The sequence below is a fragment of the Microtus oregoni genome, unplaced genomic scaffold (assembly GCF_018167655.1).
Source record: "Microtus oregoni isolate MIOR12 unplaced genomic scaffold, Mior012 000115F_ref0000277, whole genome shotgun sequence".
NCBI classification, from domain to species: domain Eukaryota; kingdom Metazoa; phylum Chordata; class Mammalia; order Rodentia; family Cricetidae; genus Microtus; species Microtus oregoni.
In genome coordinates this window covers 2,116,554-2,259,385 of record NW_024544744.1, presented here as the reverse complement: position 1 = coordinate 2,259,385, position 142,832 = coordinate 2,116,554, and the positions used below count along the sequence as shown (strand labels likewise).

General features: G+C 43.1%; 3 protein-coding genes and 17 non-coding genes across 21 annotated transcripts; 7 read left to right on the top strand and 13 right to left on the bottom strand.

The window, feature by feature from the left end:
* Positions 1-4,205: 4,205 nt before the first annotated feature.
* Positions 4,206-4,278, top strand: Trnam-cau. The gene has a single exon. It is a non-coding gene; the product is annotated as a tRNA-Met (tRNA).
* Positions 4,279-8,475: 4,197 nt separating this feature from the next.
* Positions 8,476-8,549, bottom strand: Trnat-cgu. The gene has a single exon. It is a non-coding gene; the product is annotated as a tRNA-Thr (tRNA).
* A 3,220-nt stretch (positions 8,550-11,769) lies between these two features.
* Positions 11,770-21,391, bottom strand: Gpx6 (glutathione peroxidase 6). The gene is made up of 5 exons (XM_041645719.1): positions 21,299-21,391; positions 19,806-19,959; positions 14,943-15,060; positions 14,400-14,499; positions 11,770-12,698 (listed from the first exon to the last, which is right to left on the bottom strand). The coding sequence occupies exons 1-5, from the start codon at positions 21,383-21,385 to the stop codon at positions 12,492-12,494; spliced, it is 666 nt and encodes a 221-aa protein (XP_041501653.1). The 5' UTR covers positions 21,386-21,391; the 3' UTR covers positions 11,770-12,491.
* Positions 21,392-39,360: 17,969 nt separating this feature from the next.
* On the top strand, positions 39,361-46,841 carry Gpx5 (glutathione peroxidase 5). Of its 2 annotated transcripts, XM_041645721.1 has the most exons (5): positions 39,361-39,447; positions 42,369-42,522; positions 44,460-44,577; positions 45,426-45,525; positions 46,635-46,841. In XM_041645721.1, exons 1-5 carry the CDS (start codon positions 39,361-39,363, stop codon positions 46,839-46,841), a joined length of 666 nt encoding a protein of 221 aa, XP_041501655.1. The 2 variants fall into 2 exon arrangements, with proteins under 2 accessions (XP_041501655.1, XP_041501656.1); XM_041645722.1 differs by lacking the exons at positions 44,460-44,577; positions 46,635-46,841 and having other exon boundaries at positions 45,426-45,487.
* Positions 46,842-52,152: 5,311 nt separating this feature from the next.
* Positions 52,153-52,225, bottom strand: Trnar-ucg. The gene has a single exon. It is a non-coding gene; the product is annotated as a tRNA-Arg (tRNA).
* Positions 52,226-55,214: 2,989 nt separating this feature from the next.
* Trnat-ugu lies at positions 55,215-55,288 on the bottom strand. Its single transcript has one exon. It is a non-coding gene; the product is annotated as a tRNA-Thr (tRNA).
* Positions 55,289-66,753: 11,465 nt separating this feature from the next.
* Positions 66,754-66,825, top strand: Trnaq-uug. The gene has a single exon. It is a non-coding gene; the product is annotated as a tRNA-Gln (tRNA).
* A 9,648-nt stretch (positions 66,826-76,473) lies between these two features.
* Positions 76,474-76,545, top strand: Trnaq-uug. Its single transcript has one exon. It is a non-coding gene; the product is annotated as a tRNA-Gln (tRNA).
* Positions 76,546-79,511: 2,966 nt separating this feature from the next.
* On the top strand, positions 79,512-79,583 carry Trnaq-uug. The gene has a single exon. It is a non-coding gene; the product is annotated as a tRNA-Gln (tRNA).
* Positions 79,584-88,358: 8,775 nt separating this feature from the next.
* Trnat-cgu lies at positions 88,359-88,432 on the bottom strand. The gene has a single exon. It is a non-coding gene; the product is annotated as a tRNA-Thr (tRNA).
* A 3,416-nt stretch (positions 88,433-91,848) lies between these two features.
* On the bottom strand, positions 91,849-91,920 carry Trnaa-agc. Its single transcript has one exon. It is a non-coding gene; the product is annotated as a tRNA-Ala (tRNA).
* Positions 91,921-95,801: 3,881 nt separating this feature from the next.
* On the bottom strand, positions 95,802-95,873 carry Trnaa-cgc. Its single transcript has one exon. It is a non-coding gene; the product is annotated as a tRNA-Ala (tRNA).
* Positions 95,874-101,034: 5,161 nt separating this feature from the next.
* Trnat-agu lies at positions 101,035-101,108 on the top strand. Its single transcript has one exon. It is a non-coding gene; the product is annotated as a tRNA-Thr (tRNA).
* Positions 101,109-107,093: 5,985 nt separating this feature from the next.
* Trnaa-agc lies at positions 107,094-107,165 on the bottom strand. Its single transcript has one exon. It is a non-coding gene; the product is annotated as a tRNA-Ala (tRNA).
* A 1,378-nt stretch (positions 107,166-108,543) lies between these two features.
* On the bottom strand, positions 108,544-109,698 carry LOC121443960 (acylpyruvase FAHD1, mitochondrial). The gene has a single exon (XM_041645718.1). It carries the CDS (start codon positions 109,684-109,686, stop codon positions 109,021-109,023), a length of 666 nt encoding a protein of 221 aa, XP_041501652.1. The 5' UTR covers positions 109,687-109,698; the 3' UTR covers positions 108,544-109,020.
* A 545-nt stretch (positions 109,699-110,243) lies between these two features.
* Positions 110,244-110,315, bottom strand: Trnaa-ugc. The gene has a single exon. It is a non-coding gene; the product is annotated as a tRNA-Ala (tRNA).
* Positions 110,316-120,010: 9,695 nt separating this feature from the next.
* Trnaa-agc lies at positions 120,011-120,082 on the bottom strand. The gene has a single exon. It is a non-coding gene; the product is annotated as a tRNA-Ala (tRNA).
* An 8,344-nt stretch (positions 120,083-128,426) lies between these two features.
* Positions 128,427-128,498, bottom strand: Trnaa-agc. The gene has a single exon. It is a non-coding gene; the product is annotated as a tRNA-Ala (tRNA).
* A 9,933-nt stretch (positions 128,499-138,431) lies between these two features.
* On the top strand, positions 138,432-138,504 carry Trnar-ccg. Its single transcript has one exon. It is a non-coding gene; the product is annotated as a tRNA-Arg (tRNA).
* A 2,952-nt stretch (positions 138,505-141,456) lies between these two features.
* Positions 141,457-141,561, bottom strand: Trnal-caa. The gene is made up of 2 exons: positions 141,524-141,561; positions 141,457-141,502 (listed from the first exon to the last, which is right to left on the bottom strand). It is a non-coding gene; the product is annotated as a tRNA-Leu (tRNA).
* Between the last annotated feature and the right edge of the window lie 1,271 nt (positions 141,562-142,832).

The window sequence follows — 142,832 nt, the reverse complement described above, 5'->3', positions numbered from 1 at the left end:
TTCTCTTTTTAAGAAGAAATAACAAAACTATTTTAGGACGCTTAAGGCAGAAAAGGCCAAGGTTTGAGACTAATCTAAATTACTACATTTTGTTTTACTTTATGGCTGTCAACCTTATTCTTGACTCTAAAGAAATAGAAGACAGATACCATGAGAGGGTCATGGGTCTCCAAAAGAGGTAGTCTTGGATTTGAAACTGACCTTGGCCACTTACTCTGTTGCCATGAATATCACTAAACCTATGTCTTCATCCACAAAATACTGATTGTAATACTTATTTATAGAATTATTGGATTAATTAAAAGAGATTATATATGAAAACGTTTTTGGATAGAATGAATTCCAGTAAATAACTCCTCTTGTCTATGTGATGGTAGGAGAGATACAGCTTCTCAGTCAGCACACGGTGATGTTGGTGCTGTTGGTGCATCTCCTGAGTCAGCACACGGTGATGTTGGTGCTGTTGGTGCATCTCCTGAGTCAGCACACGGTGATGTTGGTGCTGTTGGTGCATCTCCTGAGTCAGCACACGGTGATGCTGGTGCTGTTGGTGCATCTCCTGAGTCAGCACATGGTGCTACTACAGATCATCTCCCCCTTCACGATTGTAACCCAGTGTTTTGTAAAGTCACTTGTTTCAACAGCACTTGAAGTGCTTACTAAAATACACCAGTTCTAGGCCACTGACCAAATAACATTAAAATTATGAGACTGTGTCCCAAAGCAACTGTATTTTAAGTAGTTCCCTAGGCGATTCAAGTGTGTGTTTAGAAGGAAAGTCACTACATTAGAGACTCAGACTGCTTCTTCAATTGCAGAGCTAAAATTCATTTTCCAGTGAGGTTAATTTATTTATTCCCTTGAGGACTAAAAGTCTTCTCTGTAGACAAAAGACATATAAACAGATATAAATGACTGTCGCTAAAATTTAGTAATACCTGGAAAATTATGTGCAAAACAGTAATACAATGCTGGGTTATCGAGTAGCAATAACAAACTATATCAGAATTCAGAAAAGACTTTAAACACTGGGGACATTCATTTTTCCCAGACCTCAAAAAAGAAAAGACAAGGCTGGTGCATCATGGGTGCATCTGAGTAAATGCAATGCCATAATTTTGTGAGAAAATCTCCCCCATATGTGTGTGTGTATACACATATATGTGTGTATACATTTTGTCTGTTGAGGAATGTGGTGGAGCATTCTTTAAGCCCAGTTCTCCAGAGACAGAGGCAGGTAGATCTTTGAGTTAAAAGCAAGCTTGGTTTATACCAGGCCTGACAGGGATACATAGTAAGACACTGTCTCAAAAGAAGATGAGGAGAGGAATCTGCTTGCATGTACTCCTATCCACTCAAAAAACACATAAGCAAAGTGAAAAAAATCAAAAGATAAACTATAGGAAAACTATTCTAAATTGTGCTTTAAAGAATTGAGTTTCATTAACGTTTAAGGAATCTCAGCAGGAAAAATCCTGCTTCAGATAAAAACTATGCAAATAACATGGGCACCAAGTTCGTGGAAAAAGGACAGAAATCCTTAAGAACCAAGGATCAGCATCACCCTTCACAGGGAGGGTCACCTGTAGATCCACGCTGAAACAGAAAATTGTAGCTATAGCTTGGCAAACAGAGAACATTAGTCCTCTGAGGGCTTCTATAATAAATTACTACAAATGAAGTATTCCCTTTAAAAGTTATTTTTGACACTTTTATTTATGCACATGCCCTTGCGTGGATTGACATGTTTCATATGCATACAGTGTTCTTAGCTCCCTGATGTGGGTCCTGCAGACCAAAGGGAAACTTTGTTTTTTCCTTTTTGGACAGGCTATCACTCTGTGACATGGAATTCACTCTTTAGCCTAGGTTGGTTTTAAACTTCTGCTGATCCTCCTACCTCAGTGCTGGTGTGACATGCTTGCCTTCAAGAAATTTATTATCTGTTTTGAGGGCCAGGTATGAAAAACAAAAATCCATGTTTTGACCAAGCTCTATGGAGCAGGGCTGAGCTCCCTCCATGTGCACCAGAAATTCTGTCCTTGATCATTTAGGTCCCTAACAGTACCCTCATGGCAACAGCAGCATCAGCACCCTGGTGGCAACAACATTATCAGCATCCTAATGGCAACAGCAGCATCAACACCCTAATGGCAACAGCAGCATCAACACCCTAGTGGCAATAGAAACATCAATCCCCTCATAGCAACAACACCATCAGTACCCTCATGGCAACAGCAGCATCACTCTCTTTGCCTCTGTAGCACTTTGCCTTCTCTTCCGTTTCTGAATAATCTCTAGTGCCTGTTGTATGAGGATGCTTGTGATGGCCTTTAAGTCCATGTACACAAATCAGGATACTTCCTTCTGCAAAGACTCTTTTCTTCCCCCTTTTCTTCTATGTAAGGTAATATGCATAGGGAGAGAGAGAGAGAGAGAGAGAGAGAGAGAGAGAGAGAGGAAGAAGAAGGAGGAGGAGGAAAAAGAAGAAAAAGAAGAAGAAGGAGGAGGAGGAGGAGGAAGCATATTACTTCACACCTGGCTTTTAGTAAAAATTGAATTGACAGTTGCCATCACTACAACATATTTAGCCATTGTACTTTTAGCAAGTTCTCTAATATTACATATTAATTGTATGTGGATTGCTGTGTGACACTATTGCTGGAGAGGCATGATCTAATGTCTTCTCACCTGATAGGGAACTGATGCAAAAGTAAGGATACCACTGAAGTCCAACTTGGTGAACCACTGGGTTTTATTGAGTTTCTTTAGGAATATAGGTCAGGTGTTACTTCCAGGGCTACACCACCAAAATCCCATCTAGCATGGGTGACATCCCAGGGAAGCTGGAAACTGGTAGCTTACTGTACAACTTACACGGAACGCGACAGGTGAGAGACTGCCGCAGGCAACTCAGGTAGACCGAGCCACCCCAGGCTTCTTGGCTGATCTCTACTTTTTCCAGAAGTCTCAGCTGATCTAAGACTCCTCTTGTCAACGCTGCTTCTCTAAGAATCTCTCAACGATATTTATAGCTTGGATATGGATGTTCCAACCACCAATGGGATCTACAAACAGGCCCCCCTTCTTCTTCCACACCTTGTTGAAGCCTAATCGAAGGTGTCCTCAATGGAAGCCGATTGCTATGTCTTCCTCAGAAAACAGGGGATCCATTCTCCAAATCTTTCGCTCCAGCCGGGGTTGGTGGTGGCCTTTGCCAAAGGCAGAGACAAAACCTGAATCAACAGCCGGATCTTTGGTGGAGTGTGCTGAGCTCCTGCAAGTGGCCGGACGAGTATGCGCCCCTAAGTGCTGCGTGCGTGTCTGTGCCCCTCTTACCTACACACATTGGAAACAGGTTAAGCTCCCTAGCGCTTTCCTCACAAGTGAAATGGAGACGATAAACACATGCTTAAACTCTTGGTTACAACTTTATTTCTTAAATCCCAGATCTCAGGAGGCTGAGGACGGAAGTATTTGGGGTACATACTGATTTCCAGTATAGATTGAGCTACAGAATGAAGCTGTCTCCAAACAGAACTCCCAAACGCCAGAGAAAAGATTAAATTTCTAGAAAATATAATATATATATATATTTCAAAATTATTTAAAAGCAACAAAGTTCAGTGTCCTTGTTTGCGTCACTGATCAGTATTCCCCGACAACTTATTTGTGACGAATGTTCAGTGTGGTTCTGTGAGGTATTACGCCATTCTGCATACAGTCGCGCTTTTAAGTAATTTAGCACGCACAAAAAACCACGCGAATTACTTTCCCTTCCGGCCCTCCCCTCCGGCCGTGTCTTTCCAACTCCCAGCTATCCCATCTCATCTTTATTACTCTAATTTGGAGCCTAGACAGGTAGGGGGCACTCAAATGACACGGCTAAGGAAACATGAATTGTAACTTTCTTGGTTGCGGCTCCTGCAGCTTCTGCGCTCCGCTGTCATCTAAAAAGTTCACGCTCAAGAACCGCTGTTGACGCACAGAAGCAAACAAGACCTCAGGATTTAAATTGAGTTTACGGTTTTGATGGGCTGCATCGCGCCTGTCAGTGGTTTCGTGCAGCTCGGGTCGTTGGGGTGGACAAGGAACAATTTCTTTGACTTCTGTTGGAAAAGAAAAAAAAAAAATCTGACTTCGGAAAGTGTAGAAGTGTGAAAAAATTGGAATCAATACTTTTGGGCAAGACGAGGGCACTCAGTGCCTTCTTAGCGCAGTAGGCAGCGCGTCAGTCTCATAATCTGAAGGTCCTGAGTTCGAGCCTCAGAGAGGGCAAATACTTTTGTTGATTAAGAAGCCTAGCGTCAGATAAAGTCTCCCGATCCTGTGGAGTTTTACTATATGAAATCTAGATTCGGTCAACTGATACACCGTAAACGTGATGAGGCTATAGTCCTTCGAGATTTTTTTCTTTTTATTTTAGTACCTCTTGTTTACAAGATGGTTTTTAATATGCCTGCCACAGTTACGTAATTAAAATAAATGTGTGCCTAACATCATAAATCTCAGTTACCTCCTGACGCTCTAGAAAACTGAAGCAAATGTAGAGGCTTCAAATAGTTCAGATATGCTCTCTTGTTCCGGTGAAGTTAGCGCCTCTGTCCCCGGTAAGTCTCAGGCTCTGGGGACTTGGGGTCCGGTCCATGGTCCGCTGACCCGGATATGCAAATGCAGATGTCAACCACAAGGTGGCGGAGTTTGAAAAAAAATGAACCACAGACCCCTTTGCTGGGTGCCTCTCTGCATCTTGACAGTCTCTCGCCAGAGAATTAACAAATCGGGAATTCCGATAAACTTCTTTCAATCGCGGTTTGAGTTGCTTGGAGCTGTGTTTAAAATTTAAGAGCTTTAAGTGTAAAACCCATCAAAGCGGGTGTGGCGCTGCACACCTGGAATCCCTGTAATTCAGGAGGCTGAGGAAGGATTGGCAAAAGTTACAGGCTGAGACCTTGTCTCAAAAACCAGCCTGGTAGACGGAGCTATCTGCTAAACATTTCTGTTTGTTTCAATGCCACAATTTCAGGCCAAGATCTACTCTAGGACATCAAAGTGGCTCTGCGTCATGACATAGCTTTAGCAAGTCCGAAGAAACGTCTCCTTTACCCTGGGAAGGTCTTTTCGCCTAGGGGTCCTAGGATTGAGTGTGTCTGGTGTCTAATGAATTTTTGCCCCAATATGACAGGGTTGGGCTAATGGTGTAGCTCAGTTGTAGACTACTTGCCTAAGCATGTGGACTTTGGGTTTCTGTCCAGCAGTGTAAGGGGGACAAGTGCACAGAGGAGATCTGTGAGCGACCAAACTACGCCTACATGCAGCCCCAGCAGACACAGCTCTGCCTCTAGATGGGGACCAAGCACTGACTGGTCCTGTCCCAGTCGATATGCATGATCTGCTCTCTTGGCAAAGTGTTCAAGCCCTCCCATAGGTGCTTAAAAACGGACCTCAGCCTGGAGCACCTTGCCTGTACAGCCTGTTCTTTACCCACCGTCATCCTGCCTCTGCTTCCTAAGTGCTGGGATGACATTTATGCACCACCATGCTTGGCTCCTGTGCCAGCATGAGTATGTGAGGGTTGTTTGTTGTTTTTCCTGCTCCGGTGCTTGGCCAACCCTGCTGCTCTTATCAGTCCTTAGCTGGAAAGCAACTAGGACCCTTGCCTGCTGCGTAAGAGGGACGTACACACTGCAGCTGCAGGTTTTAACAGCATGACGAGATCTTGGCAATAGTGGTCCTCTCATTTAAGTTTTCTTTAATTTTTTTCAGTTAATTTTTTGGTTTTGGGAGGATTTGGGGGTTTTTTGGTTTTGCTTTTGTGTGTGTGTGTGTTTGTCTAGTTTAGGGGGTTTTGTTTTTACTGTATTTTGGGAGCAGTGAGACCCCAGATCCTGAATTTCTTGTAAACAACTTGTTTCCTCCTGATCTGAGTGCCTACAGCTGCTCTGAGCACGAGACCTACAGGAGTTCCTGATGGCAGGAGAGTGGTTCCTGGTGGGTTTGGCTGGGGCATGGCTATCTCCATATAATCTGCCCCTGAACACAATAAAGGGGGCATTCTTGGGGAATTCAAGGACGACCCGTGTCGCTGTCTCTCTGTCTGTGTGTGTCTGTGTATTCTCAACCTCCAGTCCCTTGCCCGAAGCTCGCTAACTGGGTTCTAGCGCACAGAGAGCAGACACGGGGGCGCGGTGCGCAGCAATTGGAGGTCTCCACCGAGATATCGGCAACTGTGTATGTCCTATAAATATACTTTCACTTATCAGTAAGTATTTTCTAGGTTTGTAATATTAAAAATGGAATCTTCTTTAAAATTTAGATTTTAGGGAGCTGGAGAAATGGCTTAGTAATTAAGAGTGTCTATTGCTGCAGAGGATCCCAGCTCATTACCCAGAACCACATCATACTTGCCTATAGCTTCACCTCCAGAGGATCCCAGGTTCTCTTCTGGCCTGAGCAGGTGTTCACATATGCACGCACATACACATAGATAAATAGCAAAATAAATGATTTTTTTAAATCCAATTTTTCTTTGCTTTGAATGCTGAACTTAGCATCCTGCTCAGTAATGATGTATTGTTGCCATTTCCTATACCATCTGGATTGATTTTCTAACAATTTGAAGAACATTTTCTTTTTATGGAGAACACTGACTTGAAATGTGTCATAAATGTTTGCTTGGTCTGTTAATGCTGGCCTTCTAAAGCTGGCTCAGATATTTGTGCTAGGTGAAAAAGTACACACTTGGGAGGTGAAGACACAGGATCAGGGTTCAAGGCCAACCTGGGCTGCATGAGACCCTATTCCAAAACAAAAAAGAATAAAACAAAACAGCAAAAGTTAGTTACTTCTACAGTGAGTTTATTTCCAAATAAAGTCACATTAATAACAGTAGACATAGGGGATTAAAGACTCGACACATCTTTTGGGAAAGCGAAACACACTCATCAAAGCATGCTTAGAATGTTTATTCATACATTTAAAATAAGAAGGGATCCAACATTTGTCACAAACTATTTTAAAGATGGAAACAATGACCTCACCACATACTAAACTTAACTGACCCCTTGTGTATGGGTCAGATAGCCATTTCGGATATTCCATGGGGATTTATCCAGCAATGCCAGTCAACTCTCCTTGATGAACTTGGCACTGCTGCCCATAGAGCTGACAGAATTTGCCACAGGTGCCTCAACCACCTGGTGCAGCAGCTGACGGTTGAATATGGAGACTGGGACCTACATCAAATCTTTACAAAATGGACAGAGATGAGATCCAGGCACAGTTAAAGGTAATTTTCTGATTATTTTATGTTGCTACTTCTGGTACTTAGAGAGTGATATACTGGTTATATTATGACAATGTTCGTTGAGTAAAAAAAAAAAACATAAATAAAGACAGGGCCAGCGAGGTGGCTCAAGGGCTACGGGCACCAGGCACCGTGCCTGATAACATAACTAGTTAGTTCTGTGTCCCTAGAACTAGCAAGCTAAGGAGAAAATAGCTCCCACAAGTGTCCTCTGACCTCCATATGCACGTACGCATGCACACACAAATAAAAAAATACATAAAGAAATTTAAGAGCGTTTGCCAGTGACTTTATTTTACAGGATACTGTAAGTGCCTGCCCCACATTCTTTCCCCAGTTCACCCCACCCTAGACTTTCTCAGAAGCTGACACACTGACTTACTATAGATTCATCTTTGTGTACCGGTCACTCCTACAACAGCGTGTAAGATTCCCCAGAGGTTTGAGTTAGCTTTGCTCACAGCTGTATCTCCTCCCTTTGCCACATCAAAACAAACAGTTCATGTTTGTTGAGTTAGTGGCCGAGACTATGGGGGATGAGGAGGCACCGACCTCTTACAGTTTTGGCACAATTCTTTGGCACAATTTTCGATCTGCTCCTTCCTTACTCTGGCTATCTTTGCTCTAGGCTTACTTGGGTCTAGTAAGTTTTAACCAGTATATCATCGGGAATGCTTTCTGGTTATTTCCTTCAGAGGCTTAATTTAGGTGTTCTTCCTTTTATCCTCTTCAAAATGCCCACGACAGGGCTGGCCATGTAACTAGGTGGTCGGGTGCCTGCCCAGCATGTGGAAAGCCTTGGGCGTCCTTTCCTACAACATAAAAGGGGAGAGGGTGGATGGAGGGCCCGGCCTCTTCCTACAAACATTCTAGCTTTTTTTTTTTTATATTGGCTCACTGAACTGGAAATGTTTAGGTTCTGGATCGTGTGTATCTATGCATCTAATTGTGGTTGCGCATAAATATCTTACTATGGCTTAATGTTAATTTATGAAAAGTAACCAAGGTCCTGTGCATGCATTATTCTTTTACCATGTTTTGAATTTGAATTATGTCACTAAAAATTGTCTTATTTTCAAAAGTATGAGGACCATGACAGTTACAATCTTGTAAATAAAGTAGCTTTTTAACAATTGCGTCTTATTTTGTAGGAAGGATGCAAAAATGCAAGGCCCCACTGGGAGTCGAACCCAGGATCTCCTGTTTACGAGACAGGCGCTTTAACCAACTAAGCCATGGAGCCACATGGCAGCAGGTATGAAAGACGAGTGAATCTATCCTGTTTTATTTCTGCTTGATGAGGAAAAAATAGCTTCCGCTATCTGGTGATGTCCGTTTTCGTCATAGAAGAAACAGCTGTGAAAAGATGCTGCATTTTCTATAGTCAAGCTGAAAACATCAAACACGAAAACTCCAGGTGTCCGATATTTTCCTCTCATCACAAAGATAGTTATTTCGCAAGAAAAGAAATCCGGCTGTGTAGTGACAACGGCCATCTACGATAAAGTCGATAAATGTGTAGGCGCGGCGCTTGTGTCTTTGGCCTCTCCAAAGAGCTGTAAAAAGCAAATCATATGCAGCGTTCTCGCTTGCCAGATTTGCTGGCGACTGGGTATAAAGGCGATCTTTAGCTACAGTTATCTGCAGGTTTACACCCTCTTCGAACTTCGTAAGATCCATTTCAGGGACCTGGAGCGAGGGGTTGGGGAGGCTGGAGCCTGCGCTTTGGATACTGCGCGCCAGAAACCGCTTGGTTTCCTGGGAGTGGAGGTGGAGGGTTGTGGTCAAACTGGGAAGTTGGCCGGTGCTGGGACTGTTGGGGGCGGGGAGGGGGGAAGTTGGGGTAGAAGAGGGACCTTAGGAACTAACCTGCCAGGCCACAGGGATGGGGCAGGCAGGACCCTTCTTCTCAGGGCTGGGGAGGACTCCAAGAGTCCCATAAAATGCAAACGAGTTTCCGAAGAATCGAAGTGTGGGAATTAAGTGCAACCCAAAAACGCCTTTGGCAAAGGCTTTCACCCTAAGGACTTTATAATATCAAGTAGAACACGATTCCCAGTACGTACAGTTGAAAGGCACGGGGTGGTAGCTGCTTTCATTAAAAACAACAAATTCTGTGGCGGTGTACACCTGCAATGCCAACACTTGGAAGTCTGAGGCAGGAGAATTGCCTTGAGCCAGAGGCCAACCTGGTTTACATAGCAAGCCTCAGCTTTAAAAATAAACAACCTCCAAACTCAACTCTCTGCCACAGACCGCAAAGTGCAGCAGGGAAATTTGGCATGTCCTGGGACTGAAGGGACAGGTATGGGCTCAGGACCCCCAAGACCAAGTCCTCAACACAAAGGAGATTTATTTGCCTCACAGAGACAAAGGTCCCGGAATAAGAAAGATAGGAGACAGAGGACGAGGCAGAAGGAGGGAAAAGGAATATTGGAGGTGGGGTGAGGCAAAGAACTGCCTCTGGGTAGAAAGGACACAGACTAGGAGGTTTATAAAGAACAGGTAAATGGAGGTTTATAAAGATAAAAGGAGAAACCCCATGTTAGGATAACGTGTTTACTTCTGATTCACCATCTTAATTAGGGTAACCAAAAGGGAGTGTTTGATTATTGGACTTCAATAATTTGATTGCTGGACCTTGGTAGTCTGCCTCTGGAGGTGGAAGTGGCCAAATAAGAGAATAGACCTCGGTGGCTAGCTTTCAGATAATAATCTGATAGTTTTAGCAGGGCAGAGGGAATGGCCAGCCAGAGCTATGGTTGCCATGCTCAACCTGGCTAGAGACCCTCCTGAGACCAAGTGAGGTCATTGTCCCAGAACCTGGTTCTCTGAGTGAGGACCCTCGTGAAAGATTTTGTGCTGCTGACCATCCATTAGGTTGTGAGCAATCACAACTTACGATTACACGATAGATTGTGGGAAAGTTTGGCTTAAGAAAATTGGTCCAGCAAAAATACTTAATTGTGGTGATAAGTAAAAGAGTTATATAGATATTCTGAGCACTGCCACACATCAGAGCGCCTCGGACACGCCAGTTTGCCCCTTTCTAGGTAATATGCATAGTTTTCCTCCAGAACTAAGATCCATCATAGAAATTGGCTGAGGAGTGAAATGGGATTTTTTTTTCCTTTTGTTCCTTTTATAAAGACTTTTACAGTATTACTATGGTCATTATCATTTGGTCCCATATCATAAACCAACTCTCACATCTTATACAGCAGGGACATTTCTGTTTCTGCTTCCCCGGCTTTGGCTGCCTTATGATTTGGACGTGAAATGCCCAGCGCAGACTCACGGCTTTCAACGCTTGCTCCTCAGCTGATGGTGGCTTTGGGGTAGGTTGTGGTCCTTTAGGACGTAAGTGACTGCAGGGCAGGTTGTATGGGGCATTCAGAGATTCTCAGGCACAGAGCACATGGGCAAGTTTCCAGTTGCTAGGAGATTTTCAGGGCACCTCCAAGTCCTAAAAGTCAAGCGTCCCAAATTCCTAGACCCAGATGCTGTTGTAACGTCAGCTGGTTAGCTGCTGTAAAAACCAAGAGGCTTGCCCAGCCATGGCTCAAAAGCTGGAACACTAGCTCTGAGATCCCAATACCTAAGGCTTGGGAGCTGCAGAACCGGCTGGTACAATCATCACCAGCTCCTGATAAGGGCAGATGATTACAATTAGTGGCAAGCAAGTCACAGAGTAATAAGCCCCCACCCTACACGCTGGGAGCAGTAAGTCTCTGCACTGTGGAACCCATCTCCATAAGCCTGTAGTCTTCCAGGCTTGTAGCTATAACAAGCCCTGGAGCCAGACACTAGACCATAATCCCTGTAACACTCAAGGGCCAGAACTACAGACACCAGAAAAGCTACTTTTCCTGCTTCAGGTTTCCATCTGAATAAAACAGAGTACATTAGTCAGCTGACCACTAACGGTGGGGCTTTCTGTAGGGCTTTTGCACCTCGATAAAGATCAGATTTTGTTGCTTTTTGACATTTTGTTCTGTTTATGTTCTTTCAGATTTTAACGGTAAGTATGAATCAATTTTATAAACAGAGAGAGGAGGGAGGGGAGGAGGGAGAGAGAAAGAGATTCTTTCAGAAACAAAAAGTCCTCTTTTGTCGAGGCTTGGAGAGCTGGGCTGAATGACCAGAACAGGAGGCACAGAGAGGTCTGGCTCCAAAAAGCCTATGAGCTGGGTGTGACTGCAGTACCTGTGTTCCTAGATATTTGAAAGGCTGAGACAGGAGGATTGGAAACTCAAGGCGAGCCTGGGCTACATACATAGGTCTGTGCTTTAGGTCTGAGCAACAATGTGTCTACAGCACCACCTGATGCTTTTAGTAGTACCAAGGAAGATTCTAGAACACTTCTGAGAATACCAGAATGTTAAAGATGTAAGTGGCAAGGTCAAGAAAGCACATAATAGGGACTGAGAAACATCACTCGGAGTCCACTGCTGCGGGGTCTTTGATTATTTATTGATTATTATCTTGAGACAGCAGTCACAGGAACAAATTTAAAGACGTGAAGAGTCAGGGCAAGAGCAAAGTACATCATTTGGTGTGAAAAACATCCATGGCCAGGAACCGGGACCGGAATGCACTAACAGGAAGGCACCCAGGAAGGTTCTGGTCGGGTATCATCCAGAGGGACCCTGGGGCCTACTGGGATGGAGATGACCCTTCCTTCATGCCAGGTGAGGTTTCTGCTCTCAGCCTTCAGAATCCCCTAAGAAAACTACGAGATCACCACCAAGGGGACTAGACAGAAGAAGAGCTTGACAAAACATCCCCAGCTTGGGAGGAGAGGAGGCTGGGAAGGGAGCCCAGAGGGTCTGGCTACCCATTTCCACTTCCTTTAACTCACCGGGACAGCGCGTTATAGATTAGGATCATTGCGGAGTTACTTTTTTAGGTGTATAGGATTGTCTGGATCATCAACTCTAAAATATGACTTCCTTTTGGAATAGATTAGGAAAACTTGATATAGCAGAGCCTGATATCTCGGTAAATAGATTTTCTTTTCCTTAATTTTCAATGCATGTGCATGCCTACCAGAACTACACTTCTGTATACAGTCATACAGAGCTGTCCACACAAGCATTAGTAGGGACCTAGGCAGTGTTGCAGGCTTTGGTCATACGGAGGCTGGTGAAGGAGTGAAACAAAGGCGTTATGTGGAAGGCATATCCTAGTGGGTCTGGGTTTGGTTTAGGTACTCCATGATGTCGGATTGGACAGCGCTGACAGGGGTATGGTGGAACCAGCGCATGACAGGCACTCCATCGGACCCCACCAGGAACTTCTCGAAGTTCCAGCGGATGTCATGGACCTTCATGGGATTCCAGAAGAGATATTCTGTAGAGCCCAAAAGTTCAGAGGTGGGAGGACAGGAGTTCTAGAGCAGAGATATGAAAGATGGAAAGATGAAAAGATGATCTCGTTTCTGCTTCTGTGTTGTCCAGCCTCCTCTCGGCTGCTGTAAACCTTACTGTTTTAAGCTCCACATGTTTCCAGCCCCTCCCAGCACACCAAGGCCACTCTAGCCAGCGTGGAGAGTGTGGCAGTCAGCAAAAAGCACCTCACGTTCCTGCCTCTCCTCTAGTCGCATGAATTCTAGTCATGAGTAAAATAATATCTTCAGCTGTGCATGGAGGTGCATACCTTTAATCCCAGCACACGGGAGGCAGAGGCAGGTGGACCTCTGAGTACGAGGCCAGCCTGCTCTACAGAGTGAGTTCCAGGACAGCCAGGGCTACACAGAGAAAGCCTGTCAAAAACAAAAAATCTGTTTCTTTCAGCAATTCATGATTCCTATGGTTTCAGCTCCCATAGGTGATAATGAGTTGGCTTTAGAGCAGGAGCTCCCAGACTTTGGGACTTCATAAGCCAGAAAAACTCAATAGCTGTTTTGACAATGAGGAAATTAAAAATCTGCTGTAACTATAAATTGAAATCTTAAGATATTTTATGTATTTCCTTTCCTTTTCTTTTCTTTTCTTTAGATTTATCTTAGTTTTAAATTGTATGTATATATGTGTGTATCTCAAGTGGGTACGTACACCTGTGAGTACAAGGCCTGCAAGATTTAGAACAGGGTGTTGGATCCTTGGCTGAACAAGTGCTTGTAAGCTGCATAGACGTGGTTCTGGGAGCTGATGAGGAAGACCAGTGCATGTCCTCAGCTGCTGAGCCGTCCCTCCAGCTCCATGCTATTTACTTCTTGTTTTTAATTAGTTTCACTCAATGTAACCCAAGTTGGTCTGAGCCTCAGTGTGTAACCCAAGTTGACTATGAGCTCAGTTTCCCAAGCGCTGGGATTTCAAGTATGAGTCTCTCCATCCGATAGGACTTTTAATTATTAATCAGCTGTGTATGAATAATATCACTGTTTCTCTTAAAAGAGGGCCTTGTTATGTAGTTGACTTACCTGGACTATGGACTAAGTTACCCTGAATTCACAGCCATCCCCCTGCCTCTGCATCTTGAGTACTGGCATTATAGGCATGAGCCACCATGTTTTGTCATGGTCATCTTCTGTTATGTGGTATAACTTAACCATAACTTATTATTGGAATTAATAATTGTCTTTTCTATTTAATAAACAGATCTGTTGTTTCAGCTTGCTGTGGATGAGTGAACATATCCATAGGCAAAGCTTTGTCTGCAGACCACCCTCTGGGGACAAGCGACTAAATGATCCTTGTTGGGAAGGTTCTTCTTTCCTGCTGTTCTGCAGTTATAATACTCTGTGATTCTTCTCCCTTGGCACTCTCTTTTACCCATGTCTATGTCATCTCCTGACTTAATAATAGTTCCTTCAGATAAGAGACTAATCTACTAATAACGGTTAACATGTATCTCACAGTTTCTTGAACAAAGTAGGGATTTGATTAATGATTATAGAATAAACAGATCATTAGTGTTCGGCAGGGGAGATTAATATACATCAGAGCTACCATGGATATTTCCTCTGCTTGAAGCCAAGGCCTCATGTCTGTGAATGGACTCCTTAAGGAGTCCCATCCATTGTAGATACCAGCCCCATTGCTTCCAGAGAATCCTAGCTGATTGATCCAGGCCATGTTTGCTTACTTACCTTTAGGAAAGAAAAAATCTTTTGTTCGTTTTCTCCATTCACATCCCCCTTTTCAAAGAGCTGGAAATTGGGGACATAGCCACCACCTGGACGCACATATCTGCAGTGAAATAAGGAATTAAATCAAGGAAGGTTAGGACTGGTCACCAATTGTCCTCACAAAGGGATGGAAAGGACTGTAGAAAGAGAGAGGAGGAAGAGGGGTCTCTGGGATCAGGACTCCAAATGGAACTTCATAGAATCAGAGAATTCCAAGAGGAAGGGCATACTTTGCCCCCAGATTTCCTGGCCCATCTCCATTTCCGATGTGTCCTTCTTTCCCCTGAATGTCTCTTCCTTAGATCTTCCCTATTCTCACCCTCAAAGAAGCCAAGTGTGGAGAGAGTACGTGGGCATTTCCTGAGGGCTACATGGAATTCTGGGCATTATGATGCCATTCTTCAACCCATTGTTCCATCCCCTACCTAGTTAGAAGATTCTGGAACGGGAAGGTGTCTAGGCAGATGAGAAAAGCGCATCCCCAGGGCCCTACATAGTACTCACTTGAGTCCAAGGAGGATCTCTGAGTTTTTCCCAGGTTCTTGTTTTCCAAACTGGTTGCAAGGAAAGCCCAAAACGATGACATTGAAGCTCTCCAGCTCCTCCTGCAGTTTGTTTAGTTCTGTAAACAGAGGGTGAGCGGCATGGGCAAACTCCCCGAACATGACCCAAGGGACCACAAGGTTCACCCTCTTGTCACGTGAACACACTGGAGACTGTGAAAAGCTACAGACATTGAATAATAGGCAGGGTAAACAGCTATAACTCAGGTCTCTGGGAGCTTTCTCAATGGCTGCTGATCTTCAGGCACAGGGTTCCCTAAGACTCATTGCTCTTCATCATGCATACAGAAAGTTTATTTAAAGCAAATAGACATGAACTGATTAGACTTACGAGAAAACCTGCTTGATTCTGAAAGGAGGCTAGACTCAGAGTGCATTGTCTTCGTTAGCAGGGTGGATAGGTTGACCAGATGTTTTATGAGGGAAAGGCAAACAAAACAGGAACTCTCCTGTCCTCCCACCGTGTCTCGTGATGACAACCTCTGACACTACAGTCACTCTCCCAGAAGCACTCTTGGCTGTTACATGTTAGAAGTAACAGAAGAATCAGAAAACCAGAGTCTGGCTGCAGTGCTCACCTATAATCTCAGCACTAGGGAGATAGAAGCAGGGGGATGGCCATAAGTCATAGGTCAGTCTGATCCATATGGTGAGTTCCAGGCCAACCAAGTCTACATAGTTAGATACTGCCTTAAAAAAGAGAGAGAAAAATCCAAACCTGGCTACATAGTATTCTCTACCCTGACCTCAATACCAATTAACTAACACCATTTTCTCCTCCGCAGGCTCCAGGCCACAGTGTGAACTGTTCTTCATACACCAAGAGTCTCTTACATGTCTGCTCAGACTTGTGCCCCTGCTCTGTCTTCAGTCCTTTGCAGTTTGGAGTTACTCCTCAGAACCAGCCACTAAGCTCATCTAGGCTCAGCACTGCTTGCTGGCGTCTCCCCTGAGAACCTCTGCCTGGAGAAGAGTGTCTTCGAGTTTTAATATGTTTCTTGTATATTTTATGTGAGATATCTATTTAATAAATGTAATATACAATTTATTTTGAGACAAAATTTCAAATTTAGTTTGAGACAGCTTCCAGATCACTCTGGAGCCAAGGATGACCTTGAACTTCTGACCCTTCCCTTTCCCAGTGCTGGGATTAGCAACCTGCTGATGGAGGAGGGTCATCTGTCTATGTGTTACTCTCATTGGTTAATAAAGAAACGATCTTGGCCTTTGATAGGACAGAAAATTAGATAGGCAGAGTAGACAGAACAGAATGCTGGGAAGAAGGGAAGTGAGACACATGCTATAGCTCTCCTCTCCAAGATGGATGCAGGTTAAGCTCCTTCCCCATAAGCCACCATCTCGTGGTGCTACACAGATTATTAGAAATGGGTTAAAGCAAAATGTGAGAATAAGCCAGTAAGAGGCTAGAGCTAATGGGCCAAGCAGTGTTTAAAGGAATACAGTTTCCGTGTAATTATTTTGGGTAAAGCTAGCCGGTGGCCGGGAGCTGGATGGCGGGACACAGCCCCACCGCTCCTTCTACAAGGATCAGAAGTTCAAGACCAACCTTGTCTACTAGAGACCTTGTCTCAGACAAACAGAAAAGTGAGGAAATAGCAGCTACTGATAAGGAATAACATCCAAGGTATTTCATTATGCAAAAGAGCAAGGTGAAAAATAATTTGTGTATCTGTATTCTTATCTTGTTCACACACACACACACACACACACACACACACACACACGAGAGAGACTGATTTCAGGAAATATATACTATAAACTATGACAAGTCACTTATAGGCACCATGCCTATTAAACCCTTTTGTATCTTCTGAATGCTGTGAAGTATTATATACTCGACATATGTATCAAAATTAAATATAAAAAAATTCCCTCAGACCTACCCGAATGCTAGTCAAGTACTCTACCATTCTCTTACTCCTAGAATTAAATTATAACAACTTCCCAAATACCATATTTTCAACTTTTTGAAGGAAAGAAAATCCACATTTGTTAACTGATACTAAACTGATTCAGGCTTTTAAATTTAGATTCTTGTGGTTTCTAAACATTTAATGCATAGCGTTCCCCGTTTTCCTTAAAGTGGATTCCACATAAGAAGATAGGAATATAGTGGTTAAGAGCACTGACTGCTCTTCCAGAGGACTCGGGTTAGGTTCTCAGTACTTACACTGCATCTCACAACTATCTGTATCTCCAGTTCCAGAGAATTCCATGCCTCTTCTGATCTCTGTGGGCACTGCATGCATAGGTTCACATAGTATAGTTCACAAACACATAGATACATACATACATGCATACAGATGGACAAAACAGCCATATACATAAATTAAATTTAAAAACAAAAGACAAGAACAAAACCCTGTAATTTCACCACTAAACTGAAACAAGTCTTTAGCTTCTCTGGAAATCTGAGTCAGTTGTTTGGCTGTGATTTGTATCATGTGGTATTTTATTCTTTTTTTTTTTTTTTAATTTCCTTGAGACAGAGCTTCGTGTAGCCTGGCTGGCCTCAAATAGAATATGGAACCAACAGTGACCTTGAATTCCTGATTCTCCCTCCTCCACCTCCCAGGCTATACTATTAACGTCTGTCTGAGGAAGTGGCATTGCCACACAATCATGGCTAAGTCAAGCACCTTTCTCTGAATAACCTCAAAATACCAAAATCTGATGATACATGTCCTAGAGGAGACATTGCAATATGCACCAATTTAAGTTGTATTTAGGAGGCAGAAAATTCTGGAATCTGTAATTATTTTAGTTGCATTAAAACAAATTGATAGAGTGCATCAGCATTATTCACAAGTATAATCCAAGCATTTGGGGGCAGAGAAAGAAGAATCATGAATCTGAAAAAGTGAGATCCTATCTCGAAAATTACTTTTGAATAGCACCTGATATTTTTGAATAGTCAAGTAGGTAGCAATGTCAATATATGGAATTTGTGAAAACTTATTCCTGTATTATTTTGGCCCATTTATCTGTAGCATATGATTCAATAAACCTTTCAAATTTGTCGCGAATATTCTTATAATAATAATGTTCTTAGCATGTCAAAAAGTATATCTAACGCTTGTACAATTCATGTAGAAATTTATATGACCTTGCCTGTTTTTTGTTTGTTTTTTTTGTCTGAGACAGGGTTTTTCAATGTAGCTTTGGATTCTGTCCTGGAACTCACTCTGTAGACCAGGCTGGCCTCAAACTCACAGAGATTTGCCTCCCTCTGCCTCTCAAGTGCTGGGATTAAAGGCCCACACTACCGCCTCCCGGCATGACTTTATCTGGATTAACAAAAATATATAATTCTTCTATGATGGACACAGTAGGGAGATGGAGCATTCTCCCACTTGTATCACTTGCTTCAAGCAGCCTTCATGCCAGTTACAGCAGCTTGGATAAAAAACTCCTTCTGTCATTTCGGGGTGCCTCTGGAAAATAAAAGACCAGTCTTATTTCCTGGTGATAGCGGTGGTAGTGGTGGTGGTGGTGATGTGTGTGTGGGGGGAAGGGGGTAAGAGAGAGAGAGAAAGAGAGAGAGAGAGAGAACCAGGGTAGATGTTTGGTGTTTTCCTCCATTGATCTCCTGTTTCCCCACTTTATGATCTATGACATACACTGTATTTTTTGAGATCATCTCTCTCTGAGAAGAGGTCGCTTATCTAGACTGGCTGGCCAGTCAGCATGAGAAATCCGCCTGCCTCCTCTCGTCTCCCAGTTCTAGACTTACAAGCTTGTGCCTCTACCACGTTTGGATTCTTGTAGGTTCTAGGGAACTGAATACAGGTCTTCGTGCATGTTCAGCAGGCACTTTATGCACTGAAATGTCACCCTAGCTTCATGATATTTGTTTTTATTTTGATACAGGGTCTTAAGAAGTAACTCAATTGCTGAGAATGACTTTGAACTCCAGATCCTCCTGCCTCTTGCTCACAAGTGTTAAAATGTCAGGTTCGTCCCACTATGCAATGTGATGCTGAGGACCAATCCTAGGACTTCGTGTATGCTAGATAAGCATGTTGCCTGCTGAGCCACACCTCTAGCACATAACCTGTATTCTGACTCCCCATTTTACTCCATTGAATGCAAAGCAGTCTCCTTTATTCTAGGTTCTGGCCTGGGAACACCAGGGAGGATTTGGTGTTCTCTCAATCAACTCTTAAGAACATCAACATCACCATATGCAAACATAATCAGCCATGACCAATCAAGAATGCTCCCCAATCATGTCTAAACACACACACACACACAGTCTAAAGCACAAAATGACCACTTGCCACCCTGCCAATATAAATGATCACAACCGCTTTACCAGCTACAGTCTCAGCCTGTCTGTTTCTCTCACCATATAGATCTGATTTCTTAAGATAACCAATCACATGATCGCCCCTTCTTCATTTCCTGCCAGCCTCTAATCCACAGCAAAGGTCCGGTTCCTTGAATCTTTCCCCACACTACCTGACACCAGCTCAGACGGCCTGAATGTTTTCTATCCCTTTCTGAGAAGCCTCCATGTTTCCCTTTGGCAGATGGACAACAACTCTGGCTTGTTCAAGCACAGATGCGTTCTTAGTGGTCGTCCAGCATATCCTGGGGAAAACCTTAGTGCTTAGTGGAGATAATTCTGCCATGGAAAGCAGCAGAATGGCAAGATTTAAGGGAATACAGTCAGTGTGCTCATTCATTCCTCGATCCCAGCAGCACAGGGAAACCGTCTCCAGTCACGATATGGTGATGTGACAAGCTGGTTCTGAGAGAGAATTGCAATTTGAGTTCTTACCAGGGTAAGTGGCTGTCAGGCCGCAGAAGGACGCCACGTTGACAAAGAGGACATGCTTCCCTGCATACTGCTGGAACCGAACATACTCCCCGCCATCCAGGGTCTTGGCTCCGTACTCATAGATGGTGCCATTTACCCCCTTGTTGCAGTCCACCTGCAATAGAACACACGCAACTGTGGCGGTATGGCCTAGTAAGCGATAATCCTCCCCACTTGCCAGCATTTTCCAAACACTTGAAGATTTTTTTTTTCACCCTGTAACTTAAAATTGTAAGAACTGAAGAATTTCTGTTTGAGGAACTCCACACCCAAGCAGGCCTTGGTGGTGGGCACAGACCTGGGTGCCCCTAGAGGGTGCCCTCTCCAGTGGGCCATGACCTCACTTGATAGTAGGGTAACCTGGGACTTTACAGCTGCCAATCAGAAGTTTACATGCCTCCTTACCCTCCACATCCCCAATAACAGAGGTCAAAGCTCAAAGGTCAGAGTTAAGGACTTATCATAAGCCTCGTGAGAGCATTTTAGAAATGTCTGGGCTCCCAAGAAGATACTGGATCAAAAGCTCTAGCCCTGGGACCCAGTCAACAGTGGATTCTCCGTTAGCTAAGGTCTGGGAATTACCGTGCTCTATGATGAGATTGTTCCTCGCCTTTTACAGAAGGGAGTGGGAGCGGACAAAAGATATATAAGTAGCTGAAAGCCATAAGTGAGGTTGAGGTTTTCAACGAGTTTCTCTGATGTTAAAGTTAAGACATATTAGTTTCTTAAGTCATCCCCAACTAGCCCTATTCTGTCTCCTAAGATGCATGCATGAACTTTTTTTTTTTTAAAAAAAACAAGGATGGACAGTGACTCTCCATGTGGATACTTTTGGATGCTAGTCCCTCTTTCTGGCTCCTTGTGAGGACTTTTGGCTACAGCCCCACAGTGTGATCCATTCCCTGGAGCAGAACCAAGATCTGAGAAGTCCTTACACTGAGCTGAGCTCTCTGTTCGCCTCCCCCCATCAGTCACTGAAGAAAAGTCCCCTTTCCCTAACCACAAAGCCCAGTCCAGGTCTGCCTCCCCCCTCCCACCCCCCACGCTCTCTCTCGGTTTGGTCCAGTTGGTTTGAGAACAATCAGTCTCCCTCCCAACTCACTTGCTACTTAACCACTCATTTCCCAGAACCCAAGGAGCTGCTCCAAAGTGCAGATCAGCATGGGATAGAGCAGATTCTGATTGTCAAGCAGCCATCAAGGGGGAGTGGCACAGGGAGCTGGGGAAGGGGGTAGCTCAAAGATCCACAAAGTGCAGAGAAGCGGAGAAGATATGCAAGGAAAACGCAATAAAGCACAGCGAACAGAGGCAGGCAAGGTGCTGTGGCAGAAGTCTGCAGAGAAAGGCTGTCAGGCAGCTCTCTCCCTTCAAGAGCAGGATCCTGAATCTCTTGGTAGCTGCATTAGATGTTGGAATCTGTTTAGATCCCGGGCCGGGTGAGGGGAGCTGCTTACCTTTGCTCTTTGAGGACCCAGAGACTCCTGAGCCAAGGCAGCTAGAAACAGTGTGAAAAGACAGGAGACCCAGTACTGCTGGGCCATGGCTGTTCAAGGAACACTGGGTGAGTCTTGAACCTCAGGAACTGCGATCCCTTTTGAGTGTCCCCAGCAGGCACCAGTCTGGAGATGCACAGCCAATCACAGAGCTCCTTTCACTCTCCTCCTCCTCCCCTCTCTCTCTCTCTTCACCTCACCCTCGCTCTTCTGAGAGAGGAGCCACGTGAATAGGCACTGTTCTGGCAGGTGAAGGTGAAATGAAGGTGGACACCTTTCTGTCTGGAACCTGAGAGGCTGTACCTCCCCTCTCCAAGTGGTTGGGGTAACTCGTGCCAATGAACCACAACCTCCTTTCCCACAACATGTTCACAGGTTTGCATGCAAACTAAAGTTAGAAAAGCCTTGACTCAGATTGTCAATGCGGCGCAGCCTGGAGACACAGGCACTTGCAGCCTGAGGAGTTCTCTTCCCCCATAGGGACCCCTGCTCCTGCTCAGGTAAAGCCAGATCCTTAACTATGCCTTTGAAAAGAACTCAGGACCAGAGAGAACAAAGCAGTCAGTATATCAGGTATTTAGACAAAGAGGCATGAAGGGAAGGGCAGAGCACAGACCCAAAACATAGCTGTACGTTCGTTCTGCTGTGGTTTTCTAAGCTGATCCGCAAATCCTGTAATTTACTGCAAGATTAAGTGAAGCTCAGAATTTAAGTAATGTTTAAAAGTAAAAAATGCACGCACTGGTTTAGTTTGTAAAGACTTAAATTTTAATTTAGTATTTTGTGTATGGTGTGTGAGCGTGCATGAGGAGGTCACAGAACAGCCGTGTGTGGCCAGTTGTCTTCTATCTTACATGGGTGTCAGAAACTAAACATAAATCATGTTTGTGAAGCTGACACCTTTATAACTGGAGTTACCTCGTGTCAGTGGCCATGAGAAACAGGTGGCAACCAGTGTTCAGATGTCAGCCCACCCGAGGTATGGTTAATCTGCTGGGGGATTAATCCTGTCCAAAGTCGGCAGGGGCATTGACTCTGAAAGCTGTTGCTCACTTTTGCTGAAGCAGCTTGGTGTCTCCCCAAAATCTGCATTGTAGTGTGTAATCTCATGTGATGTTTATATGTAATCTCATGATTGCATCTTAATTTTATGGGCATGTATATCTGTGGGTGGTCAGGCTTAGCTATATAGTTTTTATATATAGAATATATGCTGGGACTTGCTTCATAATTGGACCTATTTGGCCCACGAGGACTGGAGATATTTAAAAGCCTGCCTTATTATTTTGCTTATTGGATGACTTTGCCCAGCCCTTAAAACATCCAGCGAGAGAATTTCGTCACATAGCCAGAGACCTTGGTTCCCACATATCTCCATTCTGTTCCCTGAGCTACATTAGAGCCACCTCCCTGCAACTATCTTCCAATTGACAGGACATGCAGTCATGAAAGGAGTCTTTTATATAGATCACATTTGGGACCTTCAAAGATAAAGGGAGATCCTGGCTCAGAGAATTGCCTTTGTTTTGTGTGTATATACAAACTGGAAAATATACAGAACAGGAGAAGAATTGCAAAAGAAGAATAAAGAACATGATTGTAACAGTATGTGTGAGTGCTCATTCGATTACTTCTTGGGCTAGAACCTTCCTAAGTCCATTGTTATGCTGAGGCCACCCACCTGAACCTTGACAGGGAGTTCATAGAGCTGGACTCTGCTGGCCGCTGATAATCTTGCCATCCCTAGTTTGTTCATTTTTGCTGTTCTTTGGTTTTTGGTTTGTTTTTTTAAGACAGATTTTCTCTGTGTAGTCTAGAAAGGGTTTCTCTCTGTTAGCCCTGGTTGTTCTGGAACTAACTTTGTAGTTCAGGCTGGCCTAAACTCACAGAGATCCTTCTGCCTCTACTCCCAAGTGCTGGGATTAAAGGCATGCACCACTGTTTTGTTTTGTTTCTTAAAGGCGAGGTTTTGTGTATCCCAGGCTGGCCTCTAATTGATTTGCAGCAGATGATGACCTTGAGCATCTGACTTTCCTGACTTCACCTCGGAGTTGATATAGATGCTTGCCATTAAATCCAGGACTTCCTTCATACTAAGCAAGTGTCTACAAGCTGGGCTATTATACATTCCCAGTCCTATTGTCAGGGTTACTTCTCATGTAACCAAAGCAACTTGGAGAGGAAAGGATTTATTTGGCTTACTCTTCCAGGTCACAATCCATTATCAAAGTCAGAATAGGAACTCAAAGAGGGTAGAAACCTGGAGACAGGAGGTGATACAGAGGCCATGGAGGAGTGCTGCTTACTGGCTTGCTCCTCATGGCTTGCTCAATCTGTTTTCTAGTAGAACCCGGGACCACCAGCCCAGGGATGGCACCACCTACAATGGGCTGGGCCCTCCCCCATCAATCACTAATTAAGAAAATGCACTACTGGCTTGCCGACAGCCTAATCTACGCAGGCAATTCGCAATTGTTCTCTCTGATGACTCTAGCTGGGTCAAGTTGACATAAAACTAACCAATACAACTAGTCAGCCTTCCTTCATTCCCTCCCTCCCTCCCTTCCTCCCTCTCCCTTCCTCCCTCACTCCTCCTTCCTTCCTTCCTTCCTTCCTTCCTTCATCTTGTGTGTATGAGTGTTTTGTCTGAATGTATGTAAGTGTGCTACATGCATGCCTAGTGCCTACAGAAGGCAGAAGAGTTCATTTAGATCCCCCTTCGACCGGGGTTACTGCCATATGGGTGCTAGGAATAAAACCTATAGAAGAGCAGTCAGTGCTTTTAACTGATGAGCTATCTTTCCAGCCCCGTATTTTTCTTTTCTTTTCTTTTTTTTTTTTTTTTTTTTTTGGTTTTTTGAGACAGGGTTTCTCTGTAGCTTTGGTGCCTGTCCCGGAACTAGCTCTTGTAGACCAGGCTGGCCTCGAACTCCCAGAGATCCGCCTGCCTCTGCCTCCCAAGTGCTGGGATTAAAGGCCTGCGCCACCACCGCCCGGCTAGTATTTTTCTTAAGGAATCCCATCCAGGCTATTGGTGCTAAGCAATTTGGCTTTGCCCCTCACTCTGGCCCCCAGGGAAGACTTCCTTAACAGAGGTGAAACAAAACAAGGGGCACACATTCCTAGTGGCAAGCTTTCAAAGAGAAAGCTTTAGGCCACGAGTCAGGAAGGACCTGGCCTTCTGTTTCCTCCTCTGTAGATACTTGTAATAATCTCTGCCCTGCCTGTTCTAAAATGTGTTATTGCGAAGGTTTGGAAGCAGTCAAAATGTTGCTCCAAAATCTTTGAAGTGGTTGAGAATTGTGTCTCCCCTCTGCCTCCTCTCACATCCATTCCCATCGACCTGGTTTTCACTTCCGGCTTAGGCTCACGAGGAAGCCTTCCTCTCCAGGTCTTAGCTTTCTGTCGTCCAGCTCCGCCACCCGCCCCGCCCCGCCCCTTCCAAGATCAAACAAAGGGCCTTCTATGCCTTTGAGAAATGCGATCTGGATGGAGTCCAATTCCTGACAACCCTTAGAAGGCACCCTTTTTGTTATCTGGAAATCTCTGCATTCCTCTTCAGTCCAGGATTTGACTGGACATCCGATGCAGCCACGCCACACTCAGGGCCCTGAGGCAGTTGTGCAGAAGGCGCCCTTCATCTCCAAGATCTTCAGCCTTCTCCCATTCTCCCATTCTCAGTTTTAAGAATAGCTGAACCTTACAGTGAGTGTGTTTTCCCACTTTACAAACGCAAGCATGATCTTATAAAAGGTCACTTGACTTAATATTTCTGATTGCTTTGTTCATCAGACACACTAACTACACATATTAGGAACATGAAAAATGACATTTAGTTATCTATCTGTTTGTTCGTATGTTTCAGGATCCTACACCATTACCTTGGACAGACGGCAACCTACTCTGTAGCTCAGGCTGAGTCCCAAAACTCATGACAAATCTCTGCTTCAGTATCCCAAGTGCTGGAGTTATAGGCTTGAGCCACCCTGGCTTTCCAGTGATGCGTTTGTTGTTGTTTCCTTTTATTTACATTTTTGTGCACATTTTGCCTTGTACTACCTAATGCTTGAAAGAAACTCTGACTCAGGCTGGCTTTCATGATGCCCACTGGCCCTAACTTAAGGTCCTCCCTCAGCTCCGTCGTTATTAGCAGAAACCCTACCTTCATCTGCTTCAGGAAATAGTTCTGGCAGTTGGTGGCACAAGAGGGAGACTGTGTAAAGATGAACAGGTGCTTTCCTGGGTGCTGCTCATGTCCATTGTTCTCAGCACAGTGGACCTCGGAGGTCCCACCATGTCCCCAGATAACCACAGCATCTGAAACACTGTGACTGCCCTGGATGGAGATGCTCTAAACATGTAACCAATGGACACCAAAGGGCTGAAATCTCCCCAGAGTCCTATGCTAGATATCAGGAAAGGTTGAAACCCAGCTATCAACCAGAGGAAGAACTTCACTCCCATGTAGACATTTCACACAGGGCTGACAGTTTGCTTGTCAGACCAGAGTTGAAACAATGTTGGGTCAATGTTGGGGGCGACCACATATTAATCAGGACTTAGATAAGAACAGCCTTTGCCCTCTATGTAAACCTAAACCCTAGTTCAGTATCCCAGAGATGGTCCTGAAGGTCATTAGACCTCTTTGCTTGTCCTTCTTCCCAAGAGGCCACAATGAATGAATTCTTCCTTCTCTTGCTTTTCACTACTGTTTCTTTAATTGGCCTTTTGGGAAGTGCTGACTATTGAGACTGCCAGGCCCAGGTTTTGAGCATGATAACTCCAATAACAATGTCCACAGTGCTCACAAGAGTTACTGTCTCATTTGGTCATCACAAGAGTTACTGTCTCATTTGGTCATAGGACAAGATGTCTCCCAACAAAGCATAGTCCCAAGGTTGCTGTAACTTAGGTTTACTTTTCTCTGAGAAGGAAGGAGAGTGCTTATATCAGGCTAAATTTCAGAGATGAGACTAAAAGATGATTGTATTAATTTATTTTCAAATTTATTTTCTTCCCTCCTGTTCCCCTTTTTTCCTGAGGTGGGTCTCACTCTCCACATTAGGTTGACCTTCAATTCTTGGAAATCCTTTTGTCTCCCCTTTTAAAACCTGGGCATACAGTTGTGCAGTACCTCACTTGACTTCAGAGTCTTAATATTTTCTCCAGTTTTGAGAAACTCAGCTCTTTTAGTGATGTTGTTGTTTTTTATATTTTTACTCTGGCTTTTTGGGGGTCCCATCACTCAGCTCCCAAAGAAATCACATGCAGAACCTTATTATTACTTATGAATGTCTGACCTTAGCTTGGCTTGTTTCTAGCCAGCTTTTCTTAACTTATTCCGCCTACCTTTTGCCTCTGGGCTTTTATCTTTCTCTTACTTCTGTAAATCTTTCTTTACTTCTTATTCTGCGGCCTGCTCCTTGAGTCCTCTCTCCTTCTTTTCTCTTGCTCCTTCCTTTGTCCAGAGTTCTTCCATTTATTCTCTCTCCCTGCCAGCCCTGCCTGTCCTTTATCCTGCTTTGCTATTGGCCATTTGGTGCTTTATTAGACCATCAGGTGTTTTAGACAGACAAAGAGTCACAGCTTCTTGGAGTTAAACAACTGTAACATAAATAAGTGCAACACATCTTTACATTGTTAAACCAATGTTTCAGAGCATAAGCAAATGTAACACACCTTAAAATAATATTCTACAACACCATTGTGATCCGTGATATCTCACCTTGAGAAGACTAGTATTGACTCTAAAAGTCTAGAACCTCAGCATACATATATTCCAGCTATGTAATCTATATATAGAAAGGACGGGCACAGAAAGTGGAGGGGCTGGTCACCGTGACCTTGCACAGCCCTGGATAAAAGCCAGTCTGCTTCTGTTGCTATAGTGAAAAGTTAGGGCTCACTAAGACCCTGGATTATATTATATTTGATTGACTGAGGCTTTATTATTATTATTTTTTTTTATTTTTATTTTTGGTTTTTCGAGACAGGGTTTCTCCGTGGCTTTGGAGCCTGTCCTGGAACTAGCTCTTGTAGACCAGGCTGGTCTCAAACTCACAGAGATCCGCCTGCCTCTGCCTCCCGAGTGCTGGGATTAAAGGCGTGCGCCACCATCGCCCGGCTTATTATTTTTATTTGGTATTAGAGTCACAACTTCACTGCCTTTTTGATGTGTGTGCATACATATGTGTATGTGTGTGTACATGAACATGTGTGTGCATGTGGTGTCCAGAGGACAACCTTGGATGTCATCCTCAGCAGCATCATCCACCTCCTTTGAGAAAGGATCTCTCCTTGACCTGAAGCTCCTCAGCTGGGGCTAGACTGGTGGGCCAGGGGATCCTGCTGGAAGACAGGATGCCTCCCTGTAACCCAGGCTGGCCTCAAACTCACGATGTAGCCAAGGATAATGCTGAACTAATCGCTTTGCCTCTTCCTTCTGAGTGCTGGGATTGCAGGCATGCAGTACCACACCTAGTTTGTGTACTGCTGGGAATTAAACCCAGGGCTACGTGCAAAATAGGCAAGTAGTCTACCAACTGAGCTACATACATCCCAGCCCTTTTCTGTTCTGGGATTCTTATAAGGAGAGACAGAACACCAAAACTTTCTGCCAGGAAACCCATCTATTATGCCTTACTCTGGCTTGGTGAATTCACAGGTAGAGGCTAAGCCTTTTATAACCTCCATTGGTCCTCCCTTTATTACATTTCATTTCGCTCCCTTGCGTGGCAGCATTACCTTCTGGCAGTGTGGCCTGTGTTGCAGGGTCGTTACAGACTTGATCATGTGCACATCAGTATTGATTATGCCACTTAGCTTCTCCTCCTTCTGCAAGGGTCTTTACCCCATCACTAAGTTTGAGGTAATTTGTTATAGGAAAGTAACATGAACTTTAATAGAAAGCAAGGTACAACTGTAACAAATACAGAAGTCAAGTCCGTGGAACTGAAAAACGCGCAGAGACTAGAAAAAAATGTGAGCGACATGATGGACAAATGTTGTTTGCCTGACCGTTGCTAAACATGGATGTTACAGGTGCTTCCAGTGAGGGTTCAGCAAGAAATGGGGAACATATTATTAAAAGCCAAAGGAATGGATAAAGGAACTAAATAGATATTTCTCAAAAGAAGACAGACATGGTGCACAGCTGTAATGCCAGCACTTAAGAAGCTGAGGCAAAGGATTGTTGCATTTGAGGCTAGCCTGGGCTACATTCAGATACCTTGTGTTTGAGAAAGAAAGAGAGAAAGAGAGAGAGAGAGAGAGAGAGAGAGAATATAGATGACCAACAAGTGTATAAGAAATCAACGTCACTGATCGACATCTAATTTCAAATTAAAACCATAGTGAGACATCATTCCATACCTATTAGGATAGACATGTAGAAGGGGATGCACACTGTTAGCGAAAATGAGCATTAGGACAGCCTGCATTGCCTGCACTTCTCCAGTCTTCGGTAGGAAAATGTCCCTCTGCTTCCTCAAGGATATATGTGGTTAATTCAGATAATTCAGAGATAATTCAGATAATCCAGAGTAATCCCTCCATCTACCTAAAAATCCTTATCTTTTTTTTTTTTTTTTTTTTTTGGTTTTTCGAGACAGGGTTTCTCTGTGGTTTTGGAGCCTGTCCTGGAACTAGCTCTTGTAGACCAGGCTGGTCTCGAACTCACAGAGATCCGCCTGCCTCTGCCTCCCGAGTGCTGGGATTAAAGGCGTGCGCCACCACCGCCCAGAAACATATGTAGCTCTTTAATCGTCATATTTCTCATATTTACCTGCCAACAGAACATCCACACATCTGAAAATATAAGCATATTAGACTATATCATCTTAAGATTTTCCCTGCTTTAAGCAGTGAGAGATGCCAAGTCATTCAAAAGCAGAATTGTTAAAGAGCAAAAGTTTGGTTTAGATTTATATGCTGTGTTGGCTAGTTGACATAATCTACAGACATTTCAGGGAAGAGAGCCCCTGAGTTGAGAAAATGGCTATAACATATTGGTCTGTAGGCAAGCCTGTGGTGCATTTTCTTAATTGATGATTGTGGTGGGAGGCTCGGTTCACTGTGGGCAGCGTCATCTCCGAGAATGCCATCCTGAGAGCTATAAGAAAGACGTCTGAACAAGCTGTGGGGAGCAAGCAAGAAGGCATCACTCTTTCATGGCCTCTGTATCAACTCTGCCCTAACTTCCCTTAATGATGGTGTATGACCTGACAGTTGCAATATGAAGTAAAGCCTTTCTTCCCAAAGTTGCTTATGGTCAGCAATCCAAACCCTAACTAGGGCATAAACAAATTAAGTGAAGTCCAGGATGAGCATGAAGCTCCTAAGAGGTTGAAAGTATAGAGGACACTGCTGTGTTCTGTGGTGCAGAGAGGCACTAGCAGACAAACGCTGGGATGGAGGCCAGTCAGGCCACAGAGAGTCTGTGATACCAAAGCTAAAAACAATACAGGATTATCAACCACGTGGTTGCTCATACCTGTAATCCCAGTACTCTGGGGAATGAGGCAGGAGAATAACTGTGACTTTCCCTAGCTTGAACCACAGGGTGAAACTGTCTCAAAAGCAAGGAAATGAGGCAGAGACTGCAGCCCATAGAAGGTCTTGCAGGCTGTGATGAGGGTGAGACATCCAGGAGCCTCTCTAAGAGAGCCGTTCTAATAAATGGGAGTTGAGTGGAGGACTTTCTGTAAACCCGGAAACAAGATAAGATAAAGTTGTACTCATCCTAATCCCATGCTATAAAAACTTAAGCTCATAATCACGCACTGTTGTGGAATGCAGTCCCTGCAGACTCTAGCACATCTGTGTGCCATAGCACAGGCAGTGGCTGCTGCTGAGACTGTCTTGTGAAGAGAGCAAACAACACTGGAAAAAAACCAGATCCCCTTCAGGAATGGAAGGTTTGCCTGCGCCCCCTGGGTAGAGCTCATCTCTACCCCACGAAAGAAAGATATGCATGCCCACTGCTCTTGATGAAGCATTCAGGTCCCAGTAGACTCAGAGTGCCTCTCCTGAAATGCAGCTTATTAGAAGGCAGGTGTAATCTCGCCCTCTTTGGTCACTCTTTGGAGACCTGGGAACTCAGCCTATGTTTAAGAAGGCACACTGAGCATCTGTCCGCTGTCCTGACATTATAAACGCCTTCTGTGCTCATGTGTCTTCCTAGTACCCACAACACGATAGAAAGTGGACTCTTAGCTTGGATTGGGGCAAAAGTTTAATCACTTCAAAATTCTTTCCAGTCACATATGAATATCTTCCTCTCCACAGTTCCACATCCTAATTTGTCAACAGAGAAGTTCCACCTAATACCATGAGTTAAAAACAAACAAACAAAAAAGCTACAGGGGCTCAATTACAGAGGTTCCTCAAAAAGCCAGAAATACATTTACCGTATGGCCAAGATATACCACTCTTGGGCATATACCAAGAAGACTGCGTATTCTACTATGGATTTACTCATTCATGTTCATTGCTGCTCTGTTCACAATAGCTACAACATGGAAAAAGCCTAAATATCTGTCAGCTGAAGAGTGGGTGAGCAAAACACAATAATACAACAATGGAATTTCATTCATCTCTAAAGAAATATGATATATCCATGTAAATGAATGAAGCTGGAAAAATTATATTGAGTGAGGTAACCCAGGCCAAGAAAAACAAACAAGTGTTTTCATTTATATGTAGTTCCCAACTTCCAATCTTCAAATCTGTGTGTCTGACTTGGGGGCCTATAGAGGCTAGAGAACTAGGAAGGGACCTTGGAAAGTGGAGAGATAAAGTGCCAAGGAAGGGGGACAGTCGAACACACAGGTGTATGAAGGGGTAAGGGATAATAATGGGGTGGTAGTGAGGAGGGGGTGGGGGTATGGCAGAGGAGGGGTAGGAGTAAGGGTTACTAACATTAAGGATGTTTAGGGGAAAAATGTGTAGGAACATACTCTTTTATAAGCTTCCTAAAAACATTTGTAAAGAGTTTAATTGGAGTTTCCCTGCATGGGGGATAATTCTCCTCCTAGAAACCACAGGTTATTAACAAAAAATCCAATGCCAGGTTGAGTTGGTAGCTGGTGGCATCCTGGAGACCCCACAACACAATGTAAGCCATTGTCATTCCTCTTGGCTGTCCACAAGAATTTGATAGTAAGGCACCATTGGTGAAGATATGGCACACTTTCTCAGTGTGTTGCTGATTTCTAAACTTTGGGGCTCTGGGACAAGAATTTTCTTGCATTTCTTTAAAGAAAGTTATTTTGTTGTCACAAGTTGAGAGAAGACCATCCCTTTGTTCCGGGGAATGATCCTATCAAACACCTGTCAGATCTTGAAAAGCAAAAAGAACCAAATTCATCCAAAGTTCCCTGAATCAGCAGAGTTGTCCAAAAGTCAGAACAGTTCGCACTGCAGTGTTGGCCTCTTACAAACCTTTCTCTCCCTCTCTCCCCCGCCTCTAGCCTTCTCTTGCCCATGAGTCAGAGTGGTGTGAGTTACTTGAATTCCCGTAGTTAGACCTGGGCACAGCACTGTCTCCCCCACAGCCTCCTCCAGCCCATTAAGCCGGGTGTAATGGACAAGAACAAGACCTCAGGAAGGACACATTATTCTTCTCACTACCTTCCTACTGCAACCTCCAAGGGACAGACTTCCTTTCAGAGCCAGTTGGAGGAGGGACACTTGGCATTCAAGACAGACCCATTAGGAAGTCTGTATTCTGCCAGTTGCTTCAGTGGAGACAGGAGTTTAAGGCACTGTTTGGCCATACTGCTCAAACTTTATCACGTCGGGCAGGTTGGGGGAGGGGTGCTCAGAAGATTTAGAGTATATAAGCTTGAAAATTAAATACACAAGGTCAGTTAGTGAGAGTCCTGTATTTCCATGCAGGTGTTATAGGGAATTTCCACGAGGTGGTGGAGGGATAAGTAAATTTGAATAAGAATTTAAGTTTTTGGTCTGGATCTACCCCACTGAAAGAATTCAGACAAGCCATTTTGGCTTTCAGAACCTGCTTTTTCCGCTGCACATCTGAGGAGTGATGCGTGCTCCGTCTCTGTAACTGGCTGACTGTGACGACGCTGGGTGAGGTTAGGGAGTAGCATGCTCATGAACTAGGAGTCGGGCGCAAACCTAAGTGGCGGTCCTTTACAGTGGCGGACCACTGGAGTGCGTCCCGTGTTTCTCTCTTGCAGACTAGAAGGCAGGAAGACCCCGAATGGGGATCGACAAAAGCAACAGAAGGGCCTAATTCAGAATAGCCAAGAGAAAGGGAAGGGAGGATAAAAGTGCCCGAGGTGGACGTGGGCATCGCAGAAGACGCCGTTTGAATCTGTTGGAGAGGTACACTACATCTCAAAAAGGTTGTCCTGTGTGTCCTTTGTGTTCAAAGAAGTCAAAGCAGAAACCTAGTGTTGAATTTCAGGTAGGATTATGTCATGAACAAGGCCTAAAATTTAGACGGCTGCTCACTGCGTGTGTGTGACCTTGAGCAATTTCCAGGAAGGCCGAAGTCTGACTGGAAAAAACAGAGGCTGGGATCTGATTCTTTGCACTCTGGTGCCCACCACATTTAAGGTGATAGGAGTTTGAAGTCAAGACATAGTGGAGCTTAGTGGAGGATTGGCTCCTCCTGCCTTCACTCTGAGGGCTCTCTCTGTTACCAACTCAGCCCTCACTATAAATGTGTGCAAGAAGTGGTTACTCGAGAGAAGCCCTTTATTGATTGGGTCTAGTGCTGCAATACCAGCAGAGGCAGTGTGAAAGAGTGTCTCCCAGCCAGCTCACTGAGCTCGACTATAGCTCACAAAGAGATATCTGGACCAATTATAGCTACTTGTTTGGTCAAATCACAGTTTACCTGTTAACATCAATTATAGTCATTGAAGTTTCTGTTCTGATCCAATTACATAGCCTTTTATTTTGGACCAATCACAAGCCTTGCCTTTTTATCATCAAGTACAGTAGTCTCTCTTCCATGCTATGAAGAATAATGCCTCTCAGGCCCCTCTGGCATAGGCAGAAATGGTTGCAGGGTCATCTAGGAAAGTCTGGTACAAACTGTTTCAAACAGCCGTGGCCGAGGATGTGCCTTTGGGGACTGGGGCAATCCGTTGCCATAACTGATAACTTATATCATGGTTCCAAGATGCCTGCAGAGTGGTCCAGGTAGCTGACGTTGGTAAGGATCATGTGGCTAGCTCTTAGCCCCTTAGCTCAAAGCAGCCATGGCAGCAGGCAGCATCCAACAACTGCTAAGTAGGGGATCAGATGCCCTTATAACCACTCCTTCCCTTAAATTCAGGAAGACTAACATCAGAAAGAGTGCTTACAGTAAGAATTTACAGCTAACAATGATGGTGATTTTAGTGTGTTTTGCCAGTTTTTTAATAGTGTTTGATACTTGCACAGTACCCCAGAGGTTCCATCTCAACTGTCTCAATAGACTCCCCTTAAGATTTATCACCTAGTGATTCTGTTGCTATCTTTGTATATGGAACTTGTGATGTTGGACTTGAACTCTGTGATGTTTGCATGGTGATACTATTGACTGACAACAAATTTCCTAGAATGCATTCCTGTCAATAAACACACGCAACTCTGTGCTCAAGATCAAGACCTTAGATTCAAAGGGGAGCTTTGAGGAATAAAAATCCCCTCTTTTTACTGGCGGTGAAACTAAGGAAGTAAGCAGAGAGCCCACACAAGACTTCCTGGACCACACTGTGGCGCCTGTTTGGAGACCTAGTGCATTGCTTCACATGCCTGACCGGGTGTCAGCGTTATCATCACAGAGGACGTTAGAATTTCCAGATGACATACATCGGGCATAAGAAAAGGGATTGAAGAAAAAGAACCCAGAAGAAGGAAGATGATTTCACCATCCAGAAAGGACATGATCAGGACTGAATAACTGCGTCTGATGGGAGTTGGGAGGAAAAGAAGCAAGCAGCTAAGAGGGCAATAGGGCAGCTGGTTGGCAGTGCCCGGCTGTGGCCACCTGCTGAGTCTGGGCTCCCAAGGAAAAAAAGACAAGAAGTCCCAACTTTAGTCAAATCACTTTTCTAATTAAGTATTGCTCCTTTGGGGGGGGGGGGGGGACTGAAGTCTGTTGAATTAGCAACCTGTGAGTCTATTTATTTCAGGCTAGAAGTTGAAATAAATTGGGTGTCTCCTTCATTTTTTTAAATTAGCCCCTCATGCTAGTTAAGTTTTGTCAACCCCAAAAATCAGTCACCTGGGAGAAGGGAACCTTGACTGAGGAACTGCTTCCATCAGAAGCCTGCGGACGTGTCTGTAGGATATTTTGTTGGCTAATGATTGATGTGGGAGGACCCAGTCCAATGTGGGCAGTGCCAGTCCTGTGCAGGTGGTCCTGGGCTGTATAAACAAGCAACATGACCAGTGTTTCTCCAGCCTCTCCTTCCTCTGGGCTGCTTCTCTCAGCGATGGACTCCATGCCAAACAAACCTTTCTCCCCTAGTTGCTTTGGTCAGGACGTTGTATCTCAGCAACACAGAAGCAAACTAATATACTACATGACGTTTCTATTCCTCAGTTCAGCAGATAATGTTCAAAGGTCTAGAACACAATTCAATCAAAGTCTAGGTGATTAGGACAGAAATCCAAGTATGTTGTTCCAAGATTTATTGTTCTAATCTTTAGGATTATCTGAACTAAAACACAGGGGAGGACAGGGAAGTCAGTGTCTTTAGGCAGGGAGGGAGGTGCCTTAAAGGATTTGAGTAGCTCTGTAGGTGGCTTAGCCTGCCATTGCTTTAGGTCCCTCCCTGAAGATTAGGGGCCTCCAAGATCAGAGGTCCTGACATGAGGAAAGGCTTCAGTTTCTCAAGATAAACCATGAACGCTTGGGCTCCGCCAGCACAGGGAGTAATTCCCACTCAGATGCAGCTGCTTTGGTGTGAACTTGAGGAGGGAGAACTACAGAGGAAGAGTTTGGGAAGACAGCGGTTTAGAGCAGGAGCGGAGTCATTTCCGGTCTGGGAGCCTTGCTCTCGTGCTCCACTGAGCTGGCAGTGCAGAGCCTGTGGGCAGAGGGGCCTGAGTTCGGGGTGGGAAGGAGGGGAAAAAAATCTGTGAATCTTTTGCTAGTCAAAGTATTGTTCAGTGTCCTTTTCATAGTTATCTAGTCAGTTATAGTTAGTTAGTTGGTCTTGTTAGTTGATGAATTTGCCTCCTTCTTAACAACTCTAGAGCATTACCAGGCATACTGGCTCAAACCTTTAATCCCAGTCCTCGGGAGGCAGAGGCAGGTGAATCTCTGTGAGTTCCAGACCAGCCTGGTCTATAGAGTGAGTTCTAAAAGAGCCAGAGCTCTCTCGAAACAACAAAAAATAAATCAATAAGATAATTCTCAAGCATCCTGAACAGCTATCGCAGATTAATATCCACCCTTCTTTATTTTATATCTTTTCACCATTTCAGTCAACACAGGCAACAGTTTAACCAAATATCTTGTTCTAGCACCGCCAAGATTGTTATCTTTCCAGCCTGGAGTATCTGTTTCCTTGATACAAAAATGGGTGTGGGCCGGGCGGTGGTGGCACACGCCTTTAATCCCAGCACTCGGGAGGCAGAGGCAGGCGGATCTCTGTGAGTTCGAGACCAGCCTGGTCTACAAGAGCTAGTTCCAGGACAGGCTCCAAAGCCACAGAGAAACCCTGTCTCGAAAAACCAAAAAAAAAAAAAAAAAAATGGGTGTGGACTAGAGGTAATTTATTTTTTAAAGTAACACAGTACTGTGCCACTGAAGACCAGAGGCCACACTTTCAGAAATGATTGCCCTAGGCTGACCTTGAACTCCCAAGCTTTACCACTGCCTCTGTGGGTCTGCTCTGTCTGGGGGAGGCAAGAAGGCTGTGCCTTTGCCTCTCAAATATCAGCAGAGGGAACTTGACACAAGGCAGTGCGTTCCACAGAAGGCAGACCAAGAGGTTGCTGCTGCTGTTGCCGCTGCACTACCACAAACTCTCTAGTGGAGCATGTGAAACTTCTTCAAAAGCAAAACTCCCCCAAAGGGACTTGAGATTAAGCCCTTCAACAGCAGTGTCGTAATGAGATCTCCAAATAAGATCAAAGCAATGTCTAAACGGACAGAGATGCAAGTTTTTTCACTGAAACGCCATGAATCTGAAATAGCAAAGTGACATGACTCCAGAACACAAAAAATTCTTCAACCATTGAGTTTGTTTTGTATTTTCAAGACAGGTTTCCAAGAGCCTGTCCTGGAACTAGCTCTTGTAGACCAGGATGGCCTCAAGCTCGCAGAGATCTGCCTGCCAAGTGTGCCACCACTGCCCGACATATTTAATAAAATTATAGCAGAAAATTTTCAAGTTTATACAAATAAATGGTCATCTCTATTAGTTATGCTTTATTGCCGGGAAAACACCACAACCAAAGGCAACTTAAGGAAGACCGTTGTTTTGGCCGATGGTTCCACGGGGAAAGGTCACGGTGACTTGAAAGGCATGTCGGCAGAAACTGAGGGTTCACATGTCCATCCGCATGAAGGAGGCAGAGAGAACAAATTGAAGTGCGTGAAGGCTATGAACTCTCAAAGCCTGCCTCCAGTGACATGACTCCTCCAGGAAGGCTGCACTTTGTAAGAGGTTCATAAATTCCCCAGGGGAACCCACTGGGGACCCAATGTTCCAAATATGTGAGCCTGTGGGGGACAGTTCTCATTCAAGCACCACGACATCCAAATACAAGAGGCATTTAGCACCCCCAAATATATGACTAAAAAAAGCTCTCTATAATATTCATAGTCAAATGTCAAAAATATTAAGCAAAGAAATGATGATAAAGGATGTAAGAGAAAATGACAACTCACAGCAAAGGCAAGCCCATCAGTAACATCGGATCTCTCAGCAACACCCATAAACGCCAGGAACCAAGCAGGATAATGTGTCCCAAGCCCTGAGCATCAATAACTTCTGATCAAGAGTATATACTACAACAACCGTGCCAGTACTACAGAAGATACTCAAAGGAGAGCTTCGGCTGTGAGAGCACAGGAGACAATAAACTTAATGGGGGGATCTGCGTCTCAGTATGGAGGTTTCTTGGAAACCAGAATCAGAACAACAATATGACCCAGCTATCTGTCCTTGAGCATATCCCTAAGAACTAACTCCTAGTACAGAGCTACTTGCCCATATCCATTTTTAGTGCCAGGAAATGGGTCCAGACTTTAGGTGCCCATTATTAGACACATAGATAAAGAAAATGTAGTATGTATACATAATGGAATTTTATTCAGCCAGAATGAAATATAAGATTGGGACAGGGAAATGAATGGAACTAGAAATTAATATGTTAGACAAAATAACCCAGATTCAGAAAAACAATATCATATTCTTTCTCTCAAATGGGCCCGAGGTTTTCTTTTCTATATATGCACATATGTATAGGTCATGAAACTGGAAAGGGACCATGAAAGGAGAAAGGGGGGTCTTAAGAAAATGAGGGAGCAATTAAAGATGGGTAATAGAGGACATAGGTCATGAAAGTGGAGTGGGGACATGGATAGGAGAGGCAGGGAACAGGGGAGTGGGGGCAGAGCATCAACAAAAGCAAAGTTATGTCAAAAATATGATCCTGAATCCCATTACTTTACATGATAACTTAAAAAACAAGCCCCCAAATTAATAAGTTCAAAAAACAGAGAGCCCTGCATTCAGAGCAGCCACCTAAAAAGTTGACGGTGTTCTGTTTTCCCCGCCACCTATCTAGTATGCAGGAGCACCCAATGCCAGGCTGTACCCAGGCTGGGTCCCAGCTTTCCTTTTAACTTGTGCCAATCTGATAAACACAGATACATCTCTTCCTATTCATAACCCTTTGATTATTGCAGAGAGAGAACATTTCCTGCCACAGGCACCACTGGATTGTGCCCATTTCCCTCTGGATGAGATTTTCTAAAAATTACTGATTTATAAATCCTTGAGAGTGTTTCTATAATGAGCATATCATTGTGTTGTGGTTTATTCTCAATTCCTGCCCCATTCCCCACCCCCAAGTTCTCTTGAGCAGATGGTTCTATCCTTTAGGGCTTTTAAAGCTTATTTTTATAAATTTTTGTTTTGTTTACTTATGTGTGTGTGTGTCCCTCTGTCAGTATGTATGAGCATGCATATGTGGGTACCCTCCCTCTGTATGTATGAGCATGCTTATGTGGGTACCCTCAGAGGCAAGAAAAAGGCTTGAGATCCCCTAAAAAGCTGGAGTTGCTGGTAGTTGTGAGGCACCAGATGTGGGTGATGGAAACCAAATTCAAGACCCTTGCAAGACTAGCCCTAACTTCTATTCTTTAGTTTAGTTTAAAAAAAAAAAACATTTATTTATTGTGTATACAACATTCTACCTGCATGTATGCCTGCACACCAGAAGAGGGCACCAGATTTCATCATAGATGGTTGTGAGCCACCATATGGCTGTTGGGAATTGAACTCAGGACCTCTGGAAGAGGAGCCAGTGCTCTTAACCTCTGAGCCATCTCTCCAGCCCCTATTCTTTAGTTTTTAAAAGCTAAAATAATAATGTTGGGTAAAGTACTTAATTGGCTGTTTTGTTGTTATTCTTACGCATTGAACTCGGAGCCTTAAGCATCTAAGCTTCAGTACACTGAGCTACATATCTCAAGCCCTAGAAATGGTACATAGAACACCCAACTGTTTGACAAGACGTTTATCTTTATTTAAATATTCACATCCACTCCGGAAAACCAGCTAAGGCTTCTAGAAGCTATAAGGACTTGCCACAACTTTCTGATAATCCTGCCAGGATTTATATGAGTTCCAGGCCCTCACCACACTATTGAACTCTAAGCGATCATGGGGGCGTGTGTAGGCAAGGATATGACTTGCTGAACAGGAATACTTGCTGCCCTTTGACTGGTCTCAACAGGTGTGGGCTGATCTTTGTCAAGGTATCAAAAAACTGGGAGATACAAAGACCCCAGGCTCTCAGACCAGCGATCTACAATACTAGTCATGACTATGCATTTAAGAGTCTTCTGTCTTGTCCCACTTCTTCTAGCCAGCTATGTGCAGACCTTTTCCAAGCCAGAAAAGATGAAGGTAAGTAAGGGCCATAAAGAGCACAGCAGAGCTAAACACGGTCGCTCTTAGGCTCTGCTCCGAGAGTTCGCCCTTCCATCCTTCTTCTCAGAATCTCACGCCTGTCTTCTTCTCCTGGTGGTCACCCCAAACCCTTCTTCTCTTCACTTTCATAAATATATGTTGTTGAGTTGCATAAGGATAAGGAAGAGCCGGGCGGTGGTGGCGCACGCCTTTAATCCCAGCACTCGGGAGGCAGAGGCAGGTGGATCTCTGGGAGTTGGAGGCCAGCCTGGTCTACAACACCTAGTTCCAGGACAGGCACCAAAGCTACAGAGAAATCCTGTCTCAAAAAACCAAAAAAAAAAAAAAAGGATAAGGAAGAAAGGGTTCCCTAGCAATAAATATATGTTGTTGAATTGCATAAGGATAAGGAAGAAAGGGTTCCCTAGCAATGGTCCACTACTTCTCCAAGTGGATGCCCCCTACAAGACCCATTAGAAGAAGGCAGAACTACCGTGGTCTTCCAGTAGGTGGTAACTGGGGTTTGGAGGAGAATTATGGATAAAGGAAGAGTTTCTTTCTGAAAAACAAAACAAAGCAAAAAACAAATGTGGATTTTTAAGACTAAAGGAACACATGGGGAGAAACAATAGCCAGAGTCCTAAAGCAATTCCATTTGGAGCTCTGGAGCGCCAGCACTAGGTGTCTGAGAATCGAGTCTTAGCTCTACTCTCAATATGGAGCTCAACGACCTTAACAATCTCTGTCTGTGTGGAGGTAGAAAGGGCAGTCCACGGGAGGATAGCAATATATGAGAGGGGATACTAGCAGTAATCAAATATTCATTCACACAGTGAGATATAACTTCTGGGGTACAAATTCTATCCATTCCTAATTTGTGGGTTATATTATACAGCTAGAGTGAGAGATCAAAAATTACTATGCAGATAATTTGTTCTATAAAAGGCAGCTCTGGGAAGATACGGTTCCTATGTAACTTAGAGCTACCTGATTAGATGTGGAGACTCGGTGTTCAATAAAGCCTGGTGTGAGGGCATGGGGACCTAATATTCAGATTCAAAAAACATTTGGAAGAGCAGAATAATCATCCAGAATAAACCGGAGGAGCCGGTGAGATGACTCAGCCATTAAGAGTGCTTGCTGCTCTTACAGAAGGCCAGGGTTCAATTCCCAGCACCTACATGGTAGCTCACAACTGCTTCTACTTCTTCTCACCTCTGCAGGTTCCTACATGTAAATACACACACACACACATTTACACACATATACACATGCACATTAAATAAATAAATATAATTTTGGAGGCAAAATTAAACTGGAATAGCTGGGCATGGTGGTTCATCCCTGAACTTAACACTCAAAGAGCTGAAGCAGGAGAATTGCCGTGAATTTGAAGGCCAGCCTGGCCTAGATAAGATCAGACAATGCCTCAAACTCTCCCTCTCCCAGATAGGTAAGATGGACTAAAAGTCCTGTCTTTCTAAGATATTGTACTGTAGTACTCAATATGACTTTCATTGCTGTAACTCCCTATCTGCTTCCCCAAAATAGTGTGACTTGGAAGCAGGCACCAGGAAGGTGAAAATGAGTGCTTTTTATATGTTCTGAGTATTGCTGGTATATGCATGTGTGTGTGCATGTATGTGTGTGTGTATTTAAAGGAAGGCTCAAAAGCTTACATAGAGAAAGTGCCTTTCCCATGAGAGGAGGACCTCCAGCCTCAAGTGCTAGTGAGGGGATCATCAATTGTATAGGGTTGGAACTGTGGCTTTGTTTTGCACTATTCCCTCTCTGGGTGGGAGCAGATGGTGCTGACTACACCCTTCCCAGCACTGCATTTCCGGGACGTCTGTCTAAGTCCATCTTTTTCTAGCCAACTCAGCGGTGCTTTCTCAGTCGATGGCATGTAGCTTTCTCTTCATGATTTTTTATACTCCTTGTATATATATGTTCTGCCTCCCTAGCACTGTGAGTGGACCTGGCTGTACTGGTGAGCATCCATTCATACACCTTTGCATTGCAGGGGCCCAGGCAAGGCAGAGACAGAAATAAAACATAAGACCTGCCTTATAGAGAAATTTAACATGAGAACAGGCAATGAGAACTTTGTGTAGAACTTATTTCTGCTCTCTTGCAATCTGCTCAAATGTGTTCAGATGTGACAGGTTAGCCTGTCTTGATCCGAGATAGGCTTTAGGGCTTTCCACATCCTTTCTTGACACATACCATAGTTTGTTTCCACAGTGTTGACATAAGACAACCATAGGAGTAAGAGAATGACAGTAAGAGAATTTTATCATGAAAATTGCACTGGATTCTAGAATGACACACCTGGGAACTTCTTTGTTCTGTTTTACTGTTGGGGAGAGGAGCTCTGAGGCCCGGGAATGAGAGCTGCCCAGATTCGCAGACACTGAATGGTAGATCTTATTCCAGGCTAGAGATCTCCCCATTCTATCATGCTCTTGAGCGGGTTGAGAAGTCAGAAGACCTAGAGAAAGAGAAATAACTAGGCCATCTTGAAGCACTGTAGCAATGAAAATCTAGCCCTCTCAGAGAGCAAGCAGGCAGCATGCCTTTAATACATGGCTGTCTACAGTCCTCACAAACGCCAGGGTTCTTTTCTCTTGGCTGCCATTTGCTCTCTAGTTCCTTTCAGTCTGATTCATCCACACATGACCTGGTATCCTGCCATGCCAGGGGAAGAGATGAGTGACAGACAACCCTTTTGCCACTTCTTTCTCCAGAAAAAGCAACGATTGTATGTCAAGCCCCACTGTTCCGTCTTCTAATCCCTTACACAATTCCTGTTTGTTTCTGCATCCTGGTTAACACCTTCATTGTTCATGCGTGTTTTGACCGATCAAACAGACAGGGGGTGCTGTTGTCAATCATAACAAAGCTTTCAAAACTTCCAGATGAATTGCTACAAAGACGTGAAAGGCACCATCTATGACTACGAGACTCTCTCTCTCAATGGGAAGGATCGCGTTCAGTTCAAGCAGTATGCAGGCAAGCACGTCCTCTTTGTCAACGTGGCTACCTATTGCGGTCTGACAATTCAGTACCCTGGTAAGAATTCAGAGCCATGTGACCTTGTGACAAAAATTTCCAGCTGCCTGTATTCTTGGGAATTCTATTCCAATTCTATGTGTCATAGTAATTTGCTACATTCTCTGATGTTTTAAATTGGCATGTGATGGCCCACACATCAAACCTAAGCAGTCTATTTTTTCGTATGGGCTTTATTGGAGCACAGCACATCCTCACCTATGGCTGCTTTCACATCCTAAGGCAGAGGTCAGTAGTTCTGTTCTGTGGCTACTAGGGATGGAGATCTTGTGATCTGCAAAATCTGAAACACCATTCAGCTCTTTACAGAAGTCTTTACAGGAGAAAACAAAACTGCTGGCCCTTTCCTTGGGTAGGACAGGGGTCTGCTTTGAGATTGCCATTGGAACCAATATGTATCAGTGATTTGATACTTCTCAGAAAGTTCCAGAAGAGTCCTTGGCAAAGACAGGAGGGAAGAGCCATGTTTTTTGAGACTGTTCTAGGGAGATCTAAAATGAACATGAGAGGGGCACAGGAGCTTTATACCTGGTTTACCACATGACCAGAGTAGAACTTGGTGGAGGAGGCTTCCGGCCTTCTTGTGAATTATTATGGTGTGCAGCATGCTTTGCAGAAGTAATGTATTCATAAGGATCAAAGTTAAAGGAACAAAAAGTCTTAGAGTGAAAACCGTTTTCCTTCTTACCCCTCTGAGAATACTGTCATGCTTGTGGAAGACATTCTTTCTTCCGACACCCCCTGTCGTTGTCAATATTGTAAACATTATTTGATGACTTCTAAATTAATAAAGTCCTTTTGAAGTCAGTCCAACTCCTCATTTTTTTAATCAAACAAAAAATTCATCTTACCAGTTTATAGGGATCTTAAAAATGACTTACAATCTGGCATGCAATGAATAGCTGTGGTTCCTGTACTCCAAAGGCTGAGGAAGGAAGCTCAGAGTTTGAGATTAGCCTGGGCTAATAGGGTGACCATATCTCAAAGAGAAAAAAGAAATCTACTTATTTAATTTCCACTTAACATGTAACAAATAAATAATCCTGGGAAGAGCCGCTGAAGGGCTGAAGGCAGGCTTCCTAATTTCTTGTCTCTTTCTTGGAGAGAGGAGTGATTTCCTGGTAAAGACAAGAGGGATGGGAAGAAGAGAGGAAAGTGTATGGAAATAGGGAGGCAATCTCTAACTTTAAAAGGGGCCTTTGAGAGATGCCAGTTGGCCAAGCTGTATCCTAGTGTGACTGACTTGTATTTGTCAAGGGACTAAACAGTTAATAAAAGCAGGCAGTTGGAACTCTTCATGGCGGTGGACAGGAGCACCGAAGTACGTGTTTTGAGTCAACTCTGAGGACTCTCTTTAGAGGTAGAACTCTCAGGGCGGTTGCTGAGTATCAGGAAGTTCAGCTGGAAACTCTCGACTCCTGCTACCTGTCAAGATTGTCTGCACCTGCTCAGCATGAGCTAGCCTGTACCCAGGAGAGAACCTCAGTTCTCATCTGTGCCTGTTCCTTTAGGAAAAGAATTCCCCAACAAGAAGGGCTAGACAATGAGCTGTAGTATTTCTGGCTGACTTTGTTTAGATGGTGTCAGACTTTTAAGTAACAACCATGGGCAGGCTCCATCTCAGAGGAAAAGAATTGGAAAGGAAACTTGGGAATCCCTGTTTGTAAAAAGGACTGTGAATAATTGTGAGCTTGAGAAATGTTGGACCATAACTAAGGGGCTCAGAATGCACGTCAAACTTGAGTCATGACTTTCAGCCTCTCTGATCAGATAGTTTTCTCCTTCTGTTTCCTTCTCTGTAAATGACCAACCCATGGGGTCAGCCTGGGCTATATAAATTTCCACATGTTGGTTATAGTAGAAACAGACTCAATAGATCCTTCCTTGATGTGGGGTCTCCAGGTCAGGCCATCATGTCGTCCCTTTTCTAACCACAGAACTCAGTGCACTCCAGAAGGACTTGAAGCCATTCGGCTTGGTTGTGTTGGGCTTTCCCTGCAACCAGTTTGGAAAGCAAGAACCAGGAGAAAATAAAGAGATTCTTCCTGGGCTCAAGTAAGTACCCACCTGAAGTTCATCAGAGGCCTTGTTGTAGGGGGCCAGACTGTTGTCAATTATAATAAAGGAGTTCCCATGACACTTTGTCACCTTCTCTGTCTCACAAGCCTCTCAGGGCCTCCAAGCCTCCTGGGAGGGTGGTAATTCATAGGTTCAGGGGCACCTGCAAGCAGATTTTAATTGATGAGAATCTGATGGGGTCCATGGAGCCTCTCTTCACTCCCGACTGAGACCTGGATGGATGGTGGAGAAATTGGAGATCAGCTACTCCTGAGAGAGAAGCAGCAAAAGGAGCAAAGATAGACTAGAAATCAGAAATATGAAGTCAACCAGAGACCAACATGCAAAACAGGCTTTTGTCGCCTGCATGCCACTGTTAGCGGAAGCTGCTTGTTCATTCCCGGTCGCCCAGACCCGAAATAGTTACACAGAAACCGTATTAATTAAATCACTGCTTGACCAATAGCTTAAGTGTATTTCTAGCTAGTTCTTATATCTTAAATTAACCCATTTTATTAATTCGTGCATCACCACGAGGCTCGTGGTTTAGTGGTAAGGTTCTGGGTGTCTGTCTTCTTCAGCGGCGGCTACATGGCTTCCCTCTGACTCTGCCTACTCTCTCTCTCTATTTTTCAGCCTGATTATATTCTGTTAAGCCATTGGCCAAAAGCAGCTTTTTAATTAACCAATGGCAATAAAACATATTCATAGCATCCCAAGGGGAGTCCCACATCATCCCACCACCACCCCACCAAATCCCGGGCTCTTTCTGCCCTTCCTCTGTCTGTATCTCGATGTCCTGTCATAAGGTTCCCCTTCACGGCCCACCCTTTGACTTGTTGCAGGTATGTTCGTCCAGGAGGAGGATATATACCTAATTTCCAGCTGTTTGCGAAAGGCGATGTAAACGGTGAAAAAGAACAGAAAATCTTCACCTTCCTGAAGGTGAGCGAATTGCTGGAATATGGATCACTCCCAATCTTGCTAGCTTCCCGTGGGGGCTTAAAATTTCCATTTGTTGGTTATGGTAGAAACAGGCTCAAGGGTTTATTCCTGGAAGTGGGTTGATCTTTCTGGATGAAATCTCCTGCTAGTCTTTCCATGTGTAGGACTCTGGTTTGGGGAGGAATAAACAGCTGTGTGCAGTGGCAGCTTTTACTTGGCCCATTGCTCACTGATGTGCATTCCCTCACTCATTCAAGGCATGTTTTGATGGCTGTCTGCCACCTATAGGATAGGCTACATAGTAACGACATAAAGAGCTCAGAGCTCTACAACTGTATGGCTCTCCATGGACTGATGAAACAGAGCAGGGGTGGCTCCATAAAGTCCACCCATCTCATTTTTATGATTGCCCTCTATTTGAAGGTCATGGACCACATGTGAGTTATTCTTATGTTTCTTTTTAATTAAGTGACAAAATGTGGTTTAGTCTTTTTTCTTCTTTGATAAAGTCTTAAAGTAGCTCTAAGCTGTTCCCCAAAGGTATTTTTTGAAATTCCACAAGTTCATAGAACACTAGACCTTGGAAAGAATATTCTAGTCCAAGTCACTCACTTTGCACCCAAAAAAAGGAAAATGAGCCTGCACAATCTTATTTATCTGACATCAGCATTTGGAAGGTAGAGTCATGAGGATCAGGAATTCAAGGTCAGCTTCAGATATATGTTGAGTTTGAGGCCAACATGGGCTGTGTGAGACCCTGTTTCAGAAAACAAGAAGGAATGAAAGTTTGAAAAGCAATACATCTTAACCTATGCAATGTGACTGTGAGAGAAGGAATGAGGGCATGCAGTTAGGCTATGGTATCAGCAGCGTTCTTGGTGACTAGCAGAGCCTGTGGGGTTTCGCAGGAACCACAGGAGGCTAAGATGTTTGAGACTCACGGGGAGGGGCTTGCAGGTGAGCGACAATAGCCTGTACCATCTGGGAACAGAAATCGTGTGTTTTAGATGTTTGAGACTCACAGGGAGGGATCGCCAGTGAGTGACGATAGCCTGGACCATCGAGAAACAGAAATCATATGTTTTCTTTTCTCTGCTCCTCCGCTGCAGCACTCCTGTCCTCACCCCTCAGAGGTTGTGAGCACAAAAAAGCACATCTCCTGGGAGCCAGTGAAAGTGCATGACATCCGCTGGAACTTCGAGAAGTTCCTGGTGGGACCCAATGGGGTCCCTGTCATGCGCTGGTCCCACCTTGCTCCTGTCAGCACTGTCAAGGCTGATATCGTGGCGTACCTGAAGCAATTCAAAACCATGTAGGAAGGCCATGCTACTTATTTCTCTCCTAGAGAGCTGCTCTGAAAAAAATCTGTCTTCTTAACACACTCTACTTAAATGGACTCTACCTGCCCAAGTCACCCCTAAACTGCCTAAGTCTCTTCCCTAAACTCCCCTGCACAAAGTGGATTTATGCCTGGGAAGTGGCAGGGATTTTTCCTTGTAAGATACATGAGTTGAAGAACAAAAGAAAAGAAAAAAATCTAGATCCAGAGATCCCAGTTATAGATTTGGCTGGGTGTGTCACTCACCACCTATAATGTCTGCACTCAGCAAACAGACAATAGGAACATGAATTCCTTGTAGCTGTCTGAGCTACAAGAGACCCTGTCTCAAAAAAAAAAAAATCCATCAACAACAACACAACCATATTGAACCTCTCAAATTCATCAAAGGATATGAGAATAGCTTGGTTGGACTTTGTGTCTGGAGGAAGTGTCTCCTTGGCCATTCTGATTCCTTCTATTTCCAGCCTGAAGGTGCAGGAATAGTTATGGAGGTTGGTGAGACAGTCTAGGTCCTTCTTCCTAAAATTTTTGTCTCCTGATACAAACGTGTTGTATGTTCACATGCCTTTTTGATTCGGTTTTCATATTGTGGGCCCTTCTGTGGCCCATCTGTGGGAGAGTGGGAGCAATTTGACTCACACAGGAGGAAGGTGTCTGTCTCCCTCCTGCCAGGATCCCAGCCAAACTTGTCTCTGATTCTACAAGTGTTCCTTCCTGTGTGATCTTCAGTGGTTCAGCTAGTGATGGTACATTATATCGCCTGAAGGGCAGGGTCCTCTCACCCAACCTGGGACTCCTCAACTTCAGAACTAGACATATTATTTCCAATAAAATGTTTTCTGAAGCATCCAAGACCTCTGTGATTCATTCCTAATCAGTGCTTATGTTTAAATCTCTCTCTTCCTGCTTGCAGTATTGGTGACATCCAGATTACAAACCTCCTCAGGGACAGTATTTATCCTCCCAGGTGTCTAGAAAGTTGTCCCCTGATGGTTTGTGGCTGGAAGCTATTTTTAGGAATTGTCTCAAACCAAGTTTATCCCATGAAGACTTAGCCTCAAGGGTTTAGCTGAGACCCCATCAGTTCCAGAGATGCCAAGGGAATTGACCTTTGTCCTTGCCCTGCATCCCAGTCTTTCTCTCCAGTAAAGTCCACTCTCTAGTTTGCTGTGTGTTCTAGTCTTCATTCAGGGTGAGCATCAAATTCAAAATAATCCCATCAACGGAAACCCCAAGCCTAGGTGTTGACAATTCACTAATGTCCTTGTAAATTTTTTCTTGAAATGTTGGGTGTCAAACTGGAAATTGCTCATGATAGGCAGAGGCTGCAGACATTGAGTCACAACTCCAGTAACCCAATAATCAGGATGAATTAGCATCTCTATTTCAGTTCTCACAATCTTCTTCCTAGGAACTCCAATGTACAGTTATCAAACACAAAAAAAAATCACATCAAAGGAAAAGATGTTAATGTGATTTTTTTTAGATTAAATTATCCACTGCCTGGTTAGTAATTAGAAAATGAATATATTACCAATAGCTGCTGGCACAAAGTAACTGTGTGATTATTAAGGCTTCCCTCAACCTGAGTGATACAGCTTACCTTGGAGGGATACAGACTAGTAATATCCTGGTACTCAAAGCCATGTGTGATAATAGAATGGCCATTCCTGAAGGACATCAACAGTTTGGTTGAACACAGTGAACAATTGTGGTGACACATCATGACATGAAGGCAAATGTGAAACCATGACTCCTGGATACTTTTAAAAAAAATCTCGTTTATTTATTTATGCACATTTATAATCCCAGTATTGAGACAGGAGAGTCACCCAGTCAAGGTCAGCCTGAGTCACGTCGTGAGACACTGCCTCAAAACAAATGAGAGAGAGAGAGAGAGAGAGAGAGAGAGAGAGAGAGAGAGAGAGAAATGATAGCAACAACATCGCTCATGCTCTGCTACTCAACAGCACGAAGGAACTAAGCTAAATTCCAAATTTAAGTTGTGCTCCCTCTGCACCAGGTGAAGATGCTGATGGGAAAGGCTAGGTCATCTAGACACCAAGTGCTTTAATACACAAGCATACCCAGCTTCCAAAAACTGAAGTCCCTGGTTGCAGGCTCACTCGCTAAGACCCCTGAGCATCGTTAGAAAGCCTCTTGCGTGAACAGGGAAACATCAGCCTTTGTGTGTTTCTTTGGGACTGAATGGCTGCGGGACCAGGTGGGACAGAGACTTCTGTCAACAGAAAGTGAGGCACATCAGAGTACATTTACCAAGTAATGCTGGGGACCCCCTGTGAATATTCCTCACAGCAATGCTGATGAATAAACCTTCAGTTTGAAAAATAAATGTGCAGTGACATAGGTCATCTTAGTCATATTTTTGAATAATTCTTATGTATTAATTTTTAAAATCATTGTGTGTGTGTGAGTGTGTGTGTGTGTGTGTGAGTGTGTGTGTGAGTGTGTGTGTGTGAGTGTGTGTGTGTGTGAGCGTGTGTGTGTGTGAGTGTGTGAGTGTGTGTGTGAGTGTGTGTGTGTGAGTGTGTGTGTGTGAGTGTGTGTGTGTGTGAGTGTGTGTGTGAGAGTGTGTGTGTGTGTGAGTGTGTGTGTGTGAGTGTGAGTGTGTGTGTGTGAGTGTGAGTGTGTGTGTGTGTGAGTGTGTGTGTGTGTGAGTGTGTGTGTGTGAGTGTGTGTGTGTGAGTGTGTGTGTGAGTGTGTGTGTGTGTGTGTGTGTGTGTGTGTGTGTGTGTGAGTGTGTGTGTGTGTGTCATTGGGGGTGGGGAGCGAGCCCATGCTATAGTACCTGTGTAGCCATCAGAGGGTAACTCTGGGGTCAGCTCTCTCCTTCCCTCTCGACAAGCACCTTTAAGTGGTTGAGCAAACCTTCTGGCCACCAACATTGTTGAGTATTTTAACCAAAAAAATGTGTTTTAAAAAATGTATTTCCTAATGTTATGTACATGGGTGTCTTGGGTGCATGCGCATCTATCTGCAGACTGAGAAGAGGACATGGCATCCCATGGAACCACAGTGACGGAAGCTTGGGAGCCACCGTGTGAGAGTTGGGAATTGAACCCAGGACCTCTGCAAAAGCATCCAGTGCTCTCTTGCTGGGGTATCTCTCCAGCCCTAACAAAAAGTATTTTTTAAAAAAAGTTTATCTCAATCTGCAAATCTTCACAGAAAAAGGTGGTGGTAGAGGAAACAAACCCTGAAATAAAAACAACAAATGTGGCCCTCATGGTGGACGCCTGCAATCCCGGAAACTGGGAAGCTTAAAAAAGAGCATTGCTGAGACCCGTAGAGGATAGCCTGGGCTACTGTGGGGCTGCCTAAAAAGAAAATTGAAATTTTAGAAACTCTTAAAAACAATTACTTTATTTTTCTTTCTGCATTTGCTTTAGCCACATTGCATATGTTAAGTGTTTTTCTTTTCTTAATGATACTAAGTAGTGGTAGTATTGGGTGCTAAGAGTCTGAAAGCGTTTGCTTCATGGCAGCAAAGTATCTTCCACAGTCCTAGGTCACACCCTAAGGGGAGTGTCTGGAGGAGCTGCAGAAGAGAGCTGAGCTGCTGAGCGACTAAGTGACTGCAGAGTGAGGACCGTGGAGACAGGCCACAATTTTCCAGGAGTGGAAAACTCACAGTGACAGACAGGACTGGTCTGCATGCACGTGCCTGACTCCATCTTTTGTTCAGCCAAGGTGATTTCTATCAAAATAATTTCTAATGACATTTAGAGATTTTAAATGCTGTATTAAAGAAACCATAGTAAAAAAAAAAAAAAAAAACAAGGTTCAGGTGTCAGTGGTATGGACTCTGGGGGGCCCGGTGTTGGTACGACAGACTTAAGATGACTAATTTTGATAGCAGCAGATCATGGGGGAGTCCAGCCCTAACTGATACATCTATATCTCCTACAGTTCCTGCATCTAACGCTCAGGAAACACCACTAAAGAGGAGCTGGAATACCAGGAAGTCTGCTACGAAACAGTCTTTCTTAGAAATGACTGTTTAAATGAGACTAAAACAATTGGCATTATCAATGGACATGTAAAAATGGAAAGAAAGGAAAATTTGAGGGTCTCACCTGTAGACAAAGAAATATAGGCAACTAATGCCTGCTGGGAGGAAAACTAGCCTCTCCAAGGATGAGCCCTCCTATTCACTATTCACAGAGTGCTCGGTCTTGTAATTATATGCACATCAATAACAATGGACTCTATAGGTTACACACAACACACACACACACACATATACACATATGTAACAATAATGAAAGAAAAAGAGGTATCAAGTTGAGAACTTGAGTGTGGAGGTGAGAACATCGGAAAGATTCAAAAGAGTGTAGCTGAGGGGGACTGGAGGGAGAAAATTGGGGAAAAACAAAATAATTCTATTTTAATTAAAAATATATTAAAGAAAAAAAAAGAAAATGCCACCACCGCATCATCCTGTGTATTCGGGACATTCTTTTTTTCTCTTCTTTCTTTTTTTCTTCCTTCCTTCTTTCCTTCCTTCCTTCCTTCCTTTCTTCCTTTTTTCCTTTCTTCTTTTCCTTCTTTCTTTGTCTATTTGTTTGGTGTTTTATTTATTAGGTGGAGGGGTCGAGATTATTGATGTATGCTCCTGTAAACAAGAGGTGGAGGCAAGAAAAGCAAGAATGCAAGGTCATCCTCGGTAATATAAAGAGTATGATACCTTGCTTACAAGGTTCCTGTCTCAGGGTGGGGGAGGGGGGATGACTAATAGCCCAATTTATTTCATCACTTAAGACTATTCATAATTAACTTGAATGTAACTTGACTCATCATATTTTCTAATGATGTGTCCATTTCCTCTATTCGAACTCACCTGTTAGGATTAGTGTCCTTTTATAGAAGCCTTTTGTCCTCTTGGCGTCCATCCCGCGTCCATCTTCTCAGAGTTTTAAAAGTCTGTTCTCTGATTCCTCAGATATTTTGGTTTCTCAGACTCCGCCACATCCACCTAATTAATGTGTGTGATCCAGCTCTTTTGAGCTGTGAGAAATTTTCCTTTCCAATGGGGCAACCTTTAAATGGACTTGAAAAATAACATTCTCAAGGCTCATGGGACTTTATACACACAGACTGTATCCTTCCCACCCCACAGTACGCGTGCACCAGCTCTGCTGCCCGCACAGACCGTCTGAAACACAGTTATCTCCAAACTCGCAGAACACAGTTCTTGTAAGCGAGTGATCACTGCAGCGAGACAATTCTGGAAGAAGCGGCAGAAAGGGGAGGTGAAAAAATACCAACCACGAAGGGATTCGAACCCTCAATCTTCTGATCCGAAGTCAGACGCCTTATCCATTAGGCCACGTGGTCCTACAGTATCTTAAGGGTGAAAAAGTGTAACAAATGGCTAGAATATGAGCAGTCGGCTGGCTCTGTACAGTCTTTAGTTTTAGCTGAACCGCACATTCTTTGTGGTGAACATGATCCCAAAGACGCAATTGATATCCTAAAAGTTTAAGTCACACCTTGGACGTAGCACAGTAGCAAGTAAAATGCAGATCTCCTGCCTTTAATCTCAGCACTCTGGAAGCAGAGGCGGGCGGATTTCTGGCAGGTAGGACCATCTTGTCAACATAGTGTTTTTCAGGACAGCCAGGAATACAAAAAGAGACTCTGCCTCAAAACAAACAAACAAACAAAATCACAACAACCACCTCCCCCCAAAAGAATATATTTCAGATTTCTCCAAACACCCCAAAGTGTGTATCGCTCCACGTGCCTCTCAACTGATAAGGGTTTTAGTAAAGAAATAGGAATTTAGTAAAGAAAAAAAATTCTTCATCCCTCTCTAATCTTTGCTCCACGTGGTTGGCCAGTTCAGTCAGGTCTGAGACCCTCCGGGAATAAGTGATAATCCTGTAAAGGGAGAAGAAAGACCCTCCCTGCGCGCCTGTCCCCAGCCCACCACGCAGTCGGTAAACCTTGCTAGGCGTTCTCCAGTGTGACCCCTAGAGAGGGAGTAGAGTGTAGCGGTTGATCCTTTGTCAACTTGCCACTCAGAATCGCGGACATAGGGAGCCTCACCTGAGGAATAATTCTGATTGCCTTAAATGATGTGGAAAGACTCTCCCTGAATATGGTAGCAGCACTGCCTCAAAAACAAAAACAAAACAAATAAACAAACCTACTAGATAGAAGGGAGATTATTCACCGTGGCTGGTTTGGTTCATTGTTTCCGGGCTCCCATCCTAAGGACCACGAATTCTCTAGGTTTTCCGTGCCAGGGTGTGACTGCTGAGGTTCCCAGCCCCGTGGGCTCTCCGACGTGAGACTGCCACCGTGGGACTGCACCCCCACGGAAGTCCTCAGCTTCCAAGCTGATATATATATTTATCCTATCCGTTCTGATCCCCAGAGAAATCTAACACAGACCCTTGTCCTGGACTGCCAGTCACGTTGCTTCCGAAGGTTCCAGCTGCCAAACTGCACGGGGAAACACCATGCCATTTCTTTCCTCAGCCATACTGAGGTTCCAGTCATCTGGGACTCATTTCCCCAATTTTGGAAGTGTGGAAGAAACCTGATTTTCTAAAAAGCTTGACCAATCGGAGACCGCCTCCTCTGACCCTGCGGTTTCTTTCCGTTGCGCTGTAGGAAAGCGAGGTTTAACAACCTCTGACCGTGGGCCACCTTAGTGGCCCACAGAGCTTGACAAGGGTCAATGTACAACCAGGATCCAAACTTACTCTGAGACCTAAAAACATGATAATTTTTTAATTGATTTTATTGAGCTATACATTTTTCTCTGCACCCTTTCCTTCCTCTCCTCTCCCCTTCAGCCCTCTCCCATGGTTCCCATGCTCCCAATTTACTCAGGAGATCTTGTCTTTTTCTACTTCTCATGTAGATTAGATCCATGTATGTCTCTCTTAGGGTCCTCATTGTTGTCTAGGTTCTCTGGAATTGTGAATTGTAGGCTGGTTTTCTTTGCTTTATGTCTAAAAGCCATTTATGAGTGAGTACATATTTGTCTTTCTGAGTCTGGGTTACCTCACTCAATATGATGTTTTCTAGCTCCATCCATTTGCCTGCAAATTTCAATATGTCATTTTTTTTCTGCTGTGTAGTACTCCATTGTGTAAATGTACCACATCTTCTTTATCTATTCTTCAGTCGAGGGGCATTTAGGTTGTTTCCAGGTTCTGGCTATGACAAACAAAGCTGCTATAAACATAGTTGAGCACATGTTCTTATGGCATGGTTGAGCATCCTTTGGATATATACTCAAAAGTGGTATTCCCAGGTCTTGAGGAAGGTTGTTTCTTAATTTTCTGAGAAATAGCCACACTGAGGCAGGAGATTTCTGTGAGTTCAAGTCCAGCCAGGGCTACACAGAGAACCCCTGGCTCCACAAACAAATAAACAAACAAACAAAATAAGGATTTAAAAAAAAAAAAATGACAATGTAGCCCTGGCTGTCCTGGAACTCACTTTGTAGACTCACAGAGCTCCTCCAGCCTCTGCCTCCCTTCCTAGTGCTGAAATTGAAGGCTTGAGCCACCATCGCCCGGCTGAAACACTTAAAGCATCCCTGCTAAGGACAGTCTCTGGACTCTTCAGCACGGAAACCTGAGCTGAAACAGGGAAGCCAAGGGGCGGGGAAGCCAAATGGGTAGAAGAAGTGGGCTCCCCTCGCCGACTGATTCAGAAGTTTTGAAGGATCCCTTCTGTACTTGCGACCCCTTCTGCACCGGCGCTGGACCAGTAGTTTACACTAAGCATTCCTCAATCCCCAAGCGTCATCAAGACTTAGACCCAAACCCGCTACTGAATCGCAAAGCAAGCAAAAAAAAAAAAAACTGAAAGAAACTGTGAGGAGGTGGACGAGAAAGAGGCTGCCTTTAACCCTGAAGGCAGAAAACACAGAGACAGGAGGCATCAAATCGCTCGCTCACTCACTCTATGAACAACCGGAGCTCTCTGCTTAAGGAGCAGAAGCCTCCGAACTGGGCAGCAGAAGGTGCTCTTTCCAAATTGTTATAACTGGCCATCGGTCAGAGTTCCCTCAAATCGGCTCGAGTCTCCAAGTCCCACAGCAACTTCCAGGCTGGGCGAAGCCTTTTCTAGTTTTGGAACATCAGCTGCGGTGCCCCGTGCCCCTCCCTCCCACTGCCGGGCCACCGTGCGCCCAGAGCGCACGTACAAACCAGCGCTCCTAAAAAGGATCTTAGTGCTCGGTTCCCCTTTTATTCTTTGTCTCCTATTCATTTGTTGTGAAGTCTGGGTTCTGTTATTCCGTCAATCTCAAGAAGGCGAACCGCTCCTTCGAAAGGTTCAGGAAGAAAAAAGAAAGCTCAGCAGGCCCCACTGGGATTCGAACCCAGGATCTCCTGTTTACAAGACAGGCGCTTTAACCAACTAAGCCATGGAGCCAACTGCGATGCAGGCCTCCCAAATAAACCACTATTTAATGTCTGACAGTCACTTTGTTCATTTTTTTTTTTTTGAAATAATTTAAATGTATTTTTAGGGTTTTTTTTCTTCTTACTATAGATTTAATTTCAATTTATTGTGTATTATCCACGTAGAATGCCCTTGAAAAGACCAAGAATATCAACTGCCTATAAGAACACAGCCTTCATCAGCCCCACAAGGCCCCTGCTCCCACAGAGCAAGTCCCCGGAAAGGTGGAACGCGGTACAGGACACCTTCCAACCTGGCAGAAGCCCACTCTCTGACTTCTGAATCTTCATACCACTTCTGCTGCGAATCCCGGTGTCGGGGGTATATTTACCTTACTCTCGTTTTCCATCTTTCCCTTTTGATCGCGGCTGTTTACTTGCTTAGCTAATAATTTTGTTTTGTTTTGTTTTGTTTGAAATAAGTTCTCACTTTCGCCTCCAATTCTCCTGTCTCAGCGTTGTGAGTTCTGGGGTTAGGGTGTGAGCCGTCACACCTTGCCTATCTTCTTTAATTATCTTCTTTAAATGTTGGGGGAAAATCTGCTGGTTATTTATTTAAATACTGATGTATCTTTTCATTTTAAAATCCCCCCTTTACTCTTACTGTCCTTTATTAGGACAATCAATGTATAGGAAGGCCACATTTTCAGAATTAGGAGCAGACCATAAAGATTTATACACACACACACACACACATACACACTTTAAAGTGGTCTCCAGAGGGACCCAAAACGTTGCTCTCAGCAGGGCAGAGTGAGGATACTGTGGTTTCCATCCAACACTACTGTATTAATTCTGTTTACATTTCATTACCCCAGCCTGAGTCCAACGGGCTCAGCCTACAGCTGTGCAGTGGGCAGAGGAATCTCACCCAGGAAGTGACAGCAGATAATTTTTTCTGGTAATGGTTTACTCCAGCGAACAGCTAGTCATTCTGTTTGCAAAACTCAGAGAAATGCTTGGCTCATTTTTCTTTTTGTTGTTCCTCTCCCTCTCTATGTTGAAAATGTTGGGGTTTATGGCTTTAAACTTGTAGGTTTGAATACATGAAATATTGAATGCATCAATCCTATAAAGGAAAATTGAATTCTGCAGAGGGTGGTGTTGTATATCTATAATATCCATCTATAATTGCAGCAATCAGGAAGCTGAGACAGGAATATGGTACCAATCCAGCCTTGGGTACTCAGGGAGCTCCAGTCCAGCCTGGGTTAAGAGAACCTGTCAAAAAGAGGACAGAAGAAAGAAGGGGATAGCGAGAGGAAGCGAGAAGCGAGATGGCTGTGAGCACTGTGGGGAATTCCGTCAATATAATCTACAGTAGGCACCGCATGTGCTAAGAGGAGTAATAGAGAAGGAAACCATGGAGGTGCAGCCCATGAAGAGGGAGAATGAAAGGTGCTCTTGAGAGCCGGGCTAACGGGGGGCGGGGGGAGTAGAAGATAATTAGGGAGAAATGATGTTGATTTTGGAGAAAAACAAAACAGAAAGGAGTATGTGATATCAGATGCCATCCTGAGCTACCACAAGAGCTCCGAGGCAGGAAGCCGTGGGAGTAGAGGAATGAAAGTTAACCTGTCACTTGTGCTGCTGAGGGCAGACTGCAGGAGGCTGCCTTGGTTGGCTTATGATGTCATAGCCAAAAGAATGCACTGGGTGGCATATAAACAAGGAACATATCCACAGTTCTGGAGGCTGCCAAGTCCACATACAACAACTCCGCATTATTCCCGACACACTCTTAGGGCCCACATGGGATTTCCCACGCGTGTTACTTTACTTAAGATTCTGTTTTAAACTCAGATTTTCCTTCATTCTCTTCCGGCTTCTGTGAGGATAGATGGGATCTCACTCTGTAGCCCTGTGGCAGTTTTTCAACCACTTCAGCAGAAACACAACTGGAAAACTACTTTCCCAAAACTAACAAATAAGCAACCTAATTGAGACCAAGCCACTGATCTCCGTGGTGCTGAGGAGTCACAACAGCAGAAATAAGATACGTTCAGAGCTCCTTCTCTCAGTAAAAGCTTGCTGTTGTCAAATCCCTCATGAGGTTTCTGAAAAACAATTTATTCTGCCATAAATCACTTACTGCTGGCTGTTTCCTTTATCTCTATCCGAACATCTCTTTGCCACACTATGAGAGCTTGCGTATAAGCTTAGTTTCATTTCTTTTGCCTTGGAATTCTCCCCTCTTCTATCCACTCTCTGAGCAGGTAACTGAATTCTTCAGCTTTCCTCTGTAACTTTAATTCTTCCTGATATTTCTTTTCCTTACCTGTTTGGTTTGGGGATAATTCTTGTCAGATTTGAACAAAAGATTAGCTGATCCATTTACATTTTAAACACTGAAATTATATAACAGAACGTAAGCGCGTCACTTAAACAGCAGTGCATGGGATGCCCTTGCAGCCTTCACCCATCCTCTGAGCAGAACATGAACTTAGTGACTGCCAGTGGCCATCCCTTTTCCTCTTCTACTCAGGCAAGCCAAGTCCTCTTCAAAATCCTGCAATGGCATTCTGAGCACGCTCTCTTTATGTTTCTATTCTATACTATCTCTAATTTATGCTGCTTTTTCTCACCATTTGTGGGTTTTATCTGAAGGGAACAGTACTTGTGTAGTCTTCTACAACCTGACTTTAAAATTTAATATACCAAGCCGAGTGCTGGTTGCACGTGCCTTTATTCCCAGTACTGGGGAGGCAGAGGCAGGCATATTTCTGTGAGTTTGAGGTCAGCCTGGTCTACTAAGAGCAAGTTCTGGGACAGGTTCCAAAGCTACAGAGAAAACCTGTCTTTAAAAAAAGGGAAAAAAAAACACCATAAGCAAAAGCAACTTGAGGAGGAAATGGTTCATTTCAATTTACACCTCCAGGTAACAGTCCATGATTGAAGGAATTCAGGAAGGAACCTGAAGGCAGGAACTTCAAGGTCAATGAGAAATGCTGCTTGCGGGCTTGCTTCTCATGACTTGCTCAGTCTGTTTTCTTTTTTTTTTTTTTTTTTTTTTTGAGTATGAGTCCCCTAGTGCTGTGTGGTGTGCCACATAAAGTAGAAGCAGGCTGGCGAAAATACGTTCCTGCAAAATTTGATCTCTTGAAAAGTGTATTGAAGAAACACGTTGCATTCATACCAACTACTCAACTCATTTGCCTTGTCAAATTTTCTTAGGTAAGGCAGAAGAAAACAATGTGGCTTACAAATGTAAGATCTAATGTAAGAAACTCATCAACTTGTTCTCTACAACTGACCCACAACACCCAAGGGAAAGAGCGCGTGCCCACCTGGCATTGGTAGACTTGGGAAATTCAAAATTAAACCATCATCCATGTGACTCAGAATCATGAGATGTTGCTATGATCTATCACACAGATGACATCATAGTACATTTTCTTCCACCTCTCCCCTCCCTCTCTTTTGAGACAAGGAACAACTCAGCCTGGCTTCACGTTTGAGATATTCCTGCCTTAGCATCCAAGTACTGACACACCACCAGGCTCAGCTATCATTTCTCAATACACTTTCTGACTGTACGGATTGTAAACTCTATCACTGCTTGCCCTGCTGCCTCTAACAATGCATCTCTGGCTAACCTGGAACTCATTGTGTATACAAGACTGGCTGGCCTTGAACATGTGGTCATCCCGCTGCCTCAGCCTCCAGAGTGCTGGAGTAAACCGTCACACACAGTTTACTGTTTATTTATTTATTTTTATCATTTCTCTCCAAACAGTTTGCAATGTCAGTGTTTTTCTTCTTTTACACCCATCATTAAAAATTTATCACTGCCATGTTTCTGTAGCACATTCAAATCCCTCTATGCCCCATTTTCTTTCTTTCTTTCTTTCTTTCTTTCTTTCTTTCTTTCTTTCTTTCTTTAAGATTTCTGTCTCTTCCCCGCCACCGCCTCCCATTTCCCTCCCCTCCCCTAATCAAGTCCCCCTCCCTCATCAGCCCAAAGAGCAATCAGGGTTCCCTGCCCTGTGGGAAGTCCAAGGACCACCCACCTCCATCCAGTTCTAGTAAGGTGAGCATCCAACCTGCCTAGGCTCCCACAAAGCCAGTACGTGCAGTAGGATCAAAAACCCATTGCCATTGTTCTTGAGTTCTCAGTAGTCCTCATTGTCCGCTATGTTCAGCGAGTCCGGTTTTATCCCAGGCCTTTTCAGACCCAGGCCAGCTGGCCTTGGTGAGTTCCCAATAGAACATCCCCATTGTCTCAGTGTGTGGGTGCACCCCTCGCGGTCCTGAGTTCCTTGCTCGTGCTCTCTCTCCTTCTGCTCCTGATTTGGACCTTGAGATTTCTGTCCGGTGCGCCAATGTGGGTCTCTGTCTCTGTCTCCTTTCATCGCCTGATGAAGGTTAATATTCAGAAGGATGCCTATATGTTTTTCTTTGGGTTCTCCTTCTTATTTAGCTTCTCTAGGATCACTAAATATAGGCTCAATGTCCTTTATTTATGGCTAGAAACCAAATATGAGTGAGTACATCCCATGTTCTTCTTTTTAGGTCTGGCTTACCTCACTCAGGATAGTGTTTTCTATTTCCATCCATTTGCATGCAAAATTCAAGAAGTCCTTGTTTTTTACTGCTGAGTAATACTCTAATATGTATATATTCCATACTTTCTTCATCCATTCTTCCATTGAAGGGCATCTAGGTTGTTTCCAGGTTCTGGCTATTATAAACAATGCTGCTATGAATATAGTTGAGCATATACTTTTGTTGTATGATAGGGCATCTCTTGGGTATATTCCCAAGAGTGGTATTGCTGGGTCCAGGGGTAGGTTGATCCCGAATTTCCTGAGAAACCGCCACACTGCTTTCCAGAGTGGTTGCACAAGTTTGCATTCCCACCAGCAAGGGATGAGTGTACCCCTTTCTCCACAACCTCTCCAGCAAAGGCTATCATTGGAGTTTTTTATTTTAGCCATTCTGACAGGTGTAAGATGGTATCTTAAAGTTGTCTTGATTTGCATTTCCCTGATCGCTAAGGAAGTTGAGCATGACCTTAAGTGTCTTTTGGCCATTTGAACTTCTTCTGTTGAGAATTCTCTGTTCAGCTCAGTGCCCCATTTTGTAGTTGGGTTGATTAGCCTTTTACGGTCTAGTTTCTTGAGTTCTTTATATATTTTGGAGATCAGACCTCTGTCAGTGGCGGGGTTGGTGAAGATCCTCTCCCAGTCAGTGGGTTGCCTTTGTGTCTTAGTGACAGTGTCCTTTGCTTTACAGAAGCTTCTCGGTCTCAGGAGGTCCCATTTATTCAATGAGGCCCTTAATGTTTGTGCCGCTGGGGTTATACTATGCCCCATTTTCTAAGGTATAAAGCAATTTAGCAAAAACTGCACAAATTGGAAGGTATTCACACAATAGTAACTCCTAAACATAGACCATTTCCAAGTCAGAGGAAAGATGACAGGAGGAACTGCCACTAGCCACTACGTGTTGTTCAGTATGTTTTTACATCTTGTTGGTTTTGGCTGCAGATGTTTTGAATTTAGTCTCCTTTATTTCAACATTCATGGAGAATGAATGTCTGGGCTGGAACAATTTTAGCAGTACATTGACTCATTTTAGAATCAGACAGATTTCATATTAAAGATTTAACATTCCAGAAACACATGTCTTAACATACCAGATTATACACATTAAGAATTCACTCAAAAATATTTCAAACAAGTGCCTGGATAATATCATTACAGAAATGTAAAGGTATCTGGAAATATACATAATGTTCTTAAATTATTGGTATAGAAGGCAAATAGACTGGAAGAGGTGATATGAGAAGCTGGCAAGAAGGCTCAGCCAGTCAGGGAGTTTGGTGATGCACATAGACATTCCTAGGACCCACATGACATGAGGACAAAACAAATCCTGCTGCTTTCCCTCAGAGACAAGCACCATGGCAGATGCGCACACACACATACTCCAAACACTAAATAAAATTTAAAATAATAATAACTTTAGCATAGTTCTAAAACTTCTCAAACTACTTCACATATCAACAATTCTAGGTCCTGAATCAACCCTCTGCAATCATGCAGTTAATATTGTCATTGTACAGATGACATTAAGGTACTCCAAAAGGTCCGACAGTCCCAAGGTTACACTGATAATTAAAGCCAAAGCCTGTCACACAATGAAGCCAAATTTGTAACTTTTTGTTTCTTCATAATATTCAGTATAGTAGGCTACTTTTCCTTTTTGTCTTTCTTTGAAGGCATCTGTAGCACAATTAATAAAAACCCAGGGACAGCTATTGGGGTTCAAACTGAAGATCAGAAAAGCAAAACAGCCAGCCACTGGCTCTATCTCAGTCCCAAATGGCGATCCTGCCTCCAGGAATCTCAGGATGAGACTGTTCAAGAGCTGTCTCCTCCGACTTATATTCCTCTCTAGTGCTGGCAATAAAGGCGTGCACCACAACTGACCAGTTTCTATGGCAAACTAGTGTGGATACTGGAATTAAAGGTGTGTGTCACCCACTGCCTGGTCTGTCAGGCTGACCAATGGGGATACTTTACTCTCTGAACTTCAGGCAAGCTTTATTTATTAAAATACAAACGAAATATGACTATAGGTATCCATTGAATTCTTCTGCTGAATTATTTTTCTGTATGATAATAGTAGTAGGCATCAGATGAAGCAATAGCTGCCTAACACACAACTAACCAGGCTACAGTTCATCAGACGTTCATTTACATCATACACCCCCCCACCTCTGTTGCACCTCTGCCCTCATCCCTACAACCTAAGCCAAGCATAGCAGAGTGTCGGGGCTTCTGTAGACCTCGGTTTTCTTTTTTCTAGTCACTGTATATCAGACATGAAGAAGAACTGTAAAACCTGTCCACTCTCTGCATTTAGAGATGGGAAACCCAATTTCACCTATAAGCAAATTTATGGGAGCCTGGCTCCAGAAAGACTGACAAAGACTGCATGTCAGAAAGATAGAGATGAAGATTAAGGGAACTTGAAAAGGGAAAGGGAGCTTTTACCCAGGCATCTGGTTAAAATCTCTCGCCCCCTGAGAATCAAGATTTCTACAATTGTCAGGCTGTGGTAGTGCACACCCTTAATCCCAGCACTCAGGAGGCAGAGACCAGCAGATCTCTGTGAGTTTGAGAACAGCCTGGTCTACAGAGTAAGTTCCAGGACAGGCTCCAAAGTTACACTGAGAAAAAACTTGTCTCAAAAAAAAAAAAAAAAAAAAAAAGAATCCTACAATTAACACCTGCTTAAGGCCTTTCTCCTTCCTGACTATAAACTGGCAGATTTAGGAATTCTCGTTAGAAATTCTCATAAAAGAAGATGCAATCCCAGAGCCTCCTAATTGTATCATATCAGATTATAATCCTATCTGAGGCATCTCCAGAGCCACCCTATAATTTCAAATTGTAATTTGAGAGGCAACACAATAGGATGTACAGCTAGTACTTAGACACTGTGTGACACACACACTTTGCCCCCAGAAGTCATGCTCGAGAACCTGGAGTCTAAACTGTCTCACTTATGTGTCTGAGAATCTCTTTCTCTTAACCTCACGCTTAAAAATCTAGGTTTGAAATGTGTGCTGATAAGAGGTGCTTCATACTGGCTCATCAGGACATTCTTTTCCATGGGAGACCCAAGGATCTTGTCTGCCTGAATCAGGCTCACTGAAATAGTAACAGGAGTCCTCACTGCTGCAGGCAGCAACTCAGAGCTGTGGCCCTCCCTGTCTTAGCTGCCGCTGACAGGTGCACTTTTAGAGCTCAATGAATCACTATTGTGGCCATGAGAAAATCCCCTTGTGGTCCATGGCTCTACTAGCTGCATGCCCTTCTGGGGAAAGCATTGGATGGTACTCAGGTCTGGCAGTGCGAGGATGGATGCCTCTATCCTGCAAGAACAAAGGGCTGTAGGACACCAGGGTCAGCCAGAAGACTTGGGGCTAAAGAACGCTCCCACATCCTAGCCTTGGCGTCCACTTTCCCCTCCTCATCCAGAATACTCAATAGATAGGAGGTGCCTGAGATGCTGCCGAATGGCTTTTCCCTCACTATGTTTCTTTCTTCTTCAGTCTCTCTGTTGATTGCTCATATTTGGACATTTCTAATTTGAGCAGTTTTGAATAATCAGAACATTTTCCTCTAAATAGATTCTTATGAGGTGTGGGACTGAATGGTCACTAAATCCAATTGAATCATTTGTAAGAATTTGATCAAGTCCTGAGTACTGTCTGAGGTTTCTGTCCTGCCCAGTTCCCGCAATCATTAAGTCCCAAAGAAATCTCACAGAGGTCTACATTAGTTATAAACTGATTGGCCCATTAGCTCAGGCTTCTCATTAACTCTTATATCTAAATTACCCCATTATTCTTATCTGTGCTACCCACATGGCTTGGTACCTTTTCAGCAAGGCAGTCACTTCTTGCTTCTTCTGTGGATGGGTCAAGACTGCCAAGGAATGGGCTTCCTTCTTCCCTGTTCTCCTGTTCTCATTGACCCGCTTCTACTTCCTGTCTGGTTGTCCCAACGATACTTCCTGCCTGCCTACTGGCCAACCAGCATGCAGTTAAAATATAATTGACAGAATATAGATGAATTTCCCACACCACTTCCCCATCTTTTTTTTGTTTAAACAAGAACATCCTTAGTCCATTTTGGGGGGATGTGGGCATAGTTTTCCAAGCTATTTCCTGCTGGTTAGGGTGCTGATAATCTTATAGGGACCTAAAGAAAATTTATAATTATCATCAAGTCATGATTGGAGTATCCTGTGAGACTTGATCATCTCAGGCTTCAGTCTTGAATCTGTTCTGGATGTAGAACTCAGACATCTGGGCCATCTGCTCCTACCGGAGATTTCTCAGGTGGTCTTCCTTGATCAAACCTGATTTTTCTTAATTCAGAATGAATCCAGAGCCTCTAATTTCATGTGTATCAGAAGCAAGTCCTCTTCTCCAAAGTAACTTACCTATTGACTTGATTGTGTATAGAGTCAGAAGTTTAATACAGAATTAAACAGCGGATTTTCTACGGATCAGCCACAGTTCTTTTCTCTTTACAAGTCTCGCATTGGCTTCAATTACCCATGCACCCTACTGTTTGACTCCCACCAGGGTACACTACAAACATTTCAGTGAGACGCATACTTCCCATTTCTGAGCCGGCAGTTCTCCGGCCTTCTAACAATTTGTTTGCATTTGCCTATTCCATTGCTCTAGACGTCCACAAAGATCGTCAAGAATGAGACAGAGTTTCCCTTTCATTTTCCTGACCATGGTTAACGTGCTACACTCATCTCTTGTGATCTTCTAGCTCTTTCACATTCTGCATTTACAATCACACCCATAAATTTCAAAGCAGCCAGTCAACTTATGTTATAGTAAATGTGACCTATAAGAAAGTCTCATGCTGAGAGACATTCTTTTTGTACATTTTTATTGCAGTTACTAAATTGCTATATACTTGCAAAAAATCCACAAAAATCAAACACCACAAACAGCAAAAGTGAAAATTACTTCATTTCCAGGATGAAACCAAAATTTTGATGTATGTCTCTTCTACCTACATTGAAATGAATGTATCTTTCATATATTTTGACTTAGAAAATATAAGAATAATATTGGCAAAAAAGAAAAACACAAAGAAGCAAAAATAAACAAAAATGTCACAGCTCCCACATCCAAAGAGATAGTTTATTCTGAAGACAAATGTGAGCGATGCTGCCCTGGAACACAGGTTTCAGTTAGCTTAAATCCCATGCTACAGTGAAAAGCAATGTAGCTCATGACATTTCTATAGTAACAGAAGAAAGGTATAGGCCAAGGCACTTTTCAAATATATTTGTGAAAACACCAGAAAGTTGGGTTACAGTCAAGTGGAGAAATGTCTATTGTAGGCCCCAGATGCTATCTGATAGCATTACAAAGTTTTCAAATTAATAAATTCCAATTGGTTTTTATCTGTTAGATCAAAACATAGGTGGGCAAATAAATGACTCTTTATAGGGCTGTAGGTAGTCCAGGATAAACTGTAATAAATCTCTGGACCTGCTGCATTCCAGACTCTCCACATTACTGAAGTTCTATTCTGTCCATCTGCCTTTGCTTCCTCCAGGAAATCTCCTGCACACTGGACATTACACTTCAGCAACAACAGTGTTTTATTTGTTTAAACATAAATCCCTGTTCTCCAAACTCCCAAGCTGATGTGGGATTCTTTTCTGTATGCTGTAAATATATTTTCTTACCATTGATTAATGAATCTGTTTGGCAATGGCAGGACAAAGTATAGCAAGGCAGGATATCCAAGCAGAGGCAGAGGAGGACAGAAGGTGGAGTCAGAGAGATGCCATGGAGCCATGGAAGGAGGAAGATGCCAGAACATTATGGGTAAACCATGAAACTTGTGGTAAAATATAAAATAATAGAAATCTTTAATTTAAAACGTAAGAGCTAGCTTGGAATATGCCTGAGCCATTGGCCAACAATGTTATAATTAAGACAGTTTTGTGTGATTATTCAGGCCTGGGTGGCCAGGAAACAAAGGCAAAGTCTCTCTTTACACCAAGCCATCAAGTACCATGCACAACTGTCCAGTTATTTTCATGAGCAGTCAAATAGATCTGCATTATTCCTGATTCGTAGGATTGCATTCCTATTCTTAGACAGGCTTAAAACATTTCTAGACAACTTCTAATGGATATATTGGAAACATTGATTACTTTTAAATTAAGTTTTTAATAGGTGTGTGTGCATATGTGTGTTCCTGTCTGCATTTTGGAATGTGTACCACATGTGTGCACTGACCCTGGAGACCAGAAGAGGGAGTCAGATGTCCTGGTTCTGGAGGTGCTAGGGTGCTCATTGTTGCAGGGTCTGAGAACTGAACCCCAGACCTCCACAGGAGTAGCCATTGTTTTTAACTGCTCAAATATCCCTCCAGCATAGGGAGATTATTTTTATAGAAATAATCAAATCACAACTAGAATGAGTGTTAAACACTATTTCTCATGAGTGTTAAACTAAAAACTTCTCTTCCAAGGGGCCTTTTCCATGGTTATCGGAGAGGTTCCCCATGTAAAATTTACAAAAGTATGCGTTGTAATGGAAATTATCTGAGACTCCAGTTTTACCCCATACATCACACTATCTTTGCAATGGCCATGTCTAATTTTGCATGTCTTTAATTTCTCTTACTGACGTCCTAAATTGTATGATACAAGGCCTCATAAATCGAAGTCTACCCCTAATATCTTCTTCAGTCTAAGCCCTCAACAAGAGAGAGAGAGAGAGAGAGAGAGAGAGATGCAATTTCTCTTAATTAATGTGTTGCTTTGTCTCTCCCAACAAACAACTTTATCAAAATTGAAGCTTAACCTATCTCTTCCAAAGTTCAGTTTATACAAAGTTCCACAACTATGGTTACATATTCGTAACTTTTTGTCGGTCCCATGGTGTAATGGTTAGCACTCTGGACTTTGAATCCAGCGATCCGAGTTCAAATCTCGGTGGGACCTGTGAAGGCTCTTTTGTAAAGACCTTTTATAATTTCCAGCTGGCATCTAAACATTGAAAAACTTGTTCTTCTACTCCAATTGACATTGGACTCTCAAAACACAGACAAAGAGGTAACAAGGTCTGGAGAAAAACCTCCTGTCTAGGTGGAGATGACCCAACAGCTGGAGAGAACTACCTTCCTGTGACTGCCTGAGACCTCCTCAAACCCATGCCACTTGCTCCTGAGTCTCATATTTCTCTTTGTCTTTTTCCTGATTCGTGTCTTGGCACTACAAGAGAAAGACCATCTCCTGAGGGATGGAGCCAGGAAGCAACTATCTCTGCCAGGACCACAGGCCTGTCCCTGAAACTAAGCCTCTTCCAGGCTCCCCAGCCCAAGATGCTGCTTTGACAGCCTCTCTTCCAAACACACTGGTGAACAAACACCTCATGGCATCCCTTGGCAAACATTCTCCTAGAGAAATAGCAGCCTGAACCTGCAATGTCAAGGAGGAATGAGCTGATAGACAGTGTTATGATTTGCTGGCCTGGTTTGTCACCTGGGTACCCTGTCCCTTTAAGAAATAAGCCCCGCCCTCTCCCAACCCCTCCCCTTTCTCCCAAGGATGGGGATATCTGCCTCCTTCTGTTCTTTCTCTTTGGATATCTCTCCTGAAGAAATATATTTCTCGTCTCCATTTCTCTGCCTCTCTTTCTTCTTCCTCTTTCTCTCCTCCCTTTCTTTTTTCCTCCTGACCCACTAAATAAACTCTATACCCAAACTCTCGCTGTATATGTCGAATAATTCTGTCTCTCAAAAGCAAAGGTGACCCGCCAAAAACTTAGGGGACCTGCTGAGGCCTGGGGGACCCAATTAGATCTCGGGTCACCCACCAAGGTTTCAGATCACCTGCCACTACCCATCGTGGGACCAGCTACCCCTTGTGGGAATAGCCTTTCTCCGAGTCCTCTCTTGTATCTTTAAAAAACTTTAACATTGGTGTGTGACTCTACCCAGCTCCCTCCATGTTCTCTCCCACCCGCAGACAGGCCTGCTGAGGACATGCAGGGATCCTGGAATTGAACCACTTTCCAACGTTGCTGTTAGTTAGGTTCCCTACCAACTTCTTTCTAATATCTATCAGCAAACATGACTGCAATGTATTACCCCTGGCATCTCATGCCCATCTGCTTTTCCTTTCGCTGGGCAGCTCCTTGCCACCTGCCTGTAAATGCTCTTTTTCTCTCGTTTCTATTCCTTCTACTCTATCTCAGCCACCACTACTGCTGGTCCCGCAGAAACAGGGAAGATTAGTCAGATCCACAAAGCAGCTGTTTACAGTTCCAGGCTTTGCTCCTCACCATGGCTGGTGGCTCAGTGATGCAGTGACTTATGGTGCTGAGGAATTTTCCTCTCTAACTCTTGTATGAAAGAATGTGTGGCCACATGGATGTAATTCTGTTTCAAATGTATGTTTTATAAAGCCTCTATGTCTCTCCTATTATTATATTTAAAATTATGGCTCTAAAAATGTGGTTTCTCCATATAAATGTGACTGCTGCCACTTTGACTAAGGTCAGGTGCGAACGTGAGTATCATTACTACAGAATCTCGGCATCCAGATTGGCCCCTTCAAGAAGCAGATATTCAATTTCTAGTGAAAATTTCAAGTGAAACAAAGCATGAGGTGGGTTGAATGCATAGGGGCAGAAGGGCAGAAAGGAAGGCTGAGGTCGTATTTAACTAATATTGCTGTGAATTTAAAACATTGGGGGCAGAAATTATGTAGGCCCAGAAATCACAAAAACACAAAACAAATAAACAAAGAGGAAAAACTGAATGAGATAATAGGTAGATTAGTGTGAACTTATTCACATTAATAATAATATTAGTGAGTAATAGAGTGAATATTTGTGAGATATTATTCATCAATAATTTACATTGGTATAGATTTTTGTATGTTGATACAGGTTCAAATTGTATTTGTTATATTGAATATGTTCCTATTTCTGTTTACAATGTTTGTACACCTGTGCAAAGTTATTTTGTCAGATTTTGTGCCTGCATATTTCTACCTCTGTTTAAGACATTTTGTAAATTGATACAATGTTAAAATATATTTACCATATTGCATTATACATGTTTACCTCTGATCAAGATATTTATACATTGTTTACATTTTGAAGTCATTGTCCTCCTTTACTGCACAGTTGTTTAAAGATTGTATAATATTCTGCTATGAAGTCTTAATCTTTAAGTTATATAAGTATTAAGTATTATAGGTCAATAGTCATTCATGTTTGTTATACTTTTAGTAAGACTAATTAGGTTCTTTAGAGACATAGAGATTGTATTCTGCATAGATAGGTAATCTTCAACCACTACAAAGATCTGTAGAACATGGCATTTAAACAACGTACGATTCTGTTCACTTGAGACATGATCACTCCTGGAAACACCAATCTATTTCTGAGAGAATGCTGAGCACTGAAGACACTCCACTAGAGTTTGTTTTCTTCTTGGCACAACTGGCCTTTGGGCAAGGAACTGTCAATGCCTTAACCACTGACAAAGTGCATGATGTCTGGACTGAAGAAGCAGGATACATGAAAAAGACTACCAGACCTTGCCAAGACAGGGTAAGATGGTTTTTAAAATTTTTTCTGCCTCTGAAAATGGTCTGTCATTTACTCTAGGCTCAGAAAAGTTGGTTGTCTCAGCATGTCAAATGAGACTTTGGGTGATTGCTCAGGCAGTCAGTTGTCTCTGTCATCTACTGCACATTTTGGATGCTGCTTTATTGCACTTTCTGCCTACTCAAGTAATATTATCCCCCTTCTCAGGCCTTCAATGGGGTTGAAGACTAGCAAGTCATAGTTACTGTCCTTTTATGATCTAGCCCAGCCATTTCCAATACAAGACTTAGACTCCTTAGAATAGAATGTTTATTAAAATATTAGGATATGTTCCTTGCTTAATATTGTTTATGCTGGCAGTAACTTAAACTATATGCTTTAACTATATACCTATCTATTCCTAATGTACATAGTATTTGTATTTTTGTATTGGGTTTGGGACTCTCTTATTTAAATAAAAGAAGAAGAGCCAGGCGTTGGTGGTGTGTGCCTTTAATTCCAGCAATCGGTAGGCAGAGGCAGGCAGATCTTTGTGAGTTTGAGGCCAGTCTGGACTACAAGAGCTAGTTCTAGGAGAGGCTCCGAAGCCACAGAGCAACCCTGTCTCGAAAAACAAAACAAGCAAACAAAAAAACTAAAAACAAAAGGGGGAGGTGCTGTGGGAGCTGTACAGCCAATAGCCTTTAAGATACCAGCCCATTGAGTGTTGTCTCTTCTACTATAACTACAGCTGTAAAGCATGTTCTCTCTCTTTCTTTCTCTCTCTTTCTCTCTCTCTTGCTTCCAGCTGCTAGATTGGGTTTCTGTTCCCCATACTTAAAGAGAACTATATCTAGGATTGTGATCTGTGAGTCTACCCCTAAATAAATGACCCTTTATTTTACATAATTCTGATTATATTATGTCCATAATTATGTGGGATTATTTTGTAACTTCTGCCACCACATTGCCATGGTATCTTAGCAATCAACAACAGTTGCTTGCAATGAATTCCATATTATCACATTATAAAGAGAATAACCTTGAGGTTGAGTATGAGTCCCCTCGTGCTGTGTGCCACGTAAAGTAGAAGTGAACTGACCACCATGCGTTCCTGCACAACTTGATCTCTTGACAAAAGTCTTGTAGAAACATGTTTCATTTATACTAACTACTCAACTCGTTTGCCTTGTCTAATTTTCTTAGGTAAGGCAGAAGAAAACAATGTGGTTCCCAAACATAAGATCTAATGTAAGAAACTCATCAACTTGTTCTCTATAACTAACCCACAAAACCCAAGGAGAACAGCTCATGCCCACCTAGCATTGGTAGACTTGGAAAATTCTGAATTGCATCCTTGTTTATGTGACCCAAGATCCTGAGATGTTGCTATGATCTATCACACAGATGACATCATAGTACATTTTCTTCCACCTCTCCCCTCCCTCTCTTTTGAGACAAGGAACAACTCAGCCTGGCTTCACGTTTGAGATCTTCCAGCCTTAGCATCCAAGTACTGACACACCACCAGGCTCAGCTATCATTTCTCAATACACTTTCTGACTTTACGGATTGCAAACACTATCACTGCTTGCCCTGCTGCTTCTAACAATGCATCTCTGACTAGCCTGGAACTCAATGTGTATACAAGACTGGCTGGCCTTGAACATGTGGTCATCCCACTGCCTCAGTCTCCAGAGTGCTAGAATTACTGGAAGAGTGCTGGAGTAAATCATCACACAGTTTGCAGGTTTTTTTCATTTTTTCCAAACATTTTGCAACATCAATATTTTTCTTCTTTTACACTCATCATTAAAAATTTATCACTGCCATGTTTCTGTAGCATATCCAAAATGTTCAATGCCTCATTTTCTAGAATATAAAGCAACTTAGCAAAAATGAACAAATTGGAAGTTATTCACAAACAGTAACTCCCAAACAGCGACAGTTTCCAAGTTAGAGGAAGGATGACGGGAGGAACTGCCACTAGCCACTATGTGTGGGACAATATGTTTTCACAACTTGTTGATTTTGGCTGCAGAAGTCTTGAATGTAGTCTCCTTTATTTCAACTTCCATGGAGAATGAATGCCTGAGCTGGAACAATCTTAGCAGTGCATTGATTCATTTTAGAATTAGACAGATTTCATATTAAAGATTTAACATTCCAGAAACACATGTCTTAAAATATCATACCATACACATTAAACATTCGTTCAAAAAATATTTCAAATAAGTGCCTGGATAATGTCATTACAGAAAGATAAAAGTATCTGAAAATATATGTAATGTAATGTATTGTTATAGAAGGCAAATAGACTGCTAAAGATGATACTAGAAGCTGGCAAGATGGCTCAGCCCATAGGCAGCTTGGGGATGTACATGGACATTCCTAGGACCCACATGACATGAGGACAAAACAAACCCTGCTGCTTTCCCTCAGAGCACAAGCACCATGGCAGATGCACACACACATACACCGAACACTAAATAAAACTTAAAATAATAACAACAACTTTAGCATAACTTTAAAATTTCTCAAACTGCTTAACATATCAACAATCCTAGGTCCTGAATCAACCCTCTGCAATTATGCAGTTAGTATTGTCATTGTACAGATGATGACTTTAAGGCACTCCAAAAGTTTTGATAGTTTCAAGGTTCCACTGATAATTAATGTCAAAGCCTGTCACACAATAGAGCCAATATTGTAACTTTTTGTTTCTTCATAATGTCCAGTATACTTTTCCTTTTTGTCTTTCTTTGGAGGTATCTGTAGCATAATTAATAAAAACCCAGGGACAGCTATTGGGGTTCAAACTGAAGATCAGAAAAGCAAAACAGCCAGCCACTGGCTCTACCTCAGTCACAAATGCCAATCCTTTCTCCACGAATCTTAGAATGAGACTGTTCAAGAGCTGTCTCCTCCATCTTATATTCCTCTCTAGTGCTGGAATTAAAGGTGTGCACCACTACAAAATGGTTTCTATGTCGAACTAGGGTAGATACTGGGATTAAAGGTTTGTGTTGCCACTGCCTGGTCTGTAAGGCTGACTCTCTGAAATTCAGGCAAGCTTTATTTATTAAAATACAAACGTAAAATGACTACAGGTATCCACTGAATTCTTCTGCTGAATTATTTTTCTGTATGATAAAAGTAGTTGGCATCAGATGAAGCAATAGCTGCCTAACACACAACTAACCAGGCTACAGTTCATCAGACGTTCATTAACATCATACACCCCCCACCTCTGTTGCACCTCTGCCCTCATCCCTACCACCTAAAACAAGCATAACAGATTGTCAGGGCATTTGTAGACCACAGCTTTCTTTTTCCTAGTACTGTATATCAGACATGAAGAACTGTAAAAACAGTCCATTCTCTGCATTTACAGATGAGAAACCCAATTTTGCCTATAAACAAATCTATGGGAGCCTGGCTCCAGAAAAATAACAAAGTCTGCCTGTGAGACAAGATAGAGAAGCTGAAGACTAAGGGAACTTGAAAAGGGAAAGGAAGCTTTTACCCAGGCATCTGGTTAAAATCTCTCACCAGCTGAGAATCAAGATTTCTACAATTGCTAGGCAGTGGTGGCACCAGTCTATAATGCCAGCACTCGGGAGCCAGAGGCAGGCAGATCTTAGTGAGTTCGAGACCAGTCTGGTCTACAAAGCTGGTGCCAGGAGAGGCTCCAAAACTACACAAGGAAAAAAGAAACCTTGTCTTGAAAAACCGGAAAAATGAATTCTACAATCAACCCCTGCTTAAGGCCTTTCTCCTTCCTGACTAAACCTGCAGATTTAGGAATTCTCATTAGAAATTCTCATGAAGAAGGTGAAGTCCCAGAGGCTCCTAATTATATGATATCAGATAGTAATCCCATATGAGGCATCTCTAGAACCACCTTACAATTTCACATTGTAATTTCAAAATGGGATGTACAGCTAGCACTTAGACACTGTGTGACACACACACTCCGCCCCCCAGAACCCAGAAGCCATGCTCTAGAGCCTGGACTCTATACCATCTCACAGTGTTTCAGAGAATCTCTTTCTCTTAATCTCATGCTTAAATATCTAGGGTCGAAATGTGTGCTGATAAGAGGTGCTCCACACTGGCTCTTCAGCACACTCTTTTCTGAGGGAAACCCAAGGATCTTGTCGGCCTGAATCAGGCTCACTGAAATAGTAACAGGAGTCCTCACTGCTGCAGGCAGCAACTCAGAGCTGTGCCCCTCCCTGTCTTAGCTGCCGCTGACAGGTGCACTTTTAGAGCTCAGTGAATCACTATTGTGGCTGTGAGAAAATCCCCTTGTGGTCCATGGCTCTACTAGCTGCATGCCTTTCTGGGGAAGGCATTGGATGGTGCTCAGGTCTGGCAGTGTGAGGCTGGATGTCTCGACAGCCAGAAGACTGGGGGCAAAAGAACCCTCCCACATCCTAGCCTTGGAATTCACTTTGCCTTCTTCATCCAGAGTACTCAACAGATAGGAGATGCCTGAGATGTTGCCGAATGGCTCTTTCCTCACTATTTTTCTTTCTTCTTCAGTCTCTCTGTTGATTGCTCATAAATGGGCATTTCTATTTCGAACAGTTTTGAATAATCAGAACATTTCCCTCAAAGAGATTTTTAGCAGGTCTTGGACTGACTGGTAACTAAATCTAATTCAATCTTATGTAAGAAATTTGCTCAAGACCTGAGATCATCAAGAATGAGACAGAGCTTCCGTTTCATCTTCCTGTCCATGGTTAACATGCTACACTCATCTCTTGTGTTCTTCTAGTGCCTCCACATTCTACATTTACAATCACACCCATTATTTTCAAAGCAGCCAGTCAACTTATGTTATAGTAAATGTGACCTATAAGAAAGTCTTCTACTGAGACACATTCTTTTTGTACATTTTTATTGCTGTTACTCAATTAGTATATACTTGCAAAAAGCCAACAAAAGTCAAACACCACAAACATAGCAAAAGTGAAAATTACTTCATCTCCAGGATGAAACCAAAATTTTGATGTATATCTCTTCTACCTACATTGAAATGAATGTATCTTTCATACATTATGACTTATAAAATATAATAACATTATTGGCAAAAACCAAAAACACAAACAAGCAAAAATAAACAAAAAAAAGACACAGCTCTCACATCCAAAGATATAGTTTATTCTGAAGACAAATATGAGTGATGCTGCCCTGGAACACAGGTTTCAGTTAGCTTAAATCCCATGTTCCAGTGAAGAGCAATGTAGCCTCATGACGTTTCTATAGTAACAGAAGAAAGGTATAGGCCAAGGCACTTTCAAATACATTTGTGAAAACATCAGAAGGGTGGGTTACTGTCAAACGGAGAAATGTCCGTTGTAGGCCCCAGATGCTGTCTGATAGCATTACAAAGTTTTCAAATTAATAAATTCCAATTGGTTTTTATCTGTTGGACCAAAACATAGGTGGGCAAATAAATGACTCTTTATAGGGCTGTAGGTAGTCCAGGATAAACTGTAATAAATCTCTGGACCTGCTGCATTCCAGACTCTCCACATTACTGAAGTTCTATTCTGCCCATCTGCCTTTGCTTCCTCCAGGAAATCTCCTGCACACTGGACATTACACGTCAGCAACAACAGTGTCTTATTTGTTTAAACATAAATCCCTGTTCTCCAAACTCACAAACTCATGTGGGATTCTTTTCTGTATGCTGTAAACATGTTTTATTCCCATTGGATAATGAAGAAGCTGTTTGGCATAGTATTACCATTGGTTAATAAAGAAGCTATTTGGCCTATGGCAGGACAGAGTATAGCAATGCGGGAAATCCAAGCAGAGACAGAGGAGGACAGAAGGTGGAGTCAGGGAGATGCCATGGAGTTTGGAAGGAGGAAGATGCCAGAATGTTACTGGTAAACCATGAACAGCATGGCATAATATAAAATAATAAAAATGGTTAATTTAAGATGGAAGAGCTAGCTAGGAATATGCCTGAGCGATTAGCAAAGCAATGTTATAATTAATACAGTTTTGTGTGATTATTCGGGCCTGAGTGGCCAGGAAACAGAGGCAAAGTCTCTGTTTACATCAAGCCATCAAGTACACAACTTGCACAACTGTCCCGTTCTCTCTATGGGCAGTCAAATAGATCTGCATTATTCTAGCTTTGTAAGATTGCATTCTTATTCTTAGACAGGCTTAAAACATTTCTGGACAAGTTTTAGAGGAAAAACTGCAAACATAGATTATTTTTAAATTTTTTTTTATTGTGTGTGTATGTTTGTGTGTGTGTGTGTGTGTGTGTGTGTGTGTGTGTGTGTGTGTGTTCCTGTCTGCATTCCCGAATGTGTTCTACATGTGTGCACTGGTCCTGGAGACCAGAAGAGGGAGTCAGATGTCCTGGTTCTGGGGGTGCTAAGGTGTTCATTGTTGCAGGGTCTGAGAACTGAACCCCAGACCTCCACCAAAGTAGCCACTGTTTTTAACTGCTCAACCCTCCCTCCTGCACAGGGAGATTATTTTTATAAACATTATCAAATCACATGATATAATCAATGTTAAACACTATTTCTCATGAGTGTTAACCATCAAAATTTCTCTTCTGAAGGGCCTTTTCCATGGTTTTAGTTGAGGTTCCTCTATGTAAAATGTGTTTTTGTAAAACTTGCAAAAGTGTGTATTATAATGAAAATTATCTGAGACTCAGTAGGAAAGCTTGGCTTCAGTTTTACCCGATACCTCACACAATCATCACAATAGTGGTATCTAACTTTGCGTTGGTGTCTGTCATTTCTCTTACAGACATCCTAAATTATATAATACATGTCCTCATAAATCTAAATCTACCCCTGCTGTCTTCTCCAGTCTAAACCCTCAACAGGAGAGAAAGAGAGAGACAAAGAGAAAAAGAGAGAGAGAGAGCTACAATTTCTCTTAATTAATGTGTCGCTTTGTCTCTCTCAACAAACAACTTTATCAAAATTAAAGCTTAACCTATCTCTTCTAAAGTTTAGTTTATACAAAGTTCCACAACTATGGTTACATATTCACAACTTTTTGTCGGTCCCATGGTGTAATGGTTAGCACTCTGGACTTTGAATCCAGCAATCCGAGTTCAAATCTCGGTGGGACCTTTTGTAAAGACCTTTCATAATTTTCAGCCTGGCATCATACGTGGAAGAACTTGTTCTTCTACTCCATGTGACATTGGACTCTCAAAACACAGACACAGAGGCAACAAGGCCTGGAGAAAACCTCCTGTCTAGTTAGAGACACTGGGGAATAAACACCTCATGGCCCTAAGCAAACATTCCCCTGGAGAAACAACAGCCTGAACCTGCAATGTTGACTAGGAATGAGCTGATAGATAGTGTTATGATTTGCTGGCCTGGCTTGTCAACTGTCCCTGTCCCTTTAAGAGATAAGCCCCGCCCTCTCCCTCTCCCTCCCGTTTCCCTGAGGGAATGGATGGCTGTCTCCTCCAGCCTGTTCTCTCTCTTTGCATCGGTCTCCTGAAGAAGTAATTTCTGTTGTCTCTCTCTCCTCCTCCTTCTCCCCTTCCCCCTTTCCTTTTTCCTCCATAACCCACTAAATAAACTCTACACAAACTGTCTCTCTGTGTCCCGAATCATTCTGACCTTCACCTATCAAGGTGACCCTCCAAAGACTCAGGGGACATGCCAAGGCCTGGGAGACCCCATTAGATTTCGGGTCACTCACCAAGGTTTCAGATCACCTGCCGCTACTCATCATTGGACCGGTCTTTCCCCCAGTCTCCTCTTGTATCTTTAAAAATGTATAACATTGGTGCATGACTCCGCCAGGCTTTCTCCATGCTCCCTCCCACCCACAGGCAGGTTGTCTGAGAGGACCCTAGAATAGAACCACTTTCCAACATTGCAAACAGGTTTCCTACCAACTTCTTTCTAATTTCTACCAGCAAACATGACTGCCGGTGTATTGCCCCTGGCATCTCATGCCCATCTGCTTTTCCTTTCGCTGGGCAGCCCCTTGCCACCCGCCTGTAAATACTCATTTTAATCTCATTCCTATTCCTTTTATTTTATCTCTGCCATCACTACTGCTGGTCCCACAGAAAGCAGCAAGATAAATCGGATCCACGAATCAGCTGTTTACAATTCCAGCCTTTGCTCCTCACCATGGCTGGTGGTATGGCGGCTCGGTGATGCAGTGGCTTATGGTGCTGAGTATTTTCCTCTCACCTCATGTATGAAAGAATGTGTGAATGGTGTGGCCACACAGGTGTAATTCTGTTTCAAATGTTTATTCCGTACAGCCTCTATGTCTCTCTTGTTGTTATATTTAAAACTCTCTCCGCTCTAAAAATGTGGTTTCTCCATACAACATGTGAGTGCCACCATTTTCACGAACGTCAGGTGACCTCACCGCCATCTTAACTAAGAGAAGGTCAAGTGACCAAATCCCACCATCTTTACTGAGGTATCCTTGCCTAGTCTTGCAGTTTACTTACATTTTTGTCTCTAAATTCCTCTTACTCTTCCCTGTCCTCTTTCTCTCTGCCCTTTTTCTCTTCCTAAACTTGACTTTGTCCTATGTTTTGCCAACACCTTGCCAGGTCCAAGAGACACCAGACAGTTCCATACCACAAACCTTGAACAGGAGTAAAGAGACCAACTACCCTAGGATGTAATCAGCTTTCTCTGGTCTTCCCCACAAGATGATGCTCACAAATAAGAATCCGCCGTCCCAATTCCTTTTACCTGTTGTGCCTAAACTCCTGCCTTTTTATTATAAGAAAGAGATGGGAATGTTAAGATCTGCTGGCATAGTCTGTCACCTGAGTACTTTGTCCCTTTTATAAACAAGCCCTGCCCCCTCCCAAGCCATCCCCTTCCACCTGGGGAAGTTGATATCCCTCCTCTTCCAGCTTGTGCTCTCTCTTTTCATCTCTTTCCTAAAAAAGTAACTTCTGTTCTCTCTCTCTTCCCTCTCCCCCTCTCTCTGCCTCTCTTTCTTCTTCCTCCTTCTCCCCTTCCTTCTTTCCTTTGACCTCCGTAACACACTAAATAAATTGTATACCCAAACTCTCTCTGTGTATGGTGCATCTTTCTGTCTCTCACCCACAGAGGGGTCTCCCATCTGCCAAGGTGACTTACCAAGGCCTCAGTGGGACCCACAGTGGCCTTCGGACCTGTTACCCCTCGTGAGACCACAGCACCTCATGCAACCAGCCTTCCACCACCACCCCAACACCCTTATATCTTTAAAAAAGAATAACAGACAGTCCTGAGGGGAAGGGAGGGCAGCCAAATTTCAACAAGAATCCAGCTAAGCCAGTTCAGGCCCAATTACCTACTGTTGATACCTAATCGGGTCTCTCTCTAACCTTGCTATCTAGTCAAAAATCACTTCAGGAATTTCCTGTCTAGTAACCCTTACCCTACCATCAGCTGTGAATCCACAGCTGTTCCAGTTATATCTGGATTTAAGGGTCTCAGGACATAACCCCAGGCCATCCACAAGAACAGCCAGTGTTCTTAACTGTTGAACCCTCCCTCTAGCACAGAGAGTTTATTTTCATAGACAATGTCAAATCACATGCTAGAATGATATTCCTCATGAGTGTTAAATGTCTAAATTTCTCTTCTGAGGGGTCCTTTCCACGGTCTTAGTAGAGGTTCCTCTATGTAACATGTGTTTTTGTAAAATTTTCAAAACTATGTATTATAATGGAAATTACCTGAGACTCAGAAGGAAAGCTTTGCTCCAGTTTCACCCTATATGTCACACAAGCTTTGCAATGGCCGTGTCTAACTTTTCATTGGTGTCTCTCATTTTTCTACAGATGTCCTAACTGTGTAAGAAGAAGCCTCATTAATCTAAGTCTACCCCAGACTATCTTCTCTAGACTAAGCCCTCAACAGAAGAGAGAGAGAGAGAGAGAGAGAGAGACAGAGACAGAGACAGAGAAAAAGAGAGAAATAGAGCAGCAATTTCTCTTAATGAATGTGTTGCTTTGTCTCTCCCAACAAACAACTTTATCAGAATTGATATCTCTTCCAAAGTTCAGTTTATACAAAGTTCCACAACTATGGTTGCATATTTATTTCTTTTTGTCGGTCCCATGGTGTAATGGTTAGCACTTTGGACTTTGAATCCATCAATCCGAGTTCAAATCTCGGTGGGACCTTATGAAGGCTCTTTTGTAAAGATATTTCATAATTTCCAGCCTGGCATCATATGTGGAAAAACTTGCTCTTCTACTCCATGTGACACTGGACTCTGAAAACACAGACACAGAGGTAACAAGGCCTGGAGAAACCCTCCTTCTAGGTGGAGATGCCCCAACAGCTAGGAGAGAACCCCCTTCCTGTGATGGCCTGTGACCTCCTCAACCCCACCCTGCTTGCTCCTGAATCTCATATTTCTCTTTGTCTTTTTCCTGATTTGTGTCCTGGCACTGCAAGAAAAAGATCATCTCCCACGGGCTGGAACAACAAAGTAGCTGTCTCTGCCAGGACCACAGGCCCAGCTCTGAAACTTAACGGGCTCTCCAGCCCAAGATGCTGCTTTGACAGCATCCCTTCCAAACACACTGGTAAACAAACACCTCATGGCATCCCTTAGCAAACATTCTCCTGGAGAAACAACATCCTGAACCTGCAATGTAGACTAGGAATGAACTGATAGACAGTCCTAGGAGGAAGGGAGGGCAGAAAAATTTCAACAAGAATCCGGCTAAGCCAGTTTAGGCCCAATTTTCTACTGTTGATACCTAACCTTGCTATCTAGTCAAAATCACTTTAGGAATCCTCCCCCCCCCCCCCCCCCCGCACCACCCACCCAATAACCCTTATCATACCATCAGCTGTGAATCTGCAGCTGTTCCTGTTATATCTGGATTTAAGTTCAATCTCTCCTCCCTATTGTTGAACCCTTCCATATAGAGTTCTGCCTGTTTAACACCATTTGGTACAAATTTTGATACTTCTCTCAAAGAAACCCACCACAAGATTTAGGGTGTGATCAGCCTAAGAGAAGACATATCAGGAGTGGTGGTCTAGACAAACTCATGACAGCCAGTTTCCTGAGGAAACCAAAACAGACTCTCGATCCTGTCCTAAAAAATAAAGGTGAGCCGGGCGATGGTGGCGCACGCCTTTAATCCCAGCACTCGGGAGGCAGAGGTAGGCTGATCTCTGTGAGTTCGAGACCAGCCTGGTCTACAGAGCTAGTTCCAGGACAGGCTCCAAAGCCACAGAGAAACCCTGTCTCGAAAAACCAAAAAAAAAATAAAATAAAATAAAGGTGATGACACAGTGATAGAATAAAATATAAAAACCTTACAATCATCGCAATAAAAACAAATAAAAAAATTCACTTGAATCAAATTCAACAACCTTGCATGATTTAAAAACAAGCAAAACAAAAACCTTTCAACAGATTAGAGGTAGCAGGAATAAGTTTCAACACAAAAAAAGGCCATAGACAACACACCCTTTGTAAATGTCACACTCAGGAAAAGAAGTGTAAAGGGCTTTCCTCTGCATCCAGGTCAAGAGGTGTTTACTCTCTCCAATTCTTTTCAGCATAGTATTGGAAGTATGGACCTCTAGCAACCAGACAAGAGAAAAATAATAATAATAAAGAAGAATACTGATAGGGAAGAAAGAAATAAGAATATCTTTCACTCCCCATTACCTTAATTTTTATTTTAAAAAAGAAGAAATATAGAAATTATCTATATTTGCTAATGAGATGATTTTATATAGACAAAATCCAAAAACCTTCTCTGAAAAACTGTTTGAATTTATAAAGTCAATGAAGTTGAGGACATGAAATGTGCTTTAACAAACTAATAGTGTTCTGTGTAGTAATAATATAGTGTCTGAAAATGAAATTAAGAAATCTCTGCCCAGGCAGTGATAGTTCACACTTTTAATCCCAAAAGACAGAGGCAGGCAGATCTCTAAACTAGAGGCCAGCCTGGTCTACAGAGCACATTCCAGGACAGAGAAACCCTGCCTCACAAAGGAAGAAAGGAAGAAGAGAGGGAGGATGGAGGAAGGAAGGAAAGAAAGAGAGATGGGGGAAGGAAGGAAGGAAGGGAGGGAGGGAGGGAGGGAGGGAGGGAGGGAAGGAAGGAAGGAACAAACTCCAGAACTTGTTATATTTTGTTTGTGATCTAACAAATAAAGCTTGCTTGAAGATCAGAGTGTGGAGCTAGCCACTAGTTAGCCATAGCGGCCAGGAAGTGGTGTCACCATGGTCTACATGAGATTAATCCCATTTTAAAGAGAAACAGAGCCCAGCAGTGGTGGCTAAAACCTTTAATCCCAGTCTTGATTCACATGCCTCTAATCTCAGCACTAGGGAGGTGGAGACAGGAAGAAATATGGCTGGACAGAGAAAGGGATATAAAGCAGGAGAAGACAGAAACAAGACATTCAGTCTGAGGACTTGTAGAGACAGGATATCCCATTTGGTCTGGGGATTTTGTAGAGGTAAGAACTAGTGGCTGGCTGCTCTGCTTCTCTGATATGTTGGTGGGGGCTGCTCATTCATTCCCCAGCTGCTCAGACTCAAAATAACCACACAGAAACTATATTAATTGCAATACTGTTTGGCCAATAGCTTAAGTGTATTTTTTGCTAACTCTTTTATCTTAAATTAACCCATTTTTATTAATCTGTGTATTGTCACATGGCTGTGGCTTACTGGCGAGGTTTTGGTGGGCTCCGGCGGAGGCATCTATCCCCTGTGGGTAGCTACATGGCTTCTCACTGACTCTGCCTACTCTCTATATATATCTTTTCCAGCTTGGCTATATTCTGCTAAGCCATTGGCCAAAAGCAGCTTCTTTATTAACCAATGGTAATAAAAAATATGCATAGCATACAGAAGGGAATCCCACACCACCTCCCCTTTTCTGTCTAAATTAAAAGGAAGGTTTTAACTTTAACATAGAAAGACTACATACAATGAAACAGCTATCAAGCAAGAATTATAATTACAATATTTACATCTATTTTTATCATAACTAAGGAAAATTATAACTATTTTTTAACTCCATCAAAGACTCCAAAAGGATATACTATTACCTAAGTAAACAGGAAGTGCATTGTAAGAAACTTTTAAAACTCTAGAATTGACAGAGACATCTCATTTCCTAGACAGTTACCCAAAGTTCTTTTGGAACATTGGGGCACCCGTCTTAAGCCTACAGGCCCATAGTATTCAGCTGACTTTTCCATGAAGCAGGAAATTTCAAAGACAGTTTTACCTATATTGCAGTTTGTCAGTCACTTTTTTGTATGTGTATCCTACAGAATGTCTAGCAGACTCTTTTATGAAGCAGGAACTCCAAAGGATCATCTCACCTTTAGACAAGTTCAGCAGTCATTTCTCTGTGGGCCTTGCAGTTCATACAGCATAACATCAAGCAGTCCAGATAGAGCATTTTCTTGCCCTAATGGCTAACCAAAACCATAAGGAGCCTCTTTAGTGCCCATCATCTTCTTGAAGTAAATTGGTACTGCCAGGAACAGGTGAGTCTCATTGTCATGAAAAGTCTAAGTTCTTAAAACATTTTAAATGCCATATTCTGTAGTCTTTGCAAGATTTGAAGAATACCTATCTAACTGAAATATATCTCTATATATGTAGAAAACCTAATGTAACTACAAGCTTGACTATTATTGATGACTATCTATTAATCTGTAGTTCTTAATTATACGTTACATCTTAAATGAGCTGTACAAACACAATACCTTAATCAAGAACAGAAATATACATATAACAAAATTGAGCTAATATTTATATCAATAGACAAAGATTTATACCAATACAAAATATTCATCTCTATAGCATATCCCCCTTTAAATGTAAACAAACATTTATAAACAATATTTGGGAATTTGGGTGTAGTTCTCTCCAAACTGCTTTCTCTTTTTTGTTAGGTGAAGTAATTTTGTGGGTGTTCACAGTGACCATTCAGGGGGTTTTGGTACATCAAACCACATTAGTCTGGAAGGAATTCATAGGTTATCATCCTCTGTGGAAACAAAAGAAGAACCTCTTTTCCAAAGCAACAAATCCTTAGACCCAAATTTTGAAGTCAAGATACCTTTAAAATATAAATGTTGGTTTAGCTTAGCAGCCCATACAATGAAATGTCTCTTTGTACTTAGCTCATTCACAGTCAAAAAATTCAAAGAAAACACAATAATTTACATAATCTAGACTCTCTAGGTAAATTAGTCTTATCTTGCTCACACTAATAATAGTAAATATTAGAGTAAATATTTGGAGGTCATCACAGCTCTCCTGGAATGCAGGCTTGCAGCATTTAATGCAGTGTACTGCATGGGTGACTTTTCTGTGACCTTTGTAAGAAATTAGCATAAACTTGGAAGCTTAAAACCATACACATTTATGCTCTTAGTTTAAGTGTCAGAAATCCAAGTTTTAGCTAGGCCAAACACCTCCAAAGAGTAGAAGAGAATCAGCTTCTTTTATTTTTTTTCAGCTTTTTTGTTTTTTGATTGTTTGTTGCTTTTGTTTTTCAAGACAGGGTTTCTCTGTATATCCCTGGCTGTCCTGAAACTCGCTCTGTACACCAGGCTGACCTCGAACTCAAATCTCCTCCTGCCTCTGCTTTCCTGGCATTTTCAGCTCTTAAGCTGCTTCCCTTGGCTTGTGGGGGCCTCTGCCATCCTTAAAGCCAGCAGTGCAGACCTTGCATCAGTCTATACCTTGTTTTTATCGTCTCCACTTTCTTCTTCCGAAAGCACAAGATTCTGCTCAGGGCTCATGTGACCTAAATAATGTTACCAATAATCCTGACCAGTGTGCCCACCGGGACCGAAGTGACAAGTCTGTTATGTGGATAATGACTTCATCCTGATTGTACTTAAGGTCCCATTCAGAAGAGGTATTCACACCTGGGGTTGTAAGCCCAGTTCAAAGTATCATAGGTCCTACTTGGGAAGCTGCTGGTGTTTTTCTGTTAAGTGGATGTAATGTGCTTGTCAAATTGCCTTTAACTAACTATGTTCATAACCAGGAATTGGTGCTACTGCTAGTTTTGGTCAGAAAAGTTTGTCTTCCCAAGCACAGGCATCAGTGCTAGCTACAGATGCATAACTGGTTGAAGTGCTGAGAGTCCAGCCAAAACAGACACCATACACTCTATAGCACTCCTTCCAAGGAAGGACGGAGTGGGAAGAATATGAGAGCCAGAAGAAGTGGGGGGAGTGATGTGGAACCCTGATTTTCTCAAATGCCATGCTGCTACTCTCATGAACTCACAGCAGCTGTGACCCTGCACAAAACCCACATGAGACTGTGCCCATGAACGTTCCTCCACAGAGAGGTCCTGAGCTCCTAACTTCCTGGGGATTTAGAAGTAGATTGGTGCTGCCAGGAGCAATTGTGTCGGACATCAAGAGAATCCTAAATTATTTAAATGCCATGTTCTACAGATCTTTGAAGTGGTTGAAGATTACCTATCTATGTGGAATATAATCTCTGTGCATTTAGAGAACCTGACTAGCCTAACTATAAGTATGACAAACATGAGTGACTATTGATTTCTAACTCTTAATACCTATATAGCTTAAAAACTAAGACTTCACATTCTAAAATTAGACAGTCTTTAAATACATGTGCAGTAAATGAGGACAATGATGCCAAAATGTAAACAACATATATAAGTATCTTGACCAGAGATAGAAATGTATACTGCAATATGATATTTAACTTCAATGTATCCTAAAACTGCATCAATATGCAAAATATCTTAAGCAGAGGTAGAAACATTCATGCATACAATATGACAAAATAACTTTACATTGGTGCACAAATATTGAAAACAGAAATGGGGTATATTCAATATAACAAATATAATTTTAATTTCTATCAATATACAAATTATCTTAGGAATACAAAGATAATTTATATATGTGTGTGTATGTATATATATACACACACACAAGAATCTATACCAATGTAAATTGCCTATACCTAATAGTTCACAAGTAGATACACTAATGTACCTATTATTCCATCCCATCCATTTCTCCCCCCCCTTTTTTTTTCAAAACGATCCCTGAGCCTACTTTATTTCCACCCCCAACCCTATACAATTTATGAGCAACCCATAACAGATAATAATTGTCCCTAACCCTGAGGACAAACTCTGTTGGGAGAGGGGATGTCATCTTCTAGAATTACTTCTAGCTGTCATGGGAACAATGTTATTTCTATGGGATCCTATAAAAACTAAAATGATGGTTAAGTTTTAAGGTTACTGTCTGGTACAATTGTAGGTAGTCTCCAAGTAGTTAGTAAGGTTTGTTTGTTTGTTTATTTGTAGTTCTTATTTGAAGTTCTGGCCAGAATGTGGTAAGAAGGTGTACCATCTCAGCTAGCCAAGTTGGAATAATCTTGAGCAGTTTGTAACCCAAAACCTATCTTAAAGGGCTGCTATCAACATCATGGCATCATATGAACCAGGTGGAATTGTTGTGGGCTCCATCTGCTCCATCTTCTTCCCTTTTTCCAGGTGACTCTGGGTTGTGTGGAGTTGACAATAAAAACTAATTAGGACAACATGCACAAAAATATCAAAAAGACATTTTATTTAAAAAATAAAGGAAAGAAAAGAGAAAAACAGAACAAAGAGCTAAATTGTCCAAGAACTCCTAGTTTGTACAACTAGATACTTACTAAAATATTAGCAAATTCATTCAGATTGGGAAAAGAGAAGAAGCAGTTGGGATTTGCTCTTATGGAATTATTATCGAGCAAAGCAATGGGTGTAATTGTTTGCTTTTCCTTTATATTTTACACTTTAAGTGCCTCACAAAAGAGTCACTTGTGAGCACTTACCCTCAGAAGATGTTTTCTTTCCCACACTTGATGCCTTTTGTTTATGCAATCTCTGTAAATGCTCTGCAATTCTGGTCATACTGCTTGAAATCTGTTCTTTTGATTTATGTATAAATCTACTTTCAGAAATAAAGAAAAAAAACAAAAACACTTAGAAAAACAAATCTCAAATGTCTTAGAATTTTCCCTGGCTGATAATATTTTGAAATGAGTGTGTGGTCCTGTCTGCTTGTGTGCGGATGTGGTTGCTATGGGAAAGATTGAAATCCACAATACACCCAATGAAAGCCTGGTCTTTGTCTTGTTTGCCGCTTGTTCTTTCTCTAACAGAGACTGTTTCTCCCATGCGCTTTGCCTGATTCCTTCTAACTCGGTATCACACTCTCTGCCTTTCTTCTCTACGCTGCTCTCTTTCTTCGCAGTTGGCATGCCCCCTTCTCTGCTGTCCCTAATACGTTTGTTATTTTTCCTATTGCTGTGACCAAACTCCTGGTAAGAAGCAACAGCAGAAGTGGGATTCATTTTGGCTCACGGTAACAGGAAAGAGGACCATGGGACCATATGACAGCTGTTGGCTCACAGTGTAGCAGAACAGGACAGGAAGCAGGCTGGACTGTGAACTTCACCATCCCACCTCTGTGACCTGCTTCATCCATCAAGACCTTTTCTTAAAAAGTGTCACCAGCTGGAACACAGTTGCAGAACACAGAGGTCTACGAGGAAAAGCTTCATATTCAAACCATAACATCTGATTAAAGCAAATCACTTTTAGGTGTCCTCCTAAGCGCCAGACGTCCCTGCATCAACTGTCCCAACACTGTGTTTGTTTGTGTAACTTCTGCTCCTTTCCTACCAAATGAGCTTTTATTTCATTTGGAGTCAAAAGTCATTTACCTTTTCACACTTAATATGAGAGGCATAAAATTAATTCTTTGAATAAATGGGGGCCTGAATTGAACTCCATAATTACCAATTGAAATAGATCAATGTGCCTTTTCCACTATGATGAGGTGTAAGAGAGGTTGTACACTATAAAGAATTCCTTCCAGAACTCATTTCAATCACCTCTCATTCAGAATTACAACTTTGTGATCTTAGCATGCTGGTCTAGAACGCTGGTTTCCTAGACTAGACATATGCCTCTGATTACCCAGTTTATATCAGTGGAGAATGAAGACTGTATTTGCCATACACTGTGGGACTCCCACTTCCAAACTTAACACTGACAAACCAAAACAAAGTCATATAGTCTCCTGCATCAGCTTAAAATCTTTGTAATAGTCATTTGTGGTTCTGAAAAATGTTTTTGACATTGCCTACCAGGACAGAGGTCACCAAGAGCCTCACTCAGAGCCCAGCCCCTGCCATCAAGTTACTTTCCAAGCCCTAGTGACTGGCACTTGATTTGTGAGTGTCGAGGATTTTTTTCTCTTTGGCCCATGATGAACTCATGACAGTTTAAAGAAATCAGCGAACACTTCCAAAGACCTGCACTATGTGTATGCGTGCTCTGGAGTATGTGGGCATGCTCATAGACAAGAAGAGGCTGTGTAATCAGTCTGTGTCATGCAATTTTAAACATCATTGTTCCGAGCTTTAGTGGATGTGGCTTTTGTAATAAGATGATGTACTATTTAGAATCAGAAATATTGAGTTTAAATTCTAGCCTCATTATTTCACTAGCTGTAAGATTTGAGCAGATTACCTTTTCTCCATCCTCACCTACCTTACCTGTGAAGTGTGCACAGCAAGCTTACTTTAGTGAGTATGCCTGTAGATTAAGTGGGCATGAGAAAAGACATAAAATGCAGCTCGGAAAGTGTCCAGTGAGATTCGATTATTTTTCATCTGTTTAAGTAAGATGCTTAGGATTTGAGAACTCAGATGACTATTTTATAAAGATTAAGTTGAAAGATTTTCAATTTTCTGCTAGAAATTTTCTTAGCCCTGACCTAGATAGTTAGAGAATTTGAAATATTCGTACTTTAGGAAGCAGAAGTAGTGGTCGGAGAGACTGAACTTGTAAATTTGGTTGTATAATTAAACGTGATTTGGGTTGACAAAAGTACAAACAAGGCCCCACTGGGACTCGAACCCAGGATCTCCTGTTTACGAGACAGGCGCTTTAGCCAACTAAGCCACGGAGCCACCTGGAGGACCCTCCCTAGTTTTTTTTATCAAATCACAGTAGATCAGGTGAAAAACTGTCAACTGGTATTGTATAAGTATTATTTAGATGGATTGACACTGCCGCCAAAACAAAAACATTTCCTTCAAACCAATAAACCACTGAAACACTGGATTATATAGAAAACTCACGGAGCGAGCCCCCAAAAGCGTGCAAGCCAGAGACCCGAAGGGAGTCTAAAAGGTTACCGCTCCGCGTGAGATAAGACCGGTTTCCAGTTTGGCGATTCAGAATCGCCTTGTGCCTGGATATACATCAAGAGGTCTTCTCAAAACACATCAGTCAAGTTTTAGCAAAATCAGTGACATTCCTGGAGGGTTAGAAAAAAATCACATTAGAGCAGCGAAAAAAAAAAACCCAACGCTTTGTCTCCAAACAGACTTGATGCAATTGCAGAAAGCTACGGAGGCCGGGCGTTCGTACCGTGCTTCTAAGATTCAAACCCCAGAGTCAGCGCTGTCCTGAGGCTCTTAGGGGGGCGCTGAGATACAAAGCGAGACCTACAGCCTGGGGAGGCGTCAGGAGTCCTGGGGCTGCTCCTTCTTCACTCCGCCTTCCTCGTTTTGGTGGTGATTCTGTGATGTTCCCATTCTCTCGTGGAGAAGCTAAATTTTGGAGAAGCTAAACGCAATGCTTGGGATTTTACAGAGGAGTTGGTTCAAAGACCCTGCGGGTGCTAAAATCTATGGACGCTTAAGTCTTCGGCTAAAATATGTTGTTAATATTTTCATGGACAACTTTCCGTGAACTTCAGATCATCTCTAGGCTACCAGTATCTCTAATTCTTGCATGTAGGCCTATGACTCATTTTAATGTGTGAGATCAAATTTCATTCTTTTGTATGTGAACCATTTAGCTGACCCAACACCATTTGAGATAGTTTATTTTAATTCCCTGACTGGATTAAGGACCCTTTAGAGAGGGCATCTTTAGAGGGTTAACTAAGGAAAGGCCTACACCTCAAACATGGGTGGCGCCATCCCATAGACTGAGGTTTCAGACTACATGAAAAGGGGAAAAGGAGAAATGTAGCTGACTCAAGACAGGGATTGCTCTTGTGTGTTTATAACTATTTAGTAGTTAATGGTTTATCAAGAAAAGGAGAATGAGAACAGAGAGGATGCTGGGCGGTGGGGGCCCATGCCTTTAACCCCAGCACTTTGGAGCCAGAGACAAATATATATATATATTAGTGTGTAGCTCTGATTGGCCTAGGCATCTTTATGTAAACCACACTGGCCTTAAACTCACAGAGATTTGCCTGCCCCTGTCTTCAGAGGGTGCTAGGATTAATGGCATGTATCACCATGCCCAGTCCTAATACAACGGTATTAAGCAGGCTTCTATGGAGGAACAGAACTGACAGAATGCCCAGCATCTTAGGATTAATTTAATTCCAGATGTAATGAAGTTGACAACCAAGATTAGTGAACATTGTGATAACACTACTTTGGTCCTCCAGCCCAGGGTCATCATGCAGCAGCTGAAAATGGGGAGAAGATGCTTAGAAAACTAACTCTGGGGTTCTCTGTCAGGTGTTCTGGGTTCAAACACCAAGCATCCCAAGGTGGACACAGTGGATCTATAGCTAAATTTCAAAGGGTTTTCCGTGTGTGTTTTCAAATATCAGTAGACCAAAGAAAACCTTTACCACATTGATCATCATATTTAGTGTTTTCTAAAGGAAGAGAATGAATAAAATGAAAGTGTGTGTGTGTGTGTGTGTGTGTGTTGTATTAAAAGGGGATTTATTGGCTTGTCTCACAGGCTGTGGTCTAGGTAGTCCAACAAGGACTGTCTTATGCTGGAAAAACCCAAGATCTGGTAGTTGTTCAGTTCTTGAAGTTGGAAGGTCTAGCAATCCTAATCTGGCTCAGGAGTCCTGGAGGATTCCTGGGGAACAGCTGGTCTTGGGTCTACACTGAAGTCCCAGGAGAAGTTGGCTCTAACACCAGCAAACAACAGGATAGATGGAATTTCACAGCATGAGTGAGGGCAAGCCAGCAAAAAGCAAAGTTTCTTTTTTTCAAAGTCCTTTTATCTGGAGTGTCACCAGAAGGTGCCACCCAGATTTGGCATGGGTCTTCCTACATCAAATAATCTGATTAAGAAAATCCCTCACAGGAGCGCCCAGCATCTTGTGGTTTAGTTGAGTCCATATGCAGTCAAGTTGACAACGAAGACTAGCCTTCACAATCATACTCTACTGATGGCCAAGAAGGGACAACAAAGGAAGGCAGGGTGGGGAGTGGGATGAAGTGAAGGGGAGTAAGGAGTTACCACAGCCTGAGGCTAGCTACCAAGCCAGTGAGGATAACCAGGTCTGTAATCCCAGATCCTTGGGAGGCTGGGGCATTTGGACCTGAAGTCAGAGGCTTGCTTGGGCCATTAAGTAAGACCTTGTCTCAAAAAAAAAAGCAAAAAGAGGGCTGAGAATACAGCTAAGAGATCAGAGATGGAGTGATTTCCTACAGGCACAAGACCCTAGCTTCGATCTCCTGCCCCACCCCCACCCCCCAAGTAAAACAAACAACACCAATAACAAAGAATGACACGAACACTGTTGAGCAGGCATGTTGGTGTCTGGCAAGTGCTGGTTAGACTGTAAAAGAACGACACAACGCAAGGCGCAAGAGAGGAAAGGGTCCATGCACGCTTAACCTGTGATGAGGAGAGCTGATCAATACTTGGCTGGTTGTAAATTAGCTGTTTACATCCTTGTATCTTTACTACTTCAGGGTCGCACCACCCAGACCTGTAATATTGGTCAGACCTTAGTCTTCTCTTTCCTTAGGGTCAAGTTACTCGAGCATGAGACCCTGCATGTCCAAAATGCTGCTGTCAGATGGAAGGAGGAGCCGGTACCCATTGTTGTCCTTAAGAACTTCACTAACCCCTACCCTCACCCCTACACCCCCAGGTTTAAAAGTGGGGTTTAACTACAACCAGGCAGGCCGCCAGTGATGATTGCTATGGGCTTGGTTGGGAGTGGGGAGGGAGGGGCACATGAGCAAACTTTTCAAAACTCCTTTCCCTTGTTAATGTCACTGAGTGCCTCGACTTGGAAGCTGAGAAAGTTCAAAGGATGTATACCCCTTTGACAGAGGGTCTACCAGACAAAGCCCCTTACAGAAAGAAGTGTTACAAAATCACGAACTAAAGTGCTGAGTTTTCCAGTATGAGAAGTGAGGAGCGGGGGAAGTAGAAGAACCATCCCTCCGTGTTCAGAATCCGGGAATCTGTTTGCAGTGATCACAGAGATGACAAATGAACACTTTATCACAGGTATCACGGTGCTGCTTTGTGCACAGCCTAAGTTTAGGCTAAGGAGAAAACTTGAATTCTAAAAGTAAAGGCAGATCGTTCTTCAAAAGCGTGGAGATGCTGGGGATCGAACCCAGGACCTCATGCATGCTAAGCATGCGCTCTACCACTGAGCTACATCCCCACCATCTGGTGCTTGATATTTCCAAATCATCTTTATAAAATTCTAGATTCATTTTAGACTTCCTAGTTTTATCTTTTACTTAAAGTAACAACAACAAAACCCAAAAAAGGATTCTGTTACTAGGGTATTCTAATCAACCTGCACTTTTGCAGACACTCAGTAACGGGTATAAACAATCTGGGGCCAGAGATCTCAGTAAGTGTCCCCGATTCTCCCTTCTTGCGCCTTCATCCCCTTCAGTACTAAGATCCCTCAATAAAACACGCACCAACGGATGTCTTACAGTCTCTGCATTCTGTTCCCGGACTTCGAAACCCAATGAAAATTAGGTTCTCCAATGACAACCAGCCTCCCTGACTCAGCCCAGGGGAGAACGAAGGGGTCAAGATATTAGACTGCCACCCGCACTGTTCCAAGCTTTGTCCAAAGGATGCCGATGAAACCTGTAGCACTCGGAATCTCAGACTCCTCCATCTTCAGAGGGGGCAGGGATGAAAGCGCGCTTCCTCGCCCACTCAGTTTCTCTTCTCTGGGGCTTTACTTACTGTGCACAGTGGCTCTCCCACCTTCGGAACGTTCCCACTCAGGAAGTCGAATCTTATTCCTGTTGCGAGAGTTCAGGGAAATCCCCATATGCACAAAGTCCTGTGGGCAAACCGCGAGGATGGGAGCACCAGGGAAACTGAGGCAGAACTAAGGATTCAGAAGGCAGAGAGAACATCAGGAGAGAACAGGAAGACAAAGCCGAGGCTAGAAAACCTTGCTTGGCAAGACGCCAGCTTTCCTCCCATTTTTCCTTACCAAGTGAACCTAAATTCGGTGTTACAGTAGACAATTTTGACAAAAGTGACTGGTTTAAATTAACTGCGCTCTTTTCCGTTTCCTTTTGCGGATGACTGTTTCACTAGGAAAATCATGACCTGGGGCCGTTTGCAGCTTGCTGTAGGCTGCCAGTGGTGGCTCTCCATGTCATCAGTCTCAGCCTTGAGAACCAGGATTGCCACAAGAGTGAGACCCTACTATAAAAGATTTTATGAGATGTCGTCCCAACCACCTTCAAATATTTCGGGATTAAAAAGAAAAATCCGAGGGAAGAGGCGTGTGCTTCATTCTAGCAACGCTGCTAGATTTTTAACGACTGTAATTTATGAACTCTCTCTCTCTCTCTCTCTCTCTCTCTCTCTCTCTCTCTCTCTGTGTGTGTGTGTGTGTGTGTGTGTGTGTGTGTAGAGAGAGAGGTGGGGAGTGCATGACACATGGACCCGGCAGGGGATGGGTATCTGATTCCCTGGACCTGGAGTTTTAGATGGTTGTGAGCTGTCATACAGTGTTAGAAATCAAACCCTCTGGAAAAACAGCCACGCTCTTAACAGAGCCATCTCTCCAAGCTCAGTGGTTCTAAAAACAAAAGCAAACCACTCTCTTAGCTGAAATTATACAATGTACAATTTGATGGGTTTATACAAATGTGTGTACAACTGGAACCATCATGGTGGTCAAGGAAGTTAGCACACTCATCAACTCCAAAACTTCCCTTCTATTTTCATGCATGCGTGCACTTGTCTAAAGAGCGCTTGATTTCTGCTCTCAACGTTTCCAGTGTAAAATACAAAGTCGTTAATTGTTCTCTCACAAATCTTAAAAGCAGGACCTCAAGGAGTCTTCTGGAGGAACTGCGCACTCTGCACAGGCTCGGGGAGTGCGCGGTAACCCCAGTTTCTCATAGTACACAGGCTACCTGCTCACTGTTGCCTGACAACTCACAAGGCTTCCTGGATCCCCTATCTGGACTGCAAAAGGCAGGGTATTAAATGCACTGAGGATGAAAATATAAATAAAAAATTGCACCAAGAGGTGGGATTTTGAGTGGCTCTGTTTTGGAGGGTAGTATTTTCCTGTTTGGAGCAGCTTTCCCAGAAAGCTGTGACCGAGGATTGGGCCAGATCAGTAAGTTTGTGTCATTGTGTTTTGAAGACAGTTTTGGTTACTCAAAAGTCTCCACTGAACTGAAAGAGCAAAGGGTGGGGGGTGCTATTTAGGTGAAGTAGACTAAGTAGACTGAGGTGTGTGTATGTGTGTGTGTGTGTGTGGTGTGAATGCATATGTGCATGTTTGCACACAGATGCACCTACCTAAACATAAGCATGTAGAGGTTAGAGGTCATTCTCTATAACTCTCTGTCTTATATTTTTATTTATTTATTTTGTTCATGTCTATGTCAGGGAACAGTTTGCAGAAGTTGCATCTCTTCTTCCACGTGGATCCCAGGGGTTGAACTCAGGTCGTTGGACTTGGCAACAGGCACCTTTACCAGCTGAGCCCTTATTTTAATGTATTCATATTTATGATTTTACATATTATAAGGAGGAATTATTGGGTGGACTTACATCTGAGCCCAAGCGAGGCTAAGGACCTGGTAGTCACTTAGTGCAAGTCCTTAGGCTTTGAGACAGGGTCTCTCACTGAACCTGGAGCTTGTCATTTAGGCTAAAATAGCCAAATACAGACGCGTGCTACCACGTCTGGCTTTCACATACATATGGCAGAATCCAACTCAGGTCCTCACGCTTCAGCACTTTGCCCACTGAGCCGTCTCCCCAGCTCCAATGTTTTCATTTCTTTGTCTTTTGGTTGATTGTTTTTGATGTGGATTGTTTGACTGTCCGTTTGAGACAGCATCTCACTCTGTAGCTCAAGCTGGCCTTAAACTCACTACACACACACACACACACACACACACACACACACACAGTATAGCCATGTTCTTGTACCTTTAAAGACATTATCTATGAATGAAGCAAATACAAAGAGGTGCAGATACTTGGTGCTGAATTAAAGCCAAGTGCACGCTCAGGCTGATTTCCAGTGTAGTCAGTGTTTCTTAGGCAAGTTGCGAAGCATATTTCCACAAGTAAAGACAAGCTTGAAAGTAAATTAAAGCAGAAGTTGTATTCCTGGGTTATTTACTGATGAGAAAAAAATGTTTAGTAGAAAAGGAACATTGAGGTTACATACACGAAAGCTTTAGAACTCGAACTCTCTGCTCCAGTTCCTGCCTTATTGCGTAACCGTTACAACACAGAACCCAGGAGCCTGAGAACGAGTAACTCAGTGTCCAGAATCCAAGCTCATTCAGGTTCTCAGGACCGCAGTCATTTATGGGTTTCCAGCAGCTTGCTCTACAGCTATCTTTTCGGTGATATGACGGTGTTGGCGGGGCCTGAACCTAGAGCCTTCTGCTGGATAGGCAGGCAAGCCCAGCACCTGTGGACTATGTCCCCATTCACCTGGCTTTTAACGTTTATTCTAGGTTGCTCAGGCAGGCATTGTTCAATAACTTTTGATACTTTTGCCTCCGTCTCTAGGAAACTGGGGTTCCAGGCATAGCGCCACCATTTCCCTAGCTGTCTCACACTGAGCATGCTCAGCTGTCCTGTGCAGAAGCCATTAATAAGGCCAAAGTCACAGAGTGAGAAATAAAATGGTACCTCCAATGTGTGAGAAATTCTCAATTTAAGGGACCACTGAATTCCTATATACAATTCCCAATAATAATAGCAATGGATGATATTAGTACATCTCCCATTCCCACTATTTCCCCAAAATAAATTGGAGTCATTTTATTTTTACTGACTATCCCCTTGCTGGGCTGCGGTGTACCCTTCTTTCCTTTGGGATGCTCTCAGTGGATGACTTTCTTCCTGTGTTCAACAACCACCTCAGAGTTCTAAGAAGGTCGTGGTGTCTAGATAGTTATATAGAAACGAAATAAACATGAGGACACGAAAAACTTACAGAAGCTTTCAGGGCAAATAAATTTATAGGTGAATATTTATTTTTATTTACACCATATATTTTATTCGAAAAGAGTAAAAACCCACTGGAGATGCCGGGGATCGAACCCGGGGCCTCATACATGCGAAGCATGCGCTCTACCACTGAGCTACATCCCCCAGCACGCGTAGTGGTTGTACACAATTCCTATCTTTTAAAAATCCCAGCGTATTATACATAAGTGTTGGTGGGGCGGGAGGGCACGATTGGACTTCTAAGGATAAATTCCAGCTGTACCATAGCCCCCAACCCCAGTCTCGGAATCGCCGAGAGTAAAACAGTCTCAAAACCTTCCGCACTGCCGATTCTTTTGGTGACCAATGCGCATTCCAAGTACAGGCAGTAAAGACTGAGGGAACAGGGATTCCCACCTCCTATTCTGGAGCATTTTCTGCAACTCAAAGGCCCAAATTAACAAATGTAAATAGGCCTCGCCCGGAGAAGGAACTGTGAAAATGTTATAAGATGAAAACATGAACATCTGTTCTGGTCTTTGTCCACACCGGCAAGGGCTAAGCCCACCTGACCTGCTCGCAAAGCACGAACCTGTATCCTTCAGCGTCACCAGGGATCCTATAAGGTTCTGCAGCCCATCGAAGGGCTCCGGCTGCAGCAACCTCACCCAGGATCCTAGCGACCAGGATCTCGGACAGGTTCAGTCGCCACTGACAGCCACTAAAAGCCACCTCTGCCCAAGGCTCCGCTACCGCAGCCGCAGACACAAAGGTTCGGTTTCTTGGTTCAGCAGAGAGCAGTGGCTTTTCATTAAAAGAAATGAGCATCAAAGACACGGTCTAAGAAAGCGCTCACTAATGTATTGGACTCCGCTAAAATTTAAAAGTGGCCTGTGAAAAACTCAAGACAATAAGACATGCCCCAGGCGGAAAAAAAAATTACTGTTCGCTCACACTTGATAAATCTGATATCCCAACTATCCAATGCCTGGTGGTGAAGGTACCTCCGGAGCATCAGGAGTGCTAAGTTTGAAGAAGACTGGACCACATACTGAGTTTCAGACCAATCTGGGTCACAGAATCTGATCCCTGTAACAAATTAAGAGTTGCCATGACTTAGTCTGCTGTGTTGACTTCCACTGTGTCTGAAGTTAAGGACGCGTGCTTGGGTGCTGGTCTCTAAGTCCTTCACAGCCAAGATTACCCGGAACGCTATGGCAAATTCTCTGAAATCACATACATAGCTTTTCATACTCAGACTTTTATCTAAAGCTTTACAATTGACTGATAAATTTTGCCCGACGCCGAGGATATACCTCTGTGGTAGAGTGCTTGCCTAGTATTCATAAGGCCCACTCTTGGCACAAATATTCCTTACTGCAAAAATAAGCTTTGTCTGAATCCATTGTTGCATGATGGTCAAAATTCCTTCCACATTTGCGTATTGGCATGCCACCATAAGAAAAACTTGCCCCCCCCCCTTCTTCCTTTCCTTTCTCTTTCATATCAATGTAGGCTCGGGTATTTTTGTTGTATTGTATAGATCATTGCCTTTTATTGTCCAATAACTCGTTTCATTCTTTGTGTTTCTGAAATCTACAGTAGATCCTGTGACCTTTTGAGCACCCATTATATTCTGAGCACCTCCTTATATTCCAGCATGGGATGATGTTCTAGGCTCAGATTGTCCTTTCCCCCTCCTAGCCCCTCTTGCAATGAAAAATTCCGCCAGAACACTGTTTTCATTTTAGTGGTATTCATACTAAGTAATCAATATATAAGGCTGGCTCTGCTCTTTGTATGCAATTGTTCCTGCACTGTTTCAGTAAACGAAGCTAGGATGGAGTGGTTCTTTGCGTTTGGGGAAAGTTTGTGTATCCCCTCTCACAATAATACTGGCTTCTAACATCAGCTTCATTCCTACACACACACACTCACACACACACACACACACACACACACACACACACTTAAAATTACATACTAAACAGAACTCAAAATTCAAGCACGGTTCTATTTTTATCTAAAAGGCAGTTGTGTCAAAGATCCACACAAACATCCACTTGGGCTCACCTCTTTCTATTGTGTCATATTTTTACTTATTCTTTGACAACTTCATACATGTATACAATGTGTTTTGATTTCTATTTCATAGTGTTTTATTTCTTTGGTTTTTTTCTTATTGGCATTCAAATTTAAAGTAGTTTCCCTCTCTCTGTGTGTTGAATCAATGTTTAAATATTAATGTGAAAGACATAAACACAGTTCCAAAAGCAAATCTATGAAGAACTGTCCCGTTACTCGAATTGCAGATGATTACAGAATCTAGGGATGCCTTCAGGTGGGCCAGTGGGAGGACCCTCTTGGCATCACCTTGGGAGTTGACTTCAGGGCTAAGAGGGCAGCACCTGGACCTTGGCATTGTTACCCTTCCCTTGGTGTGGTTTAGAGATAGAACGCAGTCTAACAGGTTCGGAAAGAACCGAGCTGTGTAAAAGGGATCTATGTAATTCACCTATTTTAGGTTCTGAAAACTTGCAGATAGAAAGACCATCCTGGGGTATTTATGAAGCAAGTTTTGATGTGGCTACTGTAGCTCAGGAGAGGCATGCCTCTCATGCTGAGGCCCTGAGTCCGCAGCTCCTCCATCTGCAAATCTGTCTTTAGGCTGAAGACCTTGTGTCCGGATTTCCCATCTCCAATTCTTAGTTTACTTACATGTCCGCCATCTTTCTCAGCATGTTTCCTGTTCCTTTGAGATTTAAAAAGCTATTTTTTGCTTATTTATATAAACTTGGCCTTTTTTCAAAAGGTGTAACATTTATTATTTTAGATATATTACTTGTCTTGGAAAATTATATGCTCTTACCATGTACAATATGATAGTATGGAAAACATTCTATATATATGTATATATAGAATGTATATATACATATGTATATATATATATATATACACACACACACACACACACACATGAAGTTCAAAACGACTTAATAGAGTTATCAATATATGTGTCTTCCCTCTTGTGCTGACCTTCCTTCTTCCATGTGTCCTTTCTGTGAGTGGTTGAGAGAGGGGTTGGGGGAGGGAGAGAGGGAGGGAAGAAGAAAAGAGGGAAGAGAAGGGGAAGGTGGAGGAGGAAAGGAGGGGAAGGAGAGGATAGGCTACCAGAGGCCTTGTGGAAGCTCAGAGGAGGGTATGGCCACAGGGTCACACTTAGCTGGGGCACTGGCTTTGTACTTCTGGATGATTCTACCATTCCCTACTAGCATCTAAACTTGTGATCCTAGCAATAACTTTTATGGACCCACATAAGTTTGATCATACAGCTCAGTTATGAAGTAAAACTGCTTCTCTGTGTCACCCAAATGAGAAGAAAGTATTTTAGAAAGACAGAGTAAGATGAGGCTTGAGGAAATATAACGAACCTTCCATTTCTAATATCTGACACCGTGTGGAAATGACAATGGCTTGGTCTTCTCTATGTAGGAAGAATTCACTATTGGTGATACCTACACTATCACTACTCAAAAACAGGACACTTTCAAAGTCTCCACAAACGATCTTCTGCTTACATTTTACACTCACTAGCAGTATGTGTTCAAAGAGTTTACCTCATACTTTCATGAATTACTGTTTCTTAACGTCTTAAGAACAGTCTCCTCATCTAATGTTGGGCCGTATAGATTCACACGGTTGGCTCTTCAATTACTTTGAACCGTCATTGACTCTAAATGAATTCTGGGGTAATACTGGTAACTTCTTGTATTAATTAAACATCAGGGGAAGTCACTCCAAATCATTTGCCATCTGTCTAAAAACATTTCTCTGACTGCTGAAATTAAACAAGATTTAAATACCATATCATGGAATACTGTTTGTTTGTTTGCTCGTTTGAATAACAACAGTGGCTCATCCTTTTAATCCCAGCACTCGGGAGGCAGGCAGGCCTCTGAGTTCAAGGACAGCCTGGTCTAGGAGCAATTCCGGGACAGGCTCCAAAGAGAGAAACCCTGTCTGGAAAAGCCAAGATAAATAAAATAAATAAACAAACAAACAAATAAATAAATGATAAAATCTTGAGTTGGGTAGTGGTGGGGCAGGTTTTTAATCCCAGTGCTCGGGAGGCAGAGGTGGGCAGATCACTGAGTTTGAGGCCAATCTGCTCTATAGAGTGAGTTCCAGTTCTGGTTGGAATAAAAAAAAATGTCATTTTTAATTTTTTTAGGGTATTTTTTTGTATTGGTTATTTTTGTGTAAGTTTGAAATTTGGTGACTGATGCTCAAGCTGGTAATGTTTATATATCTTCTTTCAGCAAAGTTGTACTGACGGTGAACCCTCAGAATTTAGAAGATTGTGAATGACTAAAGTCCTAGATTAATAGAAAAATGATCCTCAAGAAGTTTTTCTTCAGTTTTCTTAATTTTCTGAGTTGTCTCAATCCCCAAGGCCTGTGGGATTCCTGTCCCACTCTCTCATCCAGGCATCCTCTCCGCACCGCCAGGGAGCGCTCTCGTCAGCACTGAGGCCTTCGGGGCGTTCCCATGGGGAAGGTCGGGGCAGCAAACAGTTGATACACTGAAAAAGACAAGGGGGGGGGGGGGAGGGAAAGGAAAACTGACAACAAGAAATGAAATAAAAGCTCTTTCCGGTGGGGAGAGCACTGTGGCTAAGACCTGAAGGTTCTTGGTTCATTCCTAAGACTTGGCAAAGCCGGTTTTTAAGGCCAACTTTACACATCAGATTGTGAGATCTTTCTTCTGTGAGATGGGAATTCCGAATGTTTAATCCAACAATCCCCTGTACTATTTGGTATCATGTAGTAGGCTGATGCTCAAGTCTTCACCCAGGAATACTATAGCTTGATTTTGAAAGGATTTTTCTAACTCAGTAACGCTGTCTTTTCCTCTCCGTTCCACCCTCTCTTCCTTCCGTTACTTTTTTGTTTTTGAAATAGTGATGATCCAGCTCAGGGCTCAGTGATGAAGATATTTGTAATTCAGTAATGAGCTTGACAAACAAAGCCCAGCCTTATTGTTTCAACTGTGCAGGCACTGATAAGGCAAAGTTAGAGTGTGGTGCACAGATATCTGTGACTCTGAAAAGGAGGAGAAGCAGCGCTCAGTCAGCACGGTTCAAAGGGCCCAGCCAACTCGACAGGAAGCTATCACACAGCATCTCCAAGGAAGCTGAGCTGTCACTGTCCCCCAGTCGTCTGTACACGAGGAACAACACTATTCTAATTTCAGGTACTTACAGTGTTTGTCTGCAGCACTGCCTACCTATACTCTCTCTTAGGACGAAACCACCTTGCTTCATAAGGGCTCTGTGGCTTAGCTGGTTAAAGCGCCTGTCTAGTAAACAGGAGATCCTGGGTTCAAATCCCAGCAGAGCCTCAAAGTAGACTCTGGATAGTTCAGCTTTTAAAAGTTGGGTTTATGATGTTTTACTACCAGTCCTACCACACACCCTACTATGTCCATAACTATCATCAACCCAAGGCTTTACAAAAACAAAAAACAAACCAAATTTGAAGCACTAGGCCCAACACAGGCACCACTGCAGGAAAAAGCAAAAGGTGAGTCAGTGCCGTCCAGGCTTTGTGGGTGTTTATTAGAAGTGTTTGGGTTTTGTTGTTATTTGGGGTTTTTTGATTCTGTTTGTTTGGTTTTGATTTGTTAAAAGTTTTCCAAATTAGATATTCCACTGGGATTTTCCCACTCAGCATTATCTTTATTATTCTAGTCATAATTTCATATAAAGAACTAAGAATGAGTATCTGAAATTTAGAAAAAGTCTGTAGACCTCGCACATGGATTTTAGTGAAATGTCCAAAAATTGTTGTAGTAGAATATTATGAATGTTGATTTAATATGACTGGGCCCACAGCCTGTGTATGCCCAAAGCAAAATGAAAATACCAGTTCTTGTTCAAACAAAAATTGAGTTCTTTCTCAGTTTCCCCTCCCCTCCCCATCTCTGCTCTCCTGTCTCCCCACCTCTCTCTCCCTCTCTCTTCCTCTCTTCATGTCTCTTTCCATTGGTGAATTTAACTTTTGGCCCAAGACTGCCTCAAGTGTTCTCAGTCCCTAATTTCTGACTGAGATAAGCTTCAGGTGTTTATTATTTCTGAGGACGTGCATGTGAGCGTCACTCACGAAGAGTGGGCTTTGTTAGATCCTTCCCAGAAGAGTCTCTACAAAGGTGTGATGCTGGAGACCTCCTGGAACCTCACTTCTACAGGTAAGAATGAGAGCTTTCTGTCACTTTTTAACTTAAGGAGACAAACCTTTCTTGGAGATTGTGAAGTAACTTTTGAGTGAGTAATATCCTCAAAACAAATCTGAATAGTAGGTGACCATCAACTGTGAGAAACCCTAAGATAGAGCATAAAAGGAGGAAGGCCTAGTATATACACACACACACACACACACACACACACACACACACACATACACACACACAGTGCAGCAATGGGGCTCCAGCCACATGAGTGAAGCCCAACCCAACTACACAGGAAATGCTCAGTGTGGCCATGCCCTAAATTTCAACACAGACGGTTGTGAGCATATGAAACAAGTGTGTATTGTTTACAATCTCCTGATTTTCAGTAGTTTGATACATAGCAGTAGATAAACTGTGATTTTTCTCCAGTATCTTTTGTCTTGTTGACAATTTTGTGCACAGAATTAATGACAACCAAAAGAAAAATGTTGACACAGAGCACATTCTGGTGCCCTCCTTATGGGCGGAAGGGATCTCAAAGAGTCACAGGAACAGACCTTGGCATGGACTGACAAAGGGGAAGGAAGAAGGATGTCTTTTAATGGAGCATCCACAACTAATGGCAAGCGTGCAGGTGGAAAAAGAACTGAGTCTGGGTTTTATTTTGGAAATCAGGAATCCAAATCTTTCCTATCAAGCCTCAGAACAACTAAAATTGAGACCAATCACATTCGCTGCTCAGTAGATCAGTCTGTTTGTGTGGCTCAGCGGTGGACTACAGGCTAAGCTTATGGGGACTAAAGTGATTTTGGACTTCACATTGTCTTTCTTTCCATCAACAGTGTACATACCTCAGTAAAATATCCAAGTTTTCTATCTTTAAAATGTCTTTAGTCACATTTTTTTTCTTACTCATATCTAAAGCAAATCTATCCCTGGGCAGTCTTTGAACGTATTTATTCCAAGGCTAGTTCCTGGCACCTCCAAGCCTTGCCCCGTCAGCACACATACAGGGCTGTATTCCTGCAGCCCCCAGTTCGCAGTCTTCTGGAGTCTAGGAAAGGAAACACGCAGGCAGTACAGCTCAGGGGTGTAGTGCCGCCTTCAGTACGAGAGGTCCCGGGTTCGATTGCCGCACAATGAAGGGGGTGCTGCGCCGTTCATCTTTGAAAATGCTTGGCCGTGCCTCTGTCAACTGTGTGACTCTAGAATGGGGAGAAAACACCTACTTCCCCTCCTCCCACTTCAGTCCCTCATTCACGGTTGACAGTGATTGGAACCAATTGCCAAAAGTATAGGAAGAGATGGGGATGCATATACCTGAAATCCTAACGCTTGAGAGGTGGAGGCAGAAGGATCAGGGAATTTGAGGTCATCCTTTGCTACAGAGTGAGTTGGAGGCAAACCTGAGCTACACATAACTGTCTCAGACAAACAAGGCAGGGGACGCACAGTCAACATCCAGGCCTGAGAGAATGAGAGAATGACTTCTCTGAAGGAATGCTATGATTTTCAAATTCAGAAGGGGAAAAAAATGTCTGTACGAGTAGAGATGAGGTCAAACTCGCTCATCTACGGGAACTCCAGGTGGTTTCAGCTCTGGGCTGAAATCAGTGATCTGGCCCTATAATCTGAACGGTTCAAATTTTATGTGCAGAATAATTTCTCGAAGTCTACCCCTCCACACTATTCTTCTGAATTCATCTCACATAAATCTCCCCAATAGCTGAGTAAGAAGGGCCAGAATTGAATATCTTTGATTTTTCCCACTTTCACCAGAACAACCTTAAGTTCAGCGTACTAAGCCATTAATGAAACCCTACCTAGCTAGGCTTGGTGGTACAGGCCTATAATCTCAGCCACTTTGGAGACTGAGACAAGAAGTTTGCAAACTCAAGATCCGCCTGGGCTACTGAGTGAGTCAAGGCCAGTCTAGAGAACTTAGTGAGATCTTGTCTCAAAATAAGAGGTAAAGAGAGGCCTAGGGGTGAAGTTCAGTGGTCGGCTCAAAGTCCTATGTCCAACACCCAGCACCAATAACATTTTTCACTAGTTTTAAAAAAACCTACTTAAATTCATTTTCATTAACATCATAGGAAAGAGACTTGGGATTCTGTGGAGGTTGGCAGTCATGTACAGGAATCTAAACTCCGTTCCAGGACAGAGCAGTTGCTACCTCAGTGCTGGCTGGCCTAAGGCAGTCTAACCTTATCTGCTTTGTGTTTTCTATGACTTTCTTCACAAATCTACCTTTCTTTGAAGGCACTTTATGAAGAATTACAATTACATGATTTTGTTCTTTTAAAATAAAAGCCTGTTGTCTCTCATGCAAAGTCATCCATTGGGCTTTGGAGATATACATTGGTAGACCTAGGTTCACTTCCCTAATAAGGAAGAGTGTCATTTGTTTAGACAGTGGAAGGCAGGATACTTCCCAGCACCAGAAGGAGAAAATCATTTTTTTAAAGATTTATTTATTTATTATGTATACAGTATTCTCAGTACTCTGCCTGCAGGCCAGAAGAGGGCACCAGATCTCATTACAGATGGTTGTGAGCCACCATGTGGTTGCTGGGAATTGAACTCAGGACCTTTGGAAGAGCAGGCAGTGCTCTTAACCACTGAGCCATCTTTCCAGCCCCGGAGAAAATCATTTAATTATAAAATTAAATTTAATTTAAAAATAAAAAAAATTTTGAAGTTGAAGAAACTTTGGTAGTTTTTCCCCCTGAAACCCCTTGTGAAGAAACCTTCAAGGGAAGGCTTACCCCCAAACTTGCTTTGGTTACGATATTTCATCATGCCAATAAAAACCCCAACTAAGACACAGTCTCTTCTAGTACAGTGTTGGAGACATCAAGCTTCTAAAATGGAACCAGATTTCCTGTGTTTGGAGAAACCAGCAGTGTGTTATCATTCCTAAAGGGTCAGAGTGAAGTAGAAATGTTTCCTTTTCAGAGTTTTAACCAATGAAAACCACAGAACTCCTTCCCTGGGCAACTCTGTCTACCCCTGTCACATTCTGCTGATTAAATGATTTGGGGCAAAGACAGAAGAATGAACTTCGGTTTTTTTGAGTCTCCTTTCCTGAACGGGACCAAGGATTTAAAGCAGAGACCATTACTGTGGCCCATTCTGCGTTCTGCCAAGTCGCAAGGCCACCCTTCCCACCTTGTTCTTTATCACCTTGTCTTTGTAAGGCAAGGTCTACGGGAACTTGACTAGCCCGGAACTCATTACATACTTGAACTCACAGAGATCTGCCTGCCTCAGGGAGAGGCCTGTATGCTGGGCAATTTCTCCATTTTGATGGACAGCAAACTTTAGGGACTCTCCCAAGCTATTAAAACCTGTGGGAATTAGGTTTGTAAGTGTTACACAACTCTGACCATTGCACATCTCCAGAGAACCAACACTTTGGACACTCTTCCCAAGAGAAGGGAATAACTCAATATGGGAATCTTGGGGCCTCGGCATGGATAATGCCAAATCCAGTGGCCACAGGCTGGACCTCCTGGTAATCCCCAGTATTTTTTTTTTTAATATTTATTTATTTATTATGTATACAATATTCTGTCTGTGTGTATGCCTGCAGGCCAGAAGAGGGCACCAGACCTCATTACAGATGGTTGTGAGCCACCATGTGGTTGCCGGAAATTGAACTCAGGACCTTTGGAAGAGCAGGCAGTGCTCTTAACCTCTGAGCCATCTCTCCAGCCTAATCCCCAGTATTTTTAAACTGCAAAATTCTCACATCTTCACACCAGTGTCCCAAATCACAGCTTCAGGCCATCAGCCCAGCAGAACTGCTAAGATAGCAGCACAAAAGAAAAGAACCAGGAAAGACGACCAGGGAACTTTGATACATTTGGCTTGAGAAGCTGACTCCTGAGGGGCTGACCAAGAGTAGTGAGGGAAAGACACACGTGCAGAAAAGTTGGGATGCCCTGGGCTGTGCTTACTTTGATGGAGCACATCTTCTCAACAACGGAGGCTCACCGAGTAGTTTAGGAACAGCACAAGGGGAGAGTCAGCTAGCCTTGGTAGAAAGTGTCTGGAGGCAGGCAGCCTCTGGTGTAAACACCCTGGAGGAGCAAACTGCAGCTGCTAGTTTTTGCACACACTGATCCATCGTTAGTAGCACCTGTATAGGCACACACTGTAAATATTTGCACTAGGATCAGAGAAGCCTTCGCCATTCCCATTCAAACATGCCAAAGGGATTGTGGTGGGGCAGCCTTCACTCGGGAAGTGCTGTACTTGCTTCTGAGACCCACACAGAAATACAAGGGAAGCATTTCAGATCCCGAGGGAGAACTTAAAAGTGAATTAAACTTTTGCAATAATCTCCTCAGTCCTAGTCCCAAACTCCCGAACAGATTCTCGAACCGCAGCTGGCGCAGAAGTACAAAGAGATATTTCCTACTATTTCCAACACTTCGGGACTTTTATCTTTCTTTCATTTCAGGCTACTGCCATAAACATTAGGAGACCAACCTTTCCTCCCATCGCGGAAAACTCTCAGCTGAAGATGTGGGAAGACTCTTTTCTTGGGGCAGCCTCCTAAAGACTGGTGCCCCAGGGAAAAGACTGGTTCACGGAGTCTGGATACGTGTCGGGAAAGTCCTGTTCAATTGCGACCTTGGGGAGGCGAAGGAGAAGCGGGCCCCTGGGACAGGTCAAGAAAAGCCGGGATGAGGGCTCCGAGACGGGTTAGGTTGACTTTTTACATCCACCAAGTATCAAGTCGGGGTGGGGAAAATAAAACTCGTGGGGATTTTCTTCTGCCTGTAGGTCTACTCATTATATCAGGACAGGATGAGGGGACAGTGAAGGCTAAAGGAATTTTCCAAAAGTCTTTTCTCCCTTCTTTCGGTCTCTTTCTTCCTGGTATCTTAATAATGAGAAATCACACCGGGGAATGAGACTTCTAGGCTGACTTGCTTCCTGCTTCTCTGCTTTCAAGAGATCTTGAGTTCGCAGTTATACACGGTCTCAAGGTTATTTCCTTGCGGAGAAGCAGTCATGTTATGGAAAATGAGGTGCCATTGAAGAGATGAATCTCTGAGTGGGAGAAGCACAGCTAGGAGCGCACAAAACATGAGAAGTGTAAGAAAAGAAAGTAACTACCACACCAAGTGATGGAAGGCTCCCCAATGGAGGTGCTGGGGATCGAACCCAGGGCCTCGTGCATGCTAAGCACGCGCTCTACCACTGAGCTACACCCCCGCCGGTAGGTACTGTTGGAGTGCTGCTCCTTACTATAGTTTACACCTTTGCTTTTAGTTTGGCGTTCCAGTGTTCTAGCTTGACCCCATGAAATTTTGTTTTTTTAATTTTTGAATTGTCTGATCTAGACAGAGAAAGGTGTTCTACACGAAAGCTCTCAGGCTATTCTTCCCACCGTTGTCACATTCTGCAAGGCAGCAGATCCCAGCGCCCCTTCAAGGAAAATCCCAAAATAGAATCTTGAAGTGGGTCTTCAGAATCTCCCTTCTTACAGATCTGCCGATGAGGCTCAAAAGGGAGTCAGAAATTTTTTGAAAAGGAGCCTATGATTGTTCTGAGAAGTGTTGGAAGATAAGAAATCAACTAAAAATAAGGGTTAAGTCTACCACATTTAAGATCAAATTCTATGAAGCTCCTGGAAGAAAAATAAACTAAAACGTCTTGACAGGACTGGGATTAGGGTCCAACAGTATGGTGCCTGACCGCACTTGACTAAGACGTGGGGGCAGGGGCAGAAGCCTCAGATAGAATCTCTCACAAAAGGGAAATACTTGTATGTGACAGCATACATGACATACTCTGAAAAGCAAACACTGTAGACAGCACTGTAAAAAGAAGTCTAAGGAAACAAAAGCACCGTGTCCGCTGTTTGCATGACTCGGCGCACAAAGATCTTCATAAGTAGGGTTAGTAAAATCCTTATCAAAGTCCGGCAAGAGTCAGGTATGTGTGTCAACGATAGAGTGCTTGATGAGAATGCTCAAGGCACGGAATTCTATAATTCTAACAGTGTGTGTGTGTGTGTGTGTGTGTGTGTGAGAGAGAGAGAGAGAGAGAGAGAGAGAGAGAGAGAGAGAGAATATGGGTGTATTGCCTGAATGTCTGTCTGTTCCTGGTGCCCACAGAGGCCAGAAGAGTGCATTGGACCTCCTGGAACTGGAATTTACAAGGCTGTAAGTTTCTGTGTAGGTGCTGAGCACTGAACCTGGGTTCTCTGAAAAAGCGCCCCGTATTTTCATCACTAAGCCATCCTCCCAGCCTCACTACAACTTTTTTTTAATCCAGCAAGATATTTTGTAGATATTGACTATATGATTCTAAAATGTGTGTAGAAAGTCATGATAATTCTAATAACTGTGTATGGAATTAGAACAGCTGAAATCCTCTTACGTGATGTAACACAGGACCAGCGTGTATGGAACTAGAAAGCTGAAATTCTGCTAAGCCATAAAACACGGAACCAATCTAGCTAGTTTCTGTTTCTACGTTTGAGTAACTGCAATTACTAAAATTGTGTGGTAATTGTGGCAACATGGACACATAGGACAGAACAGAACAGAAAAATGAAATCACACGGAAATCCCCAACTATTTTTTTTTTCACACAAGAAACGTGTTTATTTGGAAAACAATTTCAAGATTACCTCCCAAACTCAGAAGTCACAGCCCAATATATACACTCCAAGTAAACAAGGCAGGACTTCAACAATTGCTCGCTTAACAAAACTTTTATCTGATTTTGGGATGAAGAGCTTTCCCTATTAAGAACCAACTGGAGTGTATAAACAGCTTTCCTAAAGGGTAACATCATTAATGGAGATACAATTTACAGAAGTCTTACTCAGTTCAGTTTCAGAGAAGAAAATTACAACTTTTCCGAGCTTAGTTTAACACATCTCCTCTTGGGAAGCATTAAATATTCTTTAGTGTGGTTATTCCCATTTTCATTTCTGCCCCAATTTTTAAAATCACGTTATTTATTTTTAAGGACCCATTTTAGATTTTCATTAAGATTGACATTTAGTTACTTCACTTGCTTATGTCTCCTTTCTCCCGTGACACTCGTTAAGAACAACTCAGTATTCTGACTTTTTCACCTTGAACTTCATACTAACCACCCCATCTATTCCAGCCTCGATCTCATCATTTTCTTTAACTGGCCCAACTCCCTTTGGAGTCCCGGTCAAGATAAGATCTCCTTCTTCCAAGGTTACTATCTTGGAAACGTAGCTAATGATGTAGGGGATGGAAAAGATCATAGACGAAGTTTTGCCCTCCTGCCTGAGTTCACCGTTGACCTTGAGCCACAGTCTTAGGGCGTGAGGGTCAGGGACCTTCTCCTTGGGCACGAAGGCGCTGACAGGACAGGAGGCCGTGAAGCTCTTGGCCAGGGTCCAGGGCAGTCCCTTCTTCTTGCATTCTTCCTGCACATCTCTGGCAGTCATGTCCAGGCACAGAGCGTAGCCGGCCACGTAGTCCATGGCGGCGGCCTCGGGGACGGCTTGAGCACGCCTGCCCAAGAGCACACCCAACTCCACCTCGTGGTGCAGGTTCTGGCAGTAGGCGGGCATTAACACCGGTGAGCCCTCGGGAGCGTACGCGGTGGACGGCTTCAAGAAAAGCACAGGCTCGCTTAGCACCGCGCTGCGCATCTCCTTGACGTGGTCTGCGTAGTTCCTCCCCACACACACGATATTCTTGCCCCATTCCCAGAAGCGAGACAGAGGCTTGGAGGAAGCCATGGTAAAACCTTGTGTCACGTGACCCTTGAATCCCGGGACTACCTCCCCAACTATTTTTATACAGAGTAGCAGAAGAAATTTTGTTGAGGGAAATTGGCTTTTAAGAAATGGTGCTGGCAAGTTAGGCATCTGAGGAAATGAATGAATGAATGAACTCTAACATCTTATATGAGAATTAAACCTAAATGGATTGTGGGTATAAACTTAAAACTTTTAGGAAAAATGGAAGGAAATCTTGCTGTTTGGGGAGCATAGTTTTCTAAATGAAATCAATGATTGATTCACTCTGCAGGCAGGGGGAGAAGGAAGAAGAAAAGAGGGAAGGTTGGGAGAAGGGGAGGAAGTGGAACAAAAAGAAAGGGGAGGGGAGAAGAGCCTGCAACAGCTTTGGGGCTGTTTAGTGTTCTCAACTGTCACAACTACAAGGGAACTCTCAACTGAATTTGATGTCTTCAGCTCCCTTGTTGAAGTAATACCACACTCAGAAGAACGTTAGGGGCGGTGATCCCAGATTCTATGTCTCTTGCAAAGTTATTATCTAAGAACAAAAGTTGGAGTGGAGGTACCGGGGATCGAACCCGGGGCCTCATGCATGCAAAGCATGCGCTCTACCACTGAGCTACACCCCCTGCTCCTGAAGGGCTGTCTTTAGTACTTCACTAAAAATGAATTCTGTTTTCCAACCTGCTCCATGTACTGGCATACTTGGAACGCAGGACCCTAAACCCAGGAAAAGATCACGAACCTATATTATTACACGAGGAGCGAACTTTGAGTAAGCATCTCCTACTGCGCTTGGCAAGGAATCAAGTGCTGGATTCTCTTCATGTCGTCCAGAATTCCTTCACCCAAGACAAGACACAAAATGGTGGGAACGTCTCTTTTTTCCCACCCAGGCGACTTGATTTGTTATTTGCTCAGTGCGAATACAAATGGCCAGGGCTGCTGGAAGAAAGGCACCGTCAAAAAACACTCTGAAAGAGACTTTATTGTATTTTTTTTAATATAAGCTTCTGGATTAATTAATCTAATATAGGACACCTAGGTGATAGTACTAAAGAGAAGTTCGCCAGTCTCTAGGGAAACAGTATTGTAGTTTTTGTCAACTAAGAAAAGGGAATCTCAGTTGAGTAATTGCTTCCAATAGATTGGCCTGTGGACATTTTCTTAATTGTTCATTGATATAACCGTGTCCAGGCCTCTATGAACAGTGTCACATATGGGAAGGGGAGCTTAAACTGCATAAGGATCGAGCGAGGAAAAGTCAGAAAGCAGCTTCCTCCATGGTCTCTGCTTCTCTTCAATTCGTGACTGCCCGCTTCCTGACTTGAGCAGGATCCTGCCCTGGCTTCCCGAGATGATGGACTGTCACCTGGCAGACTAAGTATAAGCCCTTTGTCCCAGGTTGCTTTTAGTCACGGTGTTTTAGCACAGCAGCAGAGAGACAAGCTAGGACACACAGCTTCAGGGATCTAGGTAGGCGCTGAACACGGAGGACAACTGAAGATAGGGAGAAACACAACAGAACGCTGGGAGCACTTGAGTAAAACCAACAGGACATCCCAACTGACGAAAGAACAGAAAGGGAGACTGTGATACCTCTTAGGGTTAAGGGAAGGAATAGCAGTTTTGGGGTACCCTTGTGAAGATGTAACACCCCAGCACTCAAGCTATTACCCACTCTGGCCTGGAATCTTTGAAGAATCAATTACTGTCACTGTCCACAGAGCTAATCAAAACTTACAAACTTAAATGAGAACGAATCAAACAAACACCTTTGCTGCTCTGGCGTTTCTGAGCACCAGTGCTTGTTCAGATCAAAGTTGTGTTTGAACTACAGGAGAAAAGTAACAACAAGAAAATGCATTGGTGACTCCAGGTTCCTAGAGGTTAGTAACTTCCTTTTCGTCCTTACATGGGCCTTTGCTGGTGTTCATAATATCTGCCCCTTTAGAAACTGGCAAGTGAGGGTTGTCCGGTGGCACTAGGCTTCCAACTCATTGTGCAATTTTTACAATAAAAACAGGACACAATGAATTGAAGGGTTTCTTAATTTTAAAGGAACAATTAGCAAAGTGATGCACACAGAATTGATAATGTGTGCTTGCTTGCCTCTGTGAGTACAAAGGCAGGAGAATTACCTTGGTGTGCTATCTTCGAGTTGTGATGCAGTGAGATCACAGCTAGAAAGGTCTGCAGAAACACTTCGTTGTATTGTGTGGTTCCGGGAGAGAACTACCAGCTGAATTCTTAGGAATTCACAGTAAGAAGGAATACTTTGTGTTTGTCTTCTTCATGAATTAAGAAGTTAAATGTAGGGCTGGAGAGATGGCTCAGAGGTTAAGAGCACTGACTGCTCTACCGGAGGTCCTGAGTTCAATTCCCAGCAACCACATGGTGGCTCATAACCATCTGTAATGAGATCTGGTGCCCTCTTCTGGCCTGCAGGCATGGAGGCTGAACACTGTGTACATAATAAATAAATATTTAAAAAAAAAAAAGAAGTTAAATGTATTTAACTAGGTGCAGATTGTACCAAAATTCTTTTATCTTTTATGAATACCAACACAGAAGTATGATATGAAAATTCTAGAAAAAAGCACGTACTCAAGAAATATCAACAAGAAAATTCAAGATATTCTTAGGACTGTTTAAAGTTCAGTGAGTTAAACAAATTCCCTTACTCCAGTAGCTTCTACAGGCTAGTAATTCTTTCCACATACTGGACTTTACTCAAAGTGCAAACCCAGAGTGTTCTTATTGAAAAACCTTCTTTGTAAATGCCAAGCTCACCATACGTGCTAACACTGTATAATTATTTTTTATAGTTTTTTTTGTTCACAATTTTTCTGGTAAAAACACTTCTTCTACACACATACACAACATCAAAGTAGAAATAAATTCTAAATGCAACAGCATATAGCACACTGGACTTCTTAATCCTAAAAGCTAACAATATCCTAGGTTTAAATAAAGCTTTAAGTAAGACTTTAAATAAAGCTCATACTATGTCAACTAAGACTTTACAGATGTTCTTAGTGGGATGGGCAACCAAAGGTATGAGATGAACACACGTTACGTTGACTGAATTTTCAAAACAGTAAAATCTATAGTTTTATATATATATATAACTATATATATGCATATATAGTTATATAGTATATACTTTAGGATGTGAGATACAAATATTGAAGGTATCATAGCTGTCAATTAAGAGACTACCAAACCCTGGGATTTAACCAGAGACTTTTAGATCATTATCCTCTCCGAACTGAGCTATTTCAACTATGTGGAGTCTCCTTTCTTAATATTCTCGTAGAATGTTGAGACTTTCATTTGTAGGACCAGTGGACTTTTACTGTCTTATCTTTACATCAGGACCACCCACCATTCACACCCTGAATGTGGGTTCTGCTGGTATCTGTGTCTAAGAATAAGATCACCTTTGAAGAGAGTGGGTAGGTTCCTTTTTGCAGTTGTTGGGGATGGAACTCAAGGTCTCTCATGGCTCGGCAAATGCTCTGACCTTTGGCCTCCTTTCCAGACTCCTATTCTACCTTGCAGGGATGCAGTAGAAAGAAATGGAGAACCTATGCATCGTACCCTGAGGTGCTTCCTGTTTCCAACTGAAGACGCCCAAAGGTAGCAGGTCCCCTTGCTGTTGCTTGATTTTTCCTCTTCACTGCCCTAGTTGTACTGACAGTCACACAGGGTGATGCAGAGCCCTGGGACTGACACGGGAATGGTTGTTCGCATGAGTGCATGAACTACCACCAGACACACAGCTTCACCAGAAAATGTCATGAAACTCCTCCTTAAAATTTAGTCAGAGTTCGTGTTTCTTGCTAGTTGGGGAAAGAAAATGGTTGAGCTCTTGGGAACATTTTCTTATGTGATTCAGGAACCTCTGGTTTTGGCAGCTCCTGAAGAAGCTGGGGGATTTCCTAATGTCTGGTGGAAAAGTCGGAATCATAGGATTGTATTGGGTTTACTTCAAGTGAAAAAGATAAAAACTTACAGGTTTGCTGGACACCTAACTCAGGAATCTACTGATAATGAGTTTCACCCCACAGAACACTTGTTAGCAAAACCCACCTTCCACTCCCATACCCTGCTCCTGGCCCAGAGGGATTCAGAGGAGCTTCAGGGAGGTTAAGGCAGGCCAGAGGAGGCAGTGTCTCCCTCCTCCATCCTGGTATAGGCCCAGGGGTCACACAGTTGGGTCCTCATGGCAGTCAAGTGCATTGACCGTCTATTACCCTTATTCTGGAAGCCCTCTAGGGTTGCTTGTTCCCAGCCCGGGGTTGGGGGGCATGACTACATTTCTGCTTTGTGGGTGTTTAGTTTCATATTTTTCTCTTTGACAGTAGAAATGGCTCTGTAAAAAGCATTACTTCAAATTCTTGTAGAGTGTCATGTTGTGACTTTACACTCCCCACAAGATCCGGAACTACAAAGAGCTTTGCTTTGGTAATGGTCAGGAGTTAGGTGGGTATTTGCTGGAGAATGGGTAAAGGAAGGTTCCGAAAAGTGCAATGTAAACCTGTCACGGTGGTCCATGCCTGTAAACACAACACTTGGGAGATCAAGGCAGAAGATGGCCTAAAGTTTTTAGTGAAATCCTGTCTCAGAGAGAGAGACAGAGGGAGAGAGAGAGAGAGAGGGAGAGAGAGAGAGAGAGAGAGAGAGAGAGAGAGAGGAGGGAGTGAGGGAGGGAAGAAAGAAAGAAAGAAAGAAAGGAGAAAAAGAAGAGCCTCCTGTAGCTGAGTGTGACTTCACTCCCAGTTGTCTTTCATGAAGAGCTGAGAAGGGAGCTTTCCAAAGCCGAGCTCTAGAGCTCCAAGTGTGTGGGACCGCAGACAGTAGACCTCCTCAGGAGGGACACGGGGCAGCAGTCCCTCTCCTAGGCAGCTGTGACCTTTTGTAGTGAATGGTGAGCATGTTTGTTCCAGTTTGCAGTTAACAGGAACTGAACCTTGGCAAATGAATGACTTGTTCTCTGCTCTGTTAAAATGTCTGGAAGCATTTGGAAAGGATGAGTGGATAGCAGAGCTGATAGCAGTGGCTTCAGTGAAGGAACACTTCACTGAAGCCACTTCAGTGAATCACTTCCCCGCTGCTACCTCAGCATCACTTGGCAGGGCTAGCACTTGGCAGGGCATTTTGCCAGCAAAAGCAGGAAGCTGGAGGTCACAGGAAAATGGAAGTCAAATGAAGGGAAAATAATAACAGATTATAGTTGTATCCAGATCCTTAAGTGAGTTAAGCTTCTGCTCTGCCTCTGAACCACACCACTCACAGGCAGGGAATAATTCAGAAACCTTTCTGATCAGCTACCACCTTTGCATTCTGGGATGTGTTTTAGGATTAAAATAAACTCCCTTTGTGTTTTGAAACTTTCTATAGTATGCTTTCTTAAGCATAGCTACACCAACTTTAGAGAAGGAGGAAGGGGAGGGGAAGAGGAAAGGGAGGAGGATGGAGAGGAGGAGAAAAAGAATGTTGTTCTTGTTCTGTGGTCAGCTGGTGAAAAGCTCACCACCAAATTTCAGGCTATTTTTTATATAATACAGTTGATATTATAGACACAGAACTGATGGAATGAGTGAATGCATATTAAAGATTAGAGTGGCTTACAGGCTGTGGATTGGGTAGTCCAACAATAGCTGTTTTCTGATGGGAAGTCCAAGAACCCGTGAGTTGTTCAGTCCATGAGACGCTACAGCTCAGCAGTCACAATCTGAGCTGGAGTTTCAGAGACTCCTGGAGAGCTGCTGGCCTTCAGTCCGCAGTGCAGTCTAGACGTAGGTTCTAATACCAGAGAAGGAACGTCTCAACTACAAAACAGATAAACCTGCCAGCAAGGATGAAGACAAGCAGACAAAAAGCAAAAGCTTCCTTCCTCCATGTCCTTTTCTATGGGCTGTCACCAAGAGCGACTCAGATTTAGAATGTGTCTTCCCATCTCAAATGATCCAGTCAAGAAATCCCTCACAGAAGTGACAGATGCTTGGGGTTTAGTTGATTCCCGATGTGGTCAGGTTGACAGCCATCACTCTGGCTGTAGGAAACAAAGAGACTCTGTGTGTGTGTGTGTGTGTGTGTGTGTGTGTGTGTGTGTGTATCTTCTCCTCTGCCATGGTTTTGTGGCTCATGAGTTCTGTCCTCACTGCTACGATAAAACCATGACTAAAAGAAACTTAGGGAAAGGTGGGTTTATTACATCTTAGACTACATCATAACAAGAAGCAAGGACAGGAACTCAAGCAGAAACAGAAGCAGAGACCACGTAGGAACCAGTTACTGCCTTGCTCCCCGTGACCTGTTATATAACCCAGGACCATTTTCCAAGGGGTGGCCCAGCCCATCAATCATTAATCAAGACAATGCCCCCACAGACTTGCTTACAGACCAAACTGATAGAGGAATTTTCCTAACTGAGGGTTTCTGCTTCCTAAGTTACTTTTCTGTCAACCTAAAAAAAAAAAAAAAAAAAAAAACACACAAAGTCGAAATGGTGTAGCCTTCTAAAGCATGGTTTGTTTCATGTGTTGACTTATTTTGTGAGCAGGTAATGGGAACCATGAAGAAAGCCGAGTGTACGCTGAGCTAAATAAGTGTGGGTGAAGCCCTGCACTGCAATGGCTGCCTGCAATCCCGGCACTTAGCATGGCAGGAAAGCACGAACGCAAGATCAGCTCTGGCCACATAGCCAGTTCAAGGTACGCATGGTTATTCGACAACATCTTGTCTCAAGAAAAAAACTAACTAGCTAAATAAATTCATAAATACCTGTGGGTGACAGTTATCTAGAGGAGCAGGAAAAAAGGTGGAAGAAAACTGAAATTGTCCTTTGGCACTGAGAGAGCAAGAGTTCATTTTCTTATATCCATAAATTTTTTTTAAGTGAACTTCCTCTGAGAACCCTTGTAATTTACAGTGATTATCCACTCTGCCTTGAAATCTCAAACATAAAATACCAGGAGTCCATTTTCTGGGACAGACGTCTAGCGGGTGTCTTCTTTCCTTCATTTGTCTGTGCTGTGAAATTCAACTGGAGCCTCTTTTGAGCTTGGAAACACTGTACCCGCTTAATCATTTCCGCCACCACCATGAGTCTGGTACAACAGATAAGAGGAAACAGAAATCGAAGGTTTCACTGAAGAGGAAGGCTGGAGAAGCGTCACTGTAAAGCTGCAAGTTTTGTGTGTGTGTGTGTGTGTGTACTAGAAAGTAGAAACTAAAAGAAAATTATCTCTGAATTGTGTGTGAAGAAAGCCCACAATTCAACTATGTTTCCAGATACTCCTCACAATAAAATTTTGATTTGCTTTTCTGTTTTCTCCAAGGTACACCAACACTGTGAGAATTCTTAATTTTCTGTGGCAATATTCAGACTGTTCATAGCATTATGGAAATACTCACCTACAGAGAAACAGTAAACTAAGCTCCAAATCCAGCTTCTTCTAAGAAACTGACCATTGATTGCAGAAGTCAGAGCCCAGGTTCGGTGCAGAGTTCAGCAGCTGAATACATTTAGCTTGGGGAGGACTGGGTTCAACAGAGGGTCAAAACTAATCACATACTCTTCCTCTACTCAGGAAACTTCCAGTGCATCCGGGTCAGGGAGAAGATTGTGATTGTTGGAGCTGGTTTTTAAAACTGACAGATCAATAAGATGGAATTCTCCATGACATTTCTGAGGAGACAAGAACAGACATCTGTTCACTCCAGATAGGGCTCTATCCACAGACCAAAGAAACGATTCCACCCAAGTCTAGCTTAGAGGTCCCATAAAGTTGCTTACAAGTCTGTGGGTAAGGAGTTGCTAGCAGGAGCAAGATCACTGAAGACCCCACCCCAGCAGGAACCGGGACTCACAACACTGCCTCCAGGCAGCTTGGCCAGTCAGGGTCTCTTCACCCCAAGAGTCCTGTAACTTTCAAATTTCTAGACTTGTAAGTCGTTTACTTCTACACTCTTACAGATCAATCCCCATACTTCTAAAAGCAGTATTTCAATTCAGAGGAAACACCTAAACACATGAAGTTCTATTTTCTTTGGAGTGTTGCCTTTTTTTTTCCTTTTTTTTTTTTATTGGTGTGTTGTCTTACAGGGTTGTTAGGTTATGTTGCCCAGAATCTCCCACTTTGTTTGAATGTGAAAGACAGTGTCTTTATAGGGCAAAAAAAGAAATACATAACTGTAAAACTGAAAGAGGATAAAGCACCACGTTCTGAGCTGGAGGGTGGCTTAATGACATTACGCCCACACGGCTTTCACCTTGCACAGGGTGGCCAGGGGCTCAGGACACCTTACCTTTCAGACATTCTAAGTCTTGAGCTAGACTGTAGCTTAGGCACTTGCCTAGAATATGTGTGGTTCAGAATACAATAAAACAAATTAACTAAAATAACAAAAGCTTCTCAATCTTTTATTTCTCCTGCAGAAAGCAAAACAAAAAGATGAGCTCGTTGAAGGACAATCTCAAAATAAAACAGTAGGATGGGATAAGTATGTCTCCGTAAGACAAAAGTTTAGCAGGGTGTAGGGGCACATGTCTTCAACAGCACTCAGACGGCAGAGACAGGTGGATCTCTGTGAATTTAGGGTTAGCCTGGTCTACAGAGTGAGTTCCAGGACAGCCAGGGCTACAAAGTAAGACCCTGTCTCAAAAACAAACCAAGAAAAATACACAACAATATATTTGGGATTTCTGTCTTATATTTCCTATGGCTTTCTCAGGCTAAATTTTTGACTTTTTTTTTTTTCTTCTTTACAGCTCTGAAAAGGAACCCTGAACACCACTGTCTCCAGGCAAACTCTACCACTGAGCCATGCTCCACCCCAGTCCTGGGCCTTTGTCTCTTCTCCTCTTCTTCCTTAAATGTCAGAGGTAAGTGTCCCCCGTGAAATCCATCCCATGTTCTCAGAGCCCTAACAGGATACAGAGAAGCGATGCCGATAGCCGCAATGTTCCCGTTTTGATCATACTGCTTTCACGGCGCAGACTGATGGATCCCCCTGACTGGAACTTGTTGGCGATTTTCTCCTGACACAATGGTGACCGGAGGGAGATCCTGTGAAGCTCAACTTTGGAAACGAGGAAGAGAGAGGAATACAAATCAACACTGGGAACAGAAAAACAGCTATTGGTTTCTCAGCCGCAGCTGAGCCTCCCTTCAGAGCAACGCATTCCAATGGTAAGACTCGCTGTTCTGAGAATGATTGTCTTTCGGAACTTCTCTGCTTTGAAAACTCCCTGCTGACGTCACAGGACGATGGTTCGATAGCGCTGAAAAGCAGGAACTTTCCCAATTCTGGAAGTATCCTTCAGCGCACATTTCCATTACGGCTGCAAAAGATTTTAAATCAAAACAGAATCTTTCACAGCTTAAAACAGCGTTAACACAAACATTCCTGGATATTAGCTAGAGAGAACGCAAGCAACAAGCATAGGTTTTATCCTATTTATAAGCAGAGCACAAAGAAACAAACGTCCCAGATCACATTAGACGTTAGCACAATCTTTACTGCAACCGTTTCAAAAGTTTTTTGTATTAAAAAGAAAATGAATTTCACATATTCAACTATGGTACAGTGATTCAGAAATTATAGACATCTTAATACCTCAAAATGGGAAAACAAAGTTAAAGACAGGAGGAGAAAGGTTATTCAGGAATAGAAATACATATTGTCTATCCTTTTAATCTTTTGAGAGCATTAGAACGGATGCCTCTTAGACTTTAATGTGTGAGCGATCGTCATGGACTACAATTTAAAATGCGATTTTATTTTTTTGTAGACTGCGAGTCCCGATTGCAATTTCTCCCCAAGGGTCTGGACGCCACCCTTCCCACAGAGGGCGCCATTGTCTCAGTTGAATCGATCCCCTGGATCATTTTAGAACAAACTGGGAACCTCTGTCTTCCGTGGAATGAACTTCAGTCGCAAACAGAGCGATGCTGGTGTTCGTCGGTGAAAACAACTCTCTTAGCAGAAAAGCGTTGGAGAAACTGTGCCATTCTCCAGTTAAATCTTTGATCCTTTTTTTCCCCCAGGAAATGCAAGTCACCTTAGAACCTTAAAATTTCGGAGTGGGAAAACAGCTCGCTCGCTACTCCTGGCTGCATCTTCAGATTTGCCATCTTCCAGTTCTGATAATAAGGCCTTGGAATGGTACCCAGTTCCTCGGCTATAGAGTCGGCTTGCTGCTTTCTGGAATCTATATTCTGTGAAATCGTTTGGCTTACTGTTTGAGCAAGGAAAATGGTGAAATTGTGGGGAGAAAAGAAACTTGGTAAGCCACAGGAGCTGAAAACAATGGAGGTGCCGGGGATTGAACCCGGGGCCTCGTGCATGCTAAGCACGCGCTCTACCACTGAGCTACACCCCCTGATACGGTTGAGCTCTCGGGAATACATTCAAGACAGAAATCTGAGTTTTCTTAGGTTTTTGGACGCATCAGGGACAGAAGCCTGAGGCCACACTATTTTCACCCTTTAAAGGCCAAGCCGAAGCCGGGCGTCTGCCTAGCACAGAGAAACGTGCCTACGAATCTGTACCAATGCCGCCGTTCGCAGCTCTTGGTCCTGAGTGCGTGCAGCCGCCTCTCCCAGCCCGGGAAGAGCCGGATGAATACTTTCTCTCCGTCTTTATTCCCCTCTTCCCGCTTCCTTACTTTTAAATGGTTGCACAACTGGGAACGAAGGACCTCCTCTGTAATCCCAGCACTTGGAAGGCGAAGACAGGAGGATTGCCACGAGCTGCAAGACAAGCCAGAACTACATGGTGAGACTGTTTCCAAAACGGAAAGCAAAATGAGAGAGCTGGGGGATTTGAAAGACTAAAAGTAGTTTTTCAGATAGAAAGCTGTGGCTCCAGATAAAAAGATCAATGTGAACAAAAGACATAGACATAAATAATCAGAGGTGACATAAGAGTGGAAACGGGTTGGGGGATGGGAGGGGACGAGCCAGAGGGGATTGGGGCAATGGGGAAGGGGTGAATTATATGAAAATGCCATAATGAACCTCACTAATTTGTGTGCTAATATAAAACTTAATAAAAGCAATAAAGTATAGTAATGCATGTTTCTTCTCATTTCTCTTCTTAAACGATTTATAATGCAGCTTTATGATTGAGAATATAATACAGGACTGATAAATGTGTGGGATACATTTGCCAAAGACAGTACAATGGATGTCATCAGAGCAAAGCAATAGTAGTAGGCTAAGAAAAAGACAGGTACTAAGGCAATTAATTGTAGCAATATAAATTTTAAGTTACAACTGATAAATGCAATGTGTATCACATTAATATCACAAAATTAACTAGAGCTTTGTAGACCTTACTTTCCTATATAAGACTAGAGTTAAATTATTATAAAACAAGGTGATCCCAATAAATGAACTTGTATACTGTAAATGGAGAAACCACCCCCCCAAAAAGCTTAAACACAGTGAATACATTAATTAAATTTAAACGCTACAATCATTAGAAAGTATTTACTTACTACTAAAAAGGAGTTGAAAAGGAAAATAGATATGAGAGATGCAGAAAACCAAAAGGAAAAATGATGACACAAACTCAACTATTCCAATAACATTAACTATAAATGAATTAAACAATCCAATTAAAAGGCACAGACTATAGGACTGGATTTTAAAATCATGCTCTAAGTGAGTGATACCAGCAAGACAGTGGAATTTAAAAGCCCTGGACCAACCTTCTCCCATGAAAGAGTGAGGTTAGCATAAATGCACAGGACAATATGTCTGAAAATGATAGGAATCAGCTAACAATTTCCTACCAAGACTAGCACCGTGCTAACTACCTCAAAAGCAGTTGGGGGGGGGGGGTGGGGGAATCATAGCAGTTCTTTCCCTCTGCAGCCACTCCTGCTGGCTACTCCCTACTCCTCTATAATAGATTGGTCTTTGCAATGAATGAGGAAATTTCCAACTTGCCTCTTCATCCTGGGAGTGGGGTGGGAGTGGTTAAAGAAAACTTAAAAAAATAAAAAAAATCAATCAATGTAATGCATACCATTCATTAAACAAAGGTCAAAGACACCTGATCATTTCAAAGATACAAAGGAATATTTTTTTTCATTCAACAGTCTTTTATTTGCTTTTATTTTCAATTGGGGATTGAGCCCAGTGACCTACACCAAAGTGTACCCTAAGCCCTCAACATCTTTTTAGTGTGCTGGTCTGAGAATATCCCCTACAGGGATTATAGGTCAAAGGAACCACATGCCTGGAATTTCGTGCAGATGGGAGAAACCATGACAACTGAGCAGATCTGAGCCTTAGGTAGTGTGGAGACCAGAGTCTCCAGAAGCTTTCTCCAGACATGAGCTACTGCAGAGACCCAGACTGGGGTCTATACTGAAACATGGAAATGGGTCAGAGGAGAGGGAGGAGTAATTTGCTTGAGGTAGAACAACAGGATTATCCAGTGTTGTGCAACACTGTTTTACACACACACTCACACACACACACACACACACACACATTCACAACACACCAAGAAATTCACAAAACTATATGAATTTTGTGGTCATTTGGGGTTTCTTACTAAATAACTAAAAGGGAAATTTGAGTTTAAACCCCACCTAGCCCTTTTGAGCACTCACTCCTAGAAGTGACTTCCAGCATTGGTGGGAATGCTTTTAACATACACGATTCTCACTCCACTGCCCTAGAACTCAGAGCAGCATCCTGTCCCTAGCTGTTCATCTCCCATTGCTGCGTTTGCTATTCTCAGAAGCTTTCAAAGATAGCACCGTTCTCTTTCATGGCAAGAATAATGTACTAAATTACAATTTAGTAGTTAAAACCAATTGTGGTGGCCCAGGTCTGTAATTCTAGAGGTTGGGAGGCTGAGACAGAGGGCTGATGTGAGTTCAAGGCCAGCCTGGGCTTTCTTTTTAAAGGAAACCAGGTGACTGTCCTCAATCTGTGAGATTACTGGATCCCACGGGTACTTGTGTCCTGATTAAAAAATGGGTTCATTTTATCATGGAAATTGGTTCGCGATGAGCAAAAAGGAACCATGTTTCCTTGTCAACAGCTTGGCTAGGGACATCGTCAAGATGTCCAGAACCATGTGATTTCACTGCTATCTCAGTAGAACCATATTGCATAAACCAAAATGATGATGCACACAAAACTGCCTAGCACCACTGAACCCTCAGGACCGCCACACCCCCTTTTGTGTCAGACTGAGCAAACCAGACCTCCGCGGTGGGTTGTTCTCTTTAATTTTAGCTGTTTTGTTTTTATTTTTGACCCATTGCTTTACATCTTTATTGGATAGTTTCTAAAGGGGATTTAAGGTTTCTCTCAACCACATGTCTTAAACATGAGCTAGCGAAGGAGCTGACACTGTGAAATGGCTAGACTTGGAAAGTGTGTGAACTTGCAATACCTCAGGGAAAGCTTGAAAATCACGTGCCAACAATGACATACCCCAACTTGGAGCTGCCTTGGCTAGGCCACTGAAGATGCAGGCTACACTGGTTCTTAATGCCTGCTCCTTCTGCCCAGCGTCTCCTAGCTATTTTTTTCTCTAACTGAGACAGAATGCTCTTTACCTCCGCAAGACTTCTTTGTTTCATGCGTGTTATCTGCTTTTATTTACTGAACACTGAGAAACCTTGCTTTTTCTTTTTTATTTTCCAGTTATGATGACATAGATGAGCTAAGGAAACAGTCTGATGTCATTCCTTTCCAGGTTCATTTAGATGCTATTGCTTTCTGGATTCCTTATTTTTAGCTTATGGGTCCTAAAAATGGGCAATAATAAGTTAAGCAGTGGTGGAGAATGCCTTTAATCACAGCACTTAGTAGGCAGAGGCAGGCAGATCTTTGAGTTTGAGGTCAGCCTGGTCTACAGAGTGAGTTCCAGGATAGCCAGGGCTACACAGAGAAACCCTGTCTTGAAAATCCAAGTAATAATGTTGATGATGATGATGATGGTAATAATAATAATTTAACAAATAAAATAATAAAGCATAAAAGACTTGACAGTGAGTCCATGGAGAGGATAGAAAGGACAATCTACCTTAAAAGCCACTCACAGTAACTCCAGCATAATAGTTTAGACAGGGCCGCCTTAGTTGAGTTCCACTGGATGTTGTAAATACCAATTTGATGATTTCTTTTATGGCTTATTGCTGCTTTTCTCTATCAGGATTTTGAACTCATTCAAAATTAAAAGCATGAAGAACCAGGTGTAGTGGTGCATGCCTTTCAGACCAAGACTACATATAGAGAACTTGTCTCAAAATATATAAATAGAACAAAAAATGAATAAAATCACTTGAAACAAAAGCACACAGTAGATGCTGACCAGATGGCACTTTCTTGGGAGGCTGATGATTATTGTGAGCTCCAGGCCAGCCTAGGCTACATAATGAGTTTTATTTAGGGTAGCTCGAGCTACAGAGTGAGACCCTGTCTCAAACAAACAAACAAACAAACAAACAAAGAACAAAATAACAGACTAACAGATATAAGAACAAGCAGAGACATGTAAAAAAAAAAACTACGCTATAACAGTATTGTAAATATTGTTTCTTGATATGGTCTTATGGACCAAAAAAGACATATTGAACCCTCAAAACTCATACTGAACAAAGGGTTTTGTACTCTCAAGACAGACATTTGATGGGCTGAGTCATTCTCCAGAATATTAAAGCATGTGTTAAAGGAAAACACACAAGATGTCAAAAACAATTATGTCTCAAAATTGCAAAATTATTATCATAAAAATTTTATCCAAGCAGCTGACAGTAATTACATCTCCCACACCAAACAAAACAAGAATTCTAAAGTTGGCCAAGATGACCCTCTAGGTCAGCGGTTCTCAACCTAGGGCCACGACCCCTTTGGCAAACCTCTATCTCCAAAAATATTTACATCACACTTCATATCAGTAGCAAAATCACAGTTATAAAGTAGCAATGAAAATAATTTTATGGTTGTTGATCACCACAACATGAGGAACTGTGTTAATGGGTCACTGGTACTAGGAAAGTCACAACCACTGCTGTAGGTAAAGGTGCTGCTGCCAAGCTGAAGACCAGAGTATAATCTTCAGGACTGTCAACACAAAACCCACAGCTCTCACTTTAAGGGAAATAAGAGTTTATTCTAAAGCCATTTTGAGTGATCATGGCTTGGGAACAGAGACATAGATTACCCTAAATTCTATGTTCCAATGTAGAAGTGGTTTCACAGTTTTATCATTTACAGAACAAATCAAGGCAAGTTTAAAACACATTGGTAGATATATCAGAGAGGCAGTTACCAAAAGATGGGGGAAATTTTTATGTAAGCCTATCATGCTGTATGACTGTCTTAGCTTTTGGGTTGGTGGAAGCTAACAGGTCTCTTAAATGATTCCAACTTTGTTGTTGTTGTTGTTGTTGTTATTGTTTCTTTTTTTTTTTTTTTTTGTCACAGGATGCTAGTCACTACAGCAAGGAGGGCAAGGACTGGCTGTTCCTGGGAGCCAAAGCTAGAGTAAGATAAGGTAATTAGCCCCTGGACCTGCAGCATTCCGGTGTCCCGACAGTACTGCCTGAACTGAACCAGTCAGTCAGTATCTCCAGGCACAGCCTCTCAGGAGCTTTCAGCCACAGGCTCCAGCTGTTGGAAAGAGAACTCTTCTTACAGGTTGTACTGGGATTTCCATGGGGCTGCCTCCCCCAGTTCTCACACACTAAATAAAGAAATGAAAGGAAAACAATTTGAAACCCCTAGACTCCACTTTTCTACCTCAAGGACTATTTAGACAGCTATGACTGGATTCCATGTAGTACTTTAAGTATTTGAAAAACTGATTGTGCTCATGGCTAGTGTTCTGGTTTTATGTCAACCTGATACGAGATAGAGTCATCTGAGAGAAAGAATTCTTTTTTTTTTTTTTTTGCTTTTTCGAGACAGGGTTTCTCTGTGGTTTTGGAGCCTGTCCTGGAACTAGCTCTTGTAGACCAGGCTGGTCTCGAACTCACAGAAATCCGCCTGCCTCTGACTCCTGAGTGCTGGGATTAAAGGCGTGCGCCACCACTGCCCTGCTAAAGAATTCTTGTTTGAGAAAATGCTTCCATAGGACTGGGCTGTAGGCAAGACTGTAGGGCATTTTCTTAATTAGTGATTGATGGGGGGGGGGGGGGGGAGGCCCGGCCCATTGTGGGTGGTGCCATCCCTAGGCTGGTAGTCCCTGGTTCTGTAAGAAAGTCTAGCAGAGCTAGCCATAAGGAGCAAGTCAGTAAGCAACACACCTCCATGGCCTCTGTATCAGCTCCTGTCTCCAAGTTCCTGACCTGTTTGAGTTCCTGTCCTGACTTCCTTAAGTGATGGATTATGATGTGGAAGTGTATGTAAGCCAAATGAACCCTTTTCCTCCTCAGCTTGCTTTTGTTCATGGTGTTTTATCACAGCAATAGTAACCCTAAAATGGATACTGAGCACATTTCTTGATGTTCAAAAACAAAATTAATCTCATTTTAGTTGTATTGAAATCCCTTTTAAAAGATGAACACTGTTGTCAAATATAATTGTTATTACAGTAATTGCCTACGATGTCCAACTGGTAGCTCTTATACGCCCCATGGAGCTATTTATTGCCCCTTTGGAACATGATAGTGCACTAGCTCTGTGACCGGACCTAGGAAATATAACTGCGCCCCCGCTAACCAGGTTAACACCTGTCCTCGATAAGCCCTTTAAAGGATCCAAATTAATAGTACCAGGAGAAAACGGACATTTATCCACATTGGGAAGTGGGACAAAGGGAAATAGTGACCCGCCCCAAGTGCATGTTGGGGTCCTGAGAGGAGGGTAGGGTTTAAACAAAATATGCATAACTAGGCAATCTGGCCAAGGTGTTGTCTCTTGTAAGCTGTTACCTCAGCTCCAGCTCTCTCTTGCAAGGTCAGTCACTACAGTGATTAGCTGTAGAATATTTCTCTAGGAGGCAAGTTCCTCCTCTGAATACTCCCAAGGCTTCAACCACTTCTCCTAGCAGGAAATTCCTTAGAGGCCATTCTTTCAATAGTCTGATAGCTAAAGAGAGAGCACAAATGTCTCTTTAGAGTACATCAATTCCTGCCAGATAGGGTGGTTATAGCTGTGTTAACAAAATCAGTAATCACAGCACTCAGGAGGCAGAGACAGGCGAATATCTATGAGTTCGAGGCTATTCTGGTCTGCAGAGCAAGTTCTAGGACAGGCTCGAAAGCTACAGAGAAACCAAGTCTCGAAAAACAAGACAAACAAAATCTACCTTAGTTGGGTGTGGTGGTCCATGTCTTTAGTCCCAGGAGACAGAGGCGATGGATCTCTTTGACTTTGGAACCAGCCTGGCCTACCCACCAAATTTCAGGCGAGAAAAGTCCTTGTAGTCAGAACCTAAAACAAATAAAAGTTAACATTTTCAAGCCCGGTGTGACGTCAAATTGCTCTGATCCTACTACTTGGAAGGTGGAGTCTAGGATCCAGAGTTCTAGATTATCCTCAGCCACATGCTCAGGGTGAAACCAATCTGAGCTGCAGGAGGCCTGGTCTAAAAGAAGGAAGAAAGAGGAGGAGAAGAAAGAGAAAGAAGAAACAAGTATTTTTTAAAATAAATATAAAATTATTTTTCTTAAAAGACTATTTTTTAATAACACACATATGTACATGTGTGTGCACCAGTGGGGGCCTCAGCCTGAGTGGCTGATCTCCCCGAAGCTGTGGAGTTACAGGCAGTTTGAGCCAGCGTGGGTCCTCTGAAAAGGCGGAAGGTGCTTGGACAGGCTGAGCAGCTGTCAAGCTGGTCAGTCTCAGCCCTCCGCAGTTGTTTACTCTTTTTTTTTTTTTTTTTTTTTTTTTAACTGCTAGGTAAGGGCCCTTTCCAGTTTTGCCCTAAATCTCCTAGGCTCCTCTTTCTGCCTGGAGCAAATGTTTCCATTTGGAGAGAATGCTCATGCCCAAAACAGTGGGTCTGTGTGTTTTGAAGTCAGCAAAACCCTGTCTTAAAAAAAAAAAAAAAAAAAAAAAGTAGGGGGTATACATTAACATCACAACCCCAGGCCTGGAGTGCACATCTTTGTTTAAGCTCCTAGAACTACCTGGGCTGTCTTTGCAGGGTCAGTGCAAACAGTCCCCGGATGCTCCGATCCGAGGGCCGCCGTTCAGTGTTGGCGCCCCTCATCCTGAAAGGGGGCCTATGTTGTGCATGAAGTTTGCAAGTGTGTAGTGAAGTACTCACACTTGCGTATGGGAGGCCCTTCAAAACACGAGACGAAAGCAGGAAGCGAGTGACTTGTGGCCCAACCAAGCACTTTTATCTGGATGGAAACCAGCATTATACTTTTTAAATTACTTGAATGCACATAGGATATAAAAATGGAAGATAGGAACCAAATGGAGGATCAACGAAGGGGAAGTTGCCGTGGGAGGAGTGGGGAAAGGAGAAAGTTTCCGATTTCCCACTGCGGATTGCTTTCTTCCCTCTCTAGTATTTCCTAGTCCCTGCCTGCTCCCAGACTGTCCTCTCTGCTCTCTGTATCCAGGCATTTTTGCCATCCTGTGTTTTGGATTGAAACGCCTCGACATAAAATGCGAGAACCAGTGAACAGGCTTTTTTGACTCCCTTGATCTTGGCTTCTATTCCTGTGGATTGGAATTGACAGAGGACACAACCAGACTCGGGGAAAAAAGGTACTCTGTACACACCTTAAAAAGTGGAGGTGCCGGGGATTGAACCCGGGGCCTCGTGCATGCTAAGCACGCGCTCTACCACTGAGCTACACCCCCTCGTGGACAGACATTCTCGAAATATTCTTATGACTGGATATTGCCATTCCAGCCGGCAGGTGTCCTGCAATTAATTTATAATGCACACTGAGCACCGCGTCTCGGATGCTGTGTGGAAGACAAGCTAGAAGAAGAAAAGACAAGGTGATCTGCAAAGTCTGATCTCCACCAGGGAACCTTCTATGATCTGTCACCTAGGGCGGATCGCAGGTATTCTGCCAGGCTGCTCCAGAGAGGGGTTTGAATGGTGATTTCTGATGTGAAAGGTGGCAGACCCCGCAGTGTGGTGACAGAAGGTGAAGAGAACAAAGCAGGCTGGGAGGAAAGCGTACTCGCCTGTGGACTGGCCTGCAGCCGGGTGCGGGCTCGTGTAGACCCTGGGAAGCAGCAGGCGCCAGTGCACCCGGCCCACTACCCACCCCACTCACGGCGTGGGCACTACTTCTCCCCCTCGGACCCCCCCCCCCCCCCCCATGAAGTCTCCATCAAGAAAAAGACGCAGAATGGAAGTCTGCACAACCCTTCATGCTCCGCAGCGTCAGGGTCCTTTGGTGCAAGCGCAAGCACTCTCAGCCTTGGTACAACAGTAAAAATGGGGCCAGGAGTTTCTGGCGGAACAGAAACAATAGGATGCCTATATTATAAAAGAAAATACACTAGATCAGCCGACAAGCCCCATACTGGGTAGTCCAACAGTAGCTAGCTGCATGCTGAAAAGACCAGTAGTTGTTGAGACCATGAAAGCTGGGAGTCGCTGGTTTTGAGTCCATGTTGGAAGTTGAAGTCGGACGGCACCAAGTGGACACCAGCGGTAGCGATAGTGCCACTCCCTTAAGGGGAATCTGAGGAGGAAGGTGCTCGCTGCTTTTTCCTCGGACCTCTATATCTTGTGCTCCTCTTTAGGAAGATCCATGTTGAGGGTATATCTTCCTCCCTCAATTAATCCAGAGGCGTGTCTCCTATGTGGCCAAGCATTCCTGCTGACGATTAAGAGCGACCACACAATGTAGGAGGAAGAATGGAGAGTGGGACCTTAGAGCTCAAGACAGGAACGACAGATTTCATCAAGCCCCAGGTCTCCATTGTTCCCGCGCTTTCTCCAAGAATCAGAAGACCGGCTTTCTAAAGCGTGGAATCAGAAAGCTGGTCCTTCTAGTCCGTCTCTCGCCGAAAGTAGGAACACTTGGGGTCACTAGGAAGGTTTGGGACCAGAGTCTCTGTATCGGGGTGGGCCATAAAATCTTGCAGTTCTAGCAAGTTTCCGGTGGTAAGAAACTAAAATGTCCAAGCATCAAGTAGGAACGTGGAAGAAAGTGAGGAGACTTCACTGTATTCCAGAAACGCTCCAAGAAGAACGATCCTTTCAAAGGATGTAGGTTGCCAGGCAGTAGCGAAGTCTCTCTCAGCGCACCTTGGGGAAGCAGATCTGTGATCGCTCTCAGCCTGGCTGAGAGACTTACTGCTTGGTTATGCACATCTCTAGATGCCCGTCCCCAGCTCTTCTGTGACAGTGTAAGACCGTGCAAATGCAAGACCTCCATCTTGTATTCTTGCTGGGGCCATTTTAGGTTTAACTAGAATTTAAACTCTTTGATGGAGAAGTCCATGGAAAATTATCCAACTCTATTTTCGGAACCCGTGCTCAGGATGTCCTAGCTAACTTAGCTTCTGTCAAACTTCCTGCTTGTTCAAACCTCCCTCTCCAGTTAACTGATTATCTTAGCTTATATCAAACTGCTTGCTAACATAAAGTCACCCCAACCTCCTTAAGTTGCCAAGAAAATGCCAGGGTAGGTAGGGTATCGGCCTTCAAAAACCCTGTGTTTTGGACACTCTAGGCTACACATAGGTCTCTAAATACCTGGGTGTAGTCCCAGCCAGCTGGAATAAAGACTTCCAGTTGGCTATAATATACCCTCCTGCCCATAGATTATGAATTATGCAATTGCACCAGACTGTGAGATTGAGCAATGGGATGAAGCAGCCACCACTGCATTAGAATAAGAACAATGATACTCTTAGATCTGTCATGGTTCCCAGGACATAATAAGTACCTTGGTGACCAGGCAACTGTGTGCACAGCCCAAGGTAAGAAATACTGTGAAGAATGGCTAAGTCTTTGGTGATGAGAACATTCCAGTAGTGATTTAAAGTGAATGAGTGACTTAGGGTAAAAGAATCCCCTTCCCTAAGGAAGGAGCTGAGACCCTGAGGACCTAAATGGGAAGTAACCTGCCAAAACCAAGCTCCAAAAAAAAAAAAAAAAAAAAAAAAAAAAAAAAGAGAGAGAGAGAGAGAGAGAGAGAGAGAGAAGAATGGATCCCCAAAACAGAGGGCAACCAACTCCTCTGACTGGTCCAGACCCACCCCACCTCCCGTGCCCCAACAAGATTTAGTACCCTCTGGACTGACTAAGGAGAGACTGGACAATGAGAGAGAGCCCTTTGAGATTGAAACTTAACTCCATATCCTCTCTCCCTAGGCACGGATTTCCCTTTCTTCCCTTCTCGGCATGGTTTCCTCTTGCCGCGGGTTCCTCAGAGAACCTGGGAGACTTTAGATCGGGTTTGGTGGAAAGAAGGGAAATAGCCTCTTGATACGGTAAAGTCCAACCCTGCTTTGGAATATTAGCTCCTGAGACAATTGCTTTTCTAACTGTGCCAGGCAATGCTACTAAAGCTTTAAATCAAAATTAAGTATTTTTAACAAGTTGGTTTCTAAGGGACTTTAGTCAACACAGAGGGTCACAATGTGCACTCAATTCATGCCATGCTTGAGTTGGACAAAATGGTATCAAGGTCATGTTCTTCCCACTGTGTCCATGCGCTTCCAGGGAACAGCGACACCTATGGGGATTGAGCACACCTCCCCATTCCTTCCACTACACAGGATTCCTTTCCAGCTAAGAGGAACCAAGGAAAGATCAAGTAAGATTCAGGTGACACAGTTTGGTTGTCCCAGTTGCAATTTATGAAAAGGTGTATGAACTCCTTTTCACTGGGTTGAGACCAGAAGATTGTTTCTTCTGTTCTTTATTATTTAGGGCCTATATACCGGAGGGTTATATCTCTTATATCCATGTTAATCTAATCTGGATGTTTATTTGGGGAAAAAAACAAAAAGGTAATTGCCCATAACCAATCCGTGAGGTGTGTGGATGCCACAGGGACTTGTTCCTGATGGAGGTTGGGCTCATTTCATCATGGCTCACAATAAGCAAAAGATAAGAATATGGCTTGATACCATGTTGGCTGGTCACTTGGTCACCCATCTTGGCTAGTTACATCATCAAGATGGTGAAGACAGGGATTTCACTCCCATCTTGGTTCATGAAACTGTGTCGTATGAAACAGGATGGTGGAGCCCTTAAGGGAATCACTGCAACCCTAGAATTTCCTACACCACAGGCATCAGTCGCACGCCCCAATCCTCTTCTCCTTTTAGGTTTTTACCTTCTTGGATGGAATCATAGCAGTAACAGACGCAGAGATCCCTCCAACAGAGGCTCTCATGCCAGGTGATAAACTCAACACATTTTTATAATGAACTACAGAAATCATACCAGACCTCCGGGGTGGATTTTTGTTTTAACACTGACAACTGTGTTGCCTGATGTATTTACTGGTTATAAGAGGAGACTTAGAGTTTTCCCAGCCATGTAACGCCAGTACTAGCCGTCTGCCAGTGGGAGCTAATGAGTTGAGATGGCTTGCCTGGAAAGATTGTGGGAATTTGCAGTGACCCAGGGAAAACGCAGGAAGGCACATCGCAACCAAGACCCATAGGACAGATTATCAGTTTCTAGAGACACTGTTGCTGCGTGAAGGATGTAAAAATGGAATTTTCTTTTTAAAGGATTCCCATATGAAGAAGATGATTGGATGAGGCCAGGCATGGTAGAGCACACCTTTTATTCCAGCAGCTGCCAGGCAGAGGCAGGCAGATCTCTGCGAGTTAGAGGCCAGCTTGATTTACAGAGTGAGTTTCATACTTACCAGGACTATGGTAAGACCCTGTCTATAAATAAATAAATAAATAAATAAATAAATAAGCAGATAGATAAATAAATAAATGCTAGATGATTTATTACAATGGAAAAGAAAACTAGAAAGCAAGCAAGATATGTAGGTCTATGGAAATTATATCTAAGGAAAGCAAGAGATGAGAGTTTCTGTATATGAAACGCCTACTTAAAGAGTCATTGGTCTACAGAGGGCCAGCCTTAGAGCAGAACAGGCTGCGTTGGGAGAGAATGGGGGAAAGCTGGCAGGCTGACCAGTCCAGCTGACACTCAGGCCTAGGACCGAAGCTGTGGGTTGACCCACACCCCATCGTCCATCTCATCTATGGACTGTTATAACACGAGAAGGGGATGAACCCACTATCTCAAACTGCAGGATCTCCATGACACGGGACAACGGCAGAAGTCTGGGGCAGCTGGTGTGAGAACCTGTTATCAATGGTGTGACAGAAGATAGAGGCCTTGAACCAGAACTCAGGGCAATGAGCATTCGCAAATGAAGACGAAAGGACTGAATGTGCCTACAACTCAGCGGGCCACATTACAGCTTCCACAACGAAATATTTTTCTTTCTTCTTTCTTGTTCTACTTTGTTTGTTTGTTTGGATTGGTTTGGTTTGGTTTTTTTTTTTTTAATTTTGTTTTGTAGTAGTAGGTTGCAAGGGCAAAGTGCAGATGGGATGGGGAGATGGTGGGATCAGACACATGCTGTGAAAACCACAAAGAATAAAAGTTAATAAAATAAGGGAAAAAACTATTAAGTGACATAAAAAAGAGTTGTTGGTCTGATCTGTGTAGTAATTACAAGGACTGCTTACAGAACAAAAATGTATGTACAATTAAAATCTATTTAAAGGTGCTCATTTCTTGCCCAAGATTTGTCAAAATGTTACACAGTAAGTAAAAGTACCGGACTGGTGTAGGTGACCTTCTGAGTGTTCAATAATCGTACTTGGAGGACTATAATGTTAAGTCAGAGAAATTACAAAGGGAACAACAATATTACTTGGAGTCAACTAGGTCCGGGGAAACTGTAGGGAGGCACCTGTTATCTTGTTCAGGGAGGTCATAGGAACCCCACCCAGTGAGCTGTAACCAGTGCCCAGTCTACAAAGAGCAAAGTCTACACAGAGGATAAATTTCAATGCAAAGCCATAGTCAAGTGAGGCCTTTGACCTCTCCTCACACAGATGGAACAACAGGCAAAAGAAAGGCTAGAAGGAGCCAACATTTCCTCTCAACAACAAGTGACCTTCACGTGGCCTTGATAGTACCCCCCAAAAAAGTGATCAATTTCGCAACCTGCATGTTCTTAAACACCGAACAGGAAAGTATAACCAAAAATTAAAATGATTGGTATGTTTCCTTAACAGTCAAAGGGATCACACTCCCTGGACATTAGACTTAAAGCCAGAGACTTATCCAGACAGCTATTTTTCATTAATGATGTTCTTCTTGATAAGAAAAATGCTGCCCAGGTATAAGACCTCGGTTCATTTCTGTGCTTACCTGCAGCCAAGATAGACAGGCTCCCAATTGTTTGATCCCAAAAATTAAATGATGGCTAAATGTATCTCTCCCTATCTAGGAGCCATTCAGAAGGGACATCACTCTGATTCTGGACACTTTAACAGCTGTCAAAGTGCCTAAAAACAGATGCTCAGTTCTTCACTCTGGAGAGCTGTCTTGCAGGCCAAAGGGAAATGAGGAGCCAGTAGATGGGGCGCTTGTGAGCCCAAGAGATTCTAATGGACTTTGTGTTATGCCCAGATAATGAAGTCCCCCCAAAACCAACAGGAGACTGAGTCCTGTATATAAAATTATTCTTACACAAGTTTGCAATCTCTGACTCTCTGTGTGTCCAACGTATTGGAGTGATCAGAGAGCCCTCAAGGTCAGTTAGGGTTGGGTTTTTATAGTAGCAAAGGTGGGGGTGAGGGATTTCTAAGGTTCAGGACCCCTGATTGGCTGGCATTTGTCTAGGGGTGTTCTGGTAAAAAGCAATGGGTGTGTGCTGGCAGGGAATCCTATCTACAATGGTTGGAACATTAGGAATTTCCTTTGGATGGTTTGTTTCTGGGGGGCACCTGGGTGGTCTCAGTTTGTGGTTTTTCTGGAACCACGTATTGCCTTAGGGTAAACTACTGAGACTCAGGCCTCTATTGAGCTTGTCACAGCTGGGTCCTACTTTTCTGCCTTCACAACTACCACTAACAGGACCCAGTCATGGGTCCTGCTTGCCCATGGGTTTAAGGAGATATTATTGGGACCTAAGAACCATTAGCTATCAGATTTTTCCAGGCCAGTGACCAGCCTACCAGGCCCTGCAGCTCCGATCTCTTGAGTACAACCAAATTGTAACTATAATCCTGAATGTCCTCTTTGGTTCTGTGGTTCTGCATAAAGAACCAAACTGTCTTTTTTATTGTAGACCATTTCAGTTCAATAAATTCATTAATTGACAACTCTGCGCCTACTTTTTCTTTTTGGTTATGTCAATGGGCACAATAAATAGCCATTTTTGTCCCCCATGCCAGGGAGTTCCCTTTTGTCTCAGCATTTTAACCTATTTTGGGCAGGGAACATGAGATGATGTGTTCTTTTCTGAAACTACTTTGAACTAACATTAGAGCATTGTTATTAGGGCCCCAGTAGGCTGAAAGGCTAGCCAAAGGTGAGGAGGGAATTCAGGCCATGGAGCACTCATCAGAAGCATCTGGTTCGCAGGCTCTGCTGAAGAGACAGGGAGCATTCACATCAGCTGGACTAGTCCTCCTCAGCTTTCACCAAGTTCAGGGTTCGTAGTCATTCAGAGCAGGCTGTAGTCAGCAACTGACGCTTAGATGTGTCTGTCCATCAAATGGAAACCTATTGAGTAAGTTTAAACTAGAACCAGAAGTTACAATTTATGTACTCAAAGAAAACTGACGCATTTGAAACCTTTAGCCCCATATTGAAATCCATATCATATAAAAAGCAAAAAAAAAAATAGAACAAGAAAAAAGAAAGAAGCTTGTTTAGAGTCTCACTGAAGTTGCCCTCACCAAATAATCCCCAGTCACTTAACAATTTAAGGTTACTAGAGATTTCAGAAAGTTAGCATATGTTGGCTGAATCTTAAGGAAAAATTAAAATGTTTTAATAAAGAGGGAGGGAATTATGAGGCACATTTTTTTTCTATGAAGGTAGGCTAGTCTACAAAGGATCAGTAGTTCGTAAAGCTCCTCTCTCTTGAGAAACCCCGTACAGCATCTGTCTGCTCGCCTTTGAACATTCCTAAGACTCGACTCTGTGACATCCTTCCACTTCGGGTTGATTGTGAATTCACCAACTGTGTCAGATTGTGAGACCAAGCTTCCAGTAATGGAGTGCGGTACAGTCACCGCGTAGTGCGTTAGAATAAAAAGTAAATGAACTTCCTTCTGCCGTGCGGTTGTGTGCCTGGTTTGGGTCACAGCCTTCCCTATTTTCAAAGTGAAACTGCCTTACCTGATACCTGTCATTTCTTTTGTGTGCTTCTTTCTGTAACAGTAGAAGATGACTTTCCTATATATCAGCTTCCTAAGCTTGCTACCATGTAGTCATGTAAAACTCTTAAATGTCTTGAACTTTAGGGAAAGAAAAACTTTATTGTACCCCCTGTGGATTCAGTAATTGCGTCTGAATTTAGTTTATGGTTTGAGGATTAAGAGAAGAAATGATACCCAAATTTATCACATACATGGAAACTACTGCAGGTATGGAAAGTAAATATGTGAAATGGAGCGAGTTCTAGAAGCGTCTATTCTTTCTTCACAGGGGATGGGGAGGAGATAGATGCAGGCAACTTGGAGAAAGGAATGATTTGAAGAGAGATGAAAAACCTCGGGAGGTTTGCATAGCATTTGGAAAAGCCTGTCTGGTGTGTAGACCGTTGGCCTCCCATAAAATGAATTAGTCTCTGCTTGATGAGATTCTAGAAGAGGTTCAATGAAACTCTTCACTGTTTTAACTTTTGGAAGGTTAGGTTTTACGTAGATAAAGAAAATTCAGAGAAAGCTCCTCCCTGCATTTGCTGTTTCCTTGTGAGCTCTTTGTCGATCCCTACCTCCGGTGTTTGAAGAAATTAACTTGGAAAATTATTGAGAAAAGAGAACACGGAAGCTTGGGTAGAAAAAGAAAATTTGCAACCAAATTTAAGCTCCCGGTTTGGGGCGTCATGGCAATGCGTGAACGAGGAGTGTGTGGAAGAGCTCGAGGGAAAAGGCGTTTTAGATGAACGAGTTCAGTGTGTGAAAGGTCAGGACAGCAGGGGAAGAGCAGAGAGAGCTCTGGTACTCGGATGAGTAGCGAACGCTGTGGTTATTGCTCACCAAGCTTCGTGTCTCTTGCTTTATTTTTCCAAGAGCGGCCGGAAGAGATCCACAAGGAAATAATTCCAACTGTCTTAGGGTTACTATTGTCGTGATAAAACACCATGACCAAAGCACCTTGGGGAGGAAAGGGTTTATTTGGCTTACCCTTCCACTTTGTGGTCCATCACTAAAGGAAGTCGGGACAGGGACTCAAACAACTCAGGAACCTGGAGGCAGGAGCTGATGCAGAGGCCGTAAAGAATGCTGCTTACTGGCTTGTTCTTCCTGGTTTGCTCAGCCTACTTCCTTAAGACTGAAGACCAGCAGCCCAGGTGTGTCACCAGCCCAGGGCTTAGCCCTCCCCCATCATTACTAAAAAAATAAATGCCCTACAGGCTTGCCTACAAGCTGAACTTATGGAAGCATTTTCTTAATTGAGGCACCCTCTTCTCAGATGACTCTAGCCTCTGTCAGGCTGACATAAAACTATCCCGCACACCAGCTAAACTCAAGATCTAACCACAGAATAGTTAGCTGTGTGCTTATGTGTTCTACCAAATATAAACAGAACAAATGAAAGTAAACAGCCCAAAGTAATAGATGTCTTCATGATGATGATGATTCATGTACCCCCAATTAGGAGACAGAGACTACAGCCTAGTCTGAGACTCTGTCTTTCATTGGTCTTTTTAAGTAAATTGAGAAATTAGTTACAAAGTAATAAACAAAGGAGGGCGTCCACCAACAGGCATCCTTTGTGTTTACAGCACTCAGCACAATTCCAATGTGTCCTGCACAGATGCCAATCTCTAGTTACAGGGGACTTTTAGTCTGTGGGTTGGATATCACTGGAGTCAACCAATTGCCCATTAAAATATTCCAGGAAAAATAAAAGTCAAGAAAGCTCCTCAAATCAAAATAAATTCATGACTGAGCGCTGTGCTGAATTCACAAGACTCCAACAGCAGCTAAAGAGGTGATTGATGGCTTCAGATCGTTGGAGTCTAAAAGTAGAAGGCTCTTGTATTTCATCTTGCTTTTTCGTTTTGCTTTGGAGACAGGATCTCTGTTAGCCCAGAAAAACCGCGAACTCTTGGTGTTTGAGGATGACCTTGAACTCTTGGTTCTCTACCTCCACCTCCCAGTGATTCCATTCTTTCCATCCGTCCTAAACTGACTTTGCAAATTTAGTAATTTTTTTTTTCCAGTCTTAAGCCAACTTTTTACTTTCGCACAAGCTTTCTTTAAAGCTTGCCGGCTGAGAACCCTTTCTGATTCCCACCCTCTAAACATCAGTGCACCTCCCTTCCTCATTTGCGTAATAAGGTTCCCTGAGTTCTGGCTGGACATCTCTATGGTTCTAGGGTCGTAGGAAACAGTAGCGTTCACACGGAGGAATCATTGACCAACCTGCTTCTTTCCAGCTCCCCAAATCTACATTTTAGAAATCTCTGTAAATTTAGATTCCAAATTAGTAACTTTTTTGTTATACTGAATCTGTTATTTTTATTTAAAAACCCCACCCCTATTCCATCAAATTTAGTTTGACTGTTACGTGATTACCCCTCCCCACCGCCTGGCCGCGTGGCCTAATGGATAAGGCGTCTGATTCCGGATCAGAAGATTGAGGGTTCGAGTCCCTTCGTGGTCGTTGTGTTTTTAAGAAAAATTTTCTTGTTTTACTGTTCTGCTCTCATCTTTTAGGGATTTGAAAAATATTTTTCTTCCTGTAACTCTCATGTCATGCCCTGGAGCTCTTGTTTAACTGTGTACTTGGGGTGTTGACTATGTGATAAGTGCTTTGCCAAGAAGAAGGCAAAACTATCCCAGGATTTCCTAGACAAGACCGAGCAAGACACCAACAGACATACAAATATGGAAAGGAGAAACTCACCTGGTCTCAACCAAGGGATGCTGAGGGCAGGAGAAATAGTTTTCCTCAGAGAAGAGACCCCTACTGGTTATCCATTGTTAAGTGGTCAGTCCTGAAATAATAAGCGGTAAAGTAACATTATGTGGACTGAGCAGCTGGTAATTTAGATAGTAATTTGAAGTAGCTAGAACATTTAGAAGTGTGTGTAAAACAATTAAAGAAAAAGAAGCCACGAATTTGCCCAGGGATGGGGGACAGTACATGGGAGGAGTTGGGTTGAAGGGAGGAAAGAAAAGGGAAAATAGATGCAATTATATTTTAATTATATAAATAAAATTAATCAAGTTCTCAATGAATCTCTTTCTTGTGACTACATCTATAAAACCAATGGGGGAATGAAGAATTAAAAGGTTTGTAGTCTTCTGTAAGAGGTCAGCAAAAGGCTGAGAAGGAGCTCTGGTAGTTCACTGAGCCTGTGGAGCCCAAGTTTGGTTCTTTGATAGCCCAGGATATCCCAGAACTCACCAATCATAAAAATCTGCCTGCCTCTGCCTTCCAAGTGAGGAGATTAAAGACATGCACCAAATTCATTCCTACTTTTATCATTGTTTATTATCATTTTGAGACAGGGTATCATTTTGTAGCCTAACCTAGTAATCCCATCTCAGCCCTCCAAAGTTCTGGGACTACGTGCATGAGCCAATCTGTCTGGTTTACACTGTGTAATGTTTAAATGAGTTTAAACATTCCAACTCTTCTATCATTTGTCACTTATTTTTGGTGAATACATGCAAACTTCTTTGTTCTAGATATTTTAAAATGTACAAAATGCCTTATTCATCATCTGTTGTAGTAAGGAGGCCCCTTGTTTGTTTCCCGGCTGCCCAGAAATGGAAATAATCACATAAAAATTGTTTTAATTAAATATCTCTGACTCTTTCTGGAGGTTCAGCTATGGAGTCCTCTCAGGTTTTACATGGATTTAGCACACTACGTTAGCATGCCAATTCGTAGTAAGTAGGCACCTTGTTTATTTCCCGGCTGTCCAGAAACTGAAATAATCACACAAAAACTGTATTAATTAAACAACTGCTTGACCTATTAGCTCTAGCTTCTTATTGGCTAACTCTTACATATTAATTGAACTCATTTCTACTCATCTGTGTATCACCACGTGACTGTGGCTTACTGGCTGAAGTTTTGGCATCTGTCTCTGGCAGGACTACATGGCTTCTCTCTGACTCCACCCTTCTTTCTCCCAGCATTCAGTTTAGTTTTCCCTGACTGCCTCTATTCTTTTGCCCTATCAGGCCAAGCCAGTTTTCCTTATTAATTAACCAATCATATTCACAGCATACAAAGGTGAATCCCACATCAATTCACAGCCATCCTATAGTCAACAGAACGCTAGAATACCTCCGTCCTCTCTAATACAACTTGGTGCTTCTTCTCATCCTTGTATCTTCCCAGATTCAATTACCTCTATTCTGCTGCCAATTGCCAGAAGTTCAATATTTTATATTCATCATGGAGTGAAATCATATGGTACATATGCATCTACATTATTTGCTTAATATAATGGTATTAACTAGGGACAAGCATGTCGACTACATTGCAAGGCCTTGGGTTTTCTTTTCTAGCTCTGCAAGAAAAGAAGGAGGAAGGGGGAAAGGAGAATGAGGAGAAGAATTAAAAGGAGGAGGGCTTATCCTATCCTTATTGTTGCAAATGACAAGACCGAAGTCTTTTCATGATTGAACTCTCTTTCATGGGGTCAATGTATTACATTCTCTTCATCTGCTCATTGCCTGGTGCTTAAATGACTGTAGACAAGCGCTCTGGTCCCTTTAACACGCTCATCTCATTTCCTTAGGCAGCATACCCAGCTAGAGGACTGCTATGGAGACTCTTGTCTTCCCCGTTTCCAAAGAATGAACAGCTTTTTCTCACATCACCACACTTGGGTGGGAATTTTCACTTCTTTGTCTGTCTCTACCAAAAAACCCGACCTCTCTCTGTTTATCTAACAACTTTCCTATTAACCCGGTCCCCCGGAATGAAGGTAAGTGGTTTCACAAATATTGGGGAACACAAAGTCTCACTCCGTAGTCAGGCTGGTCTAAAAGCCAAGAGGAATTCTCCCTAAGCTTCCCAGGTGTCAGTGACCTCGCGTGGCACATTTTCTGTGTAACAATGCAACAAACTGAGATGGAAAAGCCAAAGACTGTGTCTCCCAGGAAACTCGGGGGAAAAAAGAATGGAGTGGAAAATCTGTTGCTTAAAGCTCCTAGCTGTGACCCATTCTCTTCCAGGACCCAGAGAAATAGCAGGGGCCAACTGTAGTCCAGTCAGGGTCGAGATGAGTTTACCTGTGCAGAGTCGGCAGTTCTGACCCACAAAGGTGTGGCGCCTGCAGGACTTCAGGGTTGGGACACTCGCTGCGGGCAAGGCGCGTGGCCAAACGCCGCGGGGTAGGGGGATCTCCGGTAGCCGGACCCCCGGGACGTGCCCGCCGCTCGGTTTTCGCTCGGTCCGCAGTGGCCTGAGTCAGATGGAGTCTCGAGTGCTCAAAACCGTAGCCGTGCTTCCGCTTCTAGCGTCAAAGTCGGCTGACCCATTAGAAAGTTTTCAAAGTCAATTTTTAAAGATTTGTGTTTCGGTACTTCTTAATTATGAGCTCAAAACGGTGTCTGTTTTTAGAAACTGAGAGGGGGTTAAAAAAAATTCCTGTGTCAGAAGTGGGATTCGAACCCACGCCTCCATACGGAGACCAGAACCCCCAATCAGGGAAGCTGAGCTTGAGTCTGGCGCCTTAGACCACTCGGCCATCCTGACACACGGGGAGCAGTTGCAGATTTTTTCCTGATATAGAGAACGCCGTGGCACCGCCTCTGACGTAGCAGTGTTTAGATTTGTTAACGGTGACAAAAGATGGCCACCTGTAGACTGAAAACGGAAAACTCTTTTGCTCGTGAAAAAGAAGGGAAAGGTCCGTGTGTTAAACGGAATGTAACTGTTTTGAAGACAGAGCTTCTCTGTTCTCCACCGTCTCATTCGCCAAGATTTTGAGGACGGAAGGAAGAAAGAAAACAGGCTCAGCAGTCTCGGTCTCGGCTGTTCGGTCGCTTCCGGCCCGACTCAATTGCACCCCAGAGTCCTGGGAGGCTCTCGGGGCACAGCACGGGGCGTTCAGTATTTGAACACTGGTGCTTTAACTGCTGTATTTAGAGCTAAGTTCAGGGAGGAGGCATAGAGAATTGCAAATTTTCATTAACTTTGATAGGATTTTGTGTTTGTTTTTATTAGCACGGAGGCTTTTTTTTTTTTAAAAAAAAAACTTTCTACAAAAATTAAGTACTTTTCTCTGCACGAAGAGAATAATTTGGGGTCAGTATACTTTATCCTAGCTTTCCAAACTGTTGCTTTTACAATCTACTTTTAATTATTAGAAAAAAAATCGAGAGTACAGTCAACACGGAGCCTCCCTCCAACATACAGGGTCTGTTGTGTGTTCTTTCATAAAGCATTGCTCTTTGTGAAGGAAGTTATAGGAAATGATACCCAACAAGGCATCGATATAATTAATGACTATAGTTAAGGCACCTCTTATAATTTTTTTCCTAATTGCAAAGTCCATATGAATTACAGAAAATGGAAAGAAATCAAAGCTGAATCACCTTGTCCATTTGCTTTTCAAAGTGACATAATACAAATACATTGTAAGTCAGTGGTTCTGAACCCCTTTGTCAACCCTTTATCTCCAAAAATACTTACAATTCATAACAGTAGCAAAATTACAGTTATGAAGTAGCAACAAGAATAATTTTATGGCTGGGGTAACATGAGGAACTTAGGAAGGTTGAAAACTTCTATGTTGTCAAATATTCTTGTGCACAGATTTATAGTGACTGAAGATACTCCACACATGTGGAACCTATCTTCTGAACTCCATAGGCTCCAGGCATGAAGGTCGTGCACATACAGACATGAAGATAAAAAACTCGTACACATAAAAAACGTTTGGGGGGGGGGGGGAACGTTTGAGTAAAATTAAAGCAAAAGAACACACACATCATCATCTTTGTGTGAATCTTTTGGGATGGTCT

Coding starts and splice junctions, on each gene's coding strand:
- Gpx6 (XM_041645719.1), bottom strand. CDS start 21,385: ATGGCCCAGCAGTACTGGGTCTCCTGTCTTTTCACACTGTTTCTAGCT. Junction 19,960..21,298: donor TGGGTCCTCAAAGAGCAAAG/GTAAGCAGCTCC, acceptor GTTCTATTGCAG/GTGGACTGCAACAAGGGGGT. Junction 15,061..19,805: donor CCTGACAGCCACTTACCCTG/GTAAGAACTCAA, acceptor CTCTGTTTACAG/AACTAAACAAACTGCAGGAG.
- Gpx5 (XM_041645721.1), top strand. CDS start 39,361: ATGACTATGCATTTAAGAGTCTTCTGTCTTGTCCCACTTCTTCTAGCC. Junction 42,523..44,459: donor TCTGACAATTCAGTACCCTG/GTAAGAATTCAG, acceptor TTCTAACCACAG/AACTCAGTGCACTCCAGAAG. Junction 44,578..45,425: donor GAGATTCTTCCTGGGCTCAA/GTAAGTACCCAC, acceptor GACTTGTTGCAG/GTATGTTCGTCCAGGAGGAG.
- LOC121443960 (XM_041645718.1), bottom strand. CDS start 109,686: ATGGCTTCCTCCAAGCCTCTGTCTCGCTTCTGGGAATGGGGCAAGAAT.